The following is a 114,685-nucleotide window of genomic DNA, read 5'->3' as shown; positions in this document are numbered from 1 at the left end:
TTTTAAAAATATAATTAGCAGGTTTGATTCCCGGCTCCTCCGTGTTATGTCGAAGTGTCCTTGGGCAAGACACTAAATCCCTAATGCCCCCAATAAGCAGGTAGGCGCCTTGCATGGTTGACTCCCTATTGGTGTGTGAGGATGGGTAAGTGTGAAGCACATTGTAAAGCGCTTTGGGAGGTCTTCATTGACTTGAAAAGCGCTATACAAATGCAGACCATTTCCCATTTCCCATCACATATCATTAAGCACAAAAAGCTCCAAAAAGATGCCTGTGAGAAAATGTGTGTTTATTATTTACACAATCCACCATGATGCTACAGACACCCAAAAAGAAGTGTGAAAAAGAAAATGTCCCCCGATGCCGTCAGTCATTGTAGCGTGACAGCTTGAGTCGAGGGATGATGTTCATGGACTGCAATTCTTGGAAGAGCAGCTTGCAAGCGTAGGGGATGCGCAGCGACGACACGTGACAGGATGACTTGCAGTAGTGACACCTGTGAAGTGGTTAGGGGAGGAGGGTTTGCTTTAAAAGGGTTCTTTGTACCAAGCTGGTGTTTGCTCAATGTCACTTTTAGAGAAAAATCTGGGCAGTAGTCCCCCAGGATGTAACATTAAAGTGTTTTGAGGTGGGGATAGCAACGTAAAATTGACGTATAATAGGGGCAAGAAACATGTGGTAATTAGCTTAATGCCTTAATATTAAAATAACAAAATTGTTTTTATTAAGTACAACTCATGTGTCGCATACGTGTAAAGGACTAAAAAACTTCATAACTATACATCTAAAGAAAAAAAAAAAGACATTTTATTTACATTTGGTGTGATGTAGCCTGAGCTCTCTGAGCAGAGAAGAGAGTGGATGCAGGGTGTGAGGGGGAGATAGCGACAGTGAATTAAAAATGAAAATGATATTTAAAGTTCCACTGTGAGGATTGACATGCCCTCGGAAAATGTCTTTCCTTTAACAACCTTTTTATTTTTATTATAAGCCAAGATTGTCAAATGGTTATTGCCATGCATTTTAGCAAGGAAAGCCATCAATGTGCCTTCTTCGTATTTCTTGTTTCCATGGTTATCATGTTTTTGCTTCTCCCTTGAAGCCCTGTAACCAGAGCGAATAAATACAGTACAAAAAAAATATTGTATTGCATGGTCCTTTCGATGCACACAAGTAAATGAAGAGAGAAAAGCATTGTGGGAAAGAGTTCAACCAATATAATATCGGCATCTTTATAATGCCGTGACGAAAAACAATTGGAGACCAGCATTTTAGCAAAAATGATTCTTAAATACGTAAGTGCTCATATGCATGAACGCCGCAAAGCTTTGATTTGATACATTTTTGGGGATGTGAAATAATTTGCTGTTGATGTCTTTTAGTGGGGAAACGCTTTAGAGAGAGGCCAAAAAACCTCATATTTCACAAAAAAAATTTCACTGTATCCCAGGGGTCTACTGTACTTGTATTGCTGATAGTACTTGTGGTAAAAAAAAAAAAAAAAAAAAAAAAAAAAAATTATGTGTATCCTTTAGGGCTGCAACAACAAATCCACCAAATCGATGATTAAAAGCATTGTAACAAATTAGATCATTGATTCGTTGTATCAAGTGATTTATGAGCCACCAAGAACGTTAAATCAATGCAAATTAAAGTGCACACCGTATCGTTATGCTGCTGGGAATTGTAGTACCGCTTTAGTCCGACAGAAGGCGTCAAAATAGGTTTTTATATTAAAAAAAAAAAAAAGTTCCATTTTTTTATATACTACATTTTGTACATTGCATCATTTACAAATTAAAATTGACATGGAAGTTTCAACTTTGTAGTGTTTGACTGTTTCATAATGAAACAATGTTACCAATTTTCAAGGGAACGGACAGAAATACTAAGAAAACCAAGCAGAAAATAAGTATATAAGAAATAAAGTACAGTAAAAACAAAAATAATAATAATGACATGTTTAACTCTAGGGCAGCACGGCAGCGCAGTGGTTAGTGTGTGTGCAGCACAGTTCTGAGGGAATGGGATTGAACATCCTGTGCGGAGTTTGCATGTTCTCCCCGTGGTTGCGTGGCTTTCCTCGGAGCACTCCGGTTTCCTCTCACATTTCAAAACCATGCATGTCAGGTTAATAGGCTGGTCCAAATTGTCCCTAGGTGTGAATAAGCGAGTAAGTTGTCTGTCTCTGTGTGCCTTGCGACTAGCTGGCAATCAGTTCAGGGTGTCCCCTGCCCACTGCCCGAAGATGGCTCCAGTACCCCCGCGACCCTACTGATGGTAAGCGACGCAGATAATGGATGGATGGATGGATGGATGTTAAACTCTACCCAAGGGGCAAATTCTTGAGCATATACCATTTTCATATTGGCGATGTTTATCATAATCTGAAATTTAACCCCCCAAAACATTTTTGATTATTTATTTTTTTGTCGATTAAAAAAAATATCTTCACAAATAGAAAAGTATTGCTTTTTCTTTTTTCTTTTTTATGATAAGTCCAAATGTATCTGTGGATAAGGTGGTACAAAAAGAGTATTTAATTATCAAGTTAATTGACAAGCACTTCTGTTTTGTTCTGTATTGTTTTATATCATAGGATATTTTGTTTCGTGCACTATCGTCAGTGTTTGAATAGGTGGGAAATTAGAAATCCAATTAATCGAAAAAAATAATCTACCGATGAATCGATTATGAAATGAATTTGATAATTGCAGCCCTAGTATCCCTATCTGGGTCTTACAGAGTTAAACATCCCTCTGCTAACCCTGCAATGCTACACACATGTCTTACCATCCGGAGTAGCCCAGAAGCCCGCACTGTCCGCAAACATCCACCTCAAAAGCGTCACTGGAAATCATAAGGCGCTCCAGCAGCAACATACTTGCGCCGTAACCGATCAAACAGTCTCGCTCCATCTCTCCCAGACGCAAACCTCCGTCTCTGGATCGGCCCTCCGTCGGTTGCCTTGAATTGAACCCCGGAGAACAAGATTTCGACACATGCTCTTCATTAGGACGGCTCAAGAGTGGAGGAGGTAAAAGCTCACCTGGTCAGGACGGCGCGGGGTCCACGCGCTCGGGCGTGCATCTTGTCCAAAACCATGTGCTTCAGTTTTTGGTAATACACGGGCCCAAAGTAAATGTACGCCTCTAGTGGCTCACTGAGGGAGGACAAAACATTAATAAAAGGTTTTAGAGAGATTCGATTGACGCTTTGAAAGTACAGACGCTCCCCTACTTAGGACCATTCGACTTGCGTAAAACGGTAGATGCGAAAAAAAAATTCGGGATGTCGAACAATATCCGGACATTGCTGTAAGTTTGATTTTGTGTTGTGTGCACCTTTTTCAGAGTAGAGGACAGTACTGTCGTGCTTCTTTCGGCGCTACCATCGCGTGGCGCTGTGCGAGGTGACCTGGCATCTAGTCGGAAGTAAAAAATATCTGCTTCCTCTTCCTAGTTCGTTTGTAAACATTCTATACTGTTTATGTCTATACTGCTCGGTAGCCTAGATGGTAAGGCGCCCGCTCAGAGACTGGGAGGTCGCTGGTTCAAGCCTACCTAAGACTTACAACATTGGTACTCATTGCCTTCCTGCTTGGGGTTGGAATTGGGGGGTTTGGTCACCTAATGACTCCCAACACAGCAGTTGGGTCTAAAATGGCGGCGCCGTTTGGCTGCGGCTGCATCAGCTCGTTACAGTTTAACTGTAGGGGTCAGGTGTATCGAAATTTCGTTCTGTGTGCATGGTTACAAAGAACGACAATAAAAGTAAATTATATTCTATTCTATCTGCAGCGCGCTAAGAACTTTGACATTTCTATTGTTTAATATCTCATGCATCCATTCAATATGGTTGGTGTGAAGTGTAAAGAAGAGACGAGCCGTTTCTTTTGAAACAAAAGTGGAATAAGAAAGCCTGGTGCGGTTGAGAAAATGGTTGGATCGCTTTTTTTCGGCCACTCTAACACGGAGGAGGACCTATTGAAGCTCATCTTCCGAAAGAAAGTTAAACACACCTTTATTTATATTTTAGAGCATATTATTTTATGAAACGCTTATTTTTTAATACAAAACAATACAGGTTACTTATACACACCTTATGCATACTTATATAAACCCGAAACACACAAAATATAGCAGTGAAGTAACTTACGAACAAATTCAACTTACGAACAATCTCGTTGGTAAGTCCGGCAGTGTCTGTATACGCTTTTCTTGGCACACAAATTCTCAATTTGTAAACATTTGTCTCTTTTGCCCAAAACAACAACTATAGTTATCTCCTTTCTTTACTCTTTAGCAACAATAACATCTACAACCATTTGTCTTCAGATAAAATTTTTAAAAAAGAATTAACAAACAAACAGATGACAGTAGCAGTGTTTTACTTTTGGATAAAGTCTCTTTCAAAAGGATGCTTAATCTACTAAAAATAACCTGATGGATGCTGAAAAAAATGTTGACATGCTTTTGTGACTAAAAATGTGGCAAAAAAATGAGACAAAATGTGCTAGGGGTGTTTCAAATTTAGAAACATAAGCGATGACTTTCTGAATGTCTATTTACAGCAGTGGTTCCCAAAGTGGGCAGTACCGCCACCCTGGGGACGGTGGAAAGATCTAGGAGGGTGGTGAGGAAGAAGACGGCGGCAGGGGGGCGGCAGTCTGAAGTCGAAGTCAGAAGTTTGAACGTAGTGCGGTTGTGAAACCGCAAAGCACTGTGGTTTTTTCACGGTTTTGTAGTGAGTGATGCAGTTTTGGCCAATAACAATTGTTACTGTTCGGGTTTTAAAAGTGACGACCAATCAGAGGAAAGTTTTAATCATAGCACAAGCCAATAAACGCGATTGAAAGTTTGCAAGCACCACACTATTCCACACCCACCGTGTGACCTCATTGAGTGTCATGGCGGACTCCGTAAACATAGTCCCAGAGTCAACACACGAGAAGGAAACGAAGCCTGCATGTAAAAGAGCGGTACATCACTTGTTTGGACCTATTTTGGTTTTGACGAAGCGGACGTGGAACTGAAGGAAACGCCCGTTGCAGAGTTTACTTTCGCGTTGTCGCCAGGTCCAGAAGAAACACAAGTCATTTGTACCAGCACCTTAAAAATTCACTAGTAGTACACTGAGCCACCTGCCCCCACCCGCCCTCATCACATTCTACAGGGGCACCATAGAGAGTATCCTGACCAGCTGTATCTCTGTGTGGTGTGGAGGCTGCAGCGCTACCGACTGGGGTAGTGTGAGGAGGGTAACGAGGACAGCAGAGAAAATAATCGGGACTACACTTCCCTCCATTCAGGACATTGGCCAGAAACACTGCCTATCCCATGCTAAGAACATTATCGGGGACCCCTCTCACCCCCATCATGGACTGTTCACTCTGCTAGCCTCTAGGAAGAGGTACTGCAGTGTGCGGTGCAGGACCACCAGGTTCCGCAGTAGTCTAGTCCCCCTGGCCATTAGACTGTTAAATGGTCAATCTAACATATAGTTAACCTAAATCTAAAAGGCTGCTAATCTGACTTTTTGCACTACTGGCAGTTCTTTATAGCTTGCCACTCCTTGCACATTTGCTCTCTGCACTATTGTACTTACAGCGTTATTGTTACAGTGTTAATGTTACTGTTTACCTGACTTGTTAACCTGACTGCCCATTTTGCACATCCGGTTAGCTACTCCTCTTGCACTATCGGCACTATGGTAAAATACTATACGTAGCCATAATACAATACAACTTTACTTATATCTGTACATTCAAGGAAACTGTGCGGGTCAGATGTATCGACATTTCGTTCTGTACTGTATACACGTGTACTAGAATGACAATAAAGTAGATCTGAATCTGAATCTGAAACTGAGGAGCCAAGGGGGCGCCAGCTTGCAGAAGTTTGGGCACCATTGATTTACAAGCACACAAGCAAGGAAAGGTACATTCATTGATTTTGCTCATATGCAAAAACTAAAGTCATTACATCTATAAAATGGTTTGCAAAGTGCTGTTTAGGTTTTTAACCTGAGGATTTTAAAATTCTACTAGTTGTTACAGTATAGTAAACATGTTTACCTTTGCATATCTGCTGTACAGTACTCATAGTTATGATCATTTACCTACTACTTTGGCAAACCCATATATTTCATACATAATAAGATCCTTTTACTGGCTTGTTTTGCTCTACAAGTCCTTGGCACGATTGTACAGGATCCTTTTCAAATACTCCAAATCATTACTTTATACTTACATCTACGGAAAATTACAGTTCATCAACTATCTATTTTATGTAGAAAAAAATCTCTTCAGTTGTTTGATACATCACTATCGGCAAAAAAATATGTTTTTGTTTTTACAAAAGCCTTAAACATTTAAATAAGCCGATGTTTTGCATAACATTTAATAATGTAGAAAAAAATTGAAAGATTTGAGTCAAGACAAGTCACATTTGTTTGTATAGCCCTTAATCAAAAAATGTCTCAAAGGACTGCACAAGTTACAATTACACCATCCCCTGATCTTAAACCAACATGCGGGCAAGGAAAAACTCAAAACCTCAGCATGAGGAAAAAAGAAACTTTGAGAAGGGGCCTCACAAGTGGTAATTCCCCTTCCATGATGACCAGGGTGCAATAGATTTAACATTTAGTAAATGCTTGGAACAGAATTACAAATAAGCGATTCTTCTGGTCCTAGATGGTGTATAACTGCATGATTACTAGTCAACATCATCCATACTTGATACAAAGCACTGGTCACCAACTTGGTGCCCGCGGGTAACCAGAAGACCGGTTACTGAAATTAGCCCACCAGTGTTGGATTGTTGCAATTTTTTAGGGAATTTGATTTCTAATTGGCATTAGAAATAATGATCAGTGTCCTCAAATACGTGGTCAATCCTTACAAAATTATTTTTTAAATTAGCGTATAAAGTTTATATGTTAATCACTCAGTGCCCTTATATAAGGCAAATGTTGTAGTGCTTGACTGAGCCTATTTTAACCCTACTTCTAATAATTAATTATTAACTATGTAAAAAAAAAAAGTATTAGGATAGTAATGACATGATAAATTGTTAGTTTTAAAATGCAGATCAGGCTGGTAGCCCTTAGCGCTAATCAGGGACAAAAAAGTAGCTCTTAGCTTCAAAAAGGTTAGTAACCAGTGATATGAAGCCAAATCTAAAGAAAAAACAGAACATGATGTAAATGTTTATGTTTACCCAGTGATGCCTGAGGTGACATAGTCCTTTCCCTGGTAGTTGTAACCGTAGCGGATCAAGTCTTCGCACACATCCTTCACTTTGCTGCCCCCAAAGGCCGTCCCGTAGTGGAAGCGTCCGTCCAAGACTCCAGCCTTACCAGCAAGCAGTTCGATAAGCTTCCCCACCTGAAACATCAAAGTTTACATGTCACTTGCTTATTCTTTGGTAAAAATACCTTCTCTTTATTTACATATTTCAACCATTGATTACCGAATTTCCCGCACCATAGGGCGCACTGGACTACAAGGAACATAAAATTGAGACCATAGTCAGATTGTTCATGTTTATTTGTGTAAAACTGTCAGTCTCTTTATACACTTAAGGTATATATTAGTGCAATGATCAGTCAATAAGAGTCGCTGACCAAAATCACAACACTTTGTATGCAACGGGACTTGAACCTGGGTCACTTTCCCACTAGACCACCCGCTATACAGAGGACATATGAAAAGGCATTAGATTTTATCTGATTATCAAACTATTTTTACTCATGGTGCAAGAAACACTGATTTGCATAGTGCATTTTGTTCTGCATTCCGACAATTTAAGCAGTTTATTACTTTCTGCACCTGTGTCAATAATTTGGCGGTTTAATATGGTTAAGAACGTAAGGAGTGACATGATTGGATAGATTCAGAAATGAAAGAGTGAGAGACAGAACTGGAGTAGTAGTGGAACTGGACAAGTGTGTGGTTAAGAGAGTACTGGGTTGGTTTGGACACATGGAGAGGATGAATGAGGAGCGAATGTTCAAGAGGATCTACAGAGCAGAAGTAAATGGAAAGAGACCAAGAGGAAGGCCGCGATTGACATGGATGGATAGTGTTATGAGTGCACTGCAGGAAAGAGGTCAAAATATAGTGGACGCTAGAGCACTTGTTGGTAATAGGAATGAGTAGAGAGGTGTTGTAAAAGGATAGTGGGACGTTTGGACGCGTTCTAAGGGATGGGCAGGGCACCCGTATGATGCGGCAGGGGTAGACCAGTGAAATCTGCTGTTGAACAGAAGATTGTGTTGTGTCACCCTGACCTGGCTGCTTTCTTGTGTCCCGTTTCATCTGCCGAGGTGCTTAACTTGTTTGGGTGTTAGGGCATTTGGGTTGGCCATGGTCCAAACAATTTTGTGTGTGATTTTTGCTCCTTTTTCCCTTTTTTATTTCTTTGTTTTTGTGCATGCGTTTGTCTTGCTGTCGGTCATCCCTGTCGAGGGATAAGTCCAGGGTAGATAGATAGATGTAAAAGAGCTTGTATAGCATTTTGTTGAAAATCAATTTTTTCTCTCCACACATTAGTTTCTGGCAACGTGAGTTAACATCGTGGGATAACGAAATAAGTTCTAATGCGTGGGTGAAGTATTGGCGCTCTTCCCGCCACGACCCGGGTTCCAATCCCGTTGCATACGATGTTTTTCAATTGTGGTCAGCGATGTTTATCGATTGATCAAGCATTGTTGACATATCATTGGTAGATGATATTTGGACTGCATTTATATAGCGCTTTGACCAATCACGCTTTACAATTCAATTCACACTTTACCTATTCACACGTACACTCACATAAAGATAGCGGAGTCAGCCATGCAAGGCGCCTACCTGTTTATCAGGTAGACATTACGGTTTTGCCCAGGAACACTTCGACATTTACCCCGGAGGAGCCAGGAATCGTACCTGCGACCTCTTTTGTCCCAAGACGACCGCTGTTGCCGCCCCATTACTCATTGATCAATCATCACACAAATAGCCGTAGTACACAGTATTCTGCAGTATATAAGGTGCACCAAGTTATAAAGGGCACTTTCAAATATCTGGCCAATTTGGGGTCTTTAGGTGTGCCTTACTGTCTGGAAAATACAATAATGATTTAATTACAGTTTTATTTAGATATTACCGGTAAGACTTTGTGCAAAATCTGAATTTAAATGTACCGTATTTTCCGCACTATAAGGCGCACCGGGTTATAGGGCGCACCCCCAAAAATAGTTTTTGGTCCTAAATCTTCCATACATAAGGCGCACCGGATTATAAGGCGCTACAATGGGAACGTTGACAAAACAGTCAGATAGGTCAGTCAAACTTATTACCCCCTTAACATTCCCAAAGCTTGCAAAGAAGCAAATACTTGTCTCAGACATATACGGAAACAGTGTCTGTATTATGTCACTCAACGCCGGCATATGAATCCCAGCATACACCGCGGACAACTTCGCCTTCGGGGGAAAATCTAGTCAGCGGCTGCTTGCCTTAGTTGCAAGACTTTGCGACTTAATATTGATCTATATATAAAGCGCACTGTATTATAAGGCGCATGGTCAGCTTTTGAAAAAAATAAAGGCTTTTAGGTGCGCCTTATAGTGCGGAAAATACGGTATGTCCTTGTCGCTGATGGTCCTGATGTCACAAAGTTTTGTTGAACTATGAGGAGGCGATTTATTATTTTATTATTTGCATGAAATAAATACAAAACTCCCTACTAATTAATTGGATAATTTCCCGCATAACACAGGTCGGGAAACATTACATTAGGTAACGCGTGCACCCTCAGCGTGAAGATGAGTGATTTTAGCAATTTTGTAAAGGTTGCCCCCGCACGACCCCCTGACCCGGCCGCATAAAAGGCCGACGCCTACCCTCCTTCTCGGGAGACGTCCTCCGCAGCCAAACATTGCCGAGCGCTCGCCATGGCGACGATACGGCTAGCAACCGCGCTGGCACCGCTGACTTTAGCAGTAAAGATCACGGCCGATTTTACAGGCAGAGGCGCTTCAAACGTCTTCTGTCAGCGCTTGATAAAACTTTCGGCTTGCGTCCGTCGTCGTAGCAACGGCTATCTGTCTGTGCGGCGCAGTCAAACTGTCGTTGTGTCAAAAGGACGGGAGCTCTGGTGAGCCACGATAACCTCAGGAGGAGATCGTGGGGATTTTGTAACCCTGATTGGATACACGCCGATATTGTTTCGGATCGAAAAAAAATGGTGTCTCGGAAATTGGGCATCTGAACAACAAACTTGGATAAAGCTTTTCCTTGGTCGAGCGTTTGCCTTGTGTGAAAGCCCAAAACGCTAACACGGAGCGCATGTCTGCCACGACTCACACCCAGATGCTCACATGGAGAGCAAACAAGCAGGTTTTTAAACCTGAGAAACACAATCAGTCTCTCCAAAATATAATGAAATAAAATAGAAAATGTAAAAGATGTGCTTAATTAAAACCGAAAGTGCCAAACTTTTACCAGAATGGAAATTTAATCCAATCGTTGGGCCTGGTTTACTCACACACAAAGACTTCATAATAGTACAAACATAGACTAAAATAATAGTCTGCAGTCAAGATTTGGAAAACACGATACATTTACAATGGAAAAAATGCGGAGGTGTTTTAAAGGGGGAAAAAGCGGTAGTCGATGTGCAAAATGGTAGTGGTAGTAGGTATGCTACTGTAACTAGGTAAAAAAAGGGAAATAATCATATTTCCAACTACAATTTTCTTGTTTTACAAGCAAGTCATTTTGCCAATTTTACATTCTAAACATTTTTATTTCAATAAATACATTGACTAAAACAATATTCAAATAAGGAAAATGAGCTGCTATGTATTATTATGAATAGTATTTATTTGAAGCTACTATTTTGAATTATTTTAAAGGAACAGTGTGTAATATTTAGTGTCTCCTAGTGGTAAAAAGAACATTACATTCGTAAAGAAAAAAAAATGAATACATGAACTATAATACTAATGTTCATTTTTATTAAAAAAATCATAGGTTGATGAATTTGTATATCTTTTACATAGTGGAATCCGGACCTAGAAGTTGCCGCCAGGTTTGTCTGGTATTTTGCTGCTACGTTGGGGTCTGTGGAGCTGGTTTTCGTTCGCATTAAAAAATACACTGTATCTTTATATTATATATATATATATATATATATATATATGTATAAATTTATTATACAATATACTGTAGCCTGTAAAGCCCTTTAAGACTTATTGTGATAGAGTGCTATAATAAATAAATATGACTTGAGTTGACTATAGTGCTGTTATACACTGGAGCTCTTCGAGGAAAAAACACAATACATATTTGAAAGAATAATATCAGTGTCTGAAACTATGACAAAAAGTTACCGGAAACAAGGGCAGACAACTCTAAAAATTTGCCTGCCCAGTCATAAGGTTGCCTGCCCCATTTTTCCGAACTTGAAACACAATAAAACGACTCATCGCAAAAAAATCATTGTTGCAAAGTATTAAGGAAAGATAATCAGAATATATAACAGAACAACTCTTTACAATTAAGTTTATTATAAATCTACTTATAACATTAATTGCATGTATATGACATCGCTGTTTTCCCTCTGCCATCGGTATGTACCTGTATTTACTCATCTTCATTTATGCAATGTTTGCGTTGCGTCGTCTGCTACAAGCCACGTAAACTCTTTTCGCAATGCTTTTAATGTACGTTTACGTTTTGTAGCGTCATCATTTTTTTTTAGGTTCTTTTGAATTTTCTTCTGGGGCTGAGGTTTTGGTTTGATTCCTCCCCACTTTACCATTTTTCTTGTGTTCTGTGCGTCTACTTTAGAAAATGATATGCAAATGCACGACCCTATAAGGCTCGGGAAAGTCTGGAAGCACGAAGTTATTTGATGCAGTCTTCTCATTGGCTGCAGAGTATGCAAATTGCCAAACGAACTGAAATTTCCAAACCGAACAAAGATTTTAAAATCGGAATAAAGCAAACGTTTGTAACAAGGTACCATTCTATCCTGTCTAGGAAAAAAAAAAAATCTTGAAAAAGTTGTCGGCCACCCGGGCGGAGACGTTTGGTAAGTTTTCCGCCCGACACGTAAAAGATGCACGCCACGGGCATCCAGGCAGACGTTATTTCAGGCACTGATAATACAAAATAAAATACTTTAAAAATATTTTGAAAACAAATAAATAAAGTAAAACTCACAAAATTATCTGCTGGAAAAAGTGTCTGCTGCTTCTAACCTCAGACATAAGCACACAGTCACAGAAAACTTCAACAAATAGTTTGGAAATGTAAATTTTCTCAACTTCTATATTCTCCCCGTAATTTTTAATTTTTTTTTTAAATTTAAAATTGTGTATATCGTAAAACAATTTTTGTCCGGGGAAAAATAAGTTCACTTTATTTAATTTTGCCTATTTCTGCTCTAATCTAGATCGTCTCGGTCACTGGTAGCAGACGAAAACATCCTTGTGGATTGCTAATATTGTCGCGGTATTCTACAACAGTCTGTCATCCTGGGAGTAGATAGGTGCCGTCTTGTGTTTGTAAGGTTCATGATTGCTTAATAAGGGAATTGTCATCATTATTAACAGGAGTAATTGGCTGACATCGTCAGGTATGAAATACTGAATAAAGCGTACCGTCATACGTGAGGGGTAGCCATGTGGATTCATGATTATGTCCGGACAGATGCCCGTGTCACAGAAAGGCATGTCCTCCTGGGGGACGATGAGGCCGCAGACACCTGAAATACACAAACATGGTATTATTGTCAAACTCTGCTTTCATAGCAATTAAATAAAGCCAATTGTGAAATAATCTGCTCTTTTCACAAATATGTCCAATATTCAACTAAGGGGTTAACTATTAAGGGTCAAGGGAAAAAAGATAAAATGCTATTCAAATATTCAAGATCAAAATGTCAAGATGTTTATTCATATTTTTTATCCTGATAAAGTATGTCTTAGTAACTAAGCATATGAAGGGTGTCCCCAAAAATGTTAACACAATTTGTCCTTAAATAGGCAGAGACTTGGTTTTGGGGTAAAAATGGTGAATAATAAATGGGCCAATGCTTTTGCAAACACTAATAAAGTTGAAGAGCATGTTATCCCATCCGTAAGTGGAACTTATTTTCACATTTCCAGAATGTTTTCAGATCACTTTTATTTTGTCCAAACCTGAGCCCAGTATCAGCCATTCTTACTAGAAAATCAAATTTGAAATAAAGAATAAAAAAGATCATTGGCTATATAATTTCAACTGTATTCATTTTTTTGGGACTCCCTTTATTTCCTAACAGGAAATTCAGTCCATTTTTTGCCTGTTGGTCATTTTTTGTAAAGCCATGTTGACTGTTAAGGTACTTAAGACTTTGTCTATTGCAGGAGTTCCACTGTGGACTTCAGCTGGATCATTTCCTCTCCCGTGTGGACAGACGGGCTCCTTCATGATTCGTCTGGCAGCCCCGTAGCCGAGAGTTTAAGTGGGAGTGCAAATGTTTGCCGAGTGGGGCCACGGTGCACTTGCCGGGGCCAGGACAAACAGATTTTAGGCCCATTTGCAAACGAAAAAAAAACAGGGAGCACAGAAGAAGAGATCCTGAGCAGGAAACTGAGAAAAGGTGCTGAGGCTCGACACCAAAAACTGGATCACACATGACTGACCCTGAGCTCGGCTCAGAGGCAGAAGCAGGGGAACATTTGGAAAGGAGATATTTAAACCTTTGCACTTGGGAAAAAAAAATACCGAATTTTTCGGTTCACAAAGCATTCCAGATTATAAGGCACACCCACAAAAAAAACTTTCGCCATATATTTTTAGATATAAAGTGCATGGAGGAAAATTTACTGTATTCATAAGTGTATGACCGTTGCGCATTTTATACACTATTGGTATAAATTCGTGCAATGATTGATTTACCAAAAAATGACAGTGACCAAGATCTCAAATCCTGGTTTGCAATGGGCATCAAAACCGGGTTGCAGCGGTGAGAGTGCCAAAACCTAACCACTAGACCACCATTGATACAGCTGATATATGAAAAGGCATTCGATTTCATCTCATTGACACACTATTTTTACTCACAAAGTCAGAGATGAATGTAAGGAAAGCGAGAAAACAGAAGTGTCCTGAAAAATATAAATAAACGCAAAAAAGCACACAGAGGGAACAACTCTTTGATAAACAAACAATTGAATGATGCGTTTATTTATTGTTCAGGGCGACTTTTTGTTTTTTCCAGTCTCTAACATTCGTTTCAAACAACTTAAAGTAAAAAAATAGTGTGCTAAAGAGATAAACTTTTCATATGTTAACTGTATCACTGGTGGTTGAATTGCGCGCAAATACAACAGTATATCGTATAACCTCGTGTAGTGACGCACACCTATAAATACTGTATTCGTTTACGTTTTATCCACCAGTATTCTGCGGTATGTAAATTTCTGGCCAATTTTTTTTTTGTGTGCGCTTTATAGTCCGGTAATTACGGTACCTGTTTTGGGGCTGCCTCGTTTGTGCCACGGACTGCTAATGTCAGACAGGATGTTGCAACAGGATGTTGACCAGCAACAAGTGCCACGTTTTACTGGAAAGTCGTCCAAGCAGCAGGAAGCTGCCGACTGAATGGAAGCGGGATGAAGGCCAACGTCGTCAAAAGGGATTAAACGTGTCGGTGCAAAAATATAGAAAGTGGGGTAAAATAGTGGGCAAGGTGAGCAGTGAGGACCGGGCAGCGGTTCCCATGGCAGACGTGCTCGGCGTTGTTTGTTTTGTGTGAAAGTGGATGATAAAAGAGGCATGAAATCAAGAGAGAAAAGCGAGACAACAGCGAGGGTCCAGCGCCCTCCATCACAGCGCTTACAGCTCCATGCTGGCGTCTTGCACAATGGACCACCCCCCTCTTTTCTCACTACGTCCGCAGTGACACACAGCTGTGTGTGTGCGCACGGATGTGAGTGTGTATGACCGGTAAATAATTAACTTATTCTGCTCTACTGACCGGCTATTATAGGACCAGTCATGAGAAGTTAGGACACATTCACATTCCCTTTCTAATTAAAAAGCAAAAATATATAGTTTGGTCAAAAAAGAATAAGAAAAAAAACACAGGGACCACCACCAAACTCGAATGAGGTAATCTTTGATGGTTGTGCTGGAAACGTATTTAATATTAAAACAGAATTCTAATAGATCAATTTTACCAGTAAGTCTATTTTTTTAATGGTAGTGTGCGTCGTTTAAAGAGTCCTTAATAATAGTTGAAAGTGAAATATTTTCTCAATTAAGTGTTAACAATGCCCAACTGAGTAGAGTTCAAACACCAAACCAAAGAAAGGTGAAAGAGGAAGTTTCTTTGAGCCCATCTAAGAAATTGCACATACTTGCACGCGCAGCATGAACGTGCTGACAGAGTCTGTAATGATGACACAAGTTGGGCGATGACTGCAGCGAGTAAAACAAGTTTCAGATTCTGTACAGCTCCTTTAAAAGGACACTGTTACATGAAAACACTAGATTTCGCTGTATTGTGCAGTGCAAGCAAAAATGAGTGCTACAAAACACAAAAGACGTAGCAGCAAGATGGTGGCCAATCATGTTAGCTCTCTCTAGGTGAACCTTGTTTCGCAAAATAAATGCAAATTTCTTGACCTACGTTTTTCATTTTAAATGTACATTGATGTAATAGTTAATGATTTTTGTCTATGATTCAAATCAATATTGTTTTTTTCTAACGAATGAAATTAAACACGCTACAGTGGGCATTTGCACGTCACACAGGGTATTTGTATATTGTATTCTTTTGGCTTTATTATTGTACTGTTCTCAGCGAAGGGATGCTGCTGGAAATGTGAATTTCCCTTTGGGGATGAATAAAGTATCTATCTATCTATCTATCTATCTATCTATCTAAATAATACACAATGACTTCTTTAAATCTGCAATTGTTATGCCAAGGTACAACTTGCTGTCTACAAATAAACTAAGATGTGTTTTTATCATAAAGTTTACATCACATTACTTAGAGAAAGAAAAATAAAACAATGCCATTGACAAGAGGTCATTGCTGGGACTGAAATAAGCCATTATTTTTTTCTAAATAAGTCATTTCAAAATCAATCCGTTTTTTATCATGGACAGGAAAGCATCAACAAACTTCAAAATAGACCATAACTTTTTGAAAATTATAATATTTTGCGGACGAGAGGGCTTCCTAAAAAAAATCCACCTTAGAATCCAGTGCGCCTTATATTCTGGAAATACAATACAATGAGATGCTTTGACCCATGGTACCGATTTATGAACAAAGCAAGTTAATTTACTTATGAGATTTGATTTCCTATTATTTATGTTCTATGAAATATTTTCGACTGATGTTTTCTTAATGCAATCCTGTAGTTTTAATTTCATGTGCCTTAGAGTCTGGTGTGCCTTATAGATGAAATAGATCACAGAGAAACATTTTGAGAGACCGCCTTTTAATCAATTGCGCCTTATAGTCTGTAGTTCTCATGTTTTGCTTAATCTCATGGTATTTTTTCCACCGCTATCTCCACTAGAGTGACTGACCACTGCGACCACCCCCCGACCCGGAATAACCCCCCGACGACCCCGAGCTCTCAGTCACCATGCAAGACAGGAGACATTGTCCCCAGCTGACCACCCTATGGCCAGCGCCTAAATGAAGGGAGTAAATTATGCACGGCGCCAGTTAGCTTTTTTTGATTAAAACATCATAGAGGCACCTCTATAGGGGAGGTTCTGGCAAACAATGAAGGTTGTAAACACTTTTTTTCCCCAGAATACTGCTGGGGTGTAATAAATTTGCATAGTCTGGCACAGGACAAAGAGCCAATTAATTGAAAAGAGCTTCTGAGGGCCGAGGACACATGCTGGAGGAGGGGGCAGTGGCGATTAAAAGGAATCGGTAACCTGTGGAGTTAGTTGTGGTGAACAGGTTTTCCCGATCACTAGCTTACCTTTCTGTCCGTGCCGACTGCTAAACTTGTCTCCTATTTCAGGCCTCCTGGTCTGCCTGAGGAGGATCTTGATGAGGAAGGCGTCTTCGGCGTTGGACGAAATCATCACCTTCTCGATGTACGAGTCAGTTGAGCCTTTGTAGCTGAAGAGGATAAGTGTCAAACTCGTGTTGCGCCACATCATTTAATATGGCGCGCGATGAGCGTCTATAATAGACAAGCCAAAAGAGTGCTTTGACCAAAAACTACATTTCCCACAATGCCTGATATCCGTGAAGTGACGGCTGAACACCACTACATGCCAGTATTTTCATATTGATGTCAATGACTGGCATTGAGAAACAAATTATCCTCAAATCTCAAAGAAGATTTAGTTTTTTAGTCCTACACTAATACCTTTACATACAAGATAAAATGGCTCCCGAATTGTATCTCGAACGATTTTTTCCCCACTATGAAATAACTGAAAACCAAGTAATTCGTCCCCGGCCTCCCGAAAGCATCCAAGTAAATGTTGAATAGCTACAAAACACATCTTCCCGATCATTAAAAACGCATTCAGATATGATTGAACAAAAAATACATTCATAAGATAAATAAGATGATAATAAAATGACTTTAAATGTGGGGTGTGTCGTTTGAGGTGTCCTTAAGAAGTTGAAAGTAGAATATTTGTTTCGATTAAGTATGGGTTAACAAGACCCAACTAAGTGGAAAGACCCCTTTTGCATTATTTTCCACTTTGCCTATCTGCTTATGTCTTCAGAATTGCCCTAGACAGTTCTACGAATAGAGGTTGGGGAGAGTGCTGGAGAGTGATTCATGCTTGTCCCCAGAGTTTTTTTTAATTTTTAGCGTAGTGTAGCATGAAAACAGTGAAAGAAAAAACAATTTCGAGTACAAACAACAAACACCAAGCCAAAGTTAAAAAAAAAGAAGGTTTGTTTGAGCGCCTTGCAGAAATGCAGATACTTGCACGCGCATCATGAACGAGCTTACTGAGGCTGCAATGATGAAATAAGCCAGGAGATGGCGGCAGAGCGTAAGAAAGTTTTAAATCCCGTACAGCTCCTTTAAAGCCTGGGTCTCTTGTAGTAATCTGTAGTCTGGAAATTCTCATTATTTGGATTTTCTCTCCTATGTCGGGAAACATTTTTGCCCGAAAGACATCTATTATCTTGAATATCTTGTAGCTTGCATGCCATGGTGCCACTGTATATAACATACAACATAAATGTGCAGTAACATTTTTTCAATGCAAATGTAATGGTTATTACTTGAATAATTAACCAATTCAGTTACTTTACAAGAAGAAATAGTTACTTTTATTTTACATACCAATTACATTTACAGTATTTATATACAAGTTAAATCTACCTCTTTGAGGACAGCCATTAAGTTGTAGTGGCCTTCGATGAAAATCAGTTTGACAACCCTGCTATAAGAAGAGCAAGCAAAGAAACCTCATCATTCCTTGGGTCAAGAAAATGAACAGAATACACTGCCACTTATTGAGTCAAATCTTACATCAGTATTGTCATAATAAAACTGGCTTATTTAAACCCACAAAAAACGATTTATGTTAGTATAGATGGTAAAAGGTGGAAAGATTAACTGCATCTTTGAGCATCATCAAAAAATGGATGAAAAGGTCCTAAACTCACCTGATGGGCACTTCTCTGTACTGAGGCTGGCCTGGCTGGGTGCTGCCCTCCAGTGGCGTCTGAGTGACTGTTGGCATGGATTTGTTTACCAGCACCTGTTTGTTCTCCACTCGCTCACCTGTAGCGCAAGACAGGTAAACGAGAGTTCAATACAACAGCCAAAATTTGGAGTTGGGTTTACCAAAGATAGGGATGTTTTTTTTTTTTACACCAGTCCTCGAGCTACTTACCAGGGGAGCAGATGCCGTCGGCGTCCAAGATTTTGTGTCTCCAGATGGGCTTTCTTGTGGCAGCGTCAAGCATGGGGCCCAACACTTTGTCAAAGGTTTGATTGGTGTATCGTCGCAATGTGCACTTGGCGTTTTTGTACACCAGACATCGACCAAAGCCTACGAGTGGAGTCTGTATCAGCAGTCGTTGACAAACTTGATAGCTTTGTATATTATCAGGTACATAATCAAAAAGCGCTTATAGTATTTTCTAGATTATAGGTCACTTTTTTTATTCATCGTTTGTCTGAGGGTGCAACTTGTACTCTGGGTGACTTATGTGTAAAATTATTACATTATCAGCGTATTATTTCACATGTTATTTTCTCACTAAACTACAGGAGGGCGCGCTAGGCCTGTGTTGCTAATATTAACATTGTCGTTAAAAAGAATTGAGAAGGGCTTAATGCTATGGACACAACTTCCCAACAGGGGAGATTTATTTTATCAACAGAACAACGGGAAGTCTCATTGAAAAACAGACGGCGATTGTAGTAATCAGCGAATGCTCATTTTTGCTTGGAGTAAATGGAACTTTGTGCACTATGTTGCTGGGGGACTTCTGACTGTTTTGTCTTTGATCAACAAAAGCTGCATTGGGGTACGTTTAAACTGCCACTGTGTACAGCGTGCGTTCCTTTTTTGCCTTTGCCTCCTTTTAGGTATGTGATTGTGACTTTTTCTTTTGTGTTTGTCGCCGAGTGTCTTGTAATTGGTATACAATTGTCCAGATAGCTCCCCCAGAAGCATACGGGCTACCAGGTTAGCGCCGTTAGCATTCGGCTATCTGGCTTGTTTTTTTCCCAGTTGGCTTCATGTTTGTTCCTGTAAAAGTTTTTTTCATGTTAGCTTCCGGTTATCCTGGCTGCTCACTGCATGTTTTTGAACTGCCACCCTCCCATTTTTCTGCCAATCGGTCCTGGTAAGCTATTTTTAGCAGCCGGCTACCCTGCCGTGTCCCAGCTGGTGTAGCCCATTTTAGCGCTCTGTGTCTTATTTTTGCCAGCTTGTCTCATTTTGGCTGCTTGTCATTTGTTGTACCATTGCTGCATGTACCTGCAACACAATGCCGAGGCGTTCTGCACAAAAACTAGCAAAACTTTGCTTAAAAGACTCGGAACCTTTTACACTAATTAACATGTAAACCAATATAGTGACTGGCTTGCTAGGGTGCTGGTGTTCTCCACATGACGCCAGCTCTCAGGAAGTCAAAGACGAGAAAGACTGTCTTTAAAATGCATTACCTCGGAAAATAATTGGGATATAGCTAAATATATAGACATTATGCAAAATAAACGTACTATTCTCTCTTTTTAGAATTTGGGTATCCTTAAGCACTCTTGTATTTGAATTTTGTGTCCAAACAAGGTAAGAAAGGTGGCTCATAAGAACGTCAGAGTTTTTGTAAATTCTAATTAGTTTGCCAGATAACAAATTTACATTTACCTCAAACTTCAAAAACAGGTACATTGTTAATATTTTAAAAATCAGCACATCTGAGTAAAAAGATGAACTCACATGATTAATATTGTGTGCAAAAATAGTCACCTTAAATTGCTATATAAATGAAGTTAAGTGCAACTGTATTTGTATGGTATTGACAATTTTAAGAACTGCAACAGATCTCAGGGTTTCCCCTGTAGAACAGTTTAAACGTCATGGATGAAATATCAAATGCCAAGTGCGCCTCACCTCGGTCTAGCGACGCTTTGTTGAGGACTAGCGCATCCTCAATGTCGTAGCCGCTGTAGCTCATCACGGCCACAGTAGCGTTCTGACCAGCTGGCAGTTTCTCAAAGTCGATAAGCTCAATAGTTTTGGTTTTGACCATGGGCCTTTGTGGGTATGCCAGCAGGTACATCAGCGTATCAATGCGGTTCCTTTGATTGTAGCCGATCGTACCTAAAGGAATAAATACTTGCTTTTATTGTCATCGCCAGAGAGGTTTTGAATCTCTGCAATAAATAACTTGGGGAAAAATGTTCCACTGCGATCAAAAGGACAGTGCGTATTATTTGACCACTCTGTATTGTGAAATGCAAATGAAAACGAGGGCTAAATAGCACAAGAAGAAATTCAACCAATAGAGACACAAAGTGACCAGACTGCACAAAAGGCTATACAAATAAATATGACTTGACTTGACTTCCCAGCTTTTTGGGTACCTGTAGCATCAAGGTAGAGGATAATTAAATCAGCTCATTCTTTGTTTGATGAGGCTCGTTTTATGTAAAAAAATATATATATAAATTTCTACAAAAAAGCACATTGATTTATTTTTATTTACTTTTTTAAATAACGGGGGGGGGGGGGGGTTACCACTAAAAAGGGGTAAAAATAAGAAATATAAAAGTATGTAGGAAAGCCCCAAAAATAATATTGTCAATTAAAAAGGTTTCAATAGTATTTTTATATGGTATATATAAAGACAAGACTACACATGAGAGGTAGCTCTGGAATATATTAATTTGTTTTGATTTTGAATGAATCATTTCATTCATTTGTGTAAAATAAAATAAATACAAGCCAAAAATGTCATCTATAAATGAAAAAGGCAAAAATAGGACACGTCCTTATTTTCTCTGCCCCAATTCACTAGTCGTCAATTACAAAATTTAAACAACTAATAACGTAACTTAGTATACACAGTAAAATGGTTTATTTAAAAAAAAAATTGGAAAAAAATGACAAAATTAAATAAAACATTTCCGTCATTTAGTTAGTTCCTTTTTCACTTTGATTTCCAACTAAATTCAGATATTTTAACTTGAATCCATGAAAGTTGTTCAATAAAAAAATTCAATAAAATTTTTATTAATGATCTTTTGTATTTGTTAAATTATTCTTAGGTTTTTTTGCTTCTTCAGTCAGATTGTGTCATATAGTAAAACACAATATTCCAAATCTTGGCTTATTATAGAGCTCCTTTCAGGTTATACTTGCTTTCTCTTTTTTCAAATCTTGTCTGGATATTAACTAGCAGGATTTTATTGTGGGCTTTTGACAAAACATTATATATTAAAATGAATGAAAATATGAATACAATGAAAATACATCCGTCCATTTTTTGCGCCTCTTATCCTCACTACGGCTACAGGGACAATGAAAAAAAGAACGATCAAATAAATAGTATCCTCTTATGATTTTTTTTTAATCATATATATATATATTTTTGTGAATTTCCCTATGGGGATGAATAAAGTATCTTTTTATTACTTTTATAGCCATTTTGTTAATCTTTAACAGGTGATTTATTTTTTTTACGGGTATTTTACTTCACCAGGGAGGCAGAATTGGCCAACTTATGGCGTAATTAATGGCCTCCCAGGGAGCCTTTGACATTTGTCACACACTATTACTTGACAACTGTGCTACAAGCACAGAGCCAGTAATAATAGGCCCGGGCCGCACAAGTAGATTTGCACATGTATAGGCTTGTCCACACAAAACAGAGCACGCAGAGGATATCGGGCCAAATATAGTTTTGGCCTGTTTTTTTTTTTTTCTTAGTAAAGATAGGTGGTTAAAGAGTTGCAGTGGGGGATACAAATGTTGAGGTTGACCATTCGGGGAAGTCGTGGTTACCAAGGTGTTGCGGGTGCACACTCGGTTCTCTTTTGCAGCTGAGCACACCGACCCCCCAATGCAACTAGCGTAGACACAATGAATTGCTAATGACACTCGGGCTGACTGGCAGGGAAAGGGCCTCCGCACACACACGACACAATGGAAGACCTTTGCAAGCTGCTTGTGTTTGATGTCCCTGCGTACACAACAGAAATACTCAACACTAATTTTTAAAGCTTTGAATTATTTTGCACTTCTTTTAATTCATGGTTGAACCTGCACCAATTGTAGTAATATAAGCTTTACTAAGTTTTTTTTGGAGTGTCCATTATCTGCACCGCTTATCCTCAGTAGGGTCGCGGGGGTGCTGGAGCCCATCCCCGCCATCTTCGGGCAGTGGGCAGGGGACACCCTAAAGTGGTCGCCAGCCAGTCACAGGGCACACAGAAACGGACAACTAACTCGCTCATTCACACCCAGGGACAATATGTACTGACCAATTAACCTGATATGCATGTTTTTGGGAATGTGGGAGTAAACTGGAGAGCCCAGAGGAAACCCACGCAGAAACGGGGAGAACATGCAAACTCTGCACAAGGAGGTTGGTAGCTGGATTTGAAGCCATGACCTCAGAACTGTGCCGCGGACACGCTAACTACTCAGCTGATGCTGTTAAATGTCACTGCATATATAGTCATTATGAGTTTTCCAGTTATATCCTTTTGACTAGTAAGTTTATCACATTATTTATTTGTTTGTTTGTAGCCAACTTCATGATTACTGTATTTATTTTTTTGTGTAATTAAAAGTATTGTTGCATGTTATACACAAAGTTTTACTGTAGTATATTACTGTATTTGTGCAATGAGGAATCAGACGAAAAATGTCGCTGATCCTAATCGTAAAACTTTGGATGCAATGGGAATCGAACCTGGCATGCAGCAGTGAGAGTAAAGAGTCCTAACCACAAAACCACCAGTAATGTGGTGACAACAAAAATTCATTTTCAATTTTATCTCATTATAATGCTGCAGTACTTTTGTTCACAGTACCAGAGATTAATGTGAAGTAAAGGAGAGAACAAAAAGTCGCCCTGAAAGAAAAAAAAAATAGGTCCCCGGTTCGAGAATGGGTGAAAACATTTGTTGGCCTAAAAAGGGGTGGGTGCCACCAGGCTTTACTGGCCCAAGACACACCATCGGACATTGTGCCCCTACATCCCTAGTGGTTAAGGGATCCACCCACCCATCATTGTGTTCATAGTTGACGTTGTGAATAAATTATTTTAATCATTGCCGCACAAATTCAACGTTTGTCACAATGCTTAGTTTGAGCTGAGAAAAATGAAAAAAAAAATCTTATAACAATTTTCAATCAAAATTAGGGGTGCGTATTTTACGCAAGTGCATGTTATACAAGAATAACTACAATAACAATGTATGGTGGGGAAGCATTGCTGGTTGTGTTTATTGGCTGTCCTTGCCCTTTCTTAGTGATTTGGTTTGTGTCTTAAGCCTTGCCTGAACACTTAAAAATTCTAATGAGTCATTTTATCTGCCCAAGTTTGATCATAAGGTAATTTGGGTAAACTTCCGCTATACACAGAGGCTCATTTACTATCCAGACTCATCTTTCAAACCATACCCATGATGCTGTTTTGGTAGACATGCCCTTCTGAATTAGCCAGAATATATTCTGTCTTTTTTGTTTTATTTATTTCATTGTTTTTTTTATTGTACTTTGTTTTATTTTAATAAAAGATATCAACGGAACCACTTCAGCATTGGCGTTTGGACCATCACGTAAGTATATGAGAGACGCATGGAGGAGAAAATCACATTTCCCTCAGGGAAATAGAAACGAACGTGAACACTAGTTGCCTTCAGGGGCATGGTAATGAACTGATCATTTAAACCAAGTATGTCAGGTGAGAGACCTAAAACAGCAGGCCATGGCTCTGAAGGAACCCAAGTTTCCTACCCTGCTCTTACCCATGGCTTGCTTGCCCATAGCGCACTGGTATGTGTTTCTGGGCGACTGGTTGTGGTGGGGATAAGGAATTAGACCAGCGCACACCCCCAGAAGCGTGAACGGCTCAATTTCCAAGTGGGTTGTGTCTCTACAGTTTGGGAAAACACAAAACACAGATAAGTTGATGCAACTTCATACCATTGACATAATATTTATCTTTATTCAGTATGACATGATGACCCCTTACTTGTTTATCATGTACTCGTATAAGGCGATTTGACAGTCGTTCTCCTCATTGACATCCAGGTACTCCACGAGACCGTCGTGCAAGAAGTCTTCAAAAGATCTAGGTGAAACTACAAACATCAGAAAAACACTGTGCAAGTAATAGCTAAGTTCTTAAGCAAATGGTTTCACCTGTAACCTTGTGACAGATCCTCAATGTGTTTATTCTTCACCATTGGTTGACCCTTTTTCACAATAATATAAGGCCTGCAAAGGAACCAAAATAAAAAATGGAGTAACTTAGATTTTTCATTCAATCTCAGGCCTGACAAACCTGCAGAGGCGACCACCATCCGATGAGATGTACACACAGCGGTCTGCCATATTTGTGGAAATGGAGACAAACTCGTTGATGAATCCCGCTCTGCGCATCAGCCTGAATGTGCTGACAAGTTTGGGATGATCTCGAATGACCCCGAGAATGTTTCCTGTGGACGAGGGCAAAGAATTACTATTATGATGCCGCAATGCTCCGTCATCTTCTTAAGCATAAAAATGAGAAGTGAAAGGTAAGAGATTTTGGTACAAAGTATCAATCATATCGTATGAACTAAATTGTAATTACAAATAATTGTTCATGTTTCAGACCAAATATATACTTTGTATTTACATTTCAAATTGATTATTGTAAAATGAGTAAACATTTTAAGTGAAGAATCCATTGTAGCCTTAACTGCAGTTTGTGTTAGGCATTTAACATAGTTTACCACAGGGTCCCCAACCACCAGGCCACAGACCGAACATAACTGCAGCAAACTACATCATGTTACAATGATTAGGCTAGACACGTCTTCATTTGAAAAACTTTTCAGAATTGCAGTGTCTGAAACTCATGACAAAAAGTTGCCTGCCCCATTTTTCGAAACTTGAAACACAGTAAGACAACTAATCGGAAAAAAAAAAAATTGTTACAAAGTATTAAGGATTAATAATCAGAATATATAATAGAACAAAACCTTAAAATCAGTTTATTATAAATCTACTCATAACATCCATTGCACGTATATGACATCGCCGTTTTCCATCAGCCGTCAGTATGTACCTGTATTTACTCATCTTCATTCATGTAATGTTTGCGTTGCGTTGTCTGCTACAAGCCACGTGAACTCCTCTTCCACGATGTTTGTAAGGTAAGTTTACATTTTGAAGAGTCATCATTTTTGTTAGCTTCTTTCGAATATTTCTTGTGGGCCTGGGCTTGATTCCTAACCACTCATCCATTTTTCTTATGTTCTCTGTGCGTCTACTTTGCAAAATGATATGCAAATGCACAACCTTATAACGCCCGGGAAAGTCTGGAAGCACGAAGATGCAGGCTTCCGATTGGCTGCCAAGTATGCAAATTGCCAAACAAACCGAAATTCAGAAATTTCCATACCGGACCAAGAGTTCGAAATCGGACTAAAGCAAATGTTTGATTTGAAAAAAAATAAAACATAAAAACTAGAGATTTTATATTTCTTTCTTGAAAAAGTTGTCAGCCACCCGGGCAGAGACGTTGTATAAGTTGTACGCCCGACGTAAAGGATGCACGCCCCGGGCGTTTGGGCAGACGTTATTTCGAATACTGGTAATGGAGATAGTATTGTTGCTGTTAGAGGATGCAGGGAATCCCTAGAACAGGGAGAACAGTCAAGAGCAGGGAAGAGAGACTACACAACAGCAAAACACTTTTCACAAAGTTTATGTGGTTAGCATGTCTTTTTGATTACTTGCCACACGGCTTGACATGACATGATGCGTTAAATGTTGCAATAGCAACCGGAGTGTGTTGCAACAATTTGCCGGACCCAAATATACAGTGAATTTACAAATTATTATTTATATTATTGTTATTATTGTATGACCAGACCATGAAAATTAAACTGGTCCATAGTACAGAAAAATGTTGCGGACAACTGAGCTACAGCATCGTTCTTGTGGTTCTCTTCATATCACACCAAACAGATTTGGCAGTAAAGAACAGAGCAGTGTGTAAGTGTGTGCGTACATACATGCATAATCTGAAGGACTTGAGCACTAGCTGCTTGTAGTTAATTAAATATTACGCCAACTAACGTTTTGTGACAGTTATCAGTGGCCACACAAACAACGAGTAATTAAAGCGCGGTAAACTGCTGCTGTGAAATTAATGATGCATTAATACAAAAAGAACATTTTCCTTTATGCATTTACAATGAATAGTTTGCTTAACAGTGATCAAAAGCATTTTTTTTAACCTTAAGATAGGCAGTGCGCATTTTATATGACAGTACACTAAGAACATCCAAATGTATTCATTAATTTGTGAGAAATTTAAGCTTTTGAACTACAACATGCCAATTGAACAGTTTTGTATTTGTGCCATTCATTTGAATTTAATTTCATTGCTTTGCCCATAATGATACGTCACTTGCCGAAACTGAAGATATTTTTTCCGCAACCTGATTTTCAGACCAATGAATGATCAAAAATTCGTCATTTTACCGTTGAGAAACACGAGAAAGACGCTCGGATAGGAAAGCTCTTCTCCACAAAGCAAGTTCACATCCTCCACACCCAGGTTAAAGGCAAGCTTTATGATGGGGCCGTCCTCCATGTCGGTGGTAATGTGCGTCATCAAGGCCAAGTTCTTCACCAACCCACAGGCCTACCACAAAAAAAACAACATAAGGAGGGAATTACATCTTTTAAAAATGTCCATCCATGTCCTCAGGTAAGAATCTCACATAAAAATACTGTACTGCTTTGCTTTGAGAAACCTCTTGAGACCAAATACTTGCTGTAAAAGATGCTCACCTCGCCTTCAGGCGTGTCAGACGGACACAGCATACCCCACTGAGAGGGCTGCAAAGAGCGCGGCCCGCTAACTTTGCGGGTCTTCTCAAACTGCGAGGAGATCCTGGTCATCATTCCCAAAGCCGAAATGTAAGACAGGCGAGACAACACCTGCGTCACACCCTGGCGGTCCATTTTGAATCTCTTCAGAGACCAGTTACCCTGTAAAATATAGATTTTATAAAATGTTTTGATCTCATCTTGGATGGTCCACAAATCTGCTTTCTGTGCTTATTGTAATTGGTTACTTAAGAGTATCCCCTGAATTTGCGTGGTTATCTGTATTGTATCCACATGTTAAGTGAATTTACGTGAAGTAGGAACCATTTATATTTTATATAGCGAAACACGATTAATCCGTTTGCTGTGCGCATTGACGCGTCTGTGGAGTTTACCTCATCTGGGATGTTTTTATGCTGCAAAGCAATGTGTGACTTGTTTTGCAAAGACAAATGATACACCCAAACTCCAACTTACTTGCTTTGTGTCTTGTTTGATTCCGCTGGGACATATGTGTCTATTTTTCTGACCCCACTTAAAAAAATGCTATAGTCAGTACATAGTAGATGCCAGAATTTTATTCATCCATACAAACTGTAGGTCTATCCCTACATTTTGACCATTTGCACATGATGTCACGTTGCCTTCTCGGGCAGAATGAGAGCCATGACGAACGGCAACAAGCACTTGAGTGCACGGCAGTCAAATAGACAATTGTCTTGAAACAAATACCAATAAACACGACAGAAGAATAGAACCACCAGTTTTTAACCATGGTTTTTAATTCCTGTGCGGTGGGCAATATTTTAAGCGCCATTTGGAACTTCATCCCTTTTGATGAAGGGAAGATGGCAATGTTTATCTGCAGTCAAACGGAGAGACTGGTCTTGTGCAGAGTCACAACACAGGCAGCCCTCAAGTATTCCAAGATTTGCAGCAAACATTTTTTACAAGGTACGTTTGATGTATTTTGCAGCAATTTTATGTTAAGTAAGTACAAGTCACGTCAAAGATACTCAATATAATAAGTTAGTTTGGGCTAACTAGCTATATTAGTGTCTTGCCTTGATATTTCATACGGGGAAAATTAGCTGCTTTTATTGTGATTAACCAAGGATTCAAAACAGAAATGTGCCAAATATCACATGTATTCAAAACTGTTATGTGATCTTCATTGCGCTAAAATCAACTGCCCAATTACCAACGGATAAAATTCTAGACGGACGTTCAGAAGAAAAAAACGTCAATTCGCCCCAAAAATATTTTCAACAAGCTCAAGTTATTTCTATATAAGGTGCATGAATTATTTTGCACTTCTTTTAATTCATGGTTGAACCTGCACCGATTGTAGTAATATGAGCGTTACTAAGTTTTTTTGGAGTGTCCATTATCTGCACCGCTTATCCTCAGTAGGGTCGCGGGGGTGCTGGAGCCCATCCCAGCCATCTTCGGGCTGGGATGGGTGCATGATCCAAAAGCGCTTGAATTTGAGGACACGAACTGATGGCCGGATGTTGTCCTTCAGGATCTTCTGGTAAACACCAGAATTCATTATTCCGTCAACCACAGCAAGTTGTCCTGGCCCTGAGGCAGCAGAGCAGCCCCAGACCATCACACTGCTGCCTGCCAGCATACTTTACTGTTGGCATAATGTTCTTTTTGTCAAATGCTGTGCCATTTTTACACCAGATGTGACAAGCTGCACACCTTCAAAAAGATCTATTTTGACACATCCATCCACAAAATGTTTCTTCAAAAGTCTTAAAGATTTGCTTTTTGGCAAATGTGAAACGACATTTTTGACCAGTGTCTTTCTTATACTAGAGTCATGAGTCATTTTTCCAATTTCTTCTGAAATTTCTTTGGCATGTCATAAGTGTTCTTGAGATTTTGTAGGCTACTTGATTGTGTCTAACATTCAATTAAAGTGATTTATGTACTTAACACAGATAGTGGCAATCAATTTTTGGTGTGGCCAGTGGAATTGAACTCGAGTTTCCCAAAACTGTGGTTAGTCACAGTTACTTAGTGATTTAACAGGGGGTGGGCAAATACTTAGTGAAAAAAGGCCCAGATAGGCTAAAAAATTTGTGTCGTAATAAATGGAATCAACATTTCAAAAACTGCATTTTGTATTTCTTTGGGTTGTCTCTCTGTGATATTAAAATTTGTTTGATGATCATAAACCTTTAATTCACTGCAATGTAGAAACAAAAACGCAATCCAATGATGTCCTACGAGATACTAAGAAAACATTACACAACTATGAGATTTTTTTAATTAAAATTAATAAATATTAAGCCTCAGTTGTAAGTAGAATTTTTTCCCAAACAATAGTGACGCATATGCACACACTCACAGTGGAAATAGCATTTATCATGCCGTTGGTGATCTGGTCCTGTCTCATGTGCTTGACCACATCAAACTGTGCAGCCCTCTGTTTGGGGATGACCTGATCGGCAATCTTTTTCAGCTCAGAGTTGAATTTTTTGAACAGATCTTCAAAGAGCAAGGAAAGAAGCTGCAAAGGGAAAACGTTTGTCATTGTAAAGTCTGCTTAAAATACATAGACGGTAACATACATCAAACAATAAATAACTAAGTAGACCACGAGTTGTGAGTCTAGCCGTGCCTGAGCATCACAACAAACAGACTTGAAATTAATCAAGAAATTAAGCTTCCATTGCTCAACCAGGCCAATTAGTTGAATGTCAGTGACGCATAATTGGAGAGCGAGATGATTGTTGCCGGAAAACCCCTTTTGAAAGACTACTCCCTCCCGCCTCCTGCTCCAGGTTGGGGTGGGAGGACGAAATTAAAGGCCTTAAGACAGCAGTAATGACATTATCAGAGTCGGGCTTGCGGATTAGCCCAATCGCACCAGTCAGGGCAGCGTGTCTATTGTCAGCGTGCTGAAAAAAAAAAAAATCCGCCTGCTTCCATAGCTTTGGGATTTTGGTGCCACCGCATATCTCCCTACTGACAAAGGCAGACTGCAACACAAGTTGGATTGGCTGTGTGAAGTAAACACAACAGTGAAAAACAAAGCAAAGGAAAAAAATAATGAATCTTATTAAATAGAAGAGGCAGGAACACAAGATAGGAGTCAGGGCCTTGCTTGTGATGCAATGATCTACTGCATTGTGCTGCACGTGACTGGCTTTCTACTACATCTTTGACGCAAATGTGAATAAAAAAATAGTGTTACTTGGTATTTGGTTGTTATAACATTCATGTCAACTGGCACACCAATCCAAATCTTGAAATGTTACCATTTCAAATACCATAAAATTGTATTAGCTACATGTCACAGAAGCCAAGAATAAAATTGAAATTGACATGTAGTGTCGCACATAGCAATGAGTCCAAAAAGAGACGTACCTGTCCAGCCAACTCCAGACGTTTGTTACCATAGTAATCCCTGTCATCCACCTTGTTATTCCCTTGAGCCAGGATTACCCTCCGTACCATCACGGCCAGGTAAATACACTTGGCTCTGAAGTTAAACTCTTTGACCTAAACATGTACACATAAATATTAATATTGTGTGCACCTCGTTACCTTGATTAAAGAAATACTTTTCTGATTTAATTAAAAACTGGCATTACACATACAGGGACATGTGTGAGAATCAGCGACGCCAGCAGTTCTCTGGCTTCCTCCATTTTGGTTTTCTTGGGTCCTCCCCACATGCGCTGTCTGCGCACTTTATTTCCGAGGTACTTCAGGGCCTGGAAATAACACAATCAACAAACAACAAACTTATATTAATTTGATCCGATTACATTGAGAATATATAAAAATCCTTCCCTCTAATCATGACAGTCAAAAATTGGGAATTGCTCACTTTGGTCTGCAGTGTGAATACAACAAAAGAAGGAGGACCTGTGCAGATTACTCGTCATAATCTGATAAGAACATTCCTCATATAGATCTTCCTTTAACGATATAGATTTAGGCCTTATTGTGAACAGTACAATGACTCAGTGACCACAGTGAAAAGACATGGGGGAGACAGAAAAGGAGCACAGTGGCGTCCGGTTGCTAGGATGCAAATGATGCATTGAGCTCTTTACAACATAATTTTAAAGAGGGAGGAAAAATTCTAACAAATTGTATTCATGGCTGTCAAAATGGAAACAGATAGTTTCATCAGGAACTAAGAAAAAAGCAAGGATTTATTGGTTTTCCTCAGTCAATTTGAGTTTAAGATGAAACACCTGAGCTGACATGCGGCTGTTGGAGAAACATGGTAATACAATAGAGTTCTTCTGTATAAGATTTATTTTTTTTAAATCTTTGCCCCGCTCTGAAAATGCTGGTCTACCAGTGATCACAAGAGCCAAATAGAGAACCGCAGGTCCAAGAGCGTTCTCCAATCAGGCCCCGGTGTTGTGGAATGCTCTGCCCCATGAGATTTGATCTGCAACCTCAGTGGAAATGTTTAAATCTAAACTTAAAACACACTTCTATTCTATATCTTATGACTGACCAATATTTCATGTTAACAATATCTGTGTATTCTTTGTTATTGCAACATCCATTGCAGCCTGGTCATACTGGAAGGGGGAAATACTTCATGTGCGGTCCCTTCTCAAGGTTTCATTTTCCTCATGTTGAGGTTTTTGAGTTTTTCCTTGCCCTTGTGTAGGTTTTAGATCAGGGGATGGTGTAATAATAGTCTGTAGTTTGCAATAATCTGTGGTCTGAGCAGCCCTCTGAGACTTGTGATTAATGGCTATACAAATGACTTGACTTTTGAGCTGAGCTTAATTTTTTGAGAGATGGTTGATACCATTTTTTTCAAACCATAACTTTACGTTTTATCAAACATCTAGTTTTCAACATTTTCTTATGCAACCCTAGGTCGAACAGTATATTGGATTACTGCTCCTAAAATATGAAAATATTTTACATAAAACTTTTTATTTTAGATACGACGATTTGTTATCTGATGCGCCTTATAGTCCAAATATTTAAATACCAACATATTTTTTGAAATTACATAAAATGAATGGAAATGCATTATTCATTTATATTCTTATTTCAATAAATGGTGAAAAACGTTTTCTTTGTTTAAGGCCTCAAAATTTGTTTTCAAATTTAATATTTCAAGAAAGGTTGTACATCAATAAATGGCACAGCTTTGTGATCATGTGCAAAAAATGTATGTAGAGTGGATTGTTAAATTAGTTTTCTTTAGAATAGTAAAAAATCCACCAGATACTTTCAAGCCGGTACGATCGCATTGGACTTGGTTGCTTCTTTTTTTTTTAAATAAAATGCAGAGGAAAATTACTGCACTCAATGCCTGCATACTGATCATTTTTAGTCAAAATTTACATTTTCCCACTTCTGCAGGTAAGTTGGTCACAGTGCAACTTTGCTTTGCAGTTGGTGGCAGTGCACAGAATTTGTTCACATCCTTTTTAAGACAAAAGGCATAGGAAATTTAACACAATTAATGTGTGCAACCGGATTTTATTTAACCTAAACTAAATATAAATTTAGCTGCACTTGCGGATAAATTGGTTGCAGCGTCCAGCCCTTAATCATTTTTCTTTTTAATTTCATCATGTTCAAAATTTACACAGTAAAACTTAAAAACCTGTCGAGAATAAATTACCTGAGTCTGTGTGAAAATTTGGGCCTTCTGACACTCCTCCAGGCTTGGAGCAAAGCTGGCCATGACGTGCTCCTCTGTGCCAATCATCTGTACAATCTCCTGGTCACTCTCAACACCCATTCCCTATTGGGGAGACATCCAAAATGTGTGTTTGTAAATTGTTCATACATTTTCTACAAGATGGTTAACCCTTTTTCAGCTTTCTTAAGAACTAACTAAATTTATCTCATTTTCCTGTTATTTTTTTTATTTATCTGAAGCATAAATGCAGACTGTACAGGATTGGAAATTAAAGTAAATAACAGTGTATACAAGACCTGACAGCGAAGGTGAGCACACAATCTCACAAAATGAGAGCAGAGGTGAACCAAGGAGCAGTGTGTGCCTGTGTGCATAAGGTCACAGGATTTGCCAGTGACATTTGCTTATGGAAATGCGATTCTGTGGGAACAGACGGGCTCGTCCTGCACAGGGTGAGTTATGAAAAAGCGATAAAACAGTCTCAGGACGAGAGACATGCACATGCAACTAGTGATAAAATTGCTTGGGAAATTGTTAACACTGCAAAGGAGTTGATGATGATTGCAGGTTGCTGACTGAGATTTTCACTGAATGAATTCTGACTTGACTGAGATTTAAAAGATCTTAGTATGATAAAGTATGCTTTTTCCCGTCTCGCTACGGTGTAGAAACCCAGAATTTCCCACAATGTGTTAATTGATGCGTTTTAAAATGTTGATTTGTTCAAAACAAGAAAAAAAAATGCCAAAACCCAAAATAAACTGTCTTGAAGATTTTTACTTCTCAACCCAAGTGATTATTGAAAGTTTGTGAAATTTAAGGAGTACTAAACTTTATTTCAATGTAGATATTCCGTTCTCCATTGACACTTGTTCTGCAACAATTGTGGACAGATCATTTAAACTTGCAATAAGTTCTATTTAATCTCTACTGACCTCCAGGGGCGGGCTTCAGGCACTGAATATTACCTTCGTGCATGCGCAGTTTGAAAAATGTATACCACTTTATAGTTACTCGTATCACCTGCGATCTTTAAGAATAGCTACAGATTCCAGTCACACTCGCAGCTAAGCCACTTTTGATCTTCTAGCATTGCAGGTGCGGAACCCCGGGGGGGAGTAATTCTTCTCCGTCGACTTCCAGAATTTCTACCTCCACATCCAGATTACTTCACGGCACCGGCATTTTCTGTGATTTGCCTACAGGGGCCAACAGTGGCAGTTTCGGGTCCTCACTTTTAGGCGCTCTCTTGCCCTGCAGATGTTCACCCATTTTGTGAAGGCTGTCCTCGCATCCAGAAGTGAACATCATGCCGCACCTCGATGACTGGCTCATCCGTGCGCCGTCTCAGTGTCTAGTGGTCCGAGACACAGTGTGTCTCCTTTCCCCTATGGACCACTTGGGATTTCGGGTCAACCTGCCCATGTTCTGTTCCGTACACTCTCCGAGGACCAAATTTCTCAGGGTTTCTTAGGACTCTGCGTCTATGTCGGCCCGGTACTCTGCTTGCAGGGTGGCGGATGTTCTCCACCTCCTCGGCCTCTTTCTAGGTGGCAGGTAATTGCCCTACATCACCTATTTGCATCTTTTATGCTGTGGTCTTGCTGGGCCTACTCTGCCTGCACCCCTGATTTAGAGTAAGTCACAATAGGTTCAGCTAAGATGTCAGGCGGCATTGTTGGCAGAGGATTGTGGTCTCTCTTTGTGGTCCTCGGGCCTTAGCCCCTTGGAAGGAGGCAGGTGGCATTTTGCTGGGTGTGATCCTCTGGTCGCCGCAAGATGGTCACCATGGACAACAACCTTTTGGGCTCAGGTAACGTTTGTGGTCATCAATTTAAAATCGCCTGGCACACTGCCTTTCCCACCATAGTCCACCCCCAGGAGAGTGGTGTCTTCACCCTGACGTGGTGAATCAGATCTGGCTGCGCTTTGCCATGGCCGACTTCTTTGCCTCCAGGGAGATGACCCACTGTCTCCACAGGTTCTTGCAAATCCTTGTGTTCATGCGAGAAGATTTTGAAAGTAGCATTCCTGCGAGTGCAATCGGAATTTGTAGTCATTCCTAAAGATCGCAGGTGATACGACTGTTCTCTGGTATTTCCTAAACTGCACTTGCTCAAAGGTACTGTAGCTACATTAGTAACTTTCGGTTTAATAACACATTAAATGCTCAAACTATCATCTTGATGACCACCCCTGTCTTCCTGATGTGATGTGGCCTTTTTGCATGAAAGTTAGAGAAAAAAATGCAGTATGTTGGAAATAAAATGTATTTGGTGTTAATTAAAAAAAGAATTGTATTTAACTGAAGCAATATAATTATTGATTAACATATATGTATTTTCCCCCGAGACCCCTAGTGAGGATAAGCGGCACATTTTCGACGACAAGAACCTCAAAAGGACTATTAAGTCCTCCTGGAGTCTTTCAGCATTTAGCTGAAAACAAACGGTGTTGTGGCGCCCCCTGGTGGAGCCTTCGAAGCACGCACCTTGAATATAATAGCGATAGGCGCATCCTCTGACAGCGTGTTGTGCTTTAGGTAAAATCGTCCTTGTTTCACAATCATGTTTGTTCTGCTTTTCTTCTCGTGGGTGGAACTATAAGGAAAGGAAATGTATGCACAAGAACAGAATAAAACAATTTGAAGCATATTCTATTAGTGTGAAATGAGATTGATAGACGAAAGAGGGCATTTGAATTTTTCTTTTATTCAAGGTTATCGTTCGTTGTCTGTACCTTGTAACTGAGGCTCCCACCGCACCTTTCCTATCCTGTTCCACAATGATCCTGTTCTTGGACAGCTGCTCCTGGATCAGAATGACTTTTTCTTGGCCTTTTACAATAAAATAGCCACCTAGATCGATGAATGAATAACCTTGTCATAATACAAATATAAAAAATTGGAAGGCTTCTCTTTTCAGCGCAATTAAAACAAATTAAAAAGGTAAAATGTGCAAAGGGATAAAAATAACAATATTTTACTGATATATAATGAATATGTGCATATTCACGGTGACGGGGGAAAAGGAAAAAAGTAATGTATCTATGTGGATAAACAATAAAATAAATAGTTTACCTGGATCAAGTGGACATTCGTTGAGTTTGGAGAATTCCAGTGGTGTCTTTCCTGTGAGGACACAGTTGGAACTTCGCAGCATGATAGGCATCCTGACAAAAGCAGTTTAAATTGAGACGCGAGAATGGCAGAGAAAAATTCCAATTTATTTGACAACGATGCTCATGAAAGCCTTGTAACACAGGTGTAATACAACAAAAGACAGAGTATTGATGCTGGACATTTTAAAAAAGCCTTGACTACTACCAATTACTATATTGTGGCCCGTGGTGACAAGTTTCACATCCAAAACTCAATGATAGTGGTACCTTCCAATAGGAAGAGCATTACGGATGATTCTCTGACTTCCCCTTGTATACTCGATGTCTACAGTGATTGGTGCAGAGTAGGTCATGTCTCGGAGGCGACACTATGGCAAAGAAAAGATAGTGGAGAAGTGCATAAAAATATGATACAAATGACTCTAACATGCAATATATTATTGTTTCTCTGTTACAGTGCAGACAAGCAAAATAAAATGTGATTTTATGCACCAACAACAAAAATGAAGAAAAACAGAGGGCTCGTCCGGGATTTGAACCCGGGACCTCTCGCACCCTAAGCGAGAATCATACCCCTAGACCAACGAGCCACGCCATGTAGTCTTCAAGAAGTGCTGATGTGGCACCACCCCAGGCTCAGGCTCAAACTCAGGCTGCACAACAGCGCCCCTATCGGTCTTATCTGGATAACACATTACGGACTCATCCGGACAGCCATTTATAGGTACTGTAACTTCAGAATATCAAAAAAGTATTTGACAACAACCTTAAAAAGACAGTAATAAGTAGGACTACAAATTAATCTACAAAGCATTTTGAATTAAAGAACAAAACTTGAACTCACATTTGGAGAAGAGCTCCAATAGGTTTTTATTACAAGGATAGTCTATAATCAAATCAATCAGACAAGCAATCAGTCAATATACCGAAGCTATATCCCCCTTCTGGGCGGTGGCTAGAGTCAAAAAGGCACGTTGACCAGACATTCATTCCCGTTTGCTCTTTCCAACCTGACATCGAACAATATTCCCACAGCACAACAAGGGGTGAGTTGCTGTGCCATGCAACCCTTCATCACTAGAGAGGCCTGACAGCATTCACTGGTTTACCCCCTCCGCATCATGTTCATCAATATCAGTCATTCTTAACTATCCTTCGCCATTCACATCCATCCCTAGCACACACCCTTGCATCCATTAAATTAACCGACTTCACACCCAGAGCATGTTTCACTCCATCCATCCAACCATATTTGGGCCTTCCTCTCATTCCATTTCCCACCACTTCTCCACTACATACTTTTTTAGACAAACGGCCTACCACATCTAATTTGTAAAATTAAGTTTCACAATAAAGATATACTAAGTATCAAGTACATCAGATAGCAAATCATAGCATATCTAAAGACAAATTGGATGGCTCAAGGAGTAAATAATTAGGACATTTTCTAAATAATTGGAAGATAATTGTAGATTAGACTTAACATTAACATATAAAGTCGATTTCCTTTACACTGGTAAAACAAATATATCAGATACATAAATATGACAAATTATTCACTTTAAACCTTCAAAATATGCGTTATAACATATTCTGTTTAACGTCTACAAGGTGTGTGGTTTACCTCATGAGGGGAAACTGGCCGGGTTACGTTAAAACTCTCCTCAACATCAGGCATACCGATGTATATATTGAGGTACCTGCAGAGAATTGTAAAAATTGATCAAAGATTCTAAAAATAAGCAATAATAAAGTAAACACGTTAAACAATGCAAAGTAATTTAAATACTTTTAGCTTGTATCTCGGTAAATACCAAGTCTATGTATTTGGGGGTAGGTTAGACTATCGTGACTTACTCTATCTAAATCAAGGACAAGATTCAAAGAGATAAAAGAGAAAGAACTGTTTAGATGATTTAAAAAAAGGAAATTTAAGTATAGAAACTAGAGAGGGTTACTGGAACCTCTTAGCTTATTCGTCTACGGAACCTTACAGAGTCATCAACACAGCTCAGAAAATCATTGGCTGCTCTCTGCCCAATCTGGATGACATTGCCAGCTATCGCTCCCACAGCAGAGTTGACAATATGATTAAAGACTCCTTTCAAAGTACACCGTGCTGTAATCAATCAAAATTAAAATCAATTATTCTACTTACTTAATGTACCACATTGGATCCGCATCACTTGTTATCTTCTCGTTGGCACTCATGATTTTCTTGATCTGTGGAGAGGAGTGTTGAAGATTTGTATGTTACACAGTAAAGTACACAAGTGCAAGGACACAAGAAATCCCTCACAATGAAGGATGCTTTTGGAAATACGCTGACAGATACACACACTATTAGGCAAGAGCCACACTTTTCACTCATGAACATACACTAAAAGGTAAGTGCAAAAACAAACAATCACACACAAACTCACTGCCCGACTTCTGTTTTACCTCCACATTGATGAAATAGTTGAACGAGTCGATGTGCTGCTTCACCAAACCCTTCACCTGAAAAACAGATCTCCAATATTCAGGTCTTTTTTAAATGTGATACATCAATTTGATTCAGAGAAGTTGCATGTTTCAGTTAGTACTGTATTCAAAACAGGTTACACACATACATGTGCTAAGAGTTTTAAATAGGTTGAATAGGGGCTAGAAAATGGTACTTCTGTGTGGTTTACCTTCAAGAAGGCGGGCAACAGCTTCCATTTTTCCTGAGGAATTTCACATATATTAGGCCAACATAAAACAAGCACTAATTTTTTTGATTTTTAATATTTCATGCAAAATCAAATAACTAATGGTAAAAAGTTGATGTGAAATGAGATAAAAAAAAGTAATATATTAGACAACCACTCAAAACTGGACTGTGTCCCTAATTTAAAGACGCATGGAGTCCAGTAAATATTTGTCAAAAACCAATAAGTACAAAATACATTACAAATCTGGTCCATTGTACTACTTAGAAATCAAAATCAAATTATTGACTAAATTAAGTTGTTGCAAAATGATGAAACTAATGTTATTGTGACATGATGAGTACATGGCATTACTATGGTTTTTAAAGTGAACTCTTGAAAAACAGATTGTGAATCATCTGAATCACGCCGACCCGTTTCGAAGCCATCTTCAAGTTACCAATATATAAATGTCTATGTAAATTATAGATCAGGGGTCACCACCGTAGTGCCCGCAGTTTGTTTCTGAAAATAGATCACGAGTGATTGGTCACTGTGATTTTCAAAGAAATTTGATTTCTAACTGTTGATGTTTTGGTGGTTGACCTAGCCTTTTTTACCTTACTTGTAATAATGATAACCTGGTCATAACATAGTTATAACATCTATCCATCCATTGTCTTCCGCTTATCCGGGGTTGGGTCGCAGCAGCAGCAGCCTTAACAGGGAAGCCCAGACATCCCTAGCCCCAGTCACTTCCTCCAGCTCATCCAATGGGATCCCGAGGCGTTCCCAAGCCAGCCTAGAGACATAGTCTCTCCAGCTTGTCCTGGCTCGTCCCCAGGGCCTCTTCCTGGTGGGACATACCCAGAACACCTCCTGAGGGAGGCGTCCAGGAGGCATCCTTATCAGATGCCCGAGCCACCTCAACGCGGAGGAGCAGTGGCCTTACATAGAGTCCCTCCCTGATGACAGAGCTTCTCGCCTTATCTCTAAGGGAGAGCCCAGCCACCCTGCGGAGGAAACTCATTTCAGCCACTTCTTTCGGTCATAACTCACAGTTCATGACCATAGGTGAGGGTAGGAATGTAGAGTTAGTTATGACATATAAATTGTTATTTTAGAAATAGATGTCATACTGATAGTCGGCACGGTAGGTGAGTGGATAGTGCATCCGCAGCACAGTTGAGGTCATGAGTTCCAATCCAGCTACCACCCTTCCTGTGCGGAGTTTACCGTTTCTCCCTGTGCTTGTGGGGGTTTCTTCCGGGCACTCCGACATCCTCCTCACATGCTTGTCAGGTTAACTGGCTGATCCAAATTGTCCTTAAATGTGAATGGGCGCGAGACATGTCTGTCTCTGTGTGCCCTGCGACTAGCTGGCAACTTGTTCAGGGTGTTCCCTGCCCGAAGATGGCTGGAATGGGTTCCACCTTCCCCACATTCAAACTGAATATTAGCAGTGTGGATAATAGATAGATAGATCATACTCAGGCAGCACGGCGGCGCAGTGGTTAGCGCGTGTGCGGCACAGTTCTGAGGTCATGAGATCAAACCTCCTGTGTGGAGTTGCATGTCCCCCTGTGCTTGCGTGGGTTTACCCCGGGCATTCCGATTTCCTCCCACAGTCCAAAAACATGCATGTCAGGTTTATTGGCCGGTACAAATTGTCCCTAGGTGTGAATGAGCAAGCGAATTGTCCCTGCGACTGGCTGGCAACCAGTTCAGGATGTCCCCTTCTCACTGTCTGAAGAAGGCTGGGATGGGCTCCAGCTCCCACACGACCCTACTCAGGATAAGCGGTGCAGATAATGGACGGATGGATGGATCATATTCGTAATCTTTCACGCAAATCAGTAACAACAACAAAAGTAGCTCTCAACTTCCCAAAATTTGGTGACCCCTGATATAGATTATCTCACGGACTTATCGTATAAAAAAAACTTAACTCAGATAGAGTATCAACAAGCAAGAAAAGTGTGCTCTGTGTGTGTGCTCTAAAATCTTGTCAGGTCGCCACGGGATTACCCCAAATTCTACACCGTCCCTTCTCACAAACTAGAATTCGTAATTTAAAACAGGTTCATATCGATGACACACATGTGTTAAACGAATAGTTATTCATATTGAACTGTGATCATCATGGACTGTTTTGTATGGACTGATAAGGGTTAATTAATTGCAATGGCTGATGCCAGGTTTCATCTTCTGCGCTTTCTTTTAAATTGTGAGATAAGCCTACTGTCGAATTAAAAGGGCATTGGGAAGTGATTAACCTCACCAGGTCAAAACTACTAGTTAATCAAATGAGTTAATCGTGTTTGATTTGAACCAATCCCTGACTGAAATAATTGTACCAAGGAAAACACCGGAGTGGTTTGACTTACCTCTACTGTGTTGACAGGAGCCGCCAATTCCTGCTGAGGGATGTTACAAAACTCACTGCCGAGCACCTCCATTGAGAATTTAGTTTTTAAAAAGTATGGCTTAAATAATCATAATAACTCCCAATACATTGTGTCGGTGTTGTATTGCTGTCGGAAGTCGATGCAGCATGTCCACGATTGTGTGTTTCGCTATAATGTTCCGTACCGTTAATAATACGAAGAAATGTTCCGCTTGGTTAATGAAAATATAAAATGATTCTAAAATCCCACAGTCGTTTGGCATGTAAAATAATAATTTTCATTTCGCATATAAAATAAATAGAAAATAGAAAGATAAAAAATGTTTGCTTAATTACTCAATGGACGATCTAATGTAAATATACAAACTTAAAAAACGATAATTCATAAAAATACTTGTAAACAATATTCTGTTATTTAATTTTGCTCCCGATTAAACTATCCATCCATCCATTATCTGTCCGCTAATTAACAAGTAGGGTCGCGGGGCTGCTGGAGCCCATCCCGGCTATCTTCGGGCAGTTGCAGGGCACACAGGGACAGACAATTCGCTCGCTCATTCACACCTAGGGACAATTCAGACAGGCCAATTAACCTGACATGCATGTTTTTGGAATGTAGGAGGAAACCGGAGTGCCAGGAGGATACCCACACAAGCACGGGGAGAACATGCAAACTCTACACAGGAGGTTCGAACTCATGACCCCGATTTAACTATTACGGACTTAAAATTGTCAATATAGCTATAAATACTTCCTTTTTTGAAACGATCAATGTGTGTCTTATTGCAAAACCTCCGTGTGAAGGGAATAGAAAATAAGGTTCCATTTCAAAACTAAACGCAACTAACAAATAAAACCTTAATGAAACATATTATAGGGGAAAACTCTGTTATTTTGGTGTACCATTTCAATTCGTAATAAACAAAAAAATACAAATGAATAAAATATAATTGCCTTTATTGTGATTGACAATGTAGTGAACATTATTCACAAGAATTTAGACGTAACACCCGTGGATAAACATGATGAGACTTTAAAATAAAATAATAATAATAATAATAATAGTAATAAGGAATATAGATAGGCAATATTCACAAGGTAGTGTTTGTAAATTACCGTATTTTGCGCACTATAAGGCGCACCTAAAAGTCTTAATTTTTTTCAAAAGCTGACCATGTGCCTTATAATACAGTGCGCCTTATATATGGCTCAATATTAAGTCGCAAGGTCTCGCAACTTACGCAACAGCCGCCGACTCAATTTTCCCGCGAACGTGGAGTAGTCCGCGGTGTATGCTGGGATTTATATACCGGCGTTTCATTGGCTAACCAATGTGTCAATCATCATTTGAATCGATCGCTAATGGCTGAAGTTATTCGGAGCCTCGGATAGGCTAGAGGGCCAAAACAAACCCTGCAATTGGCCGAAAAGATGTGTCAATCATCAGTTAAATCGATCGCTATTGGCTGAAGTTATTTGGAGCCTCGGATAGGCTAGAGGGCCAAAACAAACCCTGCAATTGGCCGAAAAAGATTACTGTGAATTGCAAGCTTGCTAAAGTACGCCATAAAGAAACATGTTTCATTAGTCTGCTTTTGTAAATATTTTACTCTCCTGGATTTACTTCACTCACGGTTGTAAGAAGACCATGGTTGCGTATCCTTATTGAACGTGAGAACTTGGGTGAGCTATGCGGCTTTATATTTTCCCGGTATCTTGTTTTAGAACGATCTTGATGTTGCTGTGATGAGTTGAGTGAATTAAACTCAATTCCAAGTGTTTATTGTCATATGCACAGTAAAGTTGCGAGCGAAAAAGAAAATAGAAACTAAGGAATGGTTGGCATTTCTTGAATCCCAAGACTTTAACCTTCCGAATGATATTTGAAACGATGCATTTGAGTGACATTGTACGGACACCGCATCCGCACGTGTCTACGACACGTATTTGCTTCTTTGCAAGCTTTGGGAATGTTAAGGGGGTAATAGGTTTGACTGAACTATCTGATTGTTTTGTCGACGTTCCCATTGTAGCGCCTTATAATCTGGTGCGCCTTATCTATGGAAGATATAGGACCAAAAACTATTTTTTGGGGGTGCGCCCTATAACCCGGTGCGCCCTATAGTGCGGAAAATACGGTAGTTTAAGTTAGACATGCATTCAGAAAATAATGTCAAGTCGTCATGTTTATTTGTATAGCCCTTGATCACAAGAAGTCTCAAAGAGCTGCACAGACCAGAGATTATTGCAAACCACAGACTATTATGACACCATCCCCTGATCTAAAACCTAAATGAGGATAAGGAAAAACTCAAAAACCTCAACATGAGGAAAATGAAGAAACCTTGAGAAGGGACCGCACATGAAGTAATACCCCCTTCCAGGCTGACCAGGCTGCAACGGATGTTGCAATAACAAATCTCTCTCTCTCTCTCTCTCTCTCTCTCTCTCTCTCTCTCTATATATATATATATCTATCTATCTATCTACCCAGGTCATATCCCTGGAGAGGGGTGACCAACAGCAAGACAAACACAGACACAAAAACAAAGAAACAGCCACAATATTGGACATTGCATTTGCCTTTCTAGACCTCATGCAGTGTAACTAACAATACACCTGATTTGTCTAAAGAAATGAAATAACACCCACCTATGTAAAATCTTGAAATCCATAAAGAAAGGGCTCGTCCGGGATTTGAACCCGGGACCTCTCGCACCCTAAGCGAGAATCATACCCCTAGACCAACGAGCCACAGATTACTTTAAAGGCTGTTCAGAATAATTCCAATCCTGTTGATGTGGCAGTCCATTTAAGGCTGAAAAACAGCGCCCTCTGCACTGTTACGGGCAGGTATTACATAAATTGCCCACTTGATATAAATTATGCTTGATCAGGGAAGCGTTAATGACCAAAGGATTAGGTAGGAGAACAGAGTTTAACTAAAAAAAAAAAGAAAGAACCAAAATTCTGAATTTAAAAGGAGGGCTCGTCCGGGATTTGAACCCGGGACCTCTCGCACCCAAAGCGAGAATCATACCCCTAGACCAACGAGCCATACTGAAGTGTCAGAGAATTTTAGAACTTGACCGGTCTCTGAAATCGGATTCTGGTATCCAATAAGGAAATTATTTGTTGGTCAACATGATAACATTGAATTTCATAAATTTTAGTCAAGAGCACAATAACGTAAATGGAGTAGATGGAGATCGATATTACCCTGGAAGTCACCAAGCAGGGAAATTTCGCTGCCTTCCAGTCCTAATTCGGAGTTAATTTTCTACGTCTTCACGAGTTAGCCCGCCATGTACTGTACAACGAAACTGTTTTAAAGCATCTTTATCGCTCTAAATTATTAATGAACGCACCAGAACGATGGCATCTGAAATGAAACGACCCAAGGTTTGTTTGTTTTTACATTGACTTAATTTAAAACAATGAAATCTTGCAGTCCTCTGGAAGAAGCGTAGTAGCGAGCACACGTGCTGTAGTTACCAATACTTCTTTTCTGCTTATATTACCGTGCATGAAACGAGATTCACTTTTAGCAACATGAAACCAACAATTGAATTTTACCTGAAACATAGCCAACTACCTGCATGCAGAAAGTTAACATCGAATCCATACATGTGCGTAAAAGCACGTTTTACCTAGCATAACTTTATTGACACTCAATAAAATTTAACAACAAATAAATATAAAACTTTATTATTCCCCTTTCTGATACAAACCACTCTATACAGTACTGTATTTTTATATCAACAAAAGCATTTAAAAAACGACCAAAAGAGCAAATTTTCTGTTTTATGTTTACTGTACAATGGTTTACTCTTTCTCTGTTTTCTCTTTCTCTCATTCTCTCTCTCTCTCTCCCTTTCTCGACTAGCTTATTCCTTTACATTTTGGTTTGTTGTTCAATGGATTTTTGTGACTCACAAACGCCCTCCAGGATTTTTTGTCACGACCAGCACAAAGGGTAGACCCAGTCGCGTAACGTTTACTCACAAGTTTATTGAGATAGAGGGGATAGGCAGCGCCCGCGATCCGGTGCTCGCTGGACGCGGGAAGCAAGCCGTCACAGAATCGGAACGAGTTCCGAATGCGGAAGTGAATCTTCCGGAGCGGGAGATCGTGGTGTCGAGGTCGGGGAAAAAAAGAGGTCGATAGCCAGGACAGGAGAGCAAAAACGTGGTTGGGATGAAAAGTAAACGGGTCATAAGCCAGTACGGGAGAGCAAAACGTGGTCGGGAAAAAAAAAACGGGTCGTAAGCCGCAACGGAAGAGCAAAACATGGTCGGGATCAAAAACGGGTCGTAAGTCAGGACGGGAGAGCAAAAGGAGGTCGGGGTCAAAAACAGGTCGTAGCCAGCGACAAACAAGGAAATCAGGAACGGACGAGTAGAAAACGGGTGCAAAAAGCAGGACCGGCGGGAGTCAGAGTCAAAGTGCTTCTCTTGTAGAAACAGAGGTTCACTGACGGACTGACAACAGGCGAGTGAAAAGACTGAGCTTAAGAAGGACGGGGAACCAATCAGGAAGCCAGCAGCGAGCGGGCACAGGTGGAATTAATGTGTAATCATGACAATTTTCTTAATTTTTCTTCTGTGCAGGTTGATGATGATGCGCCTCTGCAAAACTTCCTTCAATGGTGCGACAAAATCGGTCTTGTGCTCAGTACTAAGGTGCATTGATCTACTCATCAGTATCCCATTTCCCTCCTTTTGTTTGTAAGCTTGGTGTTTGTCAACAGTGATTGAGACAAATTTTATACTTAGCTTGAAAACAGGATCTCTGTGGAAAAGTGTCACTGGTTGCACAGGTTTATGATGTGCCCTCTTCAGTCAAGTCAGAGATCATTGAAATTTTCTTGTCACAGGTGTAAAGAGTTGTGTGAAAGTTGGAAATAAATATTGTGGAACTAAATCATTGTTTCACCAATGCAATTGGATAATATTTTTCCTAGCAGGCAAGCTGAAGATAACTGTTGGGTTATAATTTTGATTGTGTATTCAGGTACGGGTGAGCAAGGAGGGCACAGTAGCCGACTACGGAATGTTAGCTTTGGACGACATAGAGGAAGGCGAGGTGTTGTTCACCATCCCCAGATCAGTCCTTCTTCACCAGGGTACAACTAAGTTCTCTGCACTGCTGGAGCAAGGTATGTATCGCAACAGATGGTGCACTACAGATTTTTATATAATCGTATTTTTGAGTTCTTAGACACCCGTGCACTGTAGTTGAATGCAACTTCCAAGTCACAAATACCCCAAAAACTGTTACAAATGTATGTGTATATGAGCTAGCTTCACGGAAACTACACAAGGTTTTCATTACTTTTACATCATCCACACATTTGTAGGATATGTTGTTATACAGCCTTCTAATAAATATCCTTGGAATTCTCCTTTCTCCTCAGAGAAAGTCTCCCTGGAGAGCACGTCAGGCTGGGTTCCTCTCCTGCTAGCTCTGCTGTATGAATACACCTCAGAGAACTCCAAATGGAAACCCTACCTCTTATTGTGGACCGACTTCAGGACTCTAGACCAACCCATGTTCTGGTGAGTAAGAAACGGACACAAGACAATACGATTGAAACATTTAGTTATGTCAGCTGCTCGTTTCATAAGAAGTACGTACAACTTGTTGGACGCTGCTGACAACTCTATGGCCCAATCCCATTTCTCTCACTCGGCCCTGAGGACCCTCCAGTGAGGTCCCTCGAAGAGGAGTGCCCTCCGCGAGTGAAGTGCAAAGCGGAGATGTTTTGGACAAGACTTGCAAGGTTCCACCCCTGTCCAGGAGATGGCGGTAATATTAATTGGCTGTAGACCTCAGTGACGTATTGGTCTACGTCACATGTAAACAACTCGAGTCTCAACCTGTAGTGTGTCAGTTGGAGAGTTCGTGCAACGTTAAAAATGCCCGCTACTGCTGTGTTATTACCGATTGCCTGAAAGCTAATCATCTTTTCCGTGTCTCCAATCAACGGAGGAGAAATGTGCTATACTGAAGACAGCTTCGGCGCTATGTAGTGCTGATTCATCTTTACAAGGTACGTACACTCATTAAAAAAATAACCCGTTTGGTCAAATACAGTAAGAGTTAACATACAATGCACGTTCACATAATACCCTATGTTTGTGTAGACATAAATGGCAATCTACTTATTAGTATCTTAATGCCATTTTATGACATATAGTAGGGGTCTTGAATCTGTGACATGACGAAACGTAAACAAACACAAGAACAGTCCACCTGACCCTTTAGCTGACATAATATCGTCACCAAACTTCCCTGTACGACCCAAAAACCTTAGTTCATAAGGAATTTAATTCAAAAGAGTTGTCATTGAATATAAAAAGGTCATTTCAACATTTTTTCATGATGCTTACATCACAGTTAAAGCGGTCTTTTTCTTTTCTATGCCCACATTTATGTCTAAATTGTTTGTTATCTATTGTGTTCCAGAGTGGCTGTCCCATAAGCGTGGACAGGTTGGACAGGAATGTTCCCATCCTGTGCTTATGGTTGGATGTGGAGTCAGAACTCATTCAGGACTTAAGGTTGAGCAAGGTTATGTGGGCCCTGCAGGAGCTGCTAAAGAGGGAACAGGGCCATGGCTGGAGGTCCTGATCTACGTGTACTGGCTGGTCCACGCTCTGTCCTACCGTGTGGTGTCACGGGTCTTCAGGGTTCCCTGGTCCACCGTACAAATAATTGTCCACAGTTAATATGGAATAAATTGCCCAAAAGCCATATTTTAGGCTCTGGGAGTCAGACCCACATTTGCATTATGTGCTTTTCTGCATTACTATTCAATAAACATCTTCATTTTGAGTAACACCTTGGTGGTTTATTTCATAATGATGTGAGATACTGTGTGTGAACTATGTGACTGTTGGACAGAAAACAACTACAAATCACTCCAGCTTAAATAATAGTTTACTTTCAGAAAAACAAACTCACATTGGGCCAAAATACATAATAGTAAATAAATAATGTGTCACAAATTTTAACAAAAATATACCAATACTTCCATAAAGCTGGAAACACAAACTGGAACTTCATTGAGTTCTTAATAATAATTAAAAAAAATCCTTTTATAAAACAAAGGAAAACATTGCAGAGATGTCACGGTTCTGGAAATTTGTCCACGAGCTTCCCAAAAAGGACGGGAACCGCTCAGTTTTGGCCACAGTTTCTTCGAGCCTTTTCCTCGCTCCGGCAGACTCCGCTTTCAAAAAGTCAAGGAGTGTATCGTGCTTCCTTTTTTTTCTGGGTGATTTGGGGTTTGGCGCCCGATTAGAAGGTGCCAATGACGTGCCCGGTGGTGTGGATGGCGTGGTAGCTGTGATGGTGACCAGCTCTTCCACGGGACGTTCTACAGTGGCCTTTAGGTTGGGTGGAAAAAACAAGAATTACTTAATGCTGATGTATTGTACAAAAACAACTGTGTATAGGATGCTCAACAAGTTGATATGAGACAGGAAATTATAGGATGTGTTCTGGATAATTATTTGATAGTGAATAGATACAAAAAAATGACATGTTATTCTTATGGCTGTATGAACCTTCTATTGGCCAGCATCACATATGCTTTAGAGTTGTCTCCACATTTGGACAACATTTTGAGAAGGTAATTAGTTTACTTAATATGTGTTTACAGAGAAGGCAGTGGACTATGTGATAGTAGTTTGTTTCAACTGTATTTCCACGAGAAATTCGGAGACATTACTCATAATGCATGATGAAAACTAATGCATTCTGATCTCACATGAAAGAATCATATTGTAAATAAAACACGACACCCGAAATTGTAGGCAGTAAACAAGCGCTATGTCCAGAACGGTATTCTGACTGCTCCATGTAGATGTCAAAGCACGACTCGTTTAAGATAAAAACAGGGATGGGCTGAACCGTGATTTTCTGCAGTTATCCTACTTTACAGTTTGTAGCGTGAAGATTTTTTTTGCCAGCTCCCTTGGTAGATTAGTGCACTTCGTAAAGTAGCGATTTTGCAGTGTTCGTGTTTTAATGCGAAAATACGATTTTCTATTGCATTTACGTCTAACTAAGATATCTCAATACATTTTGTTGCAAATACATGCGTGGTTGTGGAAAACTACTTACATTTGTGCGGTTCCTTTTCGGGCAAGTTTGTTGATATTGAGAATTCGCAAAGCCTTCTGGGTAGTCACTTCGCTGCCAAGTGAGGTCGAGAGCCCCCTCGGTCTTGAAGTGGCTACGACATGGTTTGAGGGCACTTCTGCCTCGGTCTTGAGAGTATCGGGACACACCCCATTTTCACGTGAACGCGCAAACCGAGTGACTAGGGCACATAGCGAGTGAAAGTGCGAAGAATGGGACTCAGCCTTTGTCTGTGGCGGGTGAGAAGGTAGAGATTGTTGAAAGATTTACCTACCTCGGCAGCTTAGGTCAGCGTTCCCCTTTGTGCGAGGCAGAGATCGCCCGTTGACTTGGGGAGAAGAACTAGCTGAACAAGACCGTGTGACACTCCCGTTATCTCAGTACTGCGACAAAAATCAGCATGTCCAGGTCCTTGGTCCACCTTGCTTTAGTCTTGTGAAGACTGGTCGCTCACCAAGGGCCTGAGGCGTAGACCTGACTCCTTTGTGACGAGGTCCCGTCTGCGAATCTACGGGTACCGAAAGAATGACTATGTGTCAAACCAATAGATAGATAGATACTTTATTCATCCCCGAAGGGAAATTCACATTTCCAGCAGCATCCCTGAGCTGAGAACAATACAATAATAAAGCAAAAAGAATACAATATACAAATATCCAGTGTGACGTGCAAATGCCCACTGTAGCGTGTTATATAGAATAACTAAATAGTGCTACGCAGAATACATATTGCAATAAGATTCGGTAATATGCAATGTAGGTGGTGTGGTTTACTGTGGGCTTTTACTCTGCCGGGTAGAGTTAAAGATCCTCATGGCATGAGGAAGAAAAGATCTCTTCAGTCTGTCCGTAGTACAAGACAGTGACAGCAGTCTGTGCTCGACAGGCGCAGATGGGACGTGTTACATGCCATATTCAGGCGCGCCAGTTGGGTTTCTACGGACATGTGGTGCGGGTCCCGCCGGAGGACTAAGCTCATCGAATCCTTTCTGTTAGGGATCTGAGAGGCTGGACCCGCCGAGTGGGTCTCCCGCGTGTATCGTGGCTCTCGCAGCTGGGAGGATACATGGAGGGCCGGGGCATCTGCCTGCGTGATGGCCCGGAAAAGGGCGGCGGAGTGGAGGGGTAGGGTGAGCGCGGCGACGTGCCTTAGCGGCGCGTGCTCCCATACCTGACCTGACCTACATAGATCAAACCTAAATGTGTCCAAAAAAAGTTTCAACAGATAAAGTCTAGGATTTAGACGCAAGATCTCACACTTGCAAACCAACAATACGTGTTGTGTCTTTAAACTACCCTTCCAAGCTCTAATTCGAGACTTAAGGATCCAGTGAATTTTTTCTTATGGACCAAAACCTTCTTCTTCATTCAGGTCCAAAGACGAGAGAGACAGCCTGCTAAAGGGAACTGGTATCCCAGAGGCGGTGGACAAAGACCTGGCTAACATTGAGAGGGAATACAAAGATGTGGTCGTGCCCTTTATTGCTAAGCATCCTGAAGTGTGGAACGCCAAAACACACACTCTGGAGCTTTATATGGGGCTGGTGGCTTTTGTCATGGCGTATAGGTAACACTTTATTTCTTTAAATACAAATACTGCAATGAGGTTTTATGGTACTGTTTTATTATAAACATAAAGAGATCATTTTCAATAGAATGTACATTTTTCATACCTATTTTTGTTGCAGTTTATTATATATGCTCCTTGTAGATGCTCACATCTTCTCACTAAGCTTGAACTGTTCTTTGCATGGGATAAATAATCGTCCATTTGAGTATTATTTTTCTACATTTGTTGAATCCAAGGCCTACTAATGAAACTGTCGTCCATTGGCTTAGTTCCACTTTCTTAGAAATAAAGGCTGAAAGGATTTCAAACTAATGTTACATGGTTCTTTGAGATACACAAAGTTGAATTCTCCCGTTTATGTTTAGCTGACAATAACCTAAACAATACATGGAGCTTATTTCCTTTCTATTTAGTTTCCAGGAGCCACAAGAAGAAGAATCTGATGATGATGAAGACGAGCAGGATAAGGCCCCCAATCAACCTATGATGGTCCCCATGGCTGACATGCTCAACCACGTGTCCAAGCACAATGCCAATCTGGAGTTCACGCCAGTAAAGCAGCAAATCATTTTTTGGTCTATTTTTCAAGATACTAATAAGAAACTCACATTTACAACACAAGCAATCTCAAGCAGTGTTTCTCAACTTGCGGGTCGGGACCCAATAGTGGTTCACGGACCAATGTCAGTGGGTCGTAGGCCTGTGTTCTGGCAAAATAATGCTGAGAAGGATAAACGGATGGTCAATTACACTCCTTAACAATGGATAGAGATAATACCCTGCTCGATCTTTTCTTCCTGTTCAGTCAATCAGTGCATTTGAAAGGGACTTAATTTCATTTTGTTGTGATTTTGTTGTTATTATTTCCTTTTTCTGCCTATAATTGCGGAATAAGAAAATAATGTACGAGTGTCTGGCACAGAAGCGCTGCTTGAAGGTACAATAAATGGTTTAAAAACTTTATATTTTTATCTTTTTACAAGTATATTAATCTCCATTAACTACCTAATTAAATACTTATCAATGTTTAAGTTCACGCTTCAATAATATTTTTCATTTCATTTAGTATGTGGCTTTATCAAAGCAGTTTTAGTCTTATATAGTATGCAACTTAGGCTCAAATGCTAGTATAGACTGTATCTGAAATTATGAATATATATCATCTCTGCTTTAAATTCCACATTTCTTTCATTGGCTACATTTGAGAATATTTTTTTTCTTTGAGTCACAGCTTCTCGTTGAGGTGTAATGTTGGGTACTGAAGTCAGACCAGTTAAGAACCAGTGTTCTACAGAACAATATAAACTTGGAAAAAAAACATATAGGAAGGGAAAAAAAAGATGCTCCAAAACCACGATATGAACCAAATCCCACCATCAAAAATGACCTTTTTTTGTTTCCCTTTACTTACTTTCCCCCTTATTTTCTTCTTAATGCAGTACCTATGATGTGTTTTGTCAGCAACCCCAAAACTATGCTTTTGAAAGACATTTTCCTCTCTTTTAGGACACTTTGAAAATGGTATGCGTGCGCCCCATTAAAAAAGGTGATGAGGTGTTCAACACGTACGGGCAGATGGCCAACTGGCAGTTGTTGCACATGTACGGCTTCACTCAGCCGTTTACCAACAATGTGGACGAGACTGCAGATATCCCCATTGCCAACCTCCACAAAGCAGCCACAACAGGTTTTCTTTGATTAGCGTTCTTACAACAAATGAGCACTGTGATGTCATTTTCAACCACCCTAACATTTTATTTCTTCATCTGAATTTTAAAATTTAGCTTCCTGTTTAATCACGCTCCATCTTTCAATAGAGCTCACTACTGCCAGGCTTGTTGTAACACAATGGGGCACTACATGGTACTACAACAATTATTTGATTCATGTAAATTCATGAAAGCATCAAACAAACATTGGTGCCTATTCCAAAATATCCTCAAGTTTCATCCCCATTTAAATGTACTTAAAACATCTGTTGTGTATATACATAAACATAAGCATTTAGAATGAAAAAATAAACAATGTATAAAATGATCCATTCATTTCAGGAAATTAAAGTAACTATATGATTATACAGTCATTGAATTGTTTTAAAAATACTGTAAGTGACTTTTTCCTTTTTTTTTTTTTTTTTCAAAGGAATCACAAGACATATTGTAAGATGTTATACCCAAAATTCCGGAACAAAATAATTTTTCCTCAGTATCAATATTATCACACACCGCTCACCGTCAATGCTGCCGTCCCGCTCACCTTTGAAGAGTGGGATTACACTTTACACCAAAAAAGGGTGCCGCCAGGCTATACTTGCCCAAGACACACCACAGGAAGTGGTCTCCCTACGACCCAGGTGGTTAAGGGATCCGTGAAACATGTTAATTTGGCCCACAGCAATATTGTTTGTGGGCCGCGAGACCATGCCAAAAAGCATAATAGATAAGTTACCTGCATCGCATCAATGACTTGCAGTTTTAGATATATTCACTGTAGCTTTTTGGGTAACCAACATTAATCAACCATAGAACATTGTGAAAACCCGTCCCGATGTTTTTTATAAATGTCATGGACGTGCTTTTTAAGACAATACGAAAAATACAATATGAAGAACGCCTGGGTGTTTTTGCAGAAGTTAAAGACTTAGCTCCTTTTTGTAATGGATATGAAATATAACAGAAAGGTCCCAATATTCAGGTAATCATATTTATTTAAAAATAAAAATCACTTTAAAAAAAAAAAAAAAAAGCATTTTTTTGTATTTGTATGCTATTTTGATACTTTAGTCTGCTTTTCTCTAGTTGAAGGAACAAGATGAGGAAAAACCCCTCAATCGCTTTAAATCAAATCTGACATGCCTGAATCATAACTTAATTGTGAGCTTCTGAAATGACTCAGCCTACAAGCTGAAGCAGTTTTTTGCCATTTATTTATCAGTTTGGCCTCAGTGATATTTTGTTCTACAATGTGGCCCCCAAGCTTAAATTATTTCAACACCCCTGATGTATTTGCACCAGATTTAGGGCAGCAACAATAACCCAAAATATAGAGGCAGGACTATAAAAAAATAATGTTTTGACTTACAGAGCCAGATGGGGATCCTCAGCTATTAAAGGAGATTTGGGAGTTGTTAAAGGATAAAGGCGCATTTGTGTTTGGAAAACAGGGTTGCCTCACAGACATGGAGCTACACAGTGTGCTCAAGGTGAGAATTCTTTTTTCACTTTTCATAGATTTGATAGTAATGTATGGAGTGGGTGGAATGTTGTTGGAAGCATTGAAGAGTTATGTGAACAGCAGAGCATGTGTAGGGAGTGAGACAAGTGAGTGGTTCCCTGTGTTGACTGGTGTGAGACAGGGGTGTGAGATGTCTCCATGGCCGTTTAATGTGTACATGGAGTACGTTAGGAGTGACAAGATTGGATAGAATGAGAAATGAAATTGTGAGAGCCAGAACTGGAGTGGTAGTGGAACTGAGCAAGCGTGTGGATAAGAGAGTACTCGGTTGGTTTGGACACATGAAGAGGATTGGATGAGGAGCGAATGTCGAAGAGGACCTACAGAGCAGAAGTAAATGGAAGGAGACAAGGAGGAAGGCCGCGATTGACGTGGATGGATGGTGTTATGAGTGCACTGGAGGAAATGAGTCTAAATCTCTTGGAAGCTCGAGCTATTGTTGGTAATAGGAATGATTGGAGAGGTATTGTGAAAGGATAGTGGGATGTTTGGACGCGTTCTAAGGAATGGGCAGGGCACCTGTATGATGCAGCAGGGGTAAACCAGTGAAAGCTGTCGGGCCCTGTTGTTGAAGAGTGTGTTGTGTCACCCTGACCCGAGTGACGAAAGCATGACCAACTTGGGTGCCGAGGTGCTTAACTTGTTTGGGCATTTGGGTTGGCCATGGTCACATTTTTTGCTACCTTTTTCTTTTATTTTTGTATGTGTTTGTCTTGCTGTCGGTCCCCCCATTCGAGGGATACGACCAGGTTAGATATAGATTTTCACAATGAGCTCTTTAAGAGTAAATGATTTCAGTATTTAGGTTATTCTTTACACAGTGATTAGTTACTCGTTTAGTACCAAATGAGAAGGTTGTGTTTTTTTTTTTATTATTATTATTGCCTTTAAAACTATGAATTTATTTGATTAGCAAATTACCCAGTAAAATATTTCTGGTCACTGCTCTTAAATTATTACAGTCTACACAAGTGAAAAAGCCTATGGATGTGTTGCATGCCTTCATTTGAAATTGGAGGGGAAAATAGCTTTAATTCGTGTGATGTGTTGTATTAGATGCTGTGCATGTCCAGGGAGGAGTTTATGGACTTGAAAGACAACAATGGATGGGAGGACGATGAAGACGAGGAGGCCATTTCTCTGGCATTTTCTAATGATGGGCTTCCAGGTTTAAAGACCAAGTGGAAGCGGCTCATCCATGAAGCAGCTCGTTTGACGGTGAGAGGCTATCTTGATGTGGAACGGGACCAAGACCTGATAGAGGATCAGGCTTCACTAGCAAGATTGAACAGGAGACAAAGGAATGCGTTGCAGGTTCGGTATGGACAGAAAAGCATTTTGGATAAAGTCATTGCGCTCACAAAGAATTGAACAGGGAACTGTCCCCAACTGCATCAATTATGTAAAAGTGTCGTTCTTTGGATTAAAGGTCACACTAGGTGTTTATTTTTTACAGGCTCTGTAAACTACTCCACAAAGGACTCAAATTACAGAAACATGTTTTTTTTTTGTCAATATATTTTAAGAGAAAATAAATTCATTCCTTGTTCTGCAGATTGAATGCTTTATTAACTGTGTGTATGCATACTGCAATTAAGTAGCAAGAACTAAAGGCAAACTAGAAAGGACTACAAAATACACATGGACCAATACATTTACAAAACATTCAAAATGTTACAAAATGGGCTGTATTGGTCCTTCGGATGTTCTTCAATTTGAATCTTTGTACAAATTGTCAAGATATAAGCTCAACCATTTTCACTTTGCACAATTTTACAAGTGCCAGAAAGAGAGAAGAGTCAGCACCACCCACCGGTAAACCATCTGTAAAGCATCTCCATCTGACAACACAAAAAGGACAACCTCCTGGAGAATAAACTACATCTTCGGGTCCTCAACGAGAGAGGGGGTGGAAAAACGTTTTTTCTTCATTTTTGCTTTCAGCTTCTGAGCAAACAATATGAGGGCCAAAAGCATGTTTGGGAGGGAAGGAAACCAAAAACTTTGGTATAATGAAATTATGTTCAGGTGTTTCAACACGTCAGTGTACCTTTTACATGACATGTCCCTCACTCTCCATTTAGATTCTTCTATCCCCCACCCATATTTACATTAAAAAAAAAAGTATTTAACAACATTTCACAAATCCATTTCTCCTTCAACACTGCTCCAAACGGCATCAACAAAAAAGTGTAAATCTTCAGAACCTGGAGCAGTAGTCCTCAAGTCCTTGTTTATCAACAAAGACTGGTTGCCAGTTTATCCAGTGCTGCCAACAGTGAAGGGGGAGGTGCGTACGTGTATTTTTTTTTTATTCCCTCTCGAGGTTTACGAGCTGAATCTGTGCCAGGCTAACTGGCACCAGTTCCTTCCATCACCTGCTGGGCTTGCTTCTGACCCATGCAGCACTGAGCCACCGACTGGAACAACCTGACGAAGAAAGGGCGGCAATTTCAACATATCGAAGCTGACAAAGGTTGCCAGCAAGTAACCAGGTTTCAGCAGTGAGATCTAGATTTAACAGCAATCAAAGGACAACTAAATCTGGTTTGATTCTAGATTATGTAAATCATTTCTGAAGTGGGCATTTAAAAGGAACTATAGTAGGCAGTAGAGGTAAGCTCTTGGGTCAATCATTAAGTCAGGCTGGGATTTTGACTCGCTATTTTGTTTGTTTTAATCCATTAATTATGCGATTTATGTTTTTTTTTTTTTCCAGAGGATCTGCACATCATGCACACTGCTTGGCGTGTGTGCTGCTTGCGGCGCTGCATGGCAAAATTTGCGCCTGGTCCCTCAAATCAAGTTAACTTTCTGACTTAGATCTGGTCTAAAAAAAAAAAAAAAAAAAGCCCGACTAACCTCTAGTAGGCAGTGTAATTTCTTGGAAACATCCATCCATCCATCATCTGCACCGCTTATCCTCAGTAGGGTTGCGGAGGTGCTAGAGCCCATCCCAGTTATTTACGGGCAGTGGGCGGGGGACAGCCAGTCACAGGGCACACAGAGACAGACAAATCACTCGCTCATTCACACTAGGGACAATTTGGATTGGCCAATTAACCCGACATGTGTGTTTTTTTGGAATGTGGGAGGAAACATTGGGCCAAATAAATAATTATATACTCTACACTACCTACCATAATGATTACACCAACTAGAGAAGCACAAATGGAAAAAAAAGAGCAAAAAAAACATGGGAATAAAACTTGAAAAATAAAACTTGGGGCGGGAAACGACAAAAGAAAGGTTTTTGGTCCTTTGGGTACTCGTAGCAAAAAAAGATGGCAGACTATTATGTCAGCGTCATCAGGGTGAGGTTCATGTTATGTCAAATACACACACACACACATTTATATCTGCGTGTATTTAAAAAAAAAATCACTGCTATATGATAGATCAATTATTTTTGCTTGTTATTAGAATAAGTATATATTTTTTAAGAAATCGTGTTTTTTACTACTAGGAGGCAATTATTAATAAACTTTCTTTTTTAGAGAAGAAAAACTCTTCAAAATACACTTATTGTAGAGACCTACACCTACTTTTCAATCTCAGGGGCACAGTGAACAAAGTCATGGCTCCAGAACTTGAAGGCAGGGTTCTTGATGAGTTCGATGAAAGTGATGAGGAGACCCCATGGGTGAGGTCGGTTCACAATCAGCCTTTCCAACAAAACCCTAAGTGAGGAGGTTGTTTAATAACATTTGTTTTGTTTATGTCATGTGTGCAATTGGATTGTGCCCGACCTGGTGATCTGCTCCTGGATGGCCTCAGTGTTTGCTTCGGCAAACAGGTAGAGCATGGTGCAACTGAAGTAATGCGTGTGGCTGTTCGGGTAGCGCAGCTGATTTGCAATGGCGTTCAAAAACAGGTAACGTCCTGAAAAACATCACGTTTTCAGTGTCAATGTTTAGATCACCAGTCACCTTTCACCCTGTAAATTTACCCTCTGTGTCAAGATCCACTGCCAGGTTCTGGAAGATGTCCATGTGTGCAGAGTGAGTGATGGTGCTCATTGAGGGTGTGCTGCCTTTGTTGTGAATGTGTGCGATGGCCTGGGTGCCCACATACAAGACTAATGCATTTATCAGCTGGATGTTGTAGCGGTTTCCTGGCTCGTTCGAAACCTGACAGACAAACAAAAATGTTACATTTCCAACAGTTGACACTTCATTCAAAGAAAAAGAGAAAAACGGATTTAACCTGTAGATTACTGCGCAGCTCTGAGAGGAAAGTGACTGGGGAACGTGTTTTCAGATACGAGTCCAGATCCTTTTTGAACTGGGAAGGCATGACGGCTGTGAAGTTGGTGAGGATGCGAGGAGCGATGTTGATCTCACTCAGCATGTCCACCTGTACATGACAAAAACATGATAGAGAAGCCAATATTGGTCCGTAATTCTCTGGTTAATCTGGTGATGGTAAGCCTTTGTACGAATACCTTGAGATTGGGTGTGAAGGGGTCGGGTAGCCTCATGTTGCGTGGGAAGGCACTGAGGATGAGGTTGCGAAGCTGAATGCAGTTGGGCGGGATGACGTCACAGAACCCGTAATGGTAATCACATAAGAACTCAGGGAAGTCGTGCAAAAGAACCAGCAGTACTCTCAATGTGCCCTGAAACAAAACAAGAAATAAAACTTAAAAACAACACCCATTGCATACAAAATACTGTACAAAAAATAAAATCAGGCATTTATAGAAAAGGCAGGTAAAACAGTACAACGCATAGTTTCTCAGCATACCTTATAGAGGATTTGCATAGGTTTGTTGAGCTCTACATTCCTCAGGAAAGGTGCTAGGTATTTAAAAAGATCAATGAGCAGCTGTGCGTACATTGGCCAACCCTGTAAGGTACAAAACATTTAGACACGGATGACAGTTGTCACGCATTATGAAAACATATCAAACCTTCTGCTGTGGTGTGTGCGCAAGCATGCGGGCGATGAAAATGCGATGAGATATCAGTTCAAGCCAAGCGTACACAAAACCTGGAGCCTTAGTGGGCCTCAGGATATGGAAGGTGTTACTAAAAAGAAAGGATACAAGGACATTTTAATAAACTTCACGGGAGTCTCCTGCCCAGGCGGTTGCACGTCTTACCAGAAGGCAGTGAGCGTCTGAAAATTAATGGTCTCCAGGACATGCTCCGGAGCGTTGAGCTCCAAAAGGAGCATAATGAAAATGCGGTGGTAGGGCAGCTGCTGAAATTCTGTCTGACGGACATCATGATCCTGGATCAACACCCCAACAACGATTCCCAGCACCTTTTGGGGAAACACTTTGTGTTCAGAGGTGGAATTTGTCGACTGGGTCTTTTTCTTATTAGGGGAGGTTACTAATAGCAGTTACCTTGTGTGTGCAGCACAGTAAGAATATATGACCACAAAAAGGTATACACACTATTGCTAGGTCACTTATTTTATTACACTGCTTAGGAACAAAAATAGATTGGAAACTTCAGACAACCATGTGCATGTACAATGAGTTGTACCTTGTTGAGGAGGTTGATCTTGGTCACTGTGTTGGAAGCTTCTCCAGAATGCTTGACAAGGAGTGCTATGAGTCGAACAAACGCGTCCAGGTTATGGTAGCACTTTGCTCTGATGATGGCTGCGCTAGCTGCAGGGTTGTGCTGCTGTTCAGCTTGTGCACGGTAACTGATCTCCACGCACATCTCAGTGCAAAGCCGGAAAAAACGCGTGATCAGGTCATCAGTCTTAAGAATGCCCTGCTGGTGCATCTGTGACGACATCAGATGGTGAAACAAATCACAATGATAGTAATCTTCACATTTTAATGAGCGGCTGTTTACCTGGCCAACAAAGGCTGAGAACGCTTTGGTGCTGTCTCGGCCAGCAGCAGCCGAGTGGTACAAGTTGACCCACTCCCTGAGAAGATACTCAGCCTTCTCTCGCAGACCTGGGGGATCGTCATACTCCGAAGCCTGGGAGATCCCAGAGTGCATCATGAAGTTTGGTCCACCGTGGGCCCGGTCAATCATAGCCTCATAGTTGGAGCGGACTACATCCATCAACTGGGGAAGACTGGGAACACATTACCAACACATTTAAACAATGAACTTGCAACTCTATGTTGTGGTGTTCAATTTTCCCAAAATAAGAGTCAATATTGACTCTCCATTTATGCCGTGAATACATTCCAGAGCTGCCAATGATAGTTTGACGTCCATAATTGCTTGTTTTATGTGTTTGGATCCCTTAATTACTAATTTAGTAGTAATGTCTCCAGGCAAAGAACAGAAAGTAAAAGTTTTAAGCAGTTTCACCCAACCTTCCTTCACACTAAAAAATTTTAAAAAAAAATGTATGTTTGCAAAGTGGCAGAAGTGCACTTCCACCCTCTAACTTACCCTTCAGGTGCACTTGCTCGAGAATGTGCACAAGTCCTCATTAAAGTCTCAATAGTATGGAAGAGGTCTGCTTCGGTGACGTGGCTGACGCTGCGCTCGTCTACTAGCAGCAGCTTTACTAACTGCATGGCAAATGCCACTGCCATGTAGTGAAGTCCATTCTCCATCGACTGCAGGCAAAAAAAAAAGGATGAAACAGTTAACCGAGATTGCCACAATTTGCCAGATCCTGTCTATTTTAGAGTTCGACAATTTCACGCGTAGATTTATTGTACCTGGGCAAGGTGCAAATCATACTGCTGCATATTCACAAGATGGTTTCGGATCAAGAGCTCCACCGCTTCAACATTATATTTGTACTCGTCTCGGCATTCAATTAGACACCTGTCAATCAGAAACATACACTCAAACATTTTATTCCAACTTAATAGGTGAGACTGCAGCAGTCACAAATACACTTTACATAATCTACGTGGAATTAACTCTCAACTCTAACCTGGTGATCTGCTTGTTGCACCATTGTGGTCCATAGGCACGCCCATCCTGGAGGGCTTTAAGAACCAGCAGGTGGCACTCCCGATACCGGAGGAGCAAGTCATTATCAGCCCCACTAGTAGCATCCAGAAGGCCTTCAACAGCCTGCCAATAGGAGATAATTATAGGTTCAAAAATAAATTTAAAGGGTGCAATAAAAAGACAATGTGTTTGGCGTAAAACTGCTTAAAACATTCTCTCTACATGGAAATTTCCACTTGATCATCTGGAGTTTCGTGCCCTACCTTCTGCAGTAGCCCAAGAGCTGCAATACCATCCCTTGAGTTTCTGGCCAATGCCACAGTCTCCAGCAGGCTCCGCAGGGCTTGTGTCAGGGGATTCATTGAGAGCGCTTGAGGGATGGCATGAAGATGCTGCTCCAGGTCTGCCATACACTTATCATAGATTTGTGCAACATCATCTGTGGCCCACGCTTGTTGCTGTTGACAAAACGCAAATGCAATAAAAAACACCATTTTCTGATGAGCAATTTGTGTGTATTTATTTAACACACGTAACAGTGACTCACCTTCATTGGTTGAGCAAGGAAACCCGTTGGTTGAGAAAGATCATTACTGGGTAAGAAACCAGGAACATTTCTTGCAAACTCCTCATATACAGCAAGCTGCTTAGGGTCGACTCCTCCCACCTGAAAATTAAAAACATTGAATGTGCAGCGTAAGGAGAATCCATACCTTAACAGTAAGCTGAAACCAAAGTTAAGTCATCCGTCAATTATTTACCTTAAGGCGTATCTGTTCTGGCATACGTTCCGCTTGGTAAGTCAAAACCACTGGATCACAGTAACGTCGTCCTTCTTGACGAGCATGTTTTCTCAACTCAAACTCCTGTGTGGCAAGTTAAAAAGAAACATACCGGGTGAGGCAAAGAGGAGCAATGTTTTAATTACTTATAGAAAGGAAACAAAGATCTGATGGGGAGAAAAGGAATGAAAAAAAAAAATGTCAACATAAAGAAAAGGACTTGAAATCCCAATTTAAAAAGAGTAAGTGCAGAGATTCTTGAATGTGACTCACTGTGGCAAGTCTCTTGTCCATTTCAGGACCAGCCTTCTCTACTGCCGTCTTCTGAATGAAACAGCACGCCAATTCACAATTTTCCTGGGCAACCCTAGCAGCAGCCTCTTCCATCATTTCCCTCTGCTGCGGAGTTGGTGCCTGGCATAGGAATAAGAACCTTAGATCAACAATTTGCCAGAGAAACTAAGATGTTAACTGAATGGAAAGCAGCAAAACTGATTTTACCCTCAGTGCAGCCGCAAAACTGTTCTTGAGATTAGCAGCTATACTGACGAGCAGGGGCTCGCGGCAAGTGATCATGGCCATGCCAGCAGTTAGATTTCTCATCATGTGGTGAGCTGCCACACGCATGCGGGACTCCTCAGAATCCAGTGCAAAGTCCTTCCTAATGATTTGCTCACATGTGGTCATGGCAATTTTGATGGAACGGTCAACAACAGGGTGCACAAGCTCCTGAACAGCACGCTCAACTGATTGCCTCACACACTGCTTTAACTGTGGATGGGCCTGAAGAAGAGGAATCTGAAGAGAAGAACAGTAGTAGCGACTCAATACAGAGGGTGATTGAAATGGAACATGCTTTTTGTAACATTTACAAATACACACATCTTCAGGCTTCCAACCATGAATATGTGCGTCCAATGTATTTATAATTTTTGAGTTACTCATTAATAAACCTGTAGACCTGTTGCAGCCAAACTTACATTTGCATTTATGTTAATGTGTGGTGCCAAGCCTGCCAAGGCATACACATTGATGTCGTGATAACTGAACTGTGGGGTTGGGGGCCCCGTTGTTGTGCAAGTAGTAGTAGCAGCTGGAGTGGAAGGTGGGGCTGAAAATGGAACAAAGTCTCCTGTTGGTCACAAGAAAATGATATTTAGAAATTGGTTATAGTACTTAGTTGTTCTAAAAACTATATTTACCCGATGTAGAAACTGGGAGCATTTCATCGGGTGGCTTAGATTCTTTTTTTGGTGCTGACAGCTGCTCGTCAAGGCTCTTAAGCTTGTCTTTGTCCTTCAACAGGTTCCCAGGCTTCAGGTCATTGATGTCCAGGGAAAGGTTCTTGCAGAGCACTTCAATCTCAAATTTCAGGTTGAGCTGAAGTAAAACATAAATATCATCTCTGCAGATTCTCAGATACTGCCAATTACTATTAAATACAAAGTTTAGCCATGGTTTTGAAAATATTTAGGACAGTTATAGAATATATAAGACTCAAAAGGTATTTTTGGCTTATGAGACAAGAAAAATCACCTTCAGGTCATGTTCTTGATGTAGCTCTGCCAGAACATTCATGATGGCCATGGTCCAAGGATTTTGCGGCCTAAATACCTAAAAATAAAAATGTAAACGTTAAAGGTGAAGCCTAACAGTGCTACAATTAATTTCAATTAGTGATGCGCACCATGCTTCGCAAGCTGGACTCCAAAACTTTGGCAATAAATGGAACTACGTAAAGTAGCTCTTGTTGGCCTTTTACATAGGCTTCCAGTAGCAGCGACTTAATTTCCAGATCCTAAAAAAAAGAAGAGGCAGAGAACTATGAGCCATCTTAATTTGCGAGGAAAAAAAGATTAGGCAGTATATAGATTCAACTGATAGAGTAATTGAACAAAATATTTTAGCACAGTTAGCTTACTGTATGTAGAATAGGCTTGTTTTTGGCAAGTGTAATCATGCCCAGCCAGTGACCCAGGTTCTTCAGCAATGAGCGATCAGAGAAATTGGCAGCCGCCTTGTCAGATGTCAACAAAACCTACCCAAAAATAAATAATTTAACAAAAGAGCAATATTCCTAATGATTCCCACAAATAGCCAACCTTGATATTCCTGTATGTCTCTGTAAGAACCATTTTGACAAACTCAGGATTCTTGAGAGTGTCCAAGAAGTTGGAATATAGGCTGTGAAAGTTGGGCTCAATGCTGACACGCTTCATCACTAGATATTGAGAAACCCATGGCATGAACTCTTCCTTCACGGTCTCTTTTAACTCCTCCACCTTGTGTTAAAAAAAGGATTACATAAGTACATCTTATATTACAGTCAATGACATTGATATTTCCATCCTTTACCTTTTGTGTCATGTTAGACTGAGAAAGGTTATTGAAGATGAAAGCAATCTTTTCCTGGACATTCTCTGGTGGTTCTACAATCCTTTCCGTCTGATCAGTGGCCACCAATAGTGTATCTATATTTGTAGTATTTATGGAGGGCTGCAAGCGGAAAAACATACACCATAGTGTAGAAATTGCCAATGACAAATTGAAAAATTATAGCGACATTGTGGTTCATAGTTCATGATCATTCTCTTTAATTAATTATAAAATTAACATTCATGATTTTCTGAGGTACACAGTAATGTGTCACTGTTGATGCTAAGAAGGGATCGACCGATATGAGATTTTCAGGGCTGATACCAATTATTAGTAATGAGGAGGCTGATAACAGATAATTTCCTGTAAAAGCTTAAAAAAATTGCGAATTTTTAAGAATTTTTAATTATGCAAAAAGAAAAAAAGAATATTCGTTAGAATTTCAAATAAAACTTACCGTAAATTCCGGACTATAAGCCGCGACTTTTTCCCCAAACTTTCAACCCTGTGGCTTATTCAGTGATGCTGCCAATTTATGTAATTTTTCCAACGGCCCCCAGCGGCGCTTGAGTACAAAAGGAAAGATTTAGACCGGTGGAATATATGCGCCAAGGAAGACTGCAACTTCTTGGCTTGTGCACAAATTAAATTAACGCAAACATACCCTCATCATGCAAAATGCAAAGAGAAAGGCACATGACGCAGCACATGAGGAAGATGAGGACGGTTTACCGAGATTTTTACAAGTACGGTATATTTTTTTAACAGACCCGTTTACTGTGTTGCGAGCATGTTGCTAGTGTGTTTTGGAATAAGGTAGCGTGGGACAGCGTCTATATGACAAAGTTTCTTTCCAACACTGAGGAAGACGACTTTGACGGCTTCAGTTCTAAGGAGGAAGATGAGGACGGTTTACCTTGATTTTTACAAGTACGGTTTGTTTTTTAATCCGTTTACTGTGTTGCGAGCGTGTTGCTACCATTAACTGCCCCGTCACAGGCACCGTTTGGGAAGAAAGTTATGTTATTATTAATATTAAAGCTTTGAAAACGCTCTCAGGGTACCGTCTTTCTTTGTAAATATGTGTAACCATGTATGATATGTATTTGCAACTGTATATTTTTGTAATGTATATATTTGTATTTATTTTAGACACTTATTCTGATATGTTTTGCACGGGCGAATGAAAAAGAAGGGGCGGAACAAACGCGGGGTGACGGTAAGTGGGGTAAAGGTGAGGAACAGACAGACCTGTTTGTGTACGCGGCAGACAATAGTGGATATATATTTTTCCCACCCTTACCTTTGGAAATACAGTGGAACCTCGGTTCTCAACCATAATCCGTTCCAGAACACTGTTCGAAAACCGATTTGCTCGATCACCGAAAATCGTTTTTCCCATTAAAAGTAATGTAAAATTGTTTTAATCCGCTCCAACACCCTGAATGCTTACCATGAACGTAAACATGAAGCTAACCCAGGCTAATCGTACGTTCGCGTTAGCTTACTCTTCCGTACGAAAGATTACGCTAACATGAACGTGTACAACTAAAAAAAGGTCGTTTATACGTCATTTAGCACCCGGGTCTCCACAAAAAGTGGTGAGCGGTTAAAAGATGAAGAAAAGAATTATGAATAGGATTTCTTATCTTTGTGAAGGTCTGCAGAAGCCATGCTCTATTCCCTCGAAAGAAGGGAAACTCGCACACCTTCATATTTTGCTATTATTTCTTTCTTAAATGCAATAGTTGTACGCACTACCCTTCTTTTTTCACCTGTAGCAACTTTGCTGCTTGCACCGACCTTCTTCGGAGGCATAATTAGGGGCTAAAACACTTCACCGTTCACATATATCTAAAGCGAAAGCAAAAAGAAGTGCGCGCGCACGTCATAACAGTTCTTCACGAAGGGTGGGGGCAATCTACACCCGTACGCCGCTCAGCATCGCACCCTAGCGTACCGGCGTTCGAACTCCCGATTTTTTTTGAACGGAAAGCGAAGCAAGAATTACTCGAAATTTTTGGTTGAGAACCGATTTGTTCGAACTGAGAGGCGTTCGAAAACCGAGGTTTCACTGTATACACTTTTTTCCTTGGATTACTTTCAATGGGGCCCGGACTCTGCAAGTCTGCATCAAACCTTAAGTACCGGTATCATTTTCCGTTTATTTTGCCGGCTGTGATTTTTGGACTGTGTACTTTAATGAAGGACATTTAGTTTCAATCGCGGGATTTAAAGACGGGTTTGGGTTAATTTTGTGTTACATTTTTTAATGTGGGCGCATGCGGCTTATTTACAGGTGCGGCTTGTGTAAGTACAAAATCGGTTTTCCTCTTAAAATGTGGTGGGTGCGGCTTATAATCAGGTGCGCTCTATAGTCCGGAATTCGCGGTAAATAGATCTCAAACCTTTTACAGGACCGTAAATAAATTTGAGTTTCGACATGGCTAACATGATAAATCTTTCACTTGAACCAAAAACTAATAGTGCGGGAAATAAAATTAGGCTTAGCAGCAGCTCGTATAAAAATGTACATTAAAACTTAAATAGCTCCCTAAAACTTAAGGTAAATTGGAATTTCAAAACAACTTACATGACTCTTTTACTGAAACCAAAAACTAGGAGTGCAGGAATTAAAATGAAGCTTAGCATCAACTCAAAATCATTTAAATTCTAAAATATCAGTAAGAATAATCAGCCCGCCCAATAATTGGTCAACCTTTAACACTTAAACTCACAGGCACGTCCTTCTTGAAGCTGCTGGGTGTTGGCCTTGTGATGGTGGTTGTCTTAGCGGCTGTAGTAGTGGTGGTAGTGGTCGTGACAAGGGTGCTTGTCTGTCCTGGCTGCGGTGCTTTTGGAACACCAGGTTGTTGGGATTGTGCTTGAACCTGCGCCAGTGCCAGACTGCCTGGGGTGGTGATGGAGCCTTGCATCTTCACCGGGGGGTCCCGTGACTGTTGGCCATACTCAATATACTGCACACACAGGATATTGGAAGATGCAGAGCGTAGGATTTAATCTATCTTTCAGTAGCCTCTCCCTATCAACAATAGTAATAAGGCTAAACAAATTCAGAAGGGGATTTAGTGCAATTTAAAAAGAACATGTATTGCAATTTTGCTTGAACCTTTGGCATCTATGCAATTGTGTAGTTTAATATAAGGATTCAATCTGAAAAAAAAATCTACCCAATGCACACAAGGCCAAAAAGGTTGCAACTTAAATTAAGGAAACCTAGTTACCTCTTGTAAATGATGTGGAAATTGCAGAAAATGAGCAATTGAAGCAAGATGTTGGCAATACTGGGGGTAATCCTTTAATCTAAAAGAACATGACATTCACCAATTAGCTGGAAAAACAGACAGTTGTGGAATTAATAAAACATTTTAACTACCTGTTTTTGAAGCGGTCCAGGGCAGCAATTCCAAAGTAATACATCTTGGATCCATAGGGTTTTCTTAATGCTTCAAGCACATATCTGAGAGCAAGGCCAAGGGCCATGTAGGTCACAAGACCTTTTTCAATTATGCCACCAAATAGGCAGGCTGTAATGTGTAGCTCTTTGTCCGGGTATTGGGGGAAGAAGCGGTACTCCTCAAACAAGTTCCTAAGCATACAATTGAACACTTCCCGCTCCCTCTTGATGGTAGAATCTTTAAAGCGCTGCAGCATTTCTAGAACCTGTAGGTGGTAGCAAAAAAAAAAAAAAAAAAAAAAAAAATCGGATCAATGTTAAACATTGTCTTTAAATCCACTCAATGCATACAATTATTTATTCACAAACAATACATAAATTGACTTACTTCATCCACAGACATTGTCGGGTGAGGTGGATGGTTGTAAATGCGCTGGAAGTAACTGTTGGCTTCATCATCTATCTCCTTGCTAAAGTGCTGGTTTGCCTCTGGCCAAACCTGAGATAAGTCCGCTGGAAAGATTTTTTTTTCTTGAGATTTGGTGGAAGTCAAGGATTTCCGATGAGCAAAGCATAAGCCACATTTTACCGCATAGAAAATCACATGTTTGAACAGGTGCATCTCAAAGAAATATAATATACAAGTTGTTCCAATTGTTGTTCCAATACCAGTAGTTGTGCTTTTTTAGAATCACACATCAAGTACCTCAAATCTGCATCAATCTTGATATTATTCAAACGCAGCCTTTGATTAGTAACCTTGTTGCTGATAAACATAAATGACTTCTAACCCATTTTTACCTTAGAAGGCTGTGCCCAATATTTCTCTAAAGATGTGATGAGTGAATTTTAAGTTGTTTAGAAAATAAAACGATTCAAATATTATTTTCCATTTAATGAATCAGTAAAATAATTTGAGATGCCCCTCAACAACTGCATGTTCACAAAGCTAAATACATGAAATTGACTAAAGTGGGGCTGTCAGCTTAAGCAGACAAGGAATGGAAGACTGGCCTGTATTTCCTCTGCAAGTGCATCGAGCAGAAATATCTAGAAATGACTGTTATTGTATGCTTAATTTCCTCAAGACCAAAATGTCATTCTGATGTAGGTTTGAAATTATAACTTCAGTAAGACATTTGAAGAGGAGATAACAGTGCTGAGCAGCGCAGAGCGGGGCTCTCAGTCACACCCCTACAACCGCCACTTACAGGCCTTCATCTTACTCTGCTGGAAGGTAGGTGGGTTCAGACTCGGTGTGCTCATCTTTCTTGTACTGAATGGATCAGTGCTGACTGCTGGCATTCCGAGACTAGAAGCAATGCCGGTGCCAATGCCAGAGCCTAAAGGACCTGGGGTGGAAAAAAAAAACAGAAGTTTCATTCCGTGCTTAAAATAAACCATTTTGGGTGTCGAACAGATGACTTCCAATGTTATAAAATGAAACCATTAGGAAGAGCACAGTACCAGAGTCCATACCAGGAAGCTGGGAGGACAAGCTGCCAATACCACCAAATGGTGTGCTGGGATTGGTGTTTGCCAGTGGTGGAAATGCTTTTGCTGGCGATTGTGGATTACTAAAAGCAGAACTAAGGGAGGTGGGGAAACCCTGCATGCTCTGCGTGTGGGAGGTGGCTGTGCCGCCTAGGTTCAAGGAGCCAATCCCAGTAAGAGGATCCATCTAACAGATGCAAGAGAAAGAATTTCAATAATTTGTGTAATATCTTCTATGTATTTTTTTTAACTATGTCCACATTGGACATAGTAAAACAGCTTTCAAACAATGTTTCTTATTATATAAAACACCTATCCCATCTTCAAATATTCTGGATTTCTGGGAAGGGACTATGTCATAGTGATACAGCAACAACTGAACTTTATGGTAATTTAGTTTAGTACAAAGAGCACACAACCCTACAGTTATAGTTGAGAATAAGAAAACATGTTATCAAATTGTTGTGTGAAAATACTTCTAGCCCATACTGAATAAAATGCACCTTTCTATGTCATAACATGTTACAATTCATGACAATGTATTGAAGCCAGATAGATAAAATGTTATGAGTCTTTAAATCCGGATACCTGAACAGGTGAAATGGCGTCCAGGCTGCTGGTACTCGGGGCCCGCCCTTTAGGCATAACTCCAGGTGGTGGCTGACGGGCTTTGTTCATAACATTGCTGCAATTGGCAACCATGGTCAGGATAGTCTCTGACAGCTCTTGCGAAACACTCCTAAGAGAAATACAAAAAACAATTGAGGTTAGAAATACTGCACAAAAAACGCCAAGCAAGACAAACCACATGCAAAAGTGTTGAATAGCAGAAGGCTCTCACCCAGCACAAGACTGAAGACAGGCCAGCATGGTAGCTAAGGTCTCTGGAGGCAACTGTGAGCTTTTAGGCTGGTCCTTGTCAGGGGCTAGGCCCCCCATAATAGACGGGCATCGCCTCTTCAGGAATGTGACACAAGCTTGGATAAAAGGTTCCTGAATGATATGAGAAATGAAATTTTATCCACAGGGTCCCGTTATGTGTGGTTTAAATAATAAACATTGAAACATACCCCATGCTCCCTAATTTTGTCAGTCAGCCATTTATCAAGTTTGAGGTATTCACGGCGAGAGGCAAGTGCAGCAAGGTCAATAACAAAGGCAAACGGAGTACCATTCAGCAGCATTGAGAGAGACTGGAGGACAAACAAAATCATATTAATATAAAGGTTAACCTATTCAAACAAAAGGGACCGAAACCCTCCATCTAAATAAATCCAATGACCTTCATCCTTTTGAAATTAAAATGAATGAAATAGACCATTGTGCTATAGGCTTGTCTGTTTCAATGTTTTTGAAGTGTCGTGACAAACCTTCAAGTCCTGAGCCACATCCAGGATGCGAGACAACTTTGCCTGATCGTACTGCTCACCTCTCATATACCACTCAGCCATTGAATGCATAATTAACTGACGGATGGAAGGAGACTGTCCCTAGAAACAGAAAAGGAGCCCTCAGGTTTGTGATAGCACAAATTGTGTACACAAATATGGTCCAAATATTAGAGCGTGGTTGCACAGTTGCACCCACGCACCCAGCCTCCCTCTCCCCAAACGACAGTTATAGCAAGAAAAGATTCAGGACTAACCTGTCCATGCCAGGCATAGTGCAGAATGATTGCAGAGTTAGGGTGGTTGCCCAGAAAGATGGGCATTAAGGTAGATATGAGCTCATGGCGCAGTGTATGCCAGGAGGTGGAGATCTGCAGTAGTGCCATAACAAGCATATCCGGGCAGTGCTTGATTGGGAAGCTGAAGAGCTGCTTCACCTGCTCATACTGGTCAACTTCTGACAGCCTAAGCAGGCTTTCCACCAAATCAAGACTTTTCCTGGAATAGGTCCAGAGAAATTAAATAAATGTACAGTGGGGTATGCATTAGGTATAGGGCTTGCGGTAGGTACAGTAATAAGCTGCTTTCAAATGAACCAATGCAATACCATGTTGCTATCTCCCTGTTGTCATCCTCAGGTGGTGCTTTAAGGATGTCGATAGCCACTGTGTGGCAAGGATAGTCAGCAAAACAGAACACTTCAGGGCTGATTAGAGAGTGCTGAATGAATGATAACTGAAAAATATATATATGTACATGTTTAGACTTTCACAGTAAAATGTTGAATAATTGGCACAAGTTTACAATCTGCAACAATTTTAAAATACTGCAGAAAAATGGACATAAAACCACACCAATTAAATGTTATCGTTTTGCAATGTTACCTGTCCTTCTGCATGTTTCCATGGCCGATAAATGAGATCCACAGGAAAAACCTCCATTCCCAAGCCTCGTTGAATCCCGTAAACCACTATATGCAAGCCCTTACTGTCCCGGATAAGGAATCCAGCATGATCCAGTTCGTATGTCACCTCTTTGAAGTTCAGGTTTGGATTCTACAAGATTGACAGTGGAGACGTTGGTAGAGACAAAACAGACGAGAAACAAACGTACTTTTTTAATATAAATGGTTAGCCTCAGAAACCAAATTTATAAAAGGTCTTGTATCAGATGAACCTACAACAAACTATACACTCCATAAATGTTAAGGTAATTGACAAGTCTCATCTGAAATAAAGAGACAAGAAATATATATGATGTATACCATGTTTTCAACTCTGACCAAGGTGTGTTTATTGGGATAAACCAAAGTTATTTCGATAAGGCAAAATATTCCAAAATCAGATGTGCATTTTCATTATTTCTAAAAGCATTTAACTGTACCATCAAGACGGGCCAATGACAAACCTTATTCCATGCATGATATGAATCGACAACGGGCCACTAAATGCTCCCACAGAAAATACTACAAAAATTATTTAGTAGCAAATGTCTTAGAGGACACTGCACAATTGTTTAATCTCATATCAGTCACAGCATAATACATTTGTCCAAGAGTGTTAATTGCACACTAAATTATTTTTGCGCAATGTTAATGACCAACAGTTCTTACCAAAACTGAAAAGTTATTGTGAGGTGTCTTTATCTGATGAGTGCTGTACAATAGTGTCAACTTACCACTTCTTTAACCACATCGATGAGCACCTCAACATTCCATGTGTGGGTCTGTGACCCGTCACCCTTATCCTTGCCATCACTCCAGATGCCACTTCCCGGAGCAGATATTGACTATGATATGATGAAAAATAATGTATAGTGAATAGAACTTTACAGAGTCAAGTCGTATGCAACTAACTAACAAACCTGAAGAGGGATACCATCTGTTAGGCCGGAGTGGGTACGAGCCATCATGCCCAGGACCCTGGCTACTTGGCTAGCTGTCACTTCCCTCACCCCATACTGGAGGATTATGTTTCTGCACTCATCCAGACTGAAGGCGAAGAGCAACCATGTCAATACTTTCAAATTAAGCCAATGCAACTCAGGTGCCAATTCAAAACAGACGCATAGGTACCTGGCACAGAAACCGTAGCCAACTTCCTGCATGAATTCTGCAAGAGAACTCTCCATTATGGTCTTAGCTAACTCCCCGGAGTCGGGCAGGATCCTATCCATGAGAATGTCCCGTTTTTCAGGGTACAGCAGTGGTGCAAGCACCACAGGACAGCGCTCCTGCGGAAAATCTTAAGACAAAAACGGATGAAAATTAATTGGTTTGTTTTACCTCAAGATTCACCCAGGAAGAGTGACAATATTGCAGTTGGTCACATACGCAAAGTTAAGTTATCTAGGTATCTTACTGAGCAGGGCAGCTTCGTGAAACTGAGCATACCAATGTGTTCATTCCAAAACACTAATACCAATGTCTCAATCAAATACTGATTTCAAAATTATTTGTGACAAGAAAGAAAACCAATACATAAAGTACTTTTATTCACACCACTACTACCCTGAAATTGTTTTTGTAGGAAAAAACAATTGGTCTTAAAAGGTCAGAAAGTAGTTCATTTAGTAGTAAACTAACAGAATGTGATCTGAGCCAACAATTAAGGATTATTACCGGTAAGTGTAAATCAAACCACATTCAAGAAGTCTGCAAACAATGACAACATCCAGTTATTTTCTAGGAACACTTAGTAGAAAAATAAAGGCAAAACATTTCAACCCTGTACAAAGTTCAGTGTGACATAATTGATTACTAGGGCCAATTTCATTTTAAATAAAATCAAATTGACAAAACAATTTTTTTAATGTGAACGGTATCAGTAGATTTTCAAAATATGGGGCTATATTCACCAAACTAAGCATTTAAAATAAAAATCAGCAAAATATTTTTGTGGTTAAGAGCATTCCAATTTAAAAAGAACAAATGTAAGTGCTTAATTTGTAGGCAATTGAGCTTATTAGCCGTGGCAAGACGCAGGACTCAACTTACCTCGGCAAAGTGTTTTCAAAAAGGCTTCAATCTGTTCCTGCCCAACTCCACCAGCTCCCTTCTGGCCAAACAGTAAATGGGAAAGCAGCAGATGTAAAACCTCTATAGCAATGTCCTGGAAGCCACCTTCTTGGTTTCCACCGAGATCTGCGTCGATGTATGACCGGAGGAGGTCGGGAAGCTTCTGCTTTATGAACTGGGAAGCTGAGCAAATACATAAATAAATGATAATGTCAGGGGGAAAGATATGAGCCCTCTTGAGTTATATCTAAAACTCCTTACCAAATCCTCGAAGGTCTGTGTTGAAAGAGTTTAACAGTGCAAGGCCAAATATGACCTATAAAGTCGAAAAGAAAACATTCATATATGTTCATCCATTTTTTTTTAGTTTTTTTTAAATTATTTGCTGCACCAATTGCAACAGATGGCTCAAGTGGCTTACCTCTTGTACCTTGCTGAGCTTAAGAACTTTACTGAGTTGAGTGAATAAGTGAGCAGATGGTTTCAAACTCTGAAACAAAAATGTGTAAAATCCCAATTTACTAATGAACATGTTTAAAATGTTGCATACTAACATGGACAATATTATGGACAAGGTTTAGGTCAAAAACTGCTCCGTACCTTTTGGTAGTGCAAGGGATTGTCGATGGCGTAGCACAGCGTCGAGATAAAGTTGGGCTTTGATATCAGCGACACACACTCCTGGATCAGAAACTGTGTCTTGGGCAAGTTTGAAACACAAATGCCAGGGAGGAGACCGCAAAAAGAACAAGGGCATGTGAAGGCCAGCAAAGACAAACAAAAAATATAGTAGACAGTACATGCTAGTAACATACACAGGCAGTATGTTCACAGGCAAAAACTTCATGTGGCATACGATGAAAAACAAGGAGCTATTCATTCTCCTATTATCAGTCTGAATTGGGTCTAACAAAGATCTTCTTTGTTTTAATTAAAATTTTGGGTTTCAGCTGAGAGAAATGGGAGCAGTAAATACATTTTTAAATTACAACTTTTAAAACAGTTTAGCGGGTTTCTGAAAGTCTTATTTTTCCAGTGGCCATTAGAATTTGAAAACCTACAACCCAAACCCTCCCATGCCACCATAAATAGTAGCCGAATTACAGGATGCTTTAATATGTTGCTGAACCCTTTCAGAAGACTGCTTCTGCGCACGTCTGCATGGGGCTGAGTGTTGTTCCTTACACATATTTTAGTTCCCATAACTTATGATTAATAATAAAAAATAAATATAAATATTAATTACCTGGTGAAAATCCTTGCCACTGCTTTTACCATCGCCACTAAAATCCACATGTGAGAAAAGACAGCGAAGTAAGTGCCTGTCTGCCTCAGGACCGTGACGATTTACAATCTGGAAAAAAAAACATTATTGACACTAAAACTTAGAGGATCAAAATTACGCACAACAGTAAATATATTTATTGTAAAATACTTACATGCTGTATTTCTTGTTGGCTGGCTCTGTAATTTTTCTTTGTCAAATTGTCCACCAGATAGCTGATTTGAGACAAAGCCAGCGAAAGCGAGTCAAGATTCATTGCTGGTTGGGGCGGAAGCAGGCGGCCGAGCACGGCGCAAAATCACCATTATTCCCCTTTAGTCACTTCAGTAATAGGTTACTTTTCCACCCCTCCCCCCCAAAAATGTAAAAAAAAAATATTGACGTCCAAATGATCTTTTGTGTTAGAGTCTCCCAGTCCTAGGTAGTCTTTCAGTTTAAAATAAATGTCAGCATCTGAAAAAAAGAAGATAAAATGGTTAAAACAGTCAAACTAATCAGAGGATCAGTATATACAAGTAGGAATATTGTTTCTGTGGGTCCCATTGACTTCAATACTGTTGCTGGACAGTTTTTAGGGTAAAACTCTCAGAAAAGAAATCTCGGAGTTTTATTTTAAACTTCTGTTAAGGTGGCAGATAGGGTTCTTTTTTGGTTGACACCACTGAAGACGCGGTAAAAACCATAGAGCCAATCCAGAGAAATGTTTGGAAGCACACATTAGATTAACTGCAAATGTCTAGTTGCTCGCAGTACACTACTGTGACTAATGGAAGAATTAGTCATAAATAATAAACACTAGTATTAATTTAAAAATATTCAATTACAGGCTTTGCTTGTCACCTTGGTAAGAAAAGGGCTGAAAGAAAAGTAAATAAAAGTGAAGTCTACGGCAATGTCCTTGCAAGACTAGTGTTTTGAATTTCCCTAAATCAAATGATCAGTGAACAATGATGAATGAAAGTGTAAAGCCGTCTGACAGTGTAATTACAACTGAGTATTTTTTAAGCAGTTTCCAGAACAATCGTGTGATCCTTTACTGGAGAATATTTTGCTTATGGGGCCTAGTCTTGGTTAAAGAGCGATTCAGGTAGTAGGGGTTCTTTAGTATTTTTATCATGGTTCTTTAAAATACATTTATAAGAAACGAGCCATTTTTCAGGCGTATGTGCATGACAGCTCGATGATATTCCCCATTTCAAGTGACAATCTTTACTCATACAGATCCATTCGGAGGGCTGCTGCGAAAGGTTAATTGACTAGTTAATTGTAGAGCTGAATTAGAAGCTTAGAACGGCGGTACACATTGCAAACACTAGGCCTCAGCTCAGCTAAAACACGAAGCAAAACCGATTGCTCCATCAAGAGCACACACCTCCTGTACTCCTACAAATGCTTACGGAAGCTCGATCTCATCAAACATGCAAACGTACACAGAGATACACGTGGAGACATTTCACTATAGAGAGTAAAATAAACGAAAAACTCAGTGAAACAAAGAGCAAGTGCATAGACAAAAGTAAGCAAATGTTCAGCGCGAAGTATAAACATGTTAGGCATAGACTGCTGCAAAAACTTAGAAGTGCTCTATTGGAGTTATAATTTTAATGATTTCTGATAACTACTCATTATAATAACAATTCATAAGTTAAACCTGTTTAAGAGAATTCGAACTTGACTCATAGTCGTATGTAGAGCACACCTAGCTAACGCAGCTAACATATAAAGATGTACTAACTCGACTGAATAACCCCGCACGATTAACTCGTTTTGCAAAATGTGACAATATTACGGCATTTTAAACTGCGACTTGCATTCATAATGATAATTATTGTTGCACATACGAGGAATTGTTATAAAGTAGAGCCTCGCGCTACCTCACGCTAAAGCTAAAAGGCCCGAGTGACAACGTTAGCATCGTTTGCCGCAAACTTATGGTTAAACTATTAATACGTTTTAATAAATAACAAAAGTACGGTGAAAATAATTTGCAAGGAACCCAAGAAAAGTGGTCATTAAAATGGTTATAAGGCGAAGAGGGAATCACTATGGATTGGCCAAAAGCAGCGTTAGCATTATTAGCTCATCACTGACGAGTCCCGTCTAGTTTACGGGACTGCAATCACTTCATATGCGAGCATCATGAATCCTACAACACAGTACCGCGACTGTAATTCCATGAGGCATCAAGTAGAGTTTGTGCAGTAAAAAACAGCTCCCCGAGCTAGAATTAAACTCAAACGACTATCAATTCGAACAATTTGATAATATATAGCAGCTGCTCTCCAGTAAATAGTCCATCCCCAGCGCTGTTTGCTAGCCACCGTCCTGTTGATTTCAAATCGCTGCCATACGTGTTAAAATCAACGTGAGCGCAGGCCGCCGAGGATCTTGACAGAAGGGTACATATATTCCAAATCTCACCATGCTTCACGAGAGTGATTTAGTTGTTCATTCCTCCTTCGTTCTCTCCAAACAAACTTTGGGCGAAATGGAAGAGGGTCGCAGCGCCTCCGAGTACAGTGTGATTTTCAAAATAAAATGGCGACTGTCACCGTCGCGGCGCGCTCTCGCCGCAAGATGTGTTCGCCAGCGCGCGTGCGCGAGTCACACGCGCGCAACCGATGCTGACTACTCGCCACCCTGTCAATATTATTGACAGGTAGGTAGACAGGTATGCTGTTGATTGATGAGACCATGAATGAATGTTGTTCCTTGTACAGGGAGTTCAGAAGTCAAAAAAGTAGATAGGTGGGTAAGTAGATAGGTGTAGGTGAGTAGGTAGGTATATGCTGGTGTAATTAGAGGGGTGGGTTGTGGTTAGGTAGGTAGGTGGTAGGGTTTGGTTATGGTTGGGGAGTTAGGTAGGTAGGTATAGGAAGGTGGGTAGGTTTTGGTTGTGGTTGGTAAGGTATATAGCACAGGTGTCAAACAGGCAGCCCGCAGGCCAGATCAGGCCCACCAATGGTTTAAATCCGGCCCGGAAGACAACAGTGAGAGAAGCGCAAGAGGAAAATGAGCTGTAGTTTTGAATATTTCCACCGGATGTCACCAAAGCCAGTTAACACTTGCAAAACAATTGTGGTAGCATTTCTCCATTTCTCTCTGACTCACTTCTTTTTTATTTATTTCTCCCTCTTTTTCTTTCTCCTGTTCAGTCTCTCTTTCTCTCTCCTTTTCTCTTTTCTCCATTCCTCTCTCACTCTCTAACTCTTTCTTTTTCTCTGTCTTGCTCTCTTTCTATTTTTTCTCTCTAATTTACACTTTAATTCTCTTTTTTTTCTATTTTTCTTTCTTTCTTGCCTTCGTTCCTTCCCTTTTTCGACCTCTCTATCTCTCTCTCTCTCTTTCTCTCTCTATCTCTCTCACCTCACTTTGTCTCTTTTTCTCCTGCTGACTCTTTCTCTTTCTGTCGTTTCACTTCTCTTATAATAATAATAATAATTAATAATAATAATAATAATAATTTCCTTTGTATTGTCATTCTTTGTAACAATGTACACAACGAAATGTCGATACACCTGACCCGTTGTAGCGAGTCGATGCAGCCGCAGCCAGAGGGCGCCGCCATTATACCAATTAGGTATGTCTCGGTCGAGGCGCGAACCAGCGACCTCCCAGTCTCAAAGCGGGCACACTACCATCTAGGCTACTGAGCTTCTTATTATCTTTCTATTTTTTCACTTTCTTTTTCTCTCTATATTCATTTCCCCCTTCTTCTCCATTCACATCTCTATTCTGCTCTCTCTTTTCCTCTCACTGTTCCTCTGTCTCCCTTGTTCCCCCTATCTGTTTATCACTCTCTCTTTCTCTCCCCCCTTCTCTCTCTTTTTCTCCCTCTCTCTTTCTCTTAAACTTACTAGTCCGGCCCCCGTGAGATTTTTTAATAGCATTTGTGGCCCCCAGCTAAAACGAGTTTGACACCCCTGGTCTATAGGTGGGTGGGTAGGTAGGTAGGTAGGTAGGTAGGTAGGTAGGTAGGTAGGGAGGGAGGGAGGTAGGGCTTTAGGGAGCTTTATGTAGTGAGGTAGGTTTAGGTTGGTTTAGTTGGATGGTGGGTTTTGGTTGTGGTTAGGTAGGTATGTTTATGTAGGTATGTTTGGGTAGGTGGTTGGGTTTTAGTTGTGGTTGGTTTGGTAGGTAGGGAGGTAGGTTTAGGTTGGTTTTGGATAGGTTTTGTTTGTGGTTAGGTAGGTATGAGCCTTTACTCTGAAAATGCTGGTTACTGGTGATCCCAAGAGCCAAGAAGAGAACCGCAGGTTCGAGAGCGTTCTCCATTCAGGCCCCGGTGCTGTGGAATGCTGTTCTCTGAGATTCGATCTGCAACCTCAGTGTAACTGTTTAAATTTCGGCTTAACACACACTTACATTCTATAGCTTATGAATGACCTATATTTCATGTTGACAATATCTGTGTATTTTTTGTTATTGCAACATCTGTTAAAGCCTGGTCATTCTGGAAGAGGGATTACCGCATGTAATAATAATAATAATAATAATAATTTCCTTTGTATTGTCATTCTTTGTAACAATGTACACAGAACGAAATGTCGATACACCTGACCCGTTGTAGCGAGCCGATGCAGCCGCAGTGCGGTCCCTTCTCAAGGTTTCTTCATTTTGCTCATGTTGAGGTTTTTGAGTTTTTCCTTGCCCTCATGTAGGTTTTAGATCAGGGTATGGTGTAGAAATAGTCTATAGTTTGCAATAATATGTGGGCCGTGTAGCCCTTTGAGACTCCTTGTGATTAAGGCCTATACAAATAAACATGACTTGATTTGACATATGTTTAGGTAGGTAGGTTTGGGTAGGTGGTTGGGATTTGGCTGGTTCTATTCAGTGGGTAGCTGTACGTAGGTTTCGGTATTTGGTTGGTTTTTGGTTGTTGTTGGTTAGGTAGTTCGATAGGTAGGTAGGTTTACGTAGGTGGGTGGGTTTTGTTTTTGGTTGGTTGAGTAAATAGGAAAGTGTAAGTTGGTTTAGGTGGGTGGTTGGTTAGGTCAGTGATTTTCAACCAATGTCCCGCGACACACTAGTGTGCCGTAAGAGATCATCAGGTGTGCCGTGAGAAATTATCCAATGTCACTTTTTAAAATTTAATAAAACATTTATGAATCATTTTCTGCAAGTATTATGTCATTGACAAGTGTCTGTGCTGTAAAAAACTGGGGGCATTATAAATTATATTGTAATTAAACATACTGTTCAGTGTCATTTTATAACATTTTTGGTTAGTGGTGTGCCGCATAATGTAAAAAACATGCCCTGGCTCAAAAAAGGTTGAAAAACACTGGGTTAGGTAGGTAGGTACAGGTAGGTGTAGGCAGGTTTAGTTAGGTGGGTTTTGGTTGCTTTATGTAGGTTTAGATAGGTAGGTTTAGTTAGGTGTGCTGGGTTTGGTGGGTTAGGTTGGGAGGTGTGTTTGTTAAGTAGATACAGTGCCTAGAGAAAGTAATTATATAAAATTTGAGAGGGCATAAAACCACTGCAAACATACCAAAACCTGGCCTTCCCTCTAAACCACAGGTGTCAAACAGGCGGCCCGCGGGCCAGATCAGGCCCGCTAAGGGATTGAATTCGGCCCGCGAGACAACACTCAGAGAAGCGCAAGAGAAAACCAAGCTGCAGGTTGAAATATGTCAACTTGATGTTGCCAAAGCCAGGTGCCTCTCACAAAGACACTGTACTTGTATTTCTCTCGCTTTCTCTCTCTTTCCCTCTTTCTCTTTTTCTCTCTCTCTCTCTTTCTCTCTCTACCCCCACCCCTTTTCTCCCACTCTGTCTCTTTCACTCTCTGTGTCTCTCTTTTTCTCTTCCTTTGTTGCTCTTTGTCTCTTTCTCTCTTCATACCCTTTGCGCTTTCTTTTCTCTTTTCTCTCACGACTTTTTATCTCTTTTGTTTCTCACGCTCTCTCCCTCTCTCTCTTTTTCTTTCTTTGTCCCGCCCTCTCTCCTTTTCCCTCCCTTTTACTCTTTTTTTTTCTCTTTTTCTTTCTCTTTAATCTACTAGTCCGGCCCCCGACAGAATGTTTGTTTTATCGTGTGGCCCCCCAGTTAAAATGAGTTTGACACCCCTGCTCTAAACCTTCAGCCGAAACAAGAAGAAAACAAATCAGAGCTTCAACCAAGAGGCCCAAGATCATATTGGATGACCTGGAGGCATACACAGATGAGGTGGGACAATCCGTGCATTGGATAACTATTAGTCACACGCTGCACAATTCTGCCCTTTATGGAATAGTGACAAGAAGAACGCCCCTTCTGAAAGAATACCATAAAAATTCCCATTTGGCATTTGCAAGAAGCCACATGGAAATACAAATAACATGTGGGACAAGTTGCTCTGGTCAAATAAAACCAAAATTGAACTTTTTAGGCTGAATGCAGAGCATTACATTCGGCTAAAGGTACACTGCACATTACCCTGAAAACACCATCTCCGCTGTGAAACAGGGCTGTGCCATTATCACGGGTTTGCTTTGTTTCAGCAGGGAATAGGAATATCGTGAGAGTTGATGGGAAAATGAATGGAGTCAAATACAGGGCGATTCGGGATGAAAGTCTACAAGAGACTTGAGAATCGGGCACAGCTTCACCTTCCAACAAGGCAACAATCCTAAACATAAAAAAAATCTGCAATGGAATGGTTTAAAACTAACAATATAAAGATGTTAGAATGGCCAAGCCAAAGTCCAGACTTCAATCTTAAAAAGCATTTGTTGAAAAATCTAAAAATTGCTGTGCACAAACAATTACCATAAAACCTCAAGGTATTAGAGCCTTTTTGTAACGATGAATGGGCAACTATTTCGGTTTCAAGATGTTCAAAAAATATAGAGATATACCAAAAAAGACTTGTGCCTGTGATTGTTGGACAAAGTATTAACTCAAAAGGAGCAATATTTTTGCAACGCCTACTTTTCAATGATTGATTTGTCAGCAACATTTTAAGTGTTAAATAGATTTGGTTGCTTTTCATGATTGTGTCACACATGTTGTTGATTTCTTTAAAAAATATTTTGAGTTTTTTATCCATATGTTTGAAGCCTGAAATAATGTGATATGTCTAAAAGTTAATAGGGGATCAAGGCACACTAAATAGTGAAGAGGGAGGTGTTTTTTCCCTCCACATGTTCATTTAAATCTGAATTATAAGACGACAGGGCTGGCGAATCAAGAGATGGAGATAAGCAGTTCCGTTGAGGTTCATATTACAGAATATTTCAGGCTAAAATGTGGTACATAACAATGGCTGTAAAATTCATAGGCACCAGTCAAGATAGCCGCCAATAACTTCTATACTGGGAGGGCGGTACATGAGTAAGAAGGGCGGGTGGGGGAGTGGCTTCTTGCGGTGTGTGGGTTTATGGTGAGCGGATAGGTGGGAAGGTATTTAGGTATACAGGAAGTTAGATAGAACATATATATTTGCCAATTTAGCTGCTCCCATGTTTTTTTTTTTATGTAAAAGCAACAAACAATTTACTCCATTATTTATTTCAAACTGGACAGGGTTTTGGGGTATTACAGTGTACAGTATCAATTGTTACTCTACTCATTTGTTCAATGACCAAGATGGTACCTTTACTTTCCCACTCAAGTGATTAAAAATGCCATTAATCTGTTCCAGGCACCACAAAACACCTCATTGTCTTTTTCTGTGTTTGTTGGTGTTGCAGTCTATAAAATGGTGCAACATGGCTCGCATTGTTGAAAAAAGAGGGAATTGCAGTGTATTCATTTTTCACAATATTTTCCACATGGTTTGCTGTAAATTATAAAAATGACTTTTTTGATTGATTAATTGATTGATTATCATTGGATCTTTTTGTCCGCAGTACTCCAGAGATTCTGTGAAACAAAAAGAGTATCAAGTTATCGGTTGCCAGGGAATGCATCCTTTTGTTGAGTTCTTTCATGTTTACATACTTGAAGCTGATGGTGTTCGCTAAGCAGTCGGTCATATTCCTTGGCCAGACCTTTGGCCTGCTTGCTCATGGCCTGCACTTCAGCTTGGGACTTGAACACAGCTCCATACAAAAGCAGAGATTCAAATGAGTCACACCACTCTTGTGTTTCATTTTTAAACATATTGTCTTTGGATGTTATTGTTTGTGTTTAGTTAATTGATCAAAAAAACACAACGGAGGCTATTTTTTTCAAATTGCTGAGGAAATATTATTGGTAGCCACAATTCAAAAAAGTACTTTGTGTGCTGGACTGTGTGTGAACAATCTCTTTTTTTTCTGATGAAAAATCAGACAGAACCAAGAATTTCCAAATGTTTTTTTTGAAGAAAACTACTTTTGAAGTCTGTACTTTGTTATCTTTAAAAATTCAAGCATCTCAAGTTAAGAATCAACTCCGAGATGTCGTATCCATCTCTGGGAAGGCTTATTTGCCAGTGGCCTTTGACTAAAAACAACATCAGTCCTTTTTTGCTCCAAGGCAACCAATGAAACTCTGCTTTAGAAAACTAATGAGCCTGATGAGGGTTAATCAAATCCTAAGCTTTACTTGTGATTGAAAAAAAGAAGCAGATTTTCCCGCTCAATGTTTTTGCTTTTACTCAAGTATTTGTGCAGGATGATAGTACTTTAACCACCTCTTGAAAACGCTAACGTGACTGCTCACCTTCCTTTGTTGTCTTCAGCTGACCTGACAAGCTTTGAACTTCAAGTTTCAGTTGCTGATTCTTTTCTGAAATGACTTTATCTTCATTTAAGAGAGCCTACGGGAACAGTTAAAGAATTTACCACTTTAAAAAATCCTAATGTAAAATTAAATGATCAGACTGTGACTTCCTCTGACTTTTTGGAGAGCACGATTGTCTTCTTGATGCTGTTTTGCAGCTATGCTAGCATTCTCCATCTGCGCCTGAAGACCTACGTTATCCTCCGCAGCAGAAGCCACCTGCTTGAGCAAAATGATGACCCGGCGCATGACACTGGAACATGAAATATACAGATGGACTATAGAGCAAGACTGACTTATTGAAAGAAGTATACCACAACTTTATTCACTGGCTGCTACTATTTTGCTCATTAGCTACAGCACTGTGTATTGCAGAGCTTAAAGTTAATGTGCCGCTCTGTGAGAGTAAAGCTAGGTCCTCAAAATATAAAGGATTTCCAACTAACAAAGCTTAAAAACTGGAGTTAAGCAGATTTAACTAGAATAGAGCCGAGTTTTAAAGGGAATATATAAAACTCACAGCCATAGGAAGAGAGAGAAGCCAGAGATGTAAAGGTTCCTCTGAGCTCTGAAGAGCCTCATGTGAAGGTGGTCGAAGAGATTGGAGTTGACTGTAGCCTCTTGCATGGGTTCCGGGTTTGAGTACTTGTGCACTTCTCGAGCAGCATCTGAAGGTTGCACAAATGGTAATAATATGTAAATCCTACTCACTATAGTCGAAGTTTCACTGCAGGTTTCAACTTGTTACTTGGATATTTCTCCACTATGCATGTTCCACCAACAAGCTTGTATTTTCCTTGAATTTGATGATAATTTTTTAGATTGGTGGTGTGGCACACATTTTTCGCAGAAGCTGCAATTACTCTTCCAACCAGAAGTGGCAGTCACAGGTGAAAAGTGATGGTAGGGTAGGGTAGGGTAGGGTAGGGTAGGGTAGGGTAGGATCGGATCGGATCGGATCGGATCGAATAGGATAGGGCAGGACAGATCAGGACAGGATAGGACAGGATAGGACAGGATAGGACAGGACACAATAGGATACAGCAGTCATATTGATTACACAGTAGTGCACATTATTACTACATGATTGGACTTAAAAGATACAAAGAAAAAAACAATATGAGGATAGATAGGTCATGTTTACAATGTAGTTGACATAGACTGGCCTGAATTGTACAGAAAACAGTGTGATTTCATTAGCAGAAACATTGTGTTAAGGCATCTAATTATTTAAAAAAAAACGACAACAATTGGTGTGAAAAATTAACAAGCAAAAAGTACAGCAAACAAGTCAAGTAAGATCATGTTTATTTGCATAGCTCTTGACACAAGAAGTCTCAAGTAAAGGGAGTAAGGGTAAAGCTTCACAACAAAACTAAATACTTAAGTTTATGGAGGGGAAAATAATGAATTAGTAGTGACGGTTTGCTCACCGAGAAAAAGAACAATGAGAACCATGATAATGGTGAAGAAGCACTTCCTCCAGTACGGGGATAACCACTTCCAAATGTTCCAACTGAAAATAAAGCGCCATCTACAGAGACAACATGTACAGTACTGATTTTTTTTTTTGTACCACTCTACAAAATGTACCGTATTTTCCGCACTATAGGGCGCACCGGGCTATAGGGCGCACCCCCAAAAAATAGTTTTTGGTCCTACATCTTCCATACATAAGGCGCACCGGATTATAAGGCGCTACAATGGGAACGTCGACAAAACAGTCAGATGGTTCAGTCCAACTTATTACCCCCTTAACATTCCCAAAGCTTGCAAAGAAGAAAATACGTGTCAAGAACACGTGCGGATGCGGTGTCCGTACGATGTCACTCAAATGCATCGTTCCATCATTCGGAAGGTTAAAGTCTTGGGATTCAAGAAATGCCAACCATTCCTAAGTTTCTATTTTCTTTTTCACTCACAACTTTACTGTGCATATGACGATAAACACTTGGAATTGAGTTGAATTTAAAAATAGACACTCCATTCCATCCATTATCTGCACCGCTTATCACAGAAACATCGAGTTCAGTCTGAAACAAGATACAGGGAAAATATATAGCCGGAGTAGCTCACCGAAGTCGTTGTGTTCGATAATAATGCGCAGCCATGGTCCTCTTATATCCGTGAGTTTAGTAAATCCAGGAAAATAAAATATTTACAAATACAGAATAGTAAAAAAAATGCTTTCTGTATGCCGTCAACCACGTGCTATACACATTCATCTTTTTCGGCCAATTGCAGGCTTTGTTTTGCCGGTTCAGCCTATGCCAGCCTGTAAATGATAAAAAGGATCCGCCCCTTGACCTCCGAATAACTTTAGCCAATAGTGATCGATTCAAATGATGATTGACACATTGGTTAGGAAATGAAACGCCGGTAAATAAATGCCAGCATACACCGCGGACGACTTCGCCTTCGGGAGAAAATCTAGTCGGCGGCTGCTTGCCTTAGCTGCAATAATATTGATCCGTATATAAGGCGCACTGTATTATAAGGCGCATGGTCAGCTTTTGAAAAAAATGAAGACTTTTAGGTGCACCTTATAGTGCGGAAAATACGGTACATCTTTTATAGTCAAACAAGGGTCAAAGACTGGAGCCCCACAGTACACTCTTTTTGGAACTTCGGAATCACTGCAACACAATTGACAACGTTTACACCACAGCATACTCAAATTATATACTCTACCTCTGTGCTGATATGAATGGGGCACACAGAATGACATTGACGACTATCTCTGCATATAGAAAGAAAGCCACGGCCGTCCACTGAAGAGTCATTCTCGCCTGTTTTGTAAATGATAGATGAGACTTCAGGGAAACTTGTCTATTGGGATCAAGAAAAGAGGACAGGGTGAGGGGAATCCGATTTCCAACCAAATGGGTATATGTCAATTTACAAAAAAGAAAGCATTTAATGTTGGGCTTTGATGATAATATGTTGAGGAAATTTTGCGTGTTTTAATTGATTATACACGAAAAAAATTGCACATACTGTTTATTCATGCTTCAGGTGTAATTTACCCTGCTGACGTACTCAATGAGATGGTTGAAGACCGTGTTACTTTACACTTCCTTAAAAACGTCTTTAGAAAAACCATCAACATATGTGGCCTTGCTTATTTGGTCTCCGCAATAACGAAGGTATGCAAAGTTGCATTTAAATTTTGGGGGATGTATCCATGTGCCATTTACATAGAGTATTTTTTTTTAAAGTGATATTTCAATGGGTTTATTAAAAATTATATTTTTGTATATTTTTACACTTTAATGTTAATTTGTTTTCGGGGTGATTTGTTTTACTTTGATTTCTCGGAGTTGATCAATTTTATTACCTACTTTCATGACGGTTTTATTCTTTCCATATTCTTGTTTAACTAGTGTATCCGTCACGATTACCCATTGCCCTCACCTGTGCCCGCTCGTTTGGCGCCAGCTTCTGCTCGTTGTCTGATCGGTTCCCCTTCTATTTAAACTCAACACTTCCATTTACTCCTTGTCAGTCCGTCAGCGAACTTCCTCACATGCAAGGCAAGCACTATTTGACTCTGGCTCCCGTCCTTACCTGTGTCCTGCTCATCTGCCCCTGGCTTCCCGATCGTCTCCGGCTCCATAATTTTTTTCTTCCTTCGACCACGCTTCGATCTTTCACCTCGGCTACTCGACCCATGTTTGCCCACCGACCACGCTCGGATCTCCCGTCCCGGCTACTGGACTCGCTTCTGCCCATCGACCATGCTCCGATCGCCCGCCCCGGCTACTCGACCCATGTTTGCCCATCAACCACGTTCCGATCGCCCGCCCTGGCTACTCGACTCGTTTCTGCCCATCGACCACGCTCCGATCGCCCGTCCGGGGTACTCAACTCGTTCTCGCCTTCCGACCACGCTCCGATCCCATGAGCTCCCTGCTCCCCCTCCCCAGCGATCGCCGGATTGCTGGCGCTTGCTTTCCCATACCTTACTTCTCAGCTTCCGCAATAAAGTTTTTTTGTGAACGTTACGCGTTTGGGGTTACCATCTGTTCTGGTTTTAACAGTATCAAAGCTTTTAATCAGAACACACACCTTAATGGCTAACCTTTTTTTTCTTATTTGTATAGTCCACTTCTTGATCCAGGGCCACACTCAAAAGATTCTCAGATATGTCAGCTATTCGTACTTTTTGAAAAGACATCAATAATTTTACATAACTGAATACTGTGGTATTAATCATCAATTTTAGAAAATATATAGACTTACTCATTTTTTAAAATCATGATAGAACGTCTAAAATCGCTCACAGATTGACTCTTAGAGGATCATGCACGATACCTCCAGAAAAAAATATAGCAATATTATGTAGCAGAATAGCTGGTGTCATTCGTAGCAAAAATGAAAAGGGGTTTTCCGGCCTTTTCTATTTATAGCCCCACTCATTTGTATTAAATGAAATTATTTTACTCCTTTCAAAAACACGGACAGAACAAAACCTTTCATTGAAACAATGCATGCTAAAGCTATGTAGGATTGAGACTTACCAAATATTGTGTAATCGGAGTGTCTAGAAAAGTCCATACACGCACACGCTCACCAATGCAAACTCAACAGCTGCATGGGTGGCGCACAAGCAGTCTCACATGTCAATCTCTAAGGAGCACAATGCAGTTTCCCTCAAAGCATTTTACCATTGGCCAAATGACAGTTTTCTGAAATGTGTATCCACAGCAGGTGTCCTTTTTTGTGTGGCCAGATGGTCGTATACTTTTAGGAATATTTTGAGTATTTTTTTCTCATTTTTGTATGTTGATAGTGATAATTTAAAAAAAAAAGTTCTAGAAGCATTTGTGCTATTAGGGTTTAGAATCCTCTTACAGTTTTAGCAGTAAACAAAACAATGACATTTTAGCCAGGTAAGCAACAACTCTATCAAGACATCAGTTTGTATGGTTTAATTCTGTTGTGCAGTGATTTGAAATGTCACACGTGGCCGTAGGTTGAATTACTCTGAGTTAAACGTAGAACATTGTATTGTTCGGTGTAATTAATATGTTTTTTTAATTCAGGCGAAAACAATTCGCAAATCGGCAACAGACATTTTGTACTCTTGAGTTTAGTTTTTCCCCCCATCAAGTTAAGTGAGTATTCTGGGGGTTTGGAAGTATGAATGGTAAACTGTAAAGGAAAAAGGAAAAAAAACGACGTTTTGAACTGTAAAATACGTTAAAAATGGATAACAGAATAGAAGAAAATCGGTTAGCGGACAAGTTGGCGAATAGGGCACTGGGTGCACATAGGGTTACAATGCGTGTGAGTATTAGTAGAGCGGAAGTTAATTAATAGATTTGACAGAGAGCACTAAGCCACGCCCACCATAGTTACGGTATCACACACAGAGAAAATAGAACGGCTGAAACAACAGCGAGCGACTCTTTTGTTGCTATTCCTGATAGCATAGCTGTATCACTTCTTCCTTGTTATGCAAACTTATCTCAAAAGACAGTAGAAAAGGGTCTTAATTATTATACACAGAGTTGTATTCATGGCATTACGGTGTACAAGGGTTGGAGGCAAAATGCTGACGATCTATGAAGAAGTCAGAAGCCCCATACCAACTACACATAGAAATAGATTCAGATTCTTGAGAGATAATTACATATAGAGGATATACAAATAGTAACCCAGCACATCAAATCACAAAACGAGTGGTGCAATCTCCACCGGTTCAGAGTCTCCGATGAGGAACATATATGGAAACTTCACAAGCCTCACAAACTTGATACACCGGATCACGAACTGCAAATCCTATCCATACGATATTTTACAAGTTTTACATTAATTATGAAACACCGCCTTCGCTTGTACTAGTCATATGTTAACTAGATATGCTAACGAGGGTGCAGTGATATACTCATGGGGAAAACATGCAAACTCCATGGGAGGAGGCTGCAGTTGTTGGACTAGAATCCTGAACCTCCACACCGTGGTGCTGCGTGCTAACCGCCGTGCTGCCGTGCCGCCTACAGCAGGCTATTATTATACATTAATTTCATTTTTTTGACCCAAACGTTGTTGTTTTCGACATTTCCTTATCATTAACTTTGCTGAGACGCATCACAATCAACAAAAACTGCATTTTGGCCAAATTACTCAATAATTCACTCCAATTAAACACAGCATTTTTAGGCTAATCTGTTTTCGTAACTCTCAAACGGTTTGTTGTACTAACTGCTTTACAAAGATGCTCAATTCCGATGTTTTGGGTGAAATACAATTGTCACGCATGCACACAAGGGAACGCGCAATGCACAGATCAGAGGGCGACACATGAATAGGATTCAATGCGATGTTAGGAAGGCAAGGGTTGATGGTGAATGCAAAAGAGAGGAGACTGTGTTGTAACGATTAAGGATTGGACACACACCTTAAACAAAGCTTTGAAATTGAAAAACGTGTCACTGGATTCTATGAGGAGTGTCAAAGGGAAGAGTCAGCGGAGCATTTAATAATGGACTGCATCAAGTACAACGTTCAGAGGGTAGAGCTGGTGGAAGAAGAAGTCATGGTTTCAGGACCAGAACGGAATCAGGACCCAATTGCATAACGTTTACCACAAGCTTTGTTGAAAGAAAGCGCCCACGATCCGGTGTTCGCTGGACGCGGGAGGCAAGACGCTTTTGCACTCGGACTGTGATCGGAACACAGAAGTGGATCTTTCGTAGCGAGCGATGGCGGTGTCAGGGATGGAAAAACTGGTCGGTAGCCGGGACTGGGAGAGCAAAGCGTGGTCGTGGTTGGAAACGAGTCGTAAGCCAGGACGGGAGAGTAGACGTGGCCGGGATCAAAACAGGTCATAGCCGGAGACAAACTGGAGCAAAAACGGGACAGGCAAGAGTCAGGGTCGAAAAAGGCTTGCCTTGTATAAACAGAGGTTCGCAGACGGACTGACAACTGGGGATTGACAGGACTGGGTTTAAATAGGGAGAGGGAGCCAATCAGAGCCCGCAGCGAGCGGGCACAGGTGATTCACATCGGTAATCATGACACATGGACTTTTACATTAAAATATTGCTGGACTCGGACAATGGCCCCCAACGGAGGATTCTTTTACATTTTTTGAGGAAGAAAAAAAACAAAACACTGTCCCTTTAACTACAGCAGAATGTTTTTGTCTGAGCTTTTTTTTTGTGGAGGACCCCATGTGGCCCAACCTCACATGGATCCTAGCTTAAGTGGCCCCAACACAATTGTCTTTGAGAACCCTGGTTTGTATTAATAAGATAAAATGATAAGTCTTAACGAGAAAAAAAGAGACTAATCTTTTGGTCTGTGCAACCCTATGAGACTCCTTGTGATAAAGGGCCATACAAATGATCATGACTTGTGGAATGATGACGATGATATGGGGATAGGGGGCGGCAATGCACCTTAGAAATGAATCCCAACCGCCGTTAACCCCCAAGAAGAAGATAAAATACCCTTCACGGAAGTAGATTGGAACATTTTATAGACACACATGGATCTTTTGAATATCGATACAATAACAACTTTATAAACATGGACGACGAATGGGAAGATGAGGTATGTGAAAATATCAATGCTTATAAATATTTCTGCATCGTTTTTATGGTTTATTTACGAAACAGTCGATTATGCACATTTAAGCAACATGTTTTGTACTGAGCAGTCTTTCGATGATTTTTATTTGGGTTATACTAATCTCTTGAGCTTCAATTAATTGAATGATCTGTCAAATATGTAGACAAATGTATGATCAAATTGTATATTCTACATGTGTGCAGGAGCAGCTTGTTGTTGTCGAACTCTCTGGAATCATAAATAACGATTCTATGCTCAAGGGTTTGAGTACTTGCAATATATTGGTAAAACATTTGATTGCTATTGTTTTCATAAAAAAATCTGTGGTCCATTACTACGTTTATTTAAAACAGCAATTATTTGTTTTCCAAAAGGATATTGACAGTGAGCAGCCAATGATGCAAGTTGGACAATATATGTTTGCTGGAGAATATGAAGGTAAGACAAAATCGAAGTGGGGCAGACAACTCGGAGTGACGGAGAATATGCAAACCAATTGACAGGAAAATAACCCTGCGCATGTTGTTTACTTTAAGTTCAGAAGCTATAAACGCAATATGAATATATATATATAGGCACCACCAAATGATTGTATCGCTATGGCTAATGAAACGAGTCAAGTTCTTGTTTTTTGTCTACCTAAACTGGATCCTACTGATTCTTTTCCTTTCCTTAGACGCCCTTGGAACATGTGTTATTTTTGAGGAGGGACCATCCAAAGGTACAGTCTCCTTGCCATGTGTCTTCTCTTCAATTCGAACTGACACTTTTGTATCTGCATTTCTACAGGAAAAGAAGGCAATGTACAGGAGCTTAAGTACAAGTGTCACACGATGAAGAAACTCAAAATGCAGCGGGTATTCCTCAGCAAGAAGAAAGAAGGCCAAAATGATGAAAGTAAGAATTAGCATTTATTTGTGATAAAATTACCCAATTTGGCCTGAAAATTACCATTTTAGTTTCTACAGATATAATATCTTATATTGATTTGGGGAGCTTTTTGTTTTGTCCAGGTGAAGAAGGCGAACAGCACAGTGACACAGAACAGGAGGAAGTGGCTTCAGATAAAGGAGGAGTTGAAGTTGTCGACGATCATGCAAATTAAAGAATAATGTATAAAACAAAAGGTAACACTGAGATAATGAAATATCAGGCACAGTATGCTGCAAGAGTCAAAGGTTCAATTATGGGCCTGAAGTGTTCTTATCAGAATAACTTGGTGTTTATGTTTGCGATTTGTGTTTAATTTCTCACTTTACATGTTCAAAACTGGACTTAAGTGACTTAAAGAGCGCTATGTAAATGCAGACCATTTACTGTATTTATTCAGGCAGATATTTCAATCATGCATTTTGTATTGTCATTATTATGTTTTTTTTAACAACGTTTCATGTGTCTTGGCTCTTGTTATTTTTATTATTTTTTCATTGCAAGAGTTTGAAACTGTAAATATCTGCAAATTACTTGCATGCCATGCACTCGCACATACACATAAAAACGCTGTAATAAATATATTTTTACAGATATGGATAACCATCTTATTTTAAGTATTTTTAGGTTTTTTTGTGTGTGTGTTATGTATTAGAATTGAATTGTTTTTTTTTCTAATATATTTTGTATCTAACTAGAGTCAAAATGTCTACTCTTCCATGGAGAAAGATTGATACAAATAATATACCGTATTAATATCCAGTATTTGGTATACTGTATATATCAGGGTTCACGCAGATTCTTTAAAATTTTTAAAAGGCATTGAATTCTTGATTCTAAAAAAGGCCTTAATTGGCATAAAATGTCTTAAATCGAATTTTCGAGAGTCTTACATATGTGAAAACAGTAATAAGATTGATATTTGTTTAAATTGAATTAATATAGTAACATTTAACAATTGTCTTTTCTTATAATTTACTTTGGTGGCAAACATGGCGTGACCACGATGTTGGAGCTATCAAAACGGTGATGTGGTTTCTGTCAGACGCACGGTTTAGGTCTGCCCACAATACAAATAGCAACTTGGGACAGAGACAATTAATTTCGACCACGGAAAAGTGTACATTAAAATTTTCGCGGTGGCTAAAAGACGTACGAGGCCTAATGTATTGTGTGCACGAAATAGTTGTTTTTTTGTGCTTTTCATTTGTTATTTTTTGACAACTTGGTCCTAAATTTGACTTCAAAAGGCATTAGTTTTGGGATTAGCCTTTGTTTCTAGTCATGCTTTTGTGACTCAATGAAAAAAAGAAAAATACATGTTTTAAGTTTGTTTGCTAAAAATAAATATGTTACTTCGAACGATCGACGCATAAGATGAAAATTACTTTTGAATGAAAGAAAAACGTTGCCATTGTGGACGTGGCGGTTTTCGGCCAATCCAATCACCAAAGTTGGCGGGATGTGGACCAATGAGTGCGCGACATGGCATCTGCGTCTTCGCAACCCGATTGGCCAGTCGGCGCTCGGCCACCGGAAGTACACGGGTGTGTATCCTGGAGTCGAGGCGGCGGCCACATCGACGAAGTTGCCACGGTGTAGCGGTAAGTCTTCCTAAAACGAAATCGGACTTAAAACGTAAAAGCCGGATTCAAACGCTCATTGTATATTATGACCAGATGAGTTTAACGTAAAACGTTGCAAGCCATGTTACAAAATGTTGCTCAAAGCTACTCCGGCAAGCGTAGCATCAAGTACATAAAGATAATATATATTTCCTAGTTTCCACCTGGTTAAAATAAGATCAATGCAATCGTCGCCCATTGTGTAGAAAGAAACAGTTATCGTTTGCTGCTGTCAATGTTAATTCTAAAAGATGCAAAAATGTCACATGCAAGATTCCCTTGATCAAAGGTATGTGATTAGTATATATGTGTACGTACCTCAGGTGGTAAAACTATCATAGCATTTTGCACGATCTAACAAACTTTGAATTTAAACCCAGAAAGTTGAAACTTTATCCAACTCAAAACCATCCTCTTCCTGTCATCCTTTTGGAATGACATCATTTTTGTTATGTCAGGAAGAAATGTATGCAACCCCCCCCCCCCCCCCCCCCCCAATGATGCTCTCATTGTGAAATGTATTTTCTTATCACTCACAATGCACACTTAAAATATTTGTCACCTTTGTGACAAAGCTCAAAACAAGCTTCAAATTGTTTTTTTTTAATCGTCGTTGTCTTTGCATTTCTTGTTCAACTCTAAGACATTCCTTGTATGTTTTCCACACTTGGTCAACCAGGAGTTTCAGATTGCGAAAATATGGCTCATTGTGCTCATCAACCCTGACTATTGACGATTAATTTTTCGAGTTTGTCTCCCTGCAAGTTTATGAAGCAAGGGCGTAGTTTTGGCATAGACAGGAAACAAGTCCCCACAAATATCGAACAATCATTGTTTTGTCCCCACCAAAATTATGTGATCACTTAAAAGAAGCTTTACGTTCCCACTGATGCTTAGACGAATTTTATACCCTTGACATGAAGCCATACAAATCTCTCACATTTATCACTCTCTTCCGATCACCAATGTATTTGACACAATTCATTGTTTTACTCTCTTCAGGTCTAAGGAAGGTGACTGCTTCTGTATCCAAAGAATGGAGTTTCGGCCGTTTTTAATGTGCTTTGCCCTCTGCGTGGTGTACGCCACCAGCAAGCCCATGGAGAAGAAAGACCGCGTTCACCATGATGAGCCGCTCACCAACCTGGAGCATGACGACAATGAGAACTTTGAATACGACCATGAGGCTTTCCTGGGCCAGGAGGAGGCTAAAACTTTCGATCAGCTCACCCCTGAGGAAAGCAAGGAACGACTTGGGTAAGTGTTCCTGCCATGGTGACTGTACGACATAATAACGAAGAAACCGAGAAATTTCATTTGAGTGAGTAGAATTTATGTAATTAAAGGCTTTTTTGCAATTGTTTCACAATAAAACAAAACTTATTGTGTGCAAATTGGAACAACAATTTAAGATATGCTAATTCCCTGTTTAAACATTTAAGACATTTCCCCCATTAAAAAGCACAAATGGCTTACTCTGCTAATGCAACTTTTCGTCACAGATTTCCCTTTTCAGCAGTGAGCTACAATCATGTAAATGGTCTGCATTTATATAGCGCTTTTCAAGTCAATGAAGACCTCCCAAAGCACTTTACAATGTGCTTCACACTTAAGCCTTTTACACATTAACTAACCCATAGCAGTGTCAGCCATGCAAGGCAACTACCTGCTATCATCATCGAAAACGAATCTCCTTAGCTTCTGTGGAAAATAAAACTGATGTATTCTTCTTTTTAACATTAAACATCACCTTCGCTTGGTAATAACCTCGTTGAGAAAGCTTTGCCGAAAAACAGAAACAAAAATAAGTTATGAAAAATCTTTTGCCCTGTTCAATTTGTATTGAGCTTGCTCTTTTTAATGTATATTTTTGTTGGGTTTTTAACTTAGCAACTAGTGCAAACAAGAAAGAGAGAATGGCATAAAGGAAGTATATCTAGAGAGAACTACATGTTGGAGGTGCTATTGCTTTCAGTCACGATCACATATTTGCATGATGATGATATTGAATTTTGGACTCTTTTCCACAATCCTCAAGACGGCAAATCATCTTGGGAGAGGAACAGACTGAATATCTCACACAATGTAACAGTTTGCGAACTAAGACTGTCAAACTACCGTATTTTCCGCACTATAAGGCGCACCTAAAAGCCTTTATTTTTTTCAAAAGCTGACCATGCGCCTTATAATACAGTGCGCCTTATATATGGATCAATATTAAGTCGCAAAGTCTTGCAACTAAAGCAAGCAGCCGCCGACTAGATTTTCCCCCGAAGGCGAAGTCGTCCACGGTGTATGCTGGGATTTATATACCGGCGTTTCATTTCCTAACCAATGTGTCAATCATCATTTGAATCAGTCACTATTGGCTAAAGTTATTCGGAGGTAAAGGGGGCGGATCCTTTTGATCATTTACAGGCTCGCATAGGCTAAAGGGGCGAAACAAAGCCTGCAATTGGCCGAAAAAGATGAATGTGAATCACATGTTGGGTTGCACTACGGCATAGAGAAAACATGTTTTACTATTCTGTATTTGTAAATATTTTACTCCCCTGGATTTACTACTCTCACGGTTGTTAGAAGACCATGGTTAGGTATCATTAATGATCGTGAAGGCTGCTAGAGAACTTAGGTGAGCTATGCGGATTTATATTTTCCCGGTATCTTGTTTTAGAACGATCTTGTTGTTTCTGAGATGAGTCTATTTTTAAACTAAATTCAATTCAAAGTGTTTATTGTCATATGCACAGTAAAGAACCCCGTTTCCCTGCACAATAAAATTCTTACTTTGCTGTCCACACAGTTGCCAGCAAAAAATAAAATGGAAATTAAGAAATGGTTGTTTGGTGATATCGTATGGACACCGCATCCGCACGTGTCCGCGACACGTATTTGCTTCTTTGCACGCTTTCGGGATGTTAAGGGGGTAATAAGTTTGACTGAACTATCTGACTGTTTTTTCGAGGTTCCCATTGTAGCGCCTTATATTCCGGTGCGCCTTATGTATGGAAAATATAGGACCAAAAACTATTTTTTGGGGGTGCGCCCTATAACCCGGTGTGCCTTATAGTGCGTAAAATACGGTACTTTAAGTTATCGCTGCAGTGCGAAATTGTTATTAACAACCGTTACTATGTTGTTATTTATGACAATAAAGTCAACTCTAATAGTGTAAGCATGTAAACATTTCCCAAAGTCTGGTTAGCAGCTACCGAAAACGTAGGTGAAGAAGGGACAAACGTGGGAACTCTGCATAAACTATGGCTACACATTGTTTGCCTGATGTTTGACGAGAATAACTCAGCGTCAAAACAGCATTTTTTTTTATATCTTTTAAATACATTTTAATGCCAACTTGGCTGAAATATTATCAAATATTAAACTTTTTATTCCTCCGATTTCTTTTTGTGTTGTCGTCAGAATGCTGGTGGAGCGGATAGATGAAGACAAGGACGGCTTTGTGACACCGGAGGAGATGAAGAAGTGGATCAAGCACGCGCAGAAGCGGTGGATCTACGAGGATGTTGATCGTCAGTGGAAGACTCACGACCTCGACGGGGACAACATGGTATCGTGGGAGGAATACAAGAACGCAACGTACGGATACATTCTCGGTAAGTACTTTTGTACACGCTTTAAAAGTCCGCTGCAAAATGGCCGATGCTCAATGGTATGCCGGTTTATACAGATGACCCCGAACCCGATCAACCCGACGATGGCTTCAGCTACAGCCAGATGATGGCGCGCGATGAGAGGAGGTTCAAGATGGCAGACCAGAACGGCGACAAGTTGGCTAATAAAGAGGAGTTCACTGCCTTCATTCACCCCGAGGAGTTTGACCACATGAAAGACATTGTGGTGATTGTGAGTGACAGTAACACAGTCCATGGACTACAGCATTGTGACAATGGCTGCTTGTTTATATTGCGCTTTTTTTCTCTGTAGGAAACTATGGAGGACATTGACAAGAATGGAGATGGTTTAATTAATCTAGAAGAGTACATTGGTACGTTTTTGTTCTGTTTTGTATTTTAAGCTCAAAAACACAACTTCTGATGCCTAAAAATGAAATACTTATTGCCAGAAAATGTGGTAAAGATCCCCTAAAATCTGTAAAAATGTCTTAACCCGTGTGCAAAGGAGCATCAGCAAGTAATAAAATCAGTTTTCTGGCATAGTTATAAGCAATAAATAGCAACACAGTAATAATCCCTCATTTCGAAATCGGCTAAGTAGAAACATTTATTTACTTATCAAATTTTCTACTATAACTTGAAATCAAAGAGCAAACCCTACTTGGGGGCTCAAGCATTCGTTTAACACATAAAAGTACTGTGAAATGAAATGATCTGCATTTATATAGCGCTTTTCAAGTCAATGACTTTCAGTGTCTTACCCAAGGACACTTCGACATGTAACATGGACAAGCCGGGATTCGAACTGGGATCCCTTAATCCTAAAACGATCGCTCTACCTCCTGAGCTACTGCCGCCCAATACTGTCAAATTTATCATTTTTAAAAATAATCTTGCTGCTATACTATGTTGCACTATACAGACGCTGCCCGACTTACAAACGAGTTAGGTTCCAGAAGATCGTTCTTAAGTTGAATTTGTTCGTAAGTTGCTTCAGTGCTATATTTTGTATGTTTAAGACTTGTATAAGTAACCTTTTTTTTTTTTTTTTTACAAAAAAACATTTCATAAAATAATATGCTCTATAAAGATAAATTAAGTGAGGTTTAACTTACTTTTGGGGGATGCGCTTCAAGAGGTCCAGCTCCATGGTAAAAAGTGGCCTAAAAAAGCGTTCCAACCTTTTTCTCAACCGCATCAAGCTTTTTTATTCCACTTCCATTTCAAAAGAAACGGCTCACCTCTTCTTTACACTTTACACCAGGGGTGTCGAACTCAATTTACCTCGGGGGCCACAGGATAGAACAAACATTCTCTTGGGGGCCGGACTAGTAGATTAGAAAGAAAGAAAGAAATAAGACAAAGCGAAGGAGAGAAAAAGAGGGTGGGACAAAGAAAGAGAGAAAGGGAGAGAGAGAGAAAGAGAGAAAAAAGAGAGAGAGAGAACGTGAAACGTGAGAAACAAGAGATAAAGACAAATAATGAGAGAGCGGGAAAGAAAGAGAGAGAAAGAAAGATATCCAAAGAGAAATAGAAAGAGAGAAGGAGAGGAAAAAAGGAGAGAAAGAGATCATGGGAGAAGGAGAGAATGCGAAAGCAAGAGAGAGTGAAAGAGACAAGAGAGACACAGAAAGTGAAAGAGAGAGACAGTGAGAGAGACAAAGGGAGGGAAAAAAAAGAGTGAGATAGAGAGAGAGAGAGAGAGTGAGAGAAATACAAGTCCACCGTCTTTGTGAGAGGCACCTGGCTTTGGCAACATCAAGTGGACATATTTCAACCTGCTCGTTTTCCTCTTGCGCTTCTCTGAGCGTTGTCTCGCGGGCCGGATTCAATCCCTTAGTGGGCCTGATCTGGCCCCCGGGCCGCATGTTTGACACCCCTGCTTTACACCAACCATATTGAATGGATGCACGAGATATCAAACAATAAAAATTTCCCAAGTTCTTAACACGGTAGAGATAGCATAGACATACTATAGACAGTACATAATGTTTACACACAAACCAGGAAGAGGAAGCGGATTTTTTTTAACTTCTGGGTGGACGCAGGGTGACCTCTCACAGCGCCACACGCCGGTAGCGGCGGAGAGGAGCACTACAGTACTGTCCCGTACTTGGAAAAATGTGAACAATACAAAATCGAACTTACAGCAATGTCCGGATATTTTTCGACATCCCGAAAAAAATGTATGTTTCTACCGTTTTTTGTAACTCGAATGGTCGTAAGAAGGGGAGTGTCTGTAGTGTTAAATTATTTCAGAGCACTATCTTCACTTCAGATGATGATTTTGTCGCCATCTTGTGGATGTTATTTGGAAAACACAAATGTGGCATAATAATGCTTTTACCTTCTTTTAGCATGTCAAGAAGTCTAACATTATTGGAAATTGAATGCATCTTTCGATACCTTTCGGTGCTTTTGTAGGTCCAGTGCATTTTCTTGATATAACGACTTTTGAGAAACTTGAAATTGAAAAAGAAATAATCTTGAGTAATGTAGGTTCATCAAGCTGTTTGTGTACAACATGAATCCCAACGTTATTAAAAAGGTTGGGGCCACTGTTTAGCCAATCAAAAGGCAGAGCGCAAAGCGCGATGGAAACCCGGTAATAACCACGATACAGCGAGTGATTACTGTATAACCTGATGATAGATTTTAAGAGACATAATTTTTAATCCAGGGAAAAGATACACCGGTTGGTTAAATTAACCAGGCTTGTGTTTAACTTCACAGGAGACATGTACAACCAAGAGGGTGCAGCAGAGCCCGAATGGGTGAAGACCGAGAGGGAGCAGTTCAGCGAGTTCCGGGACAAAAACAAGGACGGACAGATGGACAAAGAGGAGACGCGTGATTGGATCTTGCCAAATGACTATGACCACGCTGAGGCTGAAGCCAAGCACCTGGTCTACGAGTCTGACGCTGACAAAGTAAGCCTTAAGATATATTATTTTCCTTTTTAATTCCTTATCTCTGATCACAGTAGCCACCAAAACAAATATCCTTTTCGTGTCATCTCATCACCAGGACGGACGACTGACCAAGGCTGAAATCGTGGACAAGTACGACCTGTTTGTGGGCAGCCAGGCCACCGACTTCGGAGAAGCCCTAACTCGGCATGACGAGTTCTAAATTTGTTGCCGTCCACAAAGACTTTTTGTCCACTATGCCTCCTCCTCTATCCGGTGGACTTTTGTTTTTTTTTACATGTATACGTACACTATGAGGTCATCTAATTTATTCAATTTATTGAATGTTTGTCATGCACACAAATGCACACTTGTTTTGCAAAGCATATTTTTTTGGTCCTGTTCGAACATTTTTTTTTAATCGTGACATAAAAGTTATGTTTGCAACATGCAGGACAGTTTGGCTGCTTTTACCTTCGTGTTATTTTTGCAATGCACTGGACATTAACCTTCCCTGACGGTTTAATGACAGACTACAAAAATGGCTTTGTGCTATATTGTTTTTGTTGAAGGTATATACATTTTTGGACAGATTGAGCTGTCCTCGATTTTTGTTTGTGTGTAAAACACATTTTTTGGGATTTGATGTCCATTTTTGGCATTCATATAAATAGGTTAAATGTGCCAAGATAAAATCAAACGACAAGCCTTTCTCCATTGCATGAAGAAAAATACTATAAATATCTTTGCTTATGTTATCACCATCACCTAGAACCACTGTCAAATATTTTTGTCATACTAACAGTCGAGTTTTGCTTTTAATTTCATGAATTTAAAAAAAACATTTTTGTAGAGACTTTACTGTAAATAACTTTTTGATCTGAGAACTGAGCTTACGATCAAGTTGTTTTTGGAGATTGAGAACATTTGAATAAAAAAAACAAAGTAAAGATTATTTGAGCAAGCCAAGTCGTTTGTTTTGCTGTAGGTGACTTTTCTGCTGTATGGAATTTCAGGACGAGGGTGTGTTATTGGGCAGCACGGCGGCGCAGTGGTTAGCGCTTGTGCGGCACAGTTCTGAGGTCATGAGATTCAACCTCCTGTGTGGAGTTTGCATGTTCTCCCCGTTCTTGCGTGGGTTTCTTCCAGGCACCCCTGTTTCCTCCCACGTTCCAAAAAAAAAATGCATAAAAGGTGAATCGGCCAGTCCAAATTGTCTCCAAGTGTGAATGAGCGAGCGAGTTGTCTGTGTCTCTTTGCCCTGCGACTGGCTGGCAACCAGTTCAGGGTGTCCCCTGCGCACTGCCCGGAGATGGCTGGGATGGGCTCCAGCACCCTCGCGACCCTACTGAGGATAAGCGGTGCAGATAATGGATGGATGTGCGTTATTGTCGCAACCATTAGCAAGTGCTATTAAATATAATGGGAAAAAAAAATGGGCCGTTATTTAAACGAAATTCCACAGGCGGAGCCTTATTTGTTGAGTAAAAATGATCCTTAAGTTTCTCAAGCTCATATATTTTCTGACCCCCTTTGGCATCTGTAATGTCATTTTCATTGACATAGCCAAATAAACCACCCAATGTGATGGTCAATGTACGCTATTTCTATTTCACTAATAAAATATCTTTACGCTAGTTGGGTAACGCATTTGGGACATCAACCTATTGATTATAGATAAAGTGGCATTGCTTTGGGAAGTCACTAAAATAGATGAACAAATGGACCAAGAGCTGTCAGTCTAATAGCTTTTGTAACAAAAACATTGTTGCAAAGGAGTGCATACAAATAAATAGGCCGGTAAATTAGTTTAGCATTAGCAGCACCCATGCTAGGTGATCTATAATCCGAAAAAGGGAAATACAAAAAAAGCTTTATCCGCATGGCAAAGTTTATTTTTTCACTGTGGTGCCACCTCTTACACCAACCAAACCTGTATGCCAGAGAACGTATTAAGTTAATCTGCTAGAGTTTAGACGACAGTGAAAAGTACATTGGTAGTCACCTGATTTGTTCACATAACAGTTGAGAAACAAAGTTATTCTTCAATTTAAGACAGTCAAATCGGCTATGCCGCTATGGAATCAAATGGCATCATTTCACTGTAGCTCTTTTTATACATTTTATTAAAAGTTGTTTTACAAAACTGGCTGTTTTCAAAGAGTTGATTACACACGATGTGTGTAAATGTGTAAATTTAATCTTTTTGTTTTGGGGCAAAAGTTCAATTACGATTTCAAGGTTTAACCTTGAAAGAATACTTTGTGCCCATTAAATACATTTCTCATTGAGAGAAGAAGTCTGGGTGGGCTAATAAATAATTTTTAAAAGAAAAACATTCCATTTTAGTGCCAAATGAATGAAGTAGGAAAAAAATGGGAATAGCCAATCCACTGGATTGGTGTCGAGTCCCATCCTGGCCGGTATTATTTTTTTTAAATGGTATCCACAATCCCAAACTGTGACATATCTCCAAATCACATTCTCATTCAGAAACTGTAGCAGAGTAGACACTAGTGTAACTCTGTTGCAAGCGTATTCTATCCAAGTTTAATTTGAACTTTTCTTTTGACAAAAAGAATCGAATTGGTAAAGGATTGGTATTAATCAATCCACACAGCCTTACTATCAGTATTGATTTTGGATAGGAATAAAGTGAACAATTCCAAGTGAAAATAATTATAACCAGGGTTGGGTAGGGTTACTTTAACTTGATTACTTTCAATTACTTTTGGATTACTCCAATACCAAATATGCTAATAAAAGACAAAAGAAACTAAATATGAATAAAATTAGGACTCACAACACGTGGTAAGCTTTCTCTCCTGGCTTTGATCTCCGACAAAACTAACATGAAATGCGACAGAAACAAAATGAAAATAAATCCAAACAGCTTGCCAACATCATTTTTGCCGTTCCATGTATTCCGTTCCTCCCCAAGCCTGCATAAAATTTACTAATTTTATTCATATTTAGTTTCTTTTGTCTTTTATTAGCATATTTGGTATTGGAGTAATCCAAAAGTAATTGAAAGTAATCAAGTCAAAGTAACCCTACCCAACCCTGATTACAACGGACTTGTTTTCGGACATTATATTTACAGTGAACCTCTGTCTATATCCCGTCCAAGAGCTTGGTGGGTCAGAACCTTATAGTCAAGTCCTGTGAGTCGAGGACCACCTCTGACAAATTTGTTAATTTTCATGAGTTGGGTGGTCGGTGGTTAAAGTCGCGGGTGTTGCCAAAGCAGCTAGCCAGAAGCCCGGCGTGCCATGTCGATTTTTTTCACAGTTAATTGAGGTACACGGGAAAACAGGCAATACAAATAGTAGTCTCGAGGAGGTACTAAGTAGACTCCCTTCCAGTTCATGAATTTGTGCGGTACACTGCTGGTGTTTTAAAGGGTTGCAAAAGTGACAATGTGCCACTAGAGCTTTCATGTCAACTATTTTGAAGGTTAGTAATAAAAGGAGTTGCAGTGACGTTTTTCAGCGTGAGTAGCAGAGGTTCACTTTTAGTTTAAGGCACCCCTTTTGGCCACTGTGCATCCATTTCCTTCATTTTGGGGTGAACGTGACAACCATTGGGTTGCATCGGGCCATTACCCTCAGTAGCTCCTCATCCTCCGCTTCTAATTCGCCCTCAATGTCTCCGTCTTCATCTCCCAGAAATCCGTTGTCGTCCTCTGAGTTTGACGCCTGCTCCTGCTGTACTGGTAATTCTGTCTGGTCCAGCGACGTGCAGGGTTGATCCTCTTCTTCGCTCCACCGCTGTTCCGAGGGTTCAGGCGACGCATCCAACATGACTAGTGTGGCCTTCAAGAGGACCTGATCAGGGGTGGGCGGTGTCATACTGGTTTGTTTTTGCGGAGGTGAGGCCAGTCTTGGGTTCTGTAAGGATGCCACGTGAGGTTTGTTGAAAGGTTTCTCGATCTCAGCAGAGGCGATCCGAGCCTGGCTGTGTGGGACGCTAACGGACGAGGGCGATGGGCTTGTAGGCGTGTCTGCAGGGTCCTCGCTTTGCGAGTCGAGACATGTGGAAGGTAAAGTCATATCTAGTGGCAACGTGTAAGAGCTGCTTTCTTTAGGGTCGCTGTCCACGGAGTTTGGTCTGAAGGTGGACAGGCACGACAGGGTTTTGGTGGGGGCGGACATGTTGTTGAGGGTGATGGTTGTACACATGACTTCGGCCAAGCTCAGCGTGGCATCGAGGGGGGCTGTCGGGTTGTTGTTGGGCTGAATGGACGCCTTGCATGCTGGAGGGTCTTTGCCCGAGAAGCTGAAGGAAGGGTTCGCAGTTCCGTAGTCCTCACTATTGAAGCTCACGTCATCTACTCGTGGTTGGCCACTGATAGTATTGACCTGACGCAGAAGTAAAATTGAATGTGGTGTTGTCAAAATATTAAAAAAAAAACATTTGAAAACCAGTTACTGTGCATTTATCTCGAGACCGGAAACCGTAACCTGCCGGATAAGTTTTATGAGAACTTCTTTTATCCAGGTTTCCCTAAGAAGCAAATATTTGAGGGCCATGGCGATATTTAGAAAAATGTTTTTAACTTTTCCCAAAAAAAAGGTATTTGATCCTATTTATTTTTATCTCAATTTCTGTGCCGGTCCTTCTTTAAATATAACGATCTAGTTGGAAAATTCATGGATAATGCAGAAAAAGAAGTAAAATAATCATACGTCTAAGTATAATTGAGTCAATTTTTATGTCTAGCATCAAATATTAATATCAATAATATGAATATAACCATTAGTCATCTTCAGTCGTATTGGCAAACATCAGTTTGAAAAGGAAATTGTTATTTTGTATCAATAATATCAAAATTATTATTATAAGTATTATGTACATTCATTTTGTGTAAGGTACAAATATTTTCCCCAAAAGAATTATGTCATTTGACAATGATTACCTAATAATTATAAAATGAGGATTCAACATCTCAAGTAGGCCCCTTTAATAACCTTCACATTTAACCCTCTATTCATCTAAAAATCAAGATATGCAAGATTTAAAGATAAATCCAATAGAACACTAACAGATACTCACCAGTTGGAACCATCGAAGGCTCTGCGGACAAAACAAGATCACGTGAGAACACTAGGATGTTTTCTAAGCTGATCTTGACTTTACGGACGTCTCACCACGTTGGGGTGCTTGCCCTGTGCCACGCAACCTCTCTCCAGGGGGTCCAGATGGCCCTTATGCTTCCTCCTAAGCCAAAGAACAAGAGTGGCGGCACAGCCGAGCACTGTCAGGAAGACGGTGCTGAGGAAAAGGGCCTTGCCCAGCGTGCAACTCATGGCACGATCGTCCACAAGCGCACTCAGAGGAACTGCGATACAAAAAACATTGTTGATACTGCCTCACAATGTGAGGATTTGATAAGAGTCATAACTTCTTACTTACTTGATTGGCTTTCAGCCAGCACCTCAACCACCACTGCGGCGACAACAGCATCCCCTGACTCTTGGTCTCTGGCCATTACCTACCAAGAATTGACATTGGGATCTTGATTACCAAGGAAACACCTTGTAACATTGTAATCTAATCATAGCTTGATTATTAATTTGGAAAACCAGAAGGTGTGTTTTATGGCAAATCCACAAATAGATTACATTGCTGAATGGTTAACTTTTCCTCGAATATCCTTATTGTCTGCCGAAACTCGAGCGAAAACCTCAAGCTTGATGTATTCTGAAATATATGTACAGGGCTGAATAAAAAATTCCTCCTGATCGATGTGCAAATCGGTAACCAGCTATGAGAAACCCATGCAATGAGTCATACATTGGTTGCTAGGGCTTACATGCAGACGGTGCTTCTGTTTTGCTTTGAGCTGATTGGACCTGGCAATGAGAAGCCCCTCCTGTGTGACCCGGTAATTGCCTGTGTGATTGGACGTAGGGCTGAAGGTGAAGTAGATCATCGGATTAAATCCCTGCAGGACAGGATAGGGAGGACGATTGAACGACGGCCAAGGACTCCATTGTCTTGCAGATTTTACATAGGTGGGCCTACATGTTTGAAGTCCTGGTCCTGCACATGTAACATCAACGCCTTGTTGCCATATGTGTAAACCAGAGAAGCAGGACTTGTCCCCGCCATCACGAAGCCTTGGTATTCAGGCATGTCAAATACTGGATGGTACCGGTTCACCGCCAGCACACGGACAAGCACAGAGGCGACAGTATACTTTCTGGGGTCATCGTCCTGAAAAGCCTGAATTAGAGCACTTCAAGTCAGTCCTTAAAGAAATACTCAGTGACTTTACTCAAGCCGTTCTCACCATGACTTGTAAATGAAGTGCTGGTGTTGCAAGTCTGTCCTTTACCGCCCGACTGAACCTCACCTCTCCTGTGAGCCGGTCCATCAGGAAACGGCCGTGGTCGTCTCCTGGCAAGATGGACACCGCATTGTTAAACTGACAAAAAGATGATCACTGACTCTTTTTACAGTACTACCAGAAAGAATCGCATAGTTGACTGTAGCGCTGATTCCTCTGTCTCCATCCACCGCATGGATGGGACCAGGAGAGAAATCCAGGACAAAGTCCTGCATCAGGAGAAAATGGAAGATGGTTTTACAAGGTACATTAAGTAGTACAGTAATCAAAAACAGATTGTTTGATTTATCCAGTGATCTTCAGGAAAGGTTATAAAGGGTCACTGGAGTCTTCCTCGTCCCTAAAGACATTTTCACCTTTAATCCCTCAATGCTATTCAATTCTATATGTACATACGAGTGTGGAATCCTCCATTACAAGTCTGTGGTGGATGTCCCCTGTTATAAAGACTGTCTTTCATCTCACCAAATACCAGCTAGCAAACTGGTCACTGTCAAGTTTAAATGCGTTGGACCCAAGAAGCCCTTATACAAGTCAACCATAACAAACAGGCCCTAGTTTAGAGGCCCAACCCCAAAAGATTAACTTAACTTTTTGCTGATTTATGACAAACATTGCATACAAATGTCTACCACTAGTGTACATTAATTAAGCAAAACTCTCAAATCAGGATGCAACCAACCTCTTTGCCCTCTGTGACGTTGACGGTGTACACGGGACTGGTGCAGATCTGACTGGTGCTATCCTGAAACAGCAGTGTGCACGGAAGGAACTGCGGATACAGGTCGTCACCATCCTGGACGTCAACTGTAATATCGGTGCTGGCGTTGAAGTGCTCAGCTGTGTTCATTTCCTGTCACATTTGAGGTATAGCTTGTTATACAACCATTTTTTTTTAGATGTTTGAGGGTGACAGGACAGCCAGAGTTAATCCTAGATGTTATTGGGCAAAAAATAGACCCGGACGAGCAATCAATCTAGAGTTCTATTTTAACTATAGAGGGGCAGACATGGTAACCCATAGCAAAAAAAATCTGTATTAAAAATATCTCACAGAGACGTGGATGGTGAGAAAGAGCTGAGTTTTGGTCTCATAGTCAAGAGCTTTGGCCAGCATCACTGCTCCACTGTTAAGACGATTCAATTTGAAGTAGTCTGCGTCCGGCTGGACAACACAAAACCATACATTACTATATGACAAATGACCGTACACAATCTCAGTGGTCTTAGCCTCATGGCAGTTTTCTAGATCAACTCACAGATGACGGGTCAATGGAGTAAATGAGCTGGTCATTGTCTGCATCCGTTGCCACAACAGTAAACACTAGCGTGTCGACCGGAGTTAGCTGTAGAAAATGGGCAAAGGAAGAAAAAATATCGAAAGAATATTTGAAGTCTGTTCGAAGGTCCACAATGCGGCTTACCTCGCTGATGAGAACAGATTGTAAGGTGTCTTCCACAAACTCAGACCAGTTGTCATTTTCGTTGACAACCTCCACCACAATCCTGGAAACGCTCTTGAATGACAGCAAGAAAACGTTTGTGAATTGATTTTTCAAGCACACAAGCCATTTTTTTAGTTACTTGATGAAAGTTGATGAAACGTCATCAAAATGAAAATTAAAGTAAGTCAGGGCTGGAATCTTAATCGAATGAGATCAAAAGGAGGCTGAAGAGGGGGAAGCAAGCTTAAATCAGGGAGTAAATTTCGAGAATGAAAGATAGTTCTTATCTAAGGATTTGAGAGGACTGTTTGATCTTGTCTGCCACACGGATGAGGAATAGCAAGTTGTGCGCCAGCTTGAAAAAAGTAAGTAGCGTTATTTTCTCTTTATCTTTCTTAACTCAACATTTTGTTACTCGTGACAAGTTACAGCCTTCTCTATCAATATAAAACAAAGGAGCTAATGCTACCAAACCCTTATACAATGTAATACAGGTTTGATGTTTTCTTTTCAGTACCAATTAGTTCTAAGGTCATACAAGTGCATAACTGTATTGTATACAGAAACACTGCAAAAATATCCAGGTATAAAATGCACAGTAATTGTTCTCTTTAAGAATTGTTTGTATTGATGCTAAAACCTGGGAAGAAATCACAGCCAGGTGTTGAATGAAAACCATTCGAATAATTATTTAGCAAAATAACACTGCCACTCTAAAATATCAGTACTTTTACTGCTTCTGCCCTTTTTAAGATTCTACCTGAAGGATGTCGTCTTCATAGCAAGAAAATTCCGCTATCAGCACAGGACCCTGCAGCTGAAATACATGAAAGTAGTTTAAGTCAGAAAAAGGACACATAACTAAAATTTTAGCTCGTTAATGAGGCAGCAGGTGGAGGGGCTTAAGTCATTTGACCAGTATGTTCCATGGTAATTTATGGGCAAGGGGAATAGTTTTAAATTTTTTGTTTTGTTTTTCCTAAATTGGTTGGTTTGTCGGTCAGTGTGTCAGTTGGTCCTTGGGTTGGTCAGTGCGTGGGTTTGCTAGTTGGTTATTTGGTTAGTTGGGTGGTTGTTCATTTTTCCGGTTGGTTGGCTAGTTGGCCAGTTCGCTGGTTAGCTCATTGTTGCTTGATTAGTTATCCAATTGGTTTTTATTTAGGTTGTATTTCTCATGCTTCCCCATGGCGCCCAATTGGCCCAGCCCGTTTGGCGCCAGCTGCGGCTCGTTGACTGATTGGCTTCCCTCCTGTTCAAGCCCAGTGCTCTCACTCACCCTTTGTCAGCCCGTCTACGAACCTCTTCTCCGCAAGACGTGTGTTTTGACTCTGTCTGGTATCCTGTTTGTGTATCCTGTCCGGTATTGATCCCGTCTATTTCGTCCTGTTTTGCTATCGGTCTCCAGTGTCTGGTATTGTTCCCGTCTATCTCGTTCTGTCTGATCTCTGTCTCCAGTCTCCTATATCTGTTATCAATCCTGTCAGTCCCGTTCTGTCAGATATCAACACCATCTGTCCGGTATCAGCTCGTGTAACTGGTATTGATCTCGTTGGTCTCTGACTCCCTGTTGTTCCACGCTAGACTTCTGTCTTTCTTCTTCCGCACAGCGATCGCCGAATCACTGGCGTTTGTGTTAATGTGCATGACTGCCCCATTACCGTGAAATAAATCTTGTGTGAGAAACGTTACGCAGCTGGGAGCTCCTCCTGTTCTGGTTCATGACAGTATTACGTAGTTTACTGGTAGTTTAATGTTCAGATTTTGCCTTATGACTTGATTAGTTGGTTTGCAATATCAACTTATTAAAGCTATGACACATTTATCAATTGGTAAGGTTGTTTTTAGTTGTCGATTGTTGGTTGAATTTTTTTTTCTTACTTAACAGTTTAGGTCTTAGGTCTTTTCATGTTCAGTAGTTTTTTGCAAAGTATCTGGTCATACTTCAAACTTGTGTTTGAAACTAAATGATTTGTGTGTTTGGGGGAAGAAGAGAGTGACAAGTTAATCTGGCTGACTCTTTGACTTTCGAGCAGTCGGCTGGTAGGAGGATAAGAGAGATTGTGAGGCCCCTTGAAGCGCTAACCTCTCATGTTTTGCCTTTCAGGATGATCACATTGACACCGATTAAAAGTTGTTTGGGAAATACCTCTCGGTCAAGCACTTTCTCTGGAGATGAATTCAAACGAATGACTCCTCCATCCACGAAAAACCAATCAGCGTCTTTCCCTTGGAATCTCCACTCTACACCATCCACGGGGGTGTCTGCCATAAGGTCCGCCACTACTTCTCCACAGAGGCTGTTTTCGGCCACCCTGGAGTAGATGTCCTGGCCTACCAAGCAACTACCCCATCCTGACGTCCCTACATCACACACAAGAAGGTTGACAGATACGGAGATGAAGGATTCAGGGGGATGTGTGACATACAGTACCTGTAACTGCATGTAGATTCAGAAGAACCTGCAGGAGAGAGATCCACTTCAACTTGGTCGTGGCCGCCATGGTAGAATTTAGGATTTGAAGGGTGCTGAATGGTTGAGGTTCGGTAAACATTCAGTTTCAGGCTAAAATATGTATGCGGACTTTTATAAAGGCATTTCATTCATTATCAAATCATATAAAATCCATTTCACAACCTTGTAAGTTTGTGAACAGGTCAAGTGTTGTCAATTCATGACTGCGATTTTAATGTGTACAATTAAACATCGATTCATCATTTTTATTCGTCTGCAAGAGGCAAAATGGTCGCCACTGAATTGTTTCTAACGCATGTTTAACAGTTGCAATATTAATTAGGATGTCCAAAATCAAGAGCCTTCAGCTGGTACAAAATGCTCCAGCGAGGCTTTTAACTAAGACAAGAAAGTTTGATCACATTACCCTGATTTTAGCTAACCTGCATTGGCTCCCTGTTAGCTTAATATGTGATTTTAAGGTTCTGTTGGTAGTATACAAAATCATGCATAGCCTTGCTCCCTCAAATATCTTTCAGATTTAATTCCCCCCTATGTTCCAGTCCGGAGACTTCGCTATGAAATGGCTGGTCTACTAGTGATCCCAAGAGCCAAGAAGAGCGCAGGTTCGAGAGCGTTCTCCAGCCGGGCCCCGTTGCTGTGGAATGGTCTTCCACCTGAGATTCGATCTGCAACCTTAATGGAAATGTTTAAATCTAAGCTTAAAACACACTTAGCATATGAATAACCTATATTTTATGTTGATAATTTGTGTATTATTTGCCCTCATGTAGGTTTCAGATGAGTTGATGGTTTCATAAGTCTGTAGTTTGCAATAGTCTTTGATCTGTGCAGCCCTTTGAGACTCTTTGTGATTAAGGGCATCACAAATAAACATGACTTGACTTGACTTGATGTTTTGTTTACCAGGGGCAGAATACTTTTGTTACCAACGTGTTGATATCACGTAATCCTGAAAGTAGTTCTAATTAAATGCCAGTGCTAGCAATGCTAAGCTTATGAAGCTAACATTAGCCGGAGCTGATAACTGGATCTCATGACTGATTTGTAATTGAGTGTCACTAAAAACAATTTAAGCTGGCGTTCTTGATTTGAATTTTATTTTCTACACAATGGTACAATTTATAAATATAAATTAAATAAAATAAAAAAGAGGTCAGCTCACAAAACGTGTCTATACCTCATTATTTCTGAACCCTCTCGGGTTTCTGTTTTTAATCTTATTTACTCTGATATAATAAAAAACTGCTAGCTTTTTATTTTTATTCTGAAGTTTTCTACCATAATTTCAACAAAGCTCCTAAAGGCCAAATTCCAAGATCTACAAGGAGGCTGTGAAGGTGTTTGGGTGATTGTCTGTTTTGGTTTTGTACACTTTGAGCCAAACCTTTTGTCTCTGATTAGACGTTTTTAAACCGGTGAGGTGCTATACAACAACAAAAAATGTTTTAATATTATACCTGTGCATATTGTTATAGTGGCTTGAATTAAATCTGTATTATTTTACTACACTATGTTTTCGGTACAACGTGTAGGCCCGTAATAGCACCTGGGAAGCCCGTGAGCCAGCTCTGAAAATAGCTCACCAGTGATGGGTCATTGCGATTTTCTAGAACATTATATCTATAACTTGCATGAGAAATCCTTGAAATGATCAAAATTACTTTTGAAATTAGCCTGTAATTATTATATGCAAATCACTCAGTAACCTTATACAAGGCAGATGTTTTAATAGTTAACTGAGTCTCTTTTCACCCTACTTCTAATGATAAGAACCTTGTGAAAAGCTAACAATAACATAATAACAACATAGTAATAACATGACAAATTGGTATTTTACAAATGTATATCAAACTGTTAGTGGCACTAATCAGTGAAAAAGTAGCTGTCATCTTCAATACATTTTGGTGACCCCTGGTTTTAGAATTCCAGCTCCATGTCCATAAATATCATGAAATGCTCACCTGCTGTAGTTAAATCCTTTGCAGCAGATGCGTCAGCTTCCATGTCCACGGAAACACGTTGTCACTCCAAAAACATCCCGCATATGAAAAAACTTCAAAACAAATGAGGCAACGGAACATGAACCCGACAATGCCGCCACCCACGCATGTTAAAAAGCAGACAACAGCTTATGGGACGTATTCAGGGATAAACGTCAGCTCAGGGGATAAAGCCTACGGGGGGTTGGGCTTACCTAGTCAGGGGGTAAAATGGAGCCAATCAGATTAAGACGCTGGCAAGGTACTGGCATCGAGGGCCCAGACTGTGCCCACAGAGATTTGTCTGGCTAAATAGAACACCGTTTGACCTTGAGAAACAGATTGGTATAAGAATGAAGATCAAAGTACAAGTGGTATCGGTAGGGGTATTGGTATCGATGAACATTCAAGATTTAGGTTCATGGTTCACGGATCTTTTAACCGCCAGCGTTGTCGGGGCACCACTTCCTGTGGTGTGTCTTGGGTAAGTAAAGTCTGGTGGCACCCATCCGTCTCCAGGCCACATGGAACCAATAGCACTGGTTTCCATGGTTACCAGGAGCAGGAGAAGTCAAGTCATGTTTATTTGCATAGCCCGTAATCACAAAGAGTCTCAAAGGGCTGCACAGACCACACATTATTTCAAACTACAGACTACTATTACACCATCCCCTCATCTAAAACCTGCATGAGGGCAAGGAAAAACTGAAAAACCCCAACATGAGGAAAATTAAGAAACCTTGAGAAGGGACTGCACATGAGGTAATCCCCCTCCTGATTGGACTCAGACACAACACCTTCATCATTTGGTTGCCATTGTTTTCACACATGCTCAAAAGGCAATATTTAAAGGGAGTACTGTACAGTAATCTAGGATAAAGCATCTCAATCGGGCACGAGGTAGCAATCAAACAATAATTTGTGGAGAGGGAGTGTTCCTTTCAATATTTATCACCAGATTCTTTGTGGTGAATTCAACCTCTGGAGGGAGGTAAAAAGATTCACTTTTGAAATACACTTCAGTGTAAGAGAATAGAAATGACTATCGTATTTTATGGACTATAAGACACACTTAATTTTAGGTTGGCTGATCTTGGAGCAGCATGCACATTAATTAGATAAGCATAATAGCCTGGCGTTGCCGGGCATTTGACTTGGGTGAGGTTGTTGGGCCCGTAGTTTGTTGAAAAAGTGCCAGGCAGCCACTAGGAAGCGCCAAAGAGCAGCATGCAGCTCCAGAGCAGCATGTTCACTAAAGTAGACTAAAGTAGCCTTGACACAAAACCTAGCTAAAAAAACTTTCGGAGGCCTAAGGTACAACTGTGTAAATCTTATCTGACCACACACAGTCATACTCACAAACACAAATTGGGATTTGTAAAGTAGTTCAGATTTAGATATCCATGTGTAATGCTTCTTTTAGGTTTGAGTCGCTTTGTCTTCAAAGTAGAAATCTACGGTTGTTTGTATCCACACTGAAAACAAGCATCATCTCCTTCTAAGCTGAAAAAGTGCGTCTTTTTTTTTTTGCCGAGAACTAGCTTTTTTTTTAAAGCCTGATACCACAATTATCTTCTTTGACCTCAAGATTCACATTATCTTCTTTGACGTTGTAAATTAGTCTTCTTTTCCCGCTAAAAACAAGCAACATATTCTCAGTAATGCCCAAATTTGTCTGTTTTGGGTACTTGTCACCCCAAAAATATATATTAATATCAAACATCCCTCATTTCAAAGATATAGATTTTAACTATTTATTTTTCTTTGATTTCCAAATTAAACTTTGGTTTGATGATCCCGTTAACTGTCCAGACCTGCTCATATGCATCATTTGTTTAATAAAGAGATGGACAAAAGCTAATGAGGGCTGACAAGGGATTACTGTAGTTATCAAACATCCGGCGTTTCCATTGTGAAGATTAACCCACATCCTTTCTCGTGCGCACAAATACTTACATACACGTGCATTGAAACCAACACACAAGCTTGAATAATACAAGTGCGCCCGTCTTGCTTTGTTTTGTCTTTTTGGTTGTACAGGTGGAGC

General features: G+C 40.2%; 7 protein-coding genes and 3 non-coding genes across 21 annotated transcripts; 3 read left to right on the top strand and 7 right to left on the bottom strand.

Moving 5' to 3' along the window:
• Window positions 1-269: 269 nt before the first annotated feature.
• On the bottom strand, window positions 270-41,582 carry polr3b (polymerase (RNA) III (DNA directed) polypeptide B). Its single transcript, XM_088340346.1, has 28 exons — window positions 41,399-41,582; window positions 39,015-39,047; window positions 38,782-38,838; window positions 38,498-38,562; window positions 37,964-38,039; window positions 36,607-36,707; window positions 36,299-36,390; window positions 35,959-36,076; window positions 35,711-35,819; window positions 33,199-33,321; window positions 31,187-31,303; window positions 30,954-31,088; window positions 29,932-30,093; window positions 27,534-27,734; window positions 27,222-27,384; window positions 25,030-25,183; window positions 24,888-24,962; window positions 24,718-24,816; window positions 24,491-24,618; window positions 20,625-20,834; window positions 18,894-19,052; window positions 18,664-18,781; window positions 17,000-17,142; window positions 12,659-12,762; window positions 7,225-7,391; window positions 3,051-3,164; window positions 2,795-2,968; window positions 270-497 (listed from the first exon to the last, which is right to left on the bottom strand). Exons 1-28 carry the CDS (start codon window positions 41,468-41,470, stop codon window positions 368-370), a joined length of 3,399 nt encoding a protein of 1,132 aa, XP_088196472.1. The 5' UTR covers window positions 41,471-41,582; the 3' UTR covers window positions 270-367.
• On the bottom strand, window positions 36,858-36,929 carry trnap-agg (transfer RNA proline (anticodon AGG)). Its single transcript has one exon. It is a non-coding gene; the product is annotated as a tRNA-Pro (tRNA).
• A 2,518-nt stretch (window positions 41,583-44,100) lies between the features above and the next one.
• Window positions 44,101-44,172, bottom strand: trnap-agg (transfer RNA proline (anticodon AGG)). The gene has a single exon. It is a non-coding gene; the product is annotated as a tRNA-Pro (tRNA).
• Window positions 44,173-44,403: 231 nt separating this feature from the next.
• Window positions 44,404-44,475, bottom strand: trnap-ugg (transfer RNA proline (anticodon UGG)). Its single transcript has one exon. It is a non-coding gene; the product is annotated as a tRNA-Pro (tRNA).
• A 160-nt stretch (window positions 44,476-44,635) lies between these two features.
• Window positions 44,636-55,923, top strand: setd6 (SET domain containing 6, protein lysine methyltransferase). The gene is made up of 9 exons (XM_088340345.1): window positions 44,636-44,820; window positions 46,029-46,100; window positions 46,432-46,576; window positions 46,835-46,976; window positions 50,938-51,132; window positions 51,549-51,687; window positions 52,642-52,822; window positions 54,219-54,337; window positions 55,426-55,923. Exons 1-9 carry the CDS (start codon window positions 44,794-44,796, stop codon window positions 55,738-55,740), a joined length of 1,335 nt encoding a protein of 444 aa, XP_088196471.1. The 5' UTR covers window positions 44,636-44,793; the 3' UTR covers window positions 55,741-55,923.
• On the bottom strand, window positions 55,914-77,600 carry cnot1 (CCR4-NOT transcription complex, subunit 1). Of its 12 annotated transcripts, none has more exons than XM_088340335.1 (49): window positions 77,440-77,600; window positions 75,173-75,471; window positions 74,980-75,087; window positions 74,334-74,432; window positions 74,155-74,223; window positions 73,995-74,049; window positions 73,713-73,916; window positions 72,792-72,960; window positions 72,581-72,707; window positions 72,395-72,505; window positions 71,602-71,772; window positions 71,325-71,452; window positions 70,975-71,215; window positions 70,700-70,819; window positions 70,400-70,522; window positions 70,171-70,322; window positions 69,918-70,068; window positions 69,303-69,516; window positions 69,047-69,187; window positions 68,224-68,348; window positions 67,815-68,101; window positions 67,663-67,741; window positions 67,156-67,395; window positions 64,397-64,537; window positions 64,144-64,323; window positions 63,963-64,079; window positions 63,729-63,839; window positions 63,578-63,655; window positions 63,244-63,421; window positions 63,022-63,173; window positions 62,543-62,839; window positions 62,315-62,455; window positions 62,021-62,125; window positions 61,807-61,926; window positions 61,523-61,717; window positions 61,240-61,382; window positions 61,019-61,127; window positions 60,744-60,913; window positions 60,186-60,417; window positions 59,865-60,113; window positions 59,474-59,637; window positions 59,282-59,399; window positions 59,116-59,217; window positions 58,814-58,987; window positions 58,576-58,725; window positions 58,319-58,499; window positions 58,119-58,251; window positions 57,915-58,049; window positions 55,914-56,799 (listed from the first exon to the last, which is right to left on the bottom strand). In XM_088340335.1, the coding sequence occupies exons 2-49, from the start codon at window positions 75,272-75,274 to the stop codon at window positions 56,721-56,723; spliced, it is 7,170 nt and encodes a 2,389-aa protein (XP_088196461.1). In that variant the 5' UTR covers window positions 75,275-75,471; window positions 77,440-77,600; the 3' UTR covers window positions 55,914-56,720. The 12 variants fall into 12 exon arrangements, with proteins under 12 accessions (XP_088196461.1, XP_088196466.1, XP_088196459.1 ...); XM_088340340.1 differs by having other exon boundaries at window positions 63,022-63,152; XM_088340333.1 differs by having other exon boundaries at window positions 67,156-67,405; window positions 67,664-67,741.
• Window positions 77,601-82,626: 5,026 nt separating this feature from the next.
• Window positions 82,627-88,316, bottom strand: LOC148362781 (B-cell receptor-associated protein 29-like). Its single transcript, XM_088339328.1, has 8 exons — window positions 88,230-88,316; window positions 86,401-86,538; window positions 85,143-85,243; window positions 84,230-84,377; window positions 83,827-83,962; window positions 83,650-83,746; window positions 82,945-83,045; window positions 82,627-82,866 (listed from the first exon to the last, which is right to left on the bottom strand). The coding sequence occupies exons 2-8, from the start codon at window positions 86,490-86,492 to the stop codon at window positions 82,831-82,833; spliced, it is 711 nt and encodes a 236-aa protein (XP_088195454.1). The 5' UTR covers window positions 86,493-86,538; window positions 88,230-88,316; the 3' UTR covers window positions 82,627-82,830.
• A 2,788-nt stretch (window positions 88,317-91,104) lies between these two features.
• gtf3c6 (general transcription factor IIIC, polypeptide 6, alpha) lies at window positions 91,105-92,813 on the top strand. The gene is made up of 6 exons (XM_088339327.1): window positions 91,105-91,269; window positions 91,491-91,571; window positions 91,662-91,725; window positions 91,964-92,008; window positions 92,077-92,184; window positions 92,301-92,813. Exons 1-6 carry the CDS (start codon window positions 91,246-91,248, stop codon window positions 92,390-92,392), a joined length of 414 nt encoding a protein of 137 aa, XP_088195453.1. The 5' UTR covers window positions 91,105-91,245; the 3' UTR covers window positions 92,393-92,813.
• An 848-nt stretch (window positions 92,814-93,661) lies between these two features.
• On the top strand, window positions 93,662-101,341 carry calub (calumenin b). The gene is made up of 7 exons (XM_088340332.1): window positions 93,662-93,821; window positions 94,845-95,099; window positions 97,263-97,456; window positions 97,531-97,706; window positions 97,788-97,848; window positions 100,211-100,407; window positions 100,505-101,341. The coding sequence occupies exons 2-7, from the start codon at window positions 94,879-94,881 to the stop codon at window positions 100,607-100,609; spliced, it is 954 nt and encodes a 317-aa protein (XP_088196458.1). The 5' UTR covers window positions 93,662-93,821; window positions 94,845-94,878; the 3' UTR covers window positions 100,610-101,341.
• Window positions 101,342-103,221: 1,880 nt separating this feature from the next.
• On the bottom strand, window positions 103,222-112,782 carry LOC148362778 (cadherin-related family member 5). The gene is made up of 16 exons (XM_088340331.1): window positions 112,621-112,782; window positions 110,615-110,709; window positions 110,330-110,544; window positions 108,944-109,000; window positions 108,163-108,255; window positions 107,998-108,084; window positions 107,793-107,903; window positions 107,421-107,591; window positions 106,857-106,947; window positions 106,682-106,788; window positions 106,414-106,614; window positions 106,202-106,333; window positions 105,802-105,880; window positions 105,537-105,727; window positions 105,442-105,462; window positions 103,222-104,747 (listed from the first exon to the last, which is right to left on the bottom strand). The coding sequence occupies exons 2-16, from the start codon at window positions 110,682-110,684 to the stop codon at window positions 103,944-103,946; spliced, it is 2,430 nt and encodes an 809-aa protein (XP_088196457.1). The 5' UTR covers window positions 110,685-110,709; window positions 112,621-112,782; the 3' UTR covers window positions 103,222-103,943.
• Window positions 112,783-114,685: the final 1,903 nt, after the last annotated feature.

Source organism: Urocampus carinirostris, chromosome 7 (assembly GCF_059441175.1).
Source record: "Urocampus carinirostris isolate Australia breed hairy pipefish chromosome 7, RoL_Ucar_1.0, whole genome shotgun sequence".
In the NCBI taxonomy this organism is placed as follows: Eukaryota; Metazoa; Chordata; class Actinopteri; order Syngnathiformes; family Syngnathidae; genus Urocampus; species Urocampus carinirostris.
The sequence above is the reverse complement of the archived record's forward strand: the minus strand, read 5'-3'. Positions and strand labels throughout refer to the sequence as shown.

Coding starts and splice junctions, on each gene's coding strand:
- polr3b (XM_088340346.1), bottom strand. CDS start 41,470: ATGGAGGTGCTCGGCAGTGAGTTTTGTAACATCCCTCAGCAGGAATTG. Junction 36,077..36,298: donor CGAATGTCCACTTGATCCAG/GTAAACTATTTA, acceptor TCATCGATCTAG/GTGGCTATTTTATTGTAAAA. Junction 498..2,794: donor CTTCTGGGCTACTCCGGATG/GTAAGACATGTG, acceptor ACCACTTCACAG/GTGTCACTACTGCAAGTCAT.
- setd6 (XM_088340345.1), top strand. CDS start 44,794: ATGGCATCTGAAATGAAACGACCCAAG. Junction 44,821..46,028: donor CTGAAATGAAACGACCCAAG/GTTTGTTTGTTT, acceptor TCTTCTGTGCAG/GTTGATGATGATGCGCCTCT. Junction 46,977..50,937: donor CTAGACCAACCCATGTTCTG/GTGAGTAAGAAA, acceptor TTCTTCATTCAG/GTCCAAAGACGAGAGAGACA.
- cnot1 (XM_088340333.1), bottom strand. CDS start 75,274: ATGAATCTTGACTCGCTTTCGCTGGCTTTGTCTCAAATCAGCTATCTG. Junction 69,517..69,917: donor ACGCCATTTCACCTGTTCAG/GTATCCGGATTT, acceptor TGCATCTGTTAG/ATGGATCCTCTTACTGGGAT. Junction 63,174..63,243: donor GCTCCCAGTTTCTACATCGG/GTAAATATAGTT, acceptor TGTGACCAACAG/GAGACTTTGTTCCATTTTCA.
- LOC148362781 (XM_088339328.1), bottom strand. CDS start 86,492: ATGACTCTTCAGTGGACGGCCGTGGCTTTCTTTCTATATGCAGAGATA. Junction 83,747..83,826: donor ACAATCGTGCTCTCCAAAAA/GTCAGAGGAAGT, acceptor CTGTTCCCGTAG/GCTCTCTTAAATGAAGATAA. Junction 82,867..82,944: donor GCGAACACCATCAGCTTCAA/GTATGTAAACAT, acceptor TTTGTTTCACAG/AATCTCTGGAGTACTGCGGA.
- gtf3c6 (XM_088339327.1), top strand. CDS start 91,246: ATGGACGACGAATGGGAAGATGAG. Junction 91,726..91,963: donor GTTTGCTGGAGAATATGAAG/GTAAGACAAAAT, acceptor TCCTTTCCTTAG/ACGCCCTTGGAACATGTGTT. Junction 92,185..92,300: donor AGAAGGCCAAAATGATGAAA/GTAAGAATTAGC, acceptor TGTTTTGTCCAG/GTGAAGAAGGCGAACAGCAC.
- calub (XM_088340332.1), top strand. CDS start 94,879: ATGGAGTTTCGGCCGTTTTTAATGTGCTTTGCCCTCTGCGTGGTGTAC. Junction 95,100..97,262: donor GAAAGCAAGGAACGACTTGG/GTAAGTGTTCCT, acceptor TGTTGTCGTCAG/AATGCTGGTGGAGCGGATAG. Junction 97,457..97,530: donor AACGTACGGATACATTCTCG/GTAAGTACTTTT, acceptor CGGTTTATACAG/ATGACCCCGAACCCGATCAA.
- LOC148362778 (XM_088340331.1), bottom strand. CDS start 110,684: ATGGCGGCCACGACCAAGTTGAAGTGGATCTCTCTCCTGCAGGTTCTT. Junction 106,789..106,856: donor CAACTATGCGATTCTTTCTG/GTAGTACTGTAA, acceptor CCATCTTGCCAG/GAGACGACCACGGCCGTTTC. Junction 105,728..105,801: donor GCTGGCTGAAAGCCAATCAA/GTAAGTAAGAAG, acceptor TTTGTATCGCAG/TTCCTCTGAGTGCGCTTGTG.